The sequence below is a fragment of the Notamacropus eugenii genome, chromosome 1 (genome assembly GCF_028372415.1).
Source record: "Notamacropus eugenii isolate mMacEug1 chromosome 1, mMacEug1.pri_v2, whole genome shotgun sequence".
Taxonomy (NCBI): domain Eukaryota; kingdom Metazoa; phylum Chordata; class Mammalia; order Diprotodontia; family Macropodidae; genus Notamacropus; species Notamacropus eugenii.
Window position 1 is genome coordinate 407,106,785 of NC_092872.1, and position 144,179 is coordinate 407,250,963.

The window sequence follows — 144,179 nt, forward strand, 5'->3', positions numbered from 1 at the left end:
AGATTACAGAAACATATCAGAAGGATTATATACTAAAAATAAGTAGGATTTATTTCAGGAATGCATGGGTCAGCTTCAGGAAAACAATAAGCATAATTGTCTATATCAATAACAAAAACAACCAAAATATATGATTATATTAATAGATGCAGAAAAAAACTGACAAAATGTAACAGCCATTCCTATTAAAAATGCTAGAAAGAATAAGAATCAATGGAAACTTTCTTAAAATGATAAGTAGTTATTTTTAGTTTTCAACATTCTCTTCCACAAGATTGTAAGTTCCAAAATTTTTCCCCATCCCTCCCCTTCTGTGCCAATGTGACCCACACTGGACTGCACTCTGCTCCCAGCGTGGTGCGATAAACCTTCCCAGGAACCTTCCAGGCTAACTTGGGCTAGAGATTTTCTTCACTCCCTCATTCTGTGGGTTCTTCAGCTCCATAATTTGTTTATAGTCATTTTTTACAAGTATTTGACTGGGTTTGAGGGAAGAGCTCTAGCAAGTCCCTGCTTTTTGACTCCGCCCCCCCCCCCCCTCCCAAAGAGTATCTAACTAAGACCATCAGCAAGCACTATCTTTAAAGGGGATAAATTTGAAGTCTTTCCAATATGAACAGGAGTGAAACAATGGTGTCCATTATCACCACTATTCAATATTGTACTAAAAATGCTATATATAGGAATAAGGCCAAAAAGAAACTAAATAAATAAAAATAGACAACAAAGAATTAAAACTATGTCTGCGGATAATATGGTGGTATACTTAGAGCATCCTAGAGAATCAACTAAAAAACTAGTTGAAACAATTAACAATTTCAAGATATAAAAAAACCCACAGAAATCATAAACATTTCTATACACTACCAACAAAATCTGGCAGAAGAGATTTTTAAAAAGAGCGATTTCATTTAAAATAACAGCAGGTAATATAAAATATTTGGGAGTTTCTCTGCCAAGACAAAACCAGAGATTATATGAGCACAATTTCAAAACACATTTCACAGGAAAAAAAAGATAGACCTAAGCAATTGGAGATATATTAATTGCTTAAAAGTAGAGCCAGCCAATACAATAAAAATGACAATTTTACCTAAATTAATTTAACTCATTCAGTGGCATACCAATAAAACTACAAAAGAAGTATTTTATAAAGCCTGGAAAAAACAGTAAATAAAATTCATCTAGAAGAACAAAAGGTCAAGAATATCAATGGAATCAATAACACACATGCAAACACACACACACACACACACACACACACACACACACACACACACACAAAGTTATGGAAAGCAGTAGCAGTTCCAAATTTCAAACTATATATTACAAAGTAGGATCATCAAAACAATCTGGTACTGCCTAAAAACCAGAGTGATGGATCAATGGAATAGGTTGGGTACACAAAACATAGTAGCAAATCACCATAGTAATATAGTGTTTGATAAACCCAAAGATTCAAACTTTGAGGGTGAGAACTCAATATTTTATAAAAATTCCTGGGAAAACTGGAAAGCAGTGCGGCAGAAACTAGGCATAGACCAGTATCTCATATTGTATACCAAGATAAAATATAACTATTTTTTAACATAAATGATGATTTCTTTCATGTGAGACAATTTAGCCCATTCTACCTCTCCCTTCCCCTTTCTCTCAGTTTATCCCTCTTTCTCATCCTTTGATTTTATTTTTTTGAAATCATCCCATTATAGTGAATTCATACTTTTGCCCTCTGTCTATGTACACTCCTTCTAACTTGTCCTAATAATGATAAAGTTCTTAGGAGATAAGTATCACTTCATTTAGGAATGCAAAGAGTTTTGCCTTATTGAATTCCTTACAATTTCTCTTTTGTGTTTAAGTTTTTATGCTTCTCTTGGTTCTTGTATTTGAAATTGATAGTTTCTATTCAGTTCTGGTCTTTTCATTAGGAATACTTGAAAGTCCTTAATTTTACTAAATGCCCATTTTCTCCCCTGACAGATTATACTCACTTTTGTAAGGTAGGTGATTTTTGGTTGTAATCCTTACTCCTTTGCCTTCCAGAATATCCTATTCTAAGCCATCTTACCCTTTAATGTAGAAACTACTAAATCTTTTGTTATCCTGACTTGGCTCCATGATATTTGAATTATTTCTTTCTGGCTTCTTACAATATTTCCTCCTTGACCTGCAAGTTCTGGAGTTTGGTTATATTATCTCTGGGAGTTTTCATTATGGAATGTCTTTTGGGAGGTGATTAGTGGATTCTTTCAATTTTGACCTTACTGTCTGGTATAGAACACCTGGGCAGTTTTTCTTGATAATTTCTTGAAAGATAATATTGAGGTTCCCTTTTTTTTTATCATGACTTTCAAGTAATCCAATAATTTTAATATTACCTCTCCTCAATCTATTCTCCAATTTCTTTGGTTTTTCCAAAGAGATGTTTAACATTTATTCTATTTTTTTCATTCTTTTGGCTTTATTATGTTGTTTCTTAAGGTGTCATTAAGTTGTTAGCTTTCACTTGCCCATTTCTAATTTTTAAGGAACTATTTTCTTTAGTGAACTTTTGTGCTTTCTTTTCTATTTGCCTAGTTCTACCTTTTTAAAACACTCTTCTCTTCAGTGAACTTTTGTATATTTTTTTCTATTTGGACAATTTTGCTTTTTAAGGAGTTCTCTTCAATGGATTTTTTTGTGCTGTTTCTACCATTTAGACTATTCTGTTTTTTAAGGAATTGTTTTCTTCAGTATTTTTTGTGCTGTTGCCTCTCTTTTTGTAATTTTTTTTTGTATCACTCTTTTCCCACAGTTTTTCTTTTACCTCTCTTATTTTCTTTTAAAATATTTTTGAGCTCTCCCAGGAATTCTTTGGGTACTTTTGACCAACTCAATTTTCCTTTTTTTGAGGCTTTGGGTATAGCTGTTTTGACTTTGTCTTCTTCTGCATTTGTGTTTTGATTTTCCCTGTTGCCATAATAACTTTCAATGGTTATGTTCTTTTTGTTGTTGTTGTTGTTTGCTCATCTTTCCACCTTATTTCTTACAGCTTAATATTAAAGTTGGGTACCATCCCAAGCTTCACGTTTTTTGTGAAGGTGTTTTCATAGCTAGTTCTGGTGGTCTGTAAATTTTCAGTGTTTTTAAGGTGGTATCATTTAAGGAGAGGTGTGGTTACTGATTTCCTGGTCTGTATTTTTCTCTGTGAGTGACCATAAGCACACTTCTCTGCCCTAGAATTGGCACCCCGGAAGTCACAAGTGTTAAGGAACTAATGCTCCTCTTAGCTCTGGACACTGTGATGTGGAACTGTATATGGTGACTGAAGGAAGCTAGATGGTTAAATGAATGGAGCATTGGACCCTGAGACTCAACAAGATGAATTCAAATTCAGTCTCAGACACTGACTAGCTGTTTGACCCTGGACAAGTCACTTAACCCTGTTTGTCTCAGTTTCTTCATCTGCAAAATAAGTTCCACAAGAAAATGGTAAGCCATGACAGTATCTTTTCCAAGAAAACCCACAAAGAATCAGACATAAGTGAAATGACTGAATAATAGCTATGTGACAGATTTCTGTACCTAGAGCCAGCAGAGTCCTCTCTGCAAGCTCCTTTTGACTAATTATCTGGCCACCTTAACATTTGTGCATTGACAGCCACAGAAGTTGCTGTTGCTACTGCTGAACTGCCTCCAATGACTGCTACTGACACACCAACAAGGACTGTGCTGCATTATCTGAACTGAGCTCCCAGTCTGGCCACCACCCCTCTGAGCCACTTATTTCCTTCTAAACTCCAAATTTGTCCTGGTCTGGGAACTTATTTCACCCCAATTTTTTGTTCTCCCTGCTGCTCCAGAATTTGATTTTAGGCATAATTTTAAAGTTGTTTTGAGTAGAATTTAGGAGAGCTCAGTTGAATTCCTGCCTTTAATCTGCCTTCTTCTTGCCATTTCTTTTACAATTAAAAAAAATATACTATTATACTCATGAACAAAAATTGTTTCACCCATTTGAAAGACAATACATTTTTTCTAGTTCTTTGCTATAGCAAATTATTGCTATGAACTTTTCAGTGTATATGAAACCTTGTTTCTTTTTTCCTGACCTTGACCTACTTGAGAGGCACAGTATAGAGATCTGTGAGTCAAAGGGTATGGATGTTTCAGTCATTATTTTTAAAATAATTCCAGATAGCTTTTCAGAATAATTAGAAAATAATTAGAAAAATCACCAGCTCCAAAAATAGTATATTTGTGTGCCTGTTCTTCTTCAAATCCTCCATCAATGAATATTTCTTTTTGCCACTTGTATTAATTTCCCAAGTGTGAAGTGAAACTGTAGGATGTTTTTTCTTTTCTTTCTTTTTCATTTAAAAAATTTATGAATAAAACAAGCATTTCCACAACATAGTATAATATAAAAAGATGATTACACAGGAAATTGTAAATCTATTATATACAACTTGCAATTTCTTTTAAATATATGATTAAGTTATCATGTATATTTCTTTTTTCCTCCCCACCCCACACTAGAGATGGCTACATTAGACACAAATAGGTATATATATGTAAAATTATCACAAATTTATTTTATTATTAGTGATTGAGAGAAAATTTTATATGATGACATGCTTAATTGTTATCCTAGTATTGGTTGGTCCTTGCATGTCATTAAATCTGAATTTGCTATAGTGAATGTATTTAAAATATATTGCTGTAGTCTGCTTGTTAGGATTTTGCTTGATTTTTTTGAATCGATATTTATTAACTATATTAGCATATAATTCTCTTTTATTTTATATTTTCTTGTTTTTAGATACTAGGATATATTTACATCAATAAATAATTTAATGATGTTTTCTTGCTCTGTTTTAGAAAATAACTTTGCATTGTATTGTTAAGTATTTCACAATATCTGACTCTAAATTTATCCAGATAAGAGTTCTGCCTTCCCCTTTTATAATTATGTTCAATATTTTTTGTTTTTTTTTCTCAGATAGGATAGTTTAAGATATTTGTTTCATATTCAGGTATTTTTTCTTGCTGTTTATAATTAATTTCTTTATGTGTAAAATGAGAGATCTGAAATAGATTACTTAAGTCCCTTTCTGTTCTTGGGCTATAATCCAATATTTATTTTAAATTCTCAATTATATGTAGTATAAATGTTTATAGTAAGTCCTGATAATTCTTTAAAAAATTTCTTATCTATTTGTTGTTCATTTAATTCAGTTTTTATTTTGGTAATTTAATTTTCCTCCCTCATCAGTTTGATTAGATTAGCTAAAAGCTTATTGGTTTTGTTCTTCTTTTCAAAGAATTACTTTTCTGTTAACTAAATCTGTATTCTTTTTCGCTTTCTTTTTTTCCCTCTTTCTTCCCTAGTTTTCAAGATTTCCTTTCCTGTGCTCATTTTGATTTATTTGTTGGTTTTCTTAACTTATGTATTCAGTTCCTTTATCCTATTGTTTTCTATTTTTGATAATATGTTTTATGAAATATAATTTTTCTTTGGAAGGCTACTTTGAATATAGCACAGAAATGCTATATCATTTCAAAGTTACAAACTATTTTTCTATAATGCTATGAGTTATTTTTTCCTGAGATTTATTCTTTGACTCACTCATTCAAGATGACATCATTAAATCTCCATTCAGATCTACACCTTCTCTTGTGTTCCTTTCACTACTTACTATATTTTAAATATATTATAGTATCCAACAGATGGCTTATTATTGTTCCTTTTCTTCTATTTATATATTTCCCTTTGTCCTAGCACATGGTCTGTTTTTGTAATGGTTATCATGTGGTGCTAATAAACAAATATATTCTCTAATGTTTACATTAAGTATATACAAGTTTGTGCAGTTTTTCCCCCCTCCAACAGTTTGTTTAGTTTTATATTTTCCTTTTTGTTTCACTTTCTGGTCTGAGAGATTTGTCTGTTCCTGAGAGAGGAACAGTAAAGACTATATAATTATTGTGTTATCAATTTGCAACTTATTTAAACTTTCTTTTATGAATTTAGATAATATACCATTGGTACATATATGTATGTGCCTACAGATATTTATATATTTATATAATATTTATATTTAGTATATATACAGATTTGTATTTATTTCATATACACATGTATGTATGTATATATATATACATATATTTGTATTACACACACACATATATAATTTACTGGTTTGTTGCCTATGGTTACTTTAAGCATAACATAGTTAGCTCTTTCTATTTTCACAGAAAGATAATAATATTAAAATACTGAGATAAAAATACTAAACAGGACTTGAAAAACTAATCACCATCATGTATTGAAAAATTGCATTTTTCTATGAAGCAAAGATTCAGTTAATGAGATTATTTGAACCAAGTGCACAAACTTCCACTTTTTATGGCTCTGACTTTCTCAGTGAATCCCTATCCATGGTGACAATGAGAAAGGCTAAAATATACTGGAGGAAAGTTGGATAACAAACCCCCCAAATTTATTACAGGCATTGGTAACTCTTCTATATTGAAAGAGGCAGTCTTCAGAGTAAATCAGGATATCAACTTGTCAGATTCTGCAATGGTTGGACTAAATCTGGACTATTACGTTCAGCTCTTGGGACCACATTTTAGGAAGCATGTTGGCAACCTGGAGTGTGTCTAAAGAAGAGAGGTAATGAGTAGCCTAGATAATATATCAGGAAAGATTTTATCAAAGAGGCAGCATGTTGTAGTGGAAATAGTCCTGTACTTGGCATCTAGAGAGATCTAAATTCTAATCATGTCACTAAAACTTACAAACTGTGTGAATATGGTCAAGTCACGTGACCTCTCAAAACCTTAGTTTCCTTATCTGCCACAGGAAATTAATGGACACTAGGAGTACCTATCTCACATGATTTTTGTGTGAATTAACGGTGGTAGCATACGCAATTTTAAAAAAGCTGAAAGACTTAAGTAGATTTCCATCGTTGGCTTGTAATTTTCGTTGAAGTAACTGGAGATGTTTGAGAAAAGTGAAAAGTTGGGAGGGATGACATGAGCACTGTTTTTAACAACTTCAGAGCTAGCATATGAATAAGGAACTGGATTTTCCTGCTTTATCCATAGAAGACAAAGCTAGGAGTAATCAATGGAAGTTGTAATAGATTTCAGTTCTACATAAAGAAAATGTTACAGACACCCCAAAGTGGAATGGGTTTCATTATAATATCTTTGAAATGGCAATGACTTCCTACTTTCAGATGAACAAGAATCGCTTCTACAACTTGCCCAACAAGTGGTCACCCTACTTTTTCTTTAAGGTGAAGAAGTGGGTTTTCCCTTCATTAGATGAGAGATACATTAGGTGGTAATTGGACAACCACTTATCTGGTATATTTTAGAGGAGATTCCTGTTCAGTTTGTGGGTTGAATATGATGGCTTCTGAAGTCCTTTCCAACCTAGAAATTGGTGTTTCTTCTGTTCAGTTTTCCAGTCCTGGAGCTGACCAGACTTATAGATGGATTCACAAAAGACCTAACTCAGCAGAGAGAGTAATTCAAAATTCCTTGTTGGGAGCACAGGAGGGAAAGATCTAAGAAGAGAGCTACAAAGCATGTGGTCAAAGGTCACTTAAGTCCTGAGACCCAGCAATTTTCCCAAAGCTCCTTTTGTTCTGGTTTGTTCTTCGTGTGTAGGGGCACTTCTGTTGGAGGAAAAGCAGTTTGGTCTATAGAAAGGTCCCTAGAGCCTCTACCATGAGTGGATTGTAGAATGCAGGTGATGTCACAAGCAAGTGGTTGCTATGACAAGCAAATACAATCTGTGGAATCAATCACCAGGCAGCCCTGGCTGGGAACAAGGTTACGGGGAAGCAGCATTCTGGCCAGTCATATCAGTTTCAAGCCAACACTTTACAGACTTCATGTCTGGAGTTGATCTTTTCAATTCCATGAGCCTCCCTGCATCTTTAAAAAGTTATTGTGGAAAGTTGACCAAAAAGGAAAATGACACACATTGGAGGAGTTGTGAGAAAATAGGCACCTTAATGGGATTCTGGTGGAGCTGTGGATGGGTCAAGCCATTCTGGAAAGTGATTTAGAACTATGCCCCCAAAGATACTAAGCTCTGCATTTTGACTTAATGATTCTAGATCTAGACCTCAAGGAGATTAAAGAAAGAGGACCAGGTGTATATGAACAAAAATATTTATAGTAGGTCTTTTTTGTGGCAATAAAGAAATGAAAACTAAGGGAATACTCATGCACTGGGAATTGACTGAACAAAAATTATGTTATTTGAATGTAATGGGATACTATTGTTCCCTATGAAATGAAGAAAGAGACATTTTCAGAGAAATTTATGGACACTTTTATTAACTGATACAGAGTGGAAGAAATGGAATCAAGATAATAACTTATACTATAAAAAAAACCTGTAAAAACAAATAAAAAGCACACTCAAAATATTTAAGAACTGAGCTCAATAGAGTGATCAACCATGACTCCAAAAGATAGATGAGGAAGAATACAAGCCATCTCCTGACAGAGATGATGGACTAACTATGCAGAATGAAATATATGTACATATATATGTATCTATACATATACATGCATATGTGTGTGTATTTGATATGGTTAATCTAGGGATTTAGTTTGCTTGACTATGTATATTTATTACAAACCTCTTTGTTTTGTTTTCCTTAGGAGGGGTGATGGAGTGAGAAAGAGAAAAAATAAATACTTCTTAATTTTAAAAAGAGTATTTTTAACAAAAGTTATTATACAGCTCTGTATAGATAATAGAACAGTTAGGTGGTACAGTGGATAGAGTTCTGGGCCTGACATCAGGAAGTCTCATCTTCCTTGGTTCAAATCTGGCCTCAGACAGATTTGAGTGACCCTGGCCAAATCACTGAACCTTGTTTGCCTCAGTTTTCTCATCTGTAAAAGAAGCTGGAGAAGGAAATGGCAAAACACTCCAGTATCTTTGCCAAGAAAATCCCAAATGGGGTCACAAAGTGTTAGATACAACTGAAAAAATGATTGAACAATCACACAGATAATAGATTAATAGATTTAAAGCTGGACAGAGTTCAAGTCCAACTCCTTTATTTATATTTGAGGAAACTGAAGTGTAGAGAATTGAGTCGGCCCACATCACATAGCTAGTGAGGTGTAGAATTTATATCTGTCTTCTTGACTCCAAGTTCAGCATACTATTTGTTATGATAGATTTCACGTCCTTTGTCAGACTATGTTACTAATAAACTGTATAAACTTGAACAAGTCACTTCTTCCTTGGACTCATTTGCCCCATTTATAAAGTGCTGAGCTAGAATCAAAGTATTTACATCCTATAAGGGGCCATAGAGAGATCATCTAGTCTACTCTCACTTCATTTTGCGTGTGAGAAAACTGAGGCTTAGAGAGACTAAAAAGCATGCCCAAAGTATACAGCTTTATAACTAAGTAGGATAAGAACTTAGATCTTCTAATTCCCAGCACAGGGCTTTTCCCAAAGCAGTATGCTACTTGGCACAGAATGTTGGGGCTAGAATGGATCTTAAAATATAGAACATTGAGTATTAGAGGTAGAAAGTATCTTAGAACATAGAATGACAGAGCTAGAAGAAGACTTCAGGATCATGCCACAGGTGCTTTTCTGACCTGGTCCTGGGCAGGATGGCTCCCAAAAAGAAAGGTGGAGAGAATGGTGGTGGTGACCAGAGAGTATACCATCCACATTCACAAGAGGATTCATGGAGTAGTCTTCCAAAAGTGAACTCCTCAGGCTCTAATGGAAATCCACAAATTTTCCATGAAAGAAATGGGGACTCCAGATGTACATATTGACACCAGACTCAACAAAGCTGTTTGGTCCAAAGAAATAAAGGATGTCCCATACTGTATCTCAGTGTGTTTATCCAGGAAAGGCAACAAGGATGAAGATTCACCAAACAAGGAGTATGTATTGTTTATTGTGCCTATCACTACTTTCAAAAGCTTACAGACAGTCAATATGGATGAAAACTAAATTGAACTTTGTTCAAATAAAGTTATAAAACGTACAAAAATAAGATCATAGCACAGGTGAAAGAGTCCTAGATTCGGAGTCAGAAAACACGGGTTGAGATTCCACTTTAGATACTTACTTACTACGTGTGAGATCCTGAGCAAGTTCCTTTATTCTAAGAGATTCAGTGTCTTTTATCTTTAATATGAGAGTTATAAAACTTACATTACCAACTTCTCAGGTTTCCTAGCCTAATAGGACTTACCAGACCTTAAAGCACAATGAGGATGATAAGTATTCTTTAGATGATTCCCCTGATTTTGTAGATGAGGACATCTCAGTCCAAGGAGAGAAGATATGTCTAATCCATCTGGGAACAAGAGAATCCCTTGAGGCGAGAGATCCTAGTTTTAAAACTGGAAAGTACTTCAGAGACCATCTAGTTAAATGTTCTTATTTTACAGATAAGAAAACTCAGTCCTATGGATAGGGTGACTTGCCTGTCATCCTTTAAGGTAGTACATAAGCTATCAGGGGCATTGTTTGACCCAGGTCCCTAAACTCTTCCAACAGTATCCTTGGTTACACAGGACGTTACCTCCCAAAGAAAAGCAAATGTAAAACAGAAACTTCCTGAAATGGTTTCCCCTCTACATCAGCAGCCTTACCTACCTAAGGATGACTCTCCTATCCATAGCCCTCCCATCACATAGAGTTTTCCAGAGCTTAGCACAGTACCAGGTAGTAAGTCCCTAATAAATTAAAAAATAATATTTTTATCTTTCCATCTATCTGTCATCACTATTCACACTCTCAAGCATATGCTCAGCAGGATTTTATATAATGCTAGTATCTACACATCAAATATAGCATTGGGTAATTACTCATGCCATGGAACCTGGGATGTTATCTTTAAAGTCTATGAATGATGGGTAGCTAGATGGAGCAGTGGATAGAGTGCTGGACCTGGAGTCAGGAGGACCTCAGTTAAAAGTCAGCCTCGGACACTGACTAGCTGTGTGACCCTGGTCAAGTTACTTAACCCCCATTGCCTCCAAAACAAATAAACAAAAAAACCCCAATAAATTAAAACCTCTCAAGACCTGTAAAAAAAAAGTCTATGAATGGGCTTCCAGTTCAGTGCACGCACTGGTTTGCTTGTGTTCTCTTGGAACCGTAGTTTCAATCAGAGGATGATTACATAGTGCAAACTGAACTGGGGTTGGAGTGCAAACTGCTTCCCCACCCACCCACTCTCACCCCTTACTGATTCAATCCCACCCACTTTTCAGGCACATTCCCACTCCCTGACTCCAGAGGCCAGGCCTAAGATAAGGATGGCTACACTGGCTCCTCCTGCTCTCTCTCACTCCCTAACTGCTGTGGGAAAGCTGGCTTATAGTGTCCTGAATTTCTCTATTTACTGTGACTGGAGAAGGGAAAATAAGAGAGAGGGAGGGGCCGAAGGAGGGAGGACTGAGGGAGGGTCAAAGAGTGGGAGCATGAGCTTGGGGGGAGGGCTGGCCAGCCCGAGGCCCTTTCGTTGGTGCAAGCTTCAGCCATAGGGGGTATTTAACTCTCTGCCCTGCTTGCTGTAACTCTCTAGGCATTGGATGTGCAGTTCAGATCAGGTTGCTCTTGCTGTGATGACAGGCATTCAGCAGGCACTGTAATTTCAGACTTAAAACAGCTCATTTTCTTACTGGCAAGCTGTAGTTAGAGAGGTGCTAGGAGGCAGCCTGACTGTCTACAGAGAAACTGATCAAAGCCGAAAAAGGCATCTGGCTTGTCTCTGTTTTCTTTCACCACCCCCGGCCTCCCCCTCCCCCACTTGAAAAAAAATGGTTAAAAAGTAATTTATGAAAATGAATACCTGTCCCTCTCCTGAGGCTAAAAGGCGGCCACATATTAGAGATATTAAATGCAAGTCTTTTTTTTTTACACTTTAGATTTTTTTCTAATGAGAAAATTGGGGTGAGAGAATGTTCACTTGGATGTCCTTTTTGATTAGCTCTTTACAGCAGGATTTTCTGTAATATTGGGGAGGACTTTTCTTACTTGAAGGATTTCCTGAGATTAAACTCTCCCCAACTTCCACTCTCACTTAGCAGTGTGGCTAGATTTGCATTGCCCCACATGTTGTCTGCTCTCTTTTCCTTGAACCCAGGGCAGCAGAATAATGGAAGGATTTTGGCTGGGCATCTCCCCTTCAGCCTCATTGCGTGCTTCTGTCTCCTGGTGAATTTAAGGCTTTTTACATCTGAAGCATGATTGTTCGGTTGCAACCAAGTACATAAAAGGATCTTTTAAAATGAAAAAACTAGCAAGTTATTTTACTTTATAAAATGTTAACTAAATTTAATTTAAATAAATTGTTTCTATTATATTATTTATCATGTTATATTATTATGTCAAATAAATTTTAATTTTTTTAACATTAAAAAAGCATTGAATCTGGAGTCAAAGAGTCTGGATTCAAATTCCACCTCTGACCTCTTGTTATTACTTGTACTACCTTAAACCAGCCATCTAATCTTCCTAGGCCTCTGTTTATGAAGATAGGGGGTTGGATAAGAGTGTCTCCCAGCTCTCTCAAAGCAATTAGGTACTAGAGAGAAATATGTGATGCAGTGAATTTGGTGGGAGTTCTGTGAGAAAAGAAAAAAACTTAAAAGCAAACACAATTGTTGCTTGTTCAGAGAAAAAGCACAGAACAGAGAAAGGAAAAGAAAATGCCATTTCAAATGTCATTTTAAAAAATAAAATAACCTTGAGTATGTATGATATATATGGGGAGAAAGAAGTATTAATGATACACAAATAAGTCGCAGGGGACATTGCCAGTTTCCCCCATGGTTACTTGCCTTGGCTTTTGCTTTTTAGCTAGATCTGGGTTTTGGCTAGTCCACCTCTTAAAGAAAGGGACTGTGAAGGATTGTCTATGCTCTCATGTATTTCACACAGAATCTGGAACAGGGCAGGGCCACAGTAGGTACCCAATAAATACTCTTTGATTTTTCTGCGTTAACTTGTTTCAGAAACTCTGGAATCTTGTGAAGAACTTGAGGAGGAAACTGCAAGGAATTGCCTATGAAGAATGACTCAAGAAGCAGTAAGAAGAAGGATGTGATGAGTAAAGAAGGTGGGCCAGTCCAGAGGTGAAGGCAAAGGCTAAGTGAGGACAGTGAGGGGGCACCATTAGAATCTACTTTCTTTGAAGAGATCTAGAGGGAGGCCCCAGTATGTTGGATGGCTTTCCTATGGAGGATTAATGGAAAGACATGAAAAAGTCATACAGGATGAGAAAGTATGGAAGAGCTGGAAAAAGTACCTACCTTCAAGACATCAAAAATCCTTTGAAGGGAGGAGCTCTGACCTTATGGAAATGGTCTTCTGGGGAAGCATTTGGTATGAGCAGGATGTATCGATTACAATAAGAAGCCAGAGGAAGAGAAACCAGAAGGAAGCATGGAAGAGAAGAGAAGAGGGAGGAGGAAGGAAGAAGGAAAAGAAAGAGGAGTTCACATTTATATAGTACCTTCAGTTTCCCAGAGCACATTATACACATTATCTCATGTGGTTCTCTTATGGATGGAGAGACTGTAAAACAAACAAACAAACAAAACAAAACCAAAAACAAACAAACAAAAACTTTGCCTTTTTTTTCAATGCAGATTGGCATTTTTTTCTGCCACTTATAATTTTATAGAGTAGCCTAGAGCACTCATACGTTAAATGACTTACCCAGGGCCAGAGGACTTGTCAGGAAAGGAACTTAAATTCAGGTCTTCCAAGGTCCAAGATCAGCTCCCGAAGTCTAGCTCTCTTTACTTTGCTTTACATGGTTCCTCTCAAGGTAGGAAGGTGAAAGTGCAATTTATCCCCATGTTATGGATAGGGAAATTGAGGTGTTAAAAAATAAAATTACTTTCTAAATTCATACAGCTAGCAAAGTGGTGGAATCATGACTGAAATCCAGATTCTTTAACTTCACACCCAGTATTCTTACCAACACCTTATATTACCTGGCATCATGACCAGGAATCACATAGCTACCTGAGGGAGCTCCCAAGAAAAGGAATCTTCACTCACATATAAGTAAGGTGATATCTCTCATGGATGAGGGGACAAGTAAGTTGCATTACATCTTGACATTTCTAATTCTTTCTCAGAGCCCAGTTCCATCAGCTCCTTCAGATGGTTTAAGGAGACTTGTGTGGCAGCAGTGGAATTGATCTCAAGATCCAAGGAACATCATTCTCCTTTGTCTTTTGGAAGGAAATGATTAGATTAGCATTTCCCAAAGTGTGGAATCTGCTGCTTCACTCAATGTGAAAAAGGTTTCCAAGAGAGAATTTCCATGCCAGTGATATGTTCCTCTTTAAAAATATTGGTCGTGAAATTATGGGTTGAAAAACTTATTTTCTTAGCAATTTTTCAATAAACTCAATGTTATGGCATGGTTTTGTAGATTAAGAGTTGGTCAAGAAGACCTGAGTTCAAATTCTTCCTCTGATATTTACTGATGAAAGAGGTCACTTAATCTTTCAGTGCTCCATACAATTCTCTAAGACTCTAAGTTACAGAAGATATGCCAGCCTCCATAGGTAGGAGTTCCCAAAATCACTGAAATCGCAGGTCTGGATTTAGTAATAATAAAAACTCACATTTATATGGAACACTGAGGTTTTGCAATACACTTTCCTTATAACAACCCTCCTAAGTGTGTACTATAAATATCATTCCCATTTTACAAATGAAGCTCTGAGAAACTGTTTATGGTCATACAACTTTGTTGAATTGTCTGACATGAAATTTAAACTCAGATCTCTTGACTCAAAGGCCAGCACTTTACCCATTATTCTGTACTAGAAATGGTCATAATGTCATCTATTTTTCTTCAAAATTTCTTGGTTAATCCTCTATTACATGGCTATCCCATGCCTTTGGGTCCTCAGAGGTGTCACATCTGCAGCCCACAAGCTATAAAAATCTAGCTAACCTCCCTAGTGCCACCAGAACCAGATTATAATATAATTGGAAAATGTTTAAGAAAATGAATAAATATATAATGGAGATATTATTTTGTGATTTTCTAAGTTAATATGCAGCCTACAGGCATCCATTTCTCCTTGAGTTTTACACTACTGCTTAGAATAACATTCTGAGATTCTGTCAATATATTTCAAGCAAAAAATGGTAGGCCAGAATAACGTAAAGGGAACTAGTTCTTGTGTCAATAGGTCTGGGTTTAAACATACCTCATTCCCTTAGTAGCTTTGAACTCTGGGCTAGTCCTATCTCTTTTTTGCCCTCAGTGTTTTCATCTGTCAAGAAAGAAGGTTGGATTCACTAGATGATCTGTTTGGTTTCTTCTACCTTAAATACTATGATCTTAACTGTTTTCAGGCACAAAAGAGCTTCAGAAACCGTTTGTGAGGCTCCCCATAGAACATCAAAGAGTTCAGAAATTTAGGTTGCAGGATAATCTGCTAATTTCTAATAACAAAAAGCAATAAATGAAACATTCGTATATCAAGTAACTCTTAGATACACACACACACACACACACACACACACACATATACATTCATATCCTCTGTATGATTAAAGTAAATGTGAAAGGGAAATTCTAAAAAAGGAGAGTGGAGTGAAGAGAATGTTGGCTCTAGCATGAGTAGTCTGAGTTCAAGTTCTGACACTCTCTTCTCTGAGGTTCAGTTTCAATCTAAGTAAATGGGAGCAATAATACTTAGACATCATATCTTCTAAGGTGATTAAGGGGAAATCCCTTTGCAAATCTTGAAGTGGTATGTAAATATAGAAAATGATTGGCTTTTATATCACTTGTGAAGGATTTCAATAAGTAATCTTTTGCCTTGAGATCCATCTTTTCCCACTCATCTTTTGACATACTTCAAACAATTTGAGAGATCCATGATCTATCTCAGTGTCATCAGAGAAGATCATAAACCATCTACTCCTATTGAGATTCTTGTACATATTATTCTATAAATACTCTACAAAAGCTAAATGTTTTTCTTATGTGGTAGGCCAATAAACATTTATTATGTACCCTACTATGTGACAGGCAACGTGCTAAGCACTGGAACAACAAAAAGTTTCAAAAGATATTTCCTGCTGTCAAGGAGCTCATGATCTAACGGGTGAAAAAACAGACAAACAAAATGGTACAAGCAAGTTATACACAGGCTAAGTAGGAAATAGTTAACAGAGGGAAGTCATTAGAATTAAGAAGTCTAAGGTTTAGTATCCTGTAGAAGAAGAGATTTTAGTTGGGATTCAAAGGAAGTCAAGAAAGTCAGTAGGAAGAGATGATGAGGGAAAATATTCCAGATGTGGGAGACAACCAGAGCAAATGTCTGGAGTCAAGAAACAGCATGCCTTGTTCATGGAACATCCAGGAGGCCAGTGTCACAGAGTCAGAGTATATGGCAAGAAGTAGGGTGTAAGAAGACTGGAAAGGTAGCATGGGGATAGGTTAAGAAGGGTTTTGAAAACCAAACAAGATTTTGCATTTGATCCTGGAGGCAATAGGGAGCCACTAGAGGATATTGAGTGAAGGGTGACATAGTTAGACTGCACTTTGAAAAAACACTTTAATGATTGAATAGAGGATGAACTAGAGTGTGGAGAGACTTAAGGCAGATTCATCATCAGGCTATTGCAGTAATTGAGGCACAAGGTGATAAAGACCTGAGCTACAGTGTTGACAGTGTCAGAGGAGAGAAGGTGGGGGAGGGTATTCAAGAGATGTTACAAAGATGAAATCGACTGGCCTTGCCAACAGCTTGGATATGGAAGGTGAGAGATGGTCAGCAGTCCAGGATGATATTTAAGTTTCCAGGCTAAGAAACTGGGAGGATAGTGTTGCTGTTCACTGTAATTGGGAAGTGGGGAAGGATGTTGTAGGAGGAAAGATGATGAGCTCTGTTTTGGATATGTTGAGTTTAAAATGGTCCATTGGATATCCAGTTCAAGATGTCAGAAAGGCAATTAGAAATGTGAGACTGGAAGTCAGCAGGGAGATTAGGACAAGATAGGTAGATTTGAGAATCATCAGCATAAAGATGATAATTAAATCCAAAGGAGCTGATGAGATCATCAACAATGGAAAAAAAAACAAAACTGGGATACCTGTAGTTAGAGTGTGTAATCTGCATGAGGATCCAGCAAAAAATACTAAGGAGTGGTCAGATAGGTTGAAGGAGAACCAGTAGAGTGGTGTTTCAAAAAAAAGTAGAGATCCATCATGTTAAAAGCTTCAGAGGGGTCGAAGACAATGAGGATTGAGAAAAAACCATTAGACTTGGTTATTAAGAGATCCTTGGTAACTTTAGAGAGATCAGTTTTGGTTGAATGATGAGAGTAGAAGCCAGACTGTAAAGGATTAAGATGAGAGCAACAGAGAAAACAGAGCTAGCTCCATGGATGACCTTCTCAAGGAGACTGGATTAAGTGAAAGTATTTTAAAGATGAAGGAGACAGTTTAGGAAGGGATACAGTTGATAGGGAGAGATTAAAAATAAGTGATTATTGCTCATTCTTCATTCTTGAAGAGAACCCCAACCAATGACATCACGAGGGTGTTCATTTTCAAGTGAATTGGATTTAAGTGAGGCAGAGCTTTGAGTCATTAGTTTCGCTCTCTCCTCCAAAGTCATCAAAGTCTAATGGCAAGGCAAGACTCAAGATGACTGGCAATGGCCCAGGATGCAGTGGGTGACCTTGGTCTTTCTAAATTAAGATCTTTTCCAGGTCTCAGTTTGTCTAAGGCTAAGCTCATTGGATGACTAAGGGCTAGGTAAGAACTGAGACAATTTACCCTCACAAAGATATCCACCCTGGATGCGAGGATCCTCCCAGTTTTTGGAAAGAACAGAAAATACTGCTATTTACTGTCATTCTAAACCATCACAATCTAAACAATGAGCCACTGAGGTTTGCGCTGGGGGCTAATATTGACCATTCATAGAAAGCCAAAGTGATTTGTGTTTAAAGGGTAGACAAATAGCTCCATTTGAAACACAGTGGGTTTTTTAAAAAAACAAACAAAAAAACCCCCTGTTTTCCCAGAGTTATCTTTCAAGAAATCATAAGTAAAACTGCACAGAACAAAAAATAAGTTGTCCCAGCTTTTTGATAAATAAATAAATATAGAGTGGAGGTGAAAAAGGGGGACAATTTGTTAGAGGAGACATAGGAATGGGATAGCTTGTTCAGGTACAAGGGTTAGTAAGGAGTAAGGCCACTTCTTGTGAGATAGGGGTGAAGGAGGAGATAGTGGCAGAAAACATGAGTGATATGAGATGAAGAAAAGGAGCTCCTTGAATATTTCATAGGTACCTAAGTAGTATTTGGATTGTCCATCCTTCATTCTCATGATGTGAACGATCTGTTTCCTTTTCTGATCATATATTTTTTCTGTGTTGTTTTTCTATAGAAGGTAAATAAATCATCTTTAGAAATAGGCTACATCCTGCTTATAATTATCATGCATCTCCACGTTACCCTCTGGGTCATTTGCAGACAGGATCTAGATGGGGTCATGTTTTACTGTTATATAGTTATGTAAAAGTATATAAAGGTATAATATATAACATATCTACATATGCTATATATAACATATTAATTATGTAACTGACTTACAGTTATATACTGTCAATGAGAGAACTTCAGAACTTAAAAAAATGGACTTTGGTGGCAAGAAATAATTTGAGATCATTGAAAGTGCACAGCTTCCTGGGTGCAGCCTGGCTTACTGTCCATCTATTAAACTCTGCTGGGCCTGGTTCAATATTAGCTGCCAGTCTAATGCATACATACTGATGAAGTAACCTGATGGACCTACACAAGTATCTGTACACCAGAATCTTAGTAATGTGTGTTTCTATCCATAATGTTTGATAAATTGACAACTAACCCTTTGTTGGCTTCCCTTTCTGGCTCTTCCTTTGAAACCATATAATTTCCTCTTCTCTTCCTTATCAATTGCCATTTGATTCTAAACAAAGACACCACCATCATCATCTTTATCATCATCGTGATTATTTAACATGAGATAGCGTATACTTCAATGTGCTATATAAATGTTAGCTATTATTTAGTGCCTACTATTTAGTGCCTTCAGGTACTGTCTTAGGCATTGAAGATTCAAAGGCTAAAAGCAAACAGAAAATATACACAAAATAAATAATTTGACAGCTGGTATTTACAGAATTCTATAGGATTTTTCATGTATTTACATGTTATCTCATTTGATTCGCATGATTCCATGAGATAGTTTCTGTTATCATTCCCATCTTGTAGATGAGGAAATCAAAGCTGGAAGAGACTAAGTGACTTACCCAGGGTCATACAGTTAGTAAGTGGCTAAGGCTGCACTAATTGCAAGGTAATTAGCAGGGAGAGGCACTGGTGGCTGGGAGGATCAGAAAAGTGCTTTGCTCACAGAAAAGGGAACATGTCTTTGAAAAGTCAATCTGTCACCTAGCAGAAATAATGAGGGCTTGTGGACCTCAAAGAGATCTGGGTTTTAATTACCAATAGAATTTCATCTCTATTTATCCCTAACTCAGATTTCTAGTAACTTACATAACTTATTAATATCTTAAAACTGGGAATGTGAAGATCCTTGAGAAGATGTGAGAAACACTAAGGCAAAAAAAAAAAATGAAAACTCTCTTACTGTTTAATAATTTGTTATATAAGGAGGATCAATTTCTGATACCAATTAAGTTATGGTTTCCCTTTTTCCTTCTGAACAATTCTTTGAGCAGGGTTAATTTCCTTCAAAAATGAGATTCTTTACATGCTGGTTTTCCATTCATTAAATTGAGCTGTATTTAGGAATGGAAAATGGGACCCAGTTGAAAAAACTTTCTGGTCTCACACAGGACTGTCTCTGACAGGAGATGATTCAGCTGACTGGACCTGCCATCCATCTCCTCCTACAGGACCCAGCATAGTACCACACACACACACACACACACACACACACACACACACACACACACACACACACACACACACACACACAGACTGTCACAGTCACTCCTTGTTGACTGACTTACTAAAGGAACATAGACTCTTAGAACTCTTAATGTAAGAGCTCAAATGAACCATATGAATCAATTCTTTCATTTTACAGATTAGGACTCTGAGACTCAGAGGGAAAGTGACTTTCTCAAGGTCATATGTCAAGTTGGGGATAGATCAGGTAGTCTCTTGTTTTCTAATCTCACACATTTTTTCCTTTGCGCTATGCTTAGCAAGGCACTGCAGATTTACCGCATGCTGACAAAGTTTTCTTTTGTTACAGACCCACTCTTATACAAACACTAATACTCTAGATCTTGGTCCCCTTTAACCCTCTAGGTCATGGGTGGGGTTGAGGATCTAGAGGGGACTTTGAGGCCACAGATTCTCCACCCCTGCTCTAGGTACTATCTTTTACTGAGTGGAACCTGTTTGGAGGCTCAGAATATCATTCAGAAAGAACATCTGTCAGGGTCCTGTCATCATTTTCTCCAGCTTCTGGAATGTTCCATGGTGAGGACATTAGGACCTAGTATGACCTCAATCTTACTGGCTAACTGTATAGGCTTCAGGTAACTGCCTCCTTACTGTGCTCTAATTTTAACTCTCCCTGTTCCACTTACAAACTGCTTGATATACAAACCTAGACACACTTGAAACATACTCACTGACTCACACTTTCTCAACTTCCACACAGTCTTATTCCCTTCTTAACAACTCTCTCTGCATGACTCATACCACTCGCTGGTATGATACACTGACTCTAATTCCACATTTTATTCTCTTTTCTTGGTGCAGTGATCCCCCAAGCATCAGTAACCTCACCATGCCTCCTCCACTGATTACCAGTGTCAGAATATCTTTACTGATCCTTGATACTCTGGGGACTGATGAATTTATTTCAAATGACCACAAGCTACAAGTCCTCCTCACTTAACTTGAATAAAATACTCATACTCCTTTATAGGTTTTTATCTTTTTTTTTAGCCCTTTGCTGATAAACTAATAACATCCTCCCTCAGGTCCTGATTAAACAGGCACATGTTAAAGCAGAGAAAGAATTAGTCAGACCTCCCAAACCCTTTCCTACTTTGCATTCCATTCACCTTCCTTAGAACTTTGTATATCTTAGATATTCAGCAGGTTTATGTTGTCCTAAACTCTCCATTATAATACTAGGTGAGGACCAGAATGATTTAGCCTGTCCAAAACTAGGTCTAGATACACACTACTGGTTCCATATTGTAGGAAGAGCTGGGTGGTATAATACATAGAGTACTAGACCTGGAGTCAGGAAGACCTCAGGTCAAATTGAGTCTCCGACACTCACTAGCTGTGTGATCCTAGACAAGGTACTCAACTTCTGCTTGCTTTGATTTCCTCATCTGTAAAATGGGAATAATAATAACACTTGCTTCCCAGGGTTATTGTGAAGATCAAATGTAATAATGATTGTAAAGTGCCTGGCACAAGGTAGCCACTATGTAAATGTTTATTTTTATTACTGTTATTATTATACTAAAAGTAGCCTGTCTGAATGAACTTACTTTCCTTCAGTAATCTAGATGACCTTTTCTTTACTTTTACAGTCGAAGAAATAGAAGAAGTGGCTCAGGTTGAGTTGATACTACCAATAAAAGCAAAGTGTGTCAGTACTTCAAGGACCCATGATTTCAACAAGGTACTCCCAGGTTTACTTGGTTGGCAATATGGTGGGAAACGTTGTATTCTGTATAACTCACTTTTCCCATGTGCTCAAAACAATAAGTAATGCATCAAATACACAGTAAGTGAAAAGTGCAACAATTAAAGAAAATGATAACCTTCTGTATACAATGTTGAGTCTGCTGAAAAAGAAAGGAAAGAAAAGAAAAAGTCAAAACAACCTGACACTCCCATTCTAATGATCCCTTAGCTTGTCTATTTCCCACCTGTCCAAAGCAAACAAGCTAGCAGACTTTTGTTATGATGTCAGTTATGATGGTCTCTATCTGTCCCCTTATGAGAGTGATTTAGTCTAAGGTCTTAGACCCATTAACTGATGAAAAACAGCAAACTTGGACAATAACCTGGAGAGAAAGGGCACGCAACTATTTGGGGAGGGGAGGGAGGAAATGGGCATATATGCAGTGCCTACTATACTCCAGGCACTGTTATGAGCATTTTTGCTGATAAATAATTCTTTTCCTCGTTTGATCCTCACAACAACTCTGCAAGGTGGGTGTTATTATCATCTCCATTTTGCAGGTGAAAAAATTGAGGCAACCAGAGGCTAAGTGACTTTCCCAGGGTTACACAACTAGGAAGTGTCTGAATCTAGATTGGAACTCAGATTTTCCTGATTCCAGACTCAGAGGTCTATAAACTGCACCACTGGCCAATTTGTGATGTGTGTGTGTGTGTGTGTGTGTGTGTGTGTGTGTGTGTGTGTGGAGAAGAAGGAACTTCTGGGTCAAGTGTAGGTGGGATATAAGCTGGGCTTTGGTCTTCTTCCAGTGGAGTTTTCACATAGCAGTGACATAGCCAAACCTCCTTACACCTCAATGCAAGAAGCCTGAAGCCACCCCGCCTCAGGGATCTTGGTTCAGGAAAATACATGTCACAGTGGAAAAGGGGCAGGTCAAATATGGAGAAGATCTGATATAAGCTACTGCAATAGAAGAAAGAGAATCTGCCCAGTCCTAAAGCAGAAGCAGGTAAAACAAAACAAGGAAGGGGAAAAAATAAGCAAATAATCTAGAAAAGGCCATAAAAATAGTGGATATTATATTCAATGGAATGTAAAACAAAACCCAAGAGAAAGTGAAAGCAAGGCTATAAATTCTATAGAGAAACAAGATATAATGGAATAATATTTTAAAAATTTTGGAATGGTCCAAGATAGAAAAAAAAATGTTAAAAGAGGAAATTAAACCATCCAAGAAAAAAAATCTGTGAGGCAAACAACTTAGACTGTTTAGAACACAAGAAGAAAAAAAAATTGAGCAGAGGTTCTGAAAACGAGAGAATAGTAGACTTGAATCTCAAAAATATAGAAGAGCAAGAAAATGTATACTAATGCTATGAATGCAAAAACAATTGACTTTGAAGAACGGATTCACAAAGATGACAAAGATAATGAGTCTCCCTGAAAAACAAACAAACAAACAAGCACATGAAGAATTTAAAAGATTAAATGCCATACTGCAAAAAAATAATGTAAGAAAACTGTCCATAAGTATGGAAAACAGAGGGCAACATATTATCAACAGAATCTACAGATCTCTGACAGAAAACAACTTCAAGCTTACAATGGTTAAATTTCTGAGTTTCAGAGTGGGCACTTCCATTGATAGATGGGAACTGATGGACAATCTTCTGTTGCTCAGCCTCTCTCTATTTTGTATGGTCTTTGAATGATCCAGATTTCAGTACCATACCTATGCTTAAAAATCTAACTTGGTAACTTCCCAGAATCTCATAGCTGCAATATGACAAAACATCAAAATAGGACTTCAGAAAGTCTGCAAATAATTATAATTGTGACAGTGTAGACTTGGTTTGAACCTTAATAATCTATTTCCTTGACTATAAAATGGTGAAAAATTACAGTAACCTCTTAGCCTATGAAAAATCAAAGGAATAAGTGTGCAAATACCATAAACCATTTTAGAAGTAATTAGAATTAGCCCCAAAGGAATTTAAAATAATTTGACATTCTTATTCTATATCCTCTGGCTCATGTGAAGGCAGAATATGTTATTATTCATCCCCATGTCCATACACTGTCTTTGTCATGTCACTTATTTTTGTTAAATATAAGCTTCTTGAGGGCAAGTACTAATTTTGCCTTTCTTTGTATCCCTAGCCCCTTTGTATGGTGTTTGACACATCACAATCACTTAATAAATGCTTGCTGATTGACTGATATAAAGTATTCTTGAACTTCTGCCTAATGGTCAAACTGAAGTCAGTAAAGTTAATCTAACCATCTCCTAAAAGATCACTTGCATGACAGTCTCCTCATTGGTGGAGATTGATTATTCAATGTAGAGGAGCAGGAACCTTGGCCCTTTCCAGGAGTCTCTCTCACTTTAGGCACCTGAAAAGACTATGGTACTCTATACTTCTTTTTAGGAGCTAGAAATCAGAAGTTCAGGATCTCTCTTCTCTCCCAAGCTCTCACAACTCTGACCCTCATATAGTCTGAATAATCAATCTCCACCCATAAGAAGAGCTCCATGCAAATGAACTTTGAGGCATAGATTACATTTATAACAATAAAGGAAGTTAAATTACAAAAAAAAAATGATCTATAGAGGTAGGATGTTCAGCATCAATTTTGAGAAGGCTGCCATTTCCCTGCACACCTCTCCCCAAAGCAACCAGAAAGTTATATTCCCTTGAAACCCCTTGGTTCCTCAATTCCTTGGGAGAAGGACAAAATATATCCAGATAATGTTTATTTAAACTTAAGATTATATTTTAAGATAATAGAAGAAACGTCTTCAAACAATCTTTGTTTAACCATTTCTCTTTCAGTCTCAGACAAGCAAGAAGAACCTGACACCTTTCTGGGCACTACCTTTCCCAAACGCCAGACCAGGTCAGATCTAACTGTTCCAACTCTCTTTGTCTTCTGCTGTATCTCTGAATTACGACTCTCTTTCTCTGTCTTACACCCTCACACTTTCATTTTCCTGTTTAGTGCAGGATCTCTTACATCTTATTCTGGAAGCTTCTGAGCTTCTGTATAAGATTCTGAAGTATATATTTCTGAAATTAAGTGTGTCATCTATCCCCTGCACTCTTCTCTTTATACACCTAAAGCACCTTTCATACTTGAAACTTCTTTGAGTTATCTATAATCATATGAAAAAATGCTCTAAATTACTATTAATTAGAGAAATGCAAATTAAAACATTGCTGAGGTACCACCTCACATCTATCAGATTGGCCAGTATGACAGAAGAGAAAAATGACAAATGCTTTAGGGGATATCGAAAAATTGAAACACTAATGCATTACTGATAGAGTTATGAACTGATCCAACCATTATAGAGAACAATTCAGTGTCTGTATTACAAAGAGAACAAAGAAAAAAAAAGACACACAAAAATATTTATAGCAGCTTTTTTTTTTTTTGGTGATAAAGAATTAGAAATCAAGGATCTGCCCATCAATTGGGCAATGGCTGAACAAGTTGTGGTATATGACTGTAATGGAATACTGTTGTGTTATAAGAAATGATGAGCAGAGTGGTTTCAGAAAAACCTGGGAAGATTTCTATGAACTGATGCAAAGTAAAGTAATCAAAACCAGAAGAACACTGTACATAGTAACAATCATATTGTACAATGATCAACTGTGAATCACTTAGTTATTTTCATCAGTGCAATGATCCAAGACTATTACAATGAATTCATAAAGAAAATTGCTATCCATTTGCATAGAGAAAACTGATGGAATCTGAAAGCAGATTAAAGCATAATTTTTAAACTTTTTTTGTACTTGCCTTTTTAAAAAATATGACTAATATGGAAATATGTCTTGCATAATTATATATATATAAATGTAATTGATATCACATTTCTTACCTTCTCAATGGTTGGGGCAGGAATGTTTTAAAAAAGAATGCTAAAATTAAGTAAATAATACATTAAAAAGAAACTTTTTAAAACGTCAGTGTATCTCTCATCTGATGAATGTGGGTGTCATAGAGGATAGACTTGAGTTCACATTTAGCCTTAGACACTTACTAAGCCATGTGACATTGGACGAATCATTTAATCTCTACCTCAGTTTCCTTGTCTGTGAGTGTAATATTATCAGCTACTTCCCAGGGTGGTTGTGAGAAGAAAATGAGATAATATTTGTAAAGTGCTTTGTAAACCTTTAAGTGCTACATAAATGCTAGCTATCACCATCAACACTATTGTAAATATTGACTCACCTATACCTTTTCAACCTATGCAACTCTTGACCATGTCTTCATGTAAATCCAGCCTGAGGATTCCCCAGACATCCAGACATTGCATGGATATAAATGGTACATGTGGACTATTTATCCACTCTACTTCACCCTTCTTCACCATTAATCCGTAGACTTTTTTGGTCATACACTTTTTGATAGCATCTTTCATGCTATTTCTCCTGTATAATTCATCATAAAGATATATGTCAAAGTCTTTTCATACCCAACAAGCATCTCTCCATTACTCTTTGAGTGACCCTCAACTATAAAGTATTGTATAAAAGTTAATTACCATTATTACTTCTGTTCTTATTATTAATAAAATTGTAATATTTTAATCCCTGAACTTCCTTGTTGTCCTAGCATTGTAGAGTTTCAGCTGAATTTTCACAATTCCACACTAAAGCTGACTATTTAATTCCATACCCATCCATTTTCTTTGGAGGTGTACAGAGTGAAGCATTCCAGCAGATCTAAGTTATAATTCAAGTTTGCAAAACTGGACAGTTTGCATTTCACTACCCACCTGGATAGTTCAATCAGCAGATACCTGTCTAGTCCTGAATGTACATTTTTTTTTAAATTTTTCCCTCTTTGGTTTGTTTGTTTTAGTGTAAGACCATAGATAGGATCAGAAGATTTTATGATTTATGAGTTATTTTTAGAAATTAACCCCTATTAAAATGTAAGCTCCTTGAGGATAAGGATTGTTTGATTTTTGTCTTTGTGTCATCAGCACCTACCTCAGTACTTTGCATATGTTAACACTGTTTTTCCTGCCTAATCAAAGCATTTTCAAATTGAATAGGACTCTAAAGAGTGATGGATTCTTGCTAATTTTGATTTCATTTTCCTCCTTAATCCCCTGGGGAATTTTGTCTTTAGGATTGGTGTACTTGGTTGATCTGGCCGCCTAAACTAGCCCCTTTCATCCTAAGGAATTGTGGGAAGAATAACTGAGAAGCTGGGTAGGAGGAGGAGAGCTACAGAAAGCTACAGGGATGTTGCTACCTTGGTGGAGTACAGAAGAGATCTCTAGGCACATCAGGGCAGAGTTGTTATTGCTGAAACTCTCTGAGGTACAGATAAGGTCTAACGAATTCCTTTTTTAATTTCTTCTCTTTCCTTTCCCTTCCCTTCTCCCAAGAGAAGGCTTATGTTTGATGTCTTCTTGGTAGATGAGGACATTTTACCTCTGTTTCTTAAAAACTTTATTCATCTTTCTGTGTTTGAATCTTAAGTTTGTCTTTGAAGCTGGGAAATATGATAGAAAGTTGTTAACCTCTCACAATCCCAACTATTTGCATTACTGTTCTAATACAGTGTGTTGGGGGAGAAAGGGGGTATGGATAGGAGCAAGGAAGGTTATTGGAAGGTCTGGGAGAGGAGCGAGAGAGAGGGATTTAAATTTATTTTAGAAAAAAAAATTGTCAGAGAAAGATCCCTGCCTAGGGGATAGAGCTAGTAAAGAAAGTGGTTTCATTTTTATGATTGCCCAGGGCAGAGAGAAAACTTAAAAGAAAACAATAGAATCCCACTTGGCAAATAAGTAAGAAATAGCTGCAGTGGCTAACTAACCACATGGGCTGGCAATGACATGGGCATCTGCCATTTTCACTGCTCCCCTCCCCAGCTTTCACAGAAAACTGCTGAGAATAAATTATATCTCGAAAGGGGGGAACACTAGTCACCCAAAATAGGGGTGGGGTAGGGAAAGAAGATTTTAGTGGATATAGGACAATAGATTCTCCACCTTCATATTATACTGGAGATCTGAGAGCAAATTTCAAAGCGCAGAGTAGAGGAATGTTGAAGGTAGGTATAGTTGTATTGCAGAGAAGTCCCAGGATTGGCTACCACTTGGAGGGCAGGACAAGACTCATCTTCTGACACTGGTTCATCAACAACCCTTGGTGTAAGGGGCTCTATCTTCTACTTTTTGAGACCAGCGATGTAAAGAATAAACTCCTAACTCTGGTATTCCATAATACTAAGCTACTTTTCCTGTTTTGTTTTTATTTATTTTCTTATGCCATCTAAACTAAAATTCATCACATTCTGTCTTCTACTCTTAGTGCTTTAGCTCAAGTTATTTCTCACCCTACCCTACCCTACCCCCCTGCTTATGACACCCCCTTCTTGGTCCCTTTCCATCTGTTATAGTCTTGTCTTCCTTCACAGTAAGTCTCTCTGCACTCCTTGCCTCACCCATACTCCAAGGGAGGCCCTCTTTCCCTCCTCTAATTTTTTCCAGTACTTTGCCTAAACTGGTCCCGTCCCATTATCTCACTCATCTTCTATCATTAGTATTTGTGTGCTTGTACCCTCCCCTCCCCACATTAGGTTCTTTAGAAGCAAGGGTCACGCCATCTCCGCATCACCCAGCACCTGTCTGAAGTAAACACTTAATTCATGTGTCCCTCATTGAGATGAATTAAAGTGCTCTGGTGCTGATTTGGCTTGGTTTTCTGAGAGACATACCCTTGAAAATTTTGCTCTTGGAAGCTGGGGAGTAGACTTCAATTTCCTTGGAGAAAAGCTATGAGGAGGGAGAGAATACTCTCCCATCAAACTTTGGAAGGGGTTGTGCAGAGCTGAAAGGTGGAGAATCTGGCAGAATCTAGTCTAAAAGCCAAGAAAATATATGGAAAAATGAGCTGTGTTAGATACATAAACACATCTACAACTTAATTTCCTCACCTTCTAGCTGCCAGTAATCCAGTTGGCACCACCTGCTTAAATCATGTCTTACTTGTTAATATGCTGAATTTCTAAGGATATTAGAAATTATCTAAGGATATTAGCAAGTCTCCTCTTCTAATTACTGCTTTTCTTTCTTTTTCCTTCCTTCCTTCCTTCCTTCCTTCCTTCCTTCCTTCCTTCCTTCCTTCCTTCCTTCCTTCCTTCCTTCCTTCCTTCCTTCCTTCCTTCCTTTTCTTTCTATCTTTCCAGGGCCAGAAATCTAATCCAGGTCTCCTGACTTCAAATCCATTCTTCTTCCCATGATGCTTTACTGAAAGTTGATGTGGGTGCTTTGTGATTAAGTCCTTGAATTAGTGAAATTGTGGCCAACTTTAGAATCCACCTGGTGGGAGGTAGTTTGCATATTGATCTGATGTATTAATATGATGCACATGACAGTTTGATAGATAGGATTATATGATATCATCTTTCTTGATATATGTGTGGTATGTGTAGGAAAAAAATTGATCACCAGCAGATGTACCTTTCCCACCTGGGAATGTTTTTCTTGGATTCTAAACCAGCCCCTTAGGAATCCAAGTTCAGATTCCAAACTGAGATAGGAAGAACCCAGCATAACGTATACTTTGTTCTCATCAAACTGAATGCAACCAACTCTATGACAAAGAAAAAAGGGAATGTTTCCCTCTGTAAATTTCCCCCCAGGGATTAAACCATTATAGCCTTTCTTCCTATGGTAAACTACTATACCAGGTACTTAATAAAATATGGTTGAATTGAATTGAATTCTTGTAATCATAACTTTAGAGGCGGGATCTCTCAGATATATAGTTCAACTGAGATAAAGTGGATATGCAGAGAGGCTGAATCTTGATCAAAGTCACATTGTCATTGAGTAGCAGAGTCAGAATTTGAATCCAGATCTTCAGACATCATGTCCTTCCCACTATACCAACTCTTCCTAACAATTCAATTCAATCCCATTGGACTGAAGAGAATAGAATTCCATTAGATTAGTGAAAAAGGGAGTTGAAAGGAGGGAAAACCTTATAATGGGGATGGGGGAGAGGCAAAGGAATTGGTCCCATAATGTATTTCTTAGAAATAAGAAAAGCCTCATAAATGCTACTGAATTTGCTAAGAATACTACAGCTTGAGGCTTCCTACAAGACACAGATCAAGGTTCTTCCTTTACCCACTATAATATATTTATGGCTCTCTGTATTTAAAGGTGACTTGGTAGAATGGAGTGAGCACTAGGTTTGCATCAGGAGATTCAAGTTAAAGTCCTGAATCTGTCTCTCATTTGATGAGTGACTTCAGGTCCATATCTTCCTTTTCTGGGTCTCAGTTTTCACATGTGGTTGTTCAAAAAAAATGATGTGATATATTGGGTCTATCTAGCCTTTCTTGTGATGGGCTATTTCTGTTCTAGACATATTCATATCCATCTACCCTGCCCTGTCCACTTTCTAGAACTCATGTGAAATCTACCTGATTGAAATCTTCCAGCTTACTAGCTAATTACCATCTATCTGCCTGTGACATCAAAGATAGGAAACCATTAAGATGTACCTGTGTGAGATCTCAGTCCTTTTCCTTAAACACCTGGTACTCCTCCACATCTTTGAGTGAATGTATAATATGGGTAGGATACAGACATGATCACAGGGGATGCAGAGGAACAAAAAGAATATGGCTAACTGGGGTAACACTTTAGATTGGCTGCTTCTCCTTGGGTCATCAATCCTCCTGCCATGCCCTGGGCTGAAACTCATTTCAAACAGGCCCAGTACCCCCCTCTTACCCCCTGCCACCATCAACAGTCAACCTCTTTTCCCTGTTCCCTTGGTTGCAGATATTTCCATCTTCTCTGGGGATCCAGTTATTTCCTTGTCTCTCTGGTGACCTATTGACTCTGATGCCACTTTATCATTGTCCTCATTCTCATAGGCATGCCATGCAATCACCTTTCCTTCTATGAGTTAAAATATAACAAGTAAATGGTTATTGCTTTACTATCATTTGCTGATTTTATTATTGCATGAAAATTGACATATTCTGCAAAAGCAGATGCAACAGATTGTCATAAAGTGATGAGGATGAATTATAATTGACCTTAAGGTCCTTTCTTATTATTCTGTGATTCTATCCTGTAAAGTTCAAGAAAAGTTAATGCAATTCCGCAGTGGGAATTACCCTGAATGACCAAGAGGAAGTCACTTCCCCTTTTTGTGCCTTGGTATACCCATCTATAAAATGAAGAATTTTTAAAATTAGATGTACTGTAAGGTACCTGGAGGCTCTGAAACTTTGCTGCCATGTGATCAGGAATTCTTCATTCTTTCAAAGCATATTTTCAAATGTTGACATCATTTCCTTTACAAGATTAATTTTTCTCCTTTTTTTTTTTCAGGGACTCTCTGCCCTGGAAATAAATGATTATTTTGAAATGACATGAATGGAAACAATGGAAACAATCACACATGATTGCCTTTGAACTAAATTCAGGATAAGTCGCTCACTTTTTAATGAGAGTGAGCAAGAAGTTACTAAGAAATCATGTTCTTCACTTGAAATTGGAGAGATGCAGCTGGATTTAGGACCAGTGCTGAATAGAGCACATGACCTGAAGTCTGGAAAACTCCTCTTCCTGAGTTCAAATCTGGCCTTAGACACTTACTAGGTGTGTGATCCTGGGCAAGTCATTTAACTCTGCATCAGTTTTTTCATCAGTAAAATAAGCTGGAGAAGAAAATGGCAAACCATTCCAGTATCTTTGCCAAGAAAATCCCAAATGGGATCACAAAGAGTTGGATATGACTGAACAACAAACCTGGATTTTTAGCTTATCATGAAGCCCCACCTACTTTACATCCACATGGACACAGTAGTTCATGCACAGGAAGAAAGCTAATGCCATAGTGAAGATGAGACTTTCTAGACCTTGAGGTCTTCTTCTTTTCCTACTTCCCTTTCTTCCTCCTTACCTTACCCCCTCATTTTTCTCCTTTTCCTCTTCTTCCTTCCTTCTCTCTTTTCCTCTTTTCCATCCTCTTCTTCCTTCCTCTCCTCTTGCTCTTCTTTCTTTTCCTGTTTTTGTCCCTCTTCTTCTTCCCTTTCCTTCTATATTCACAAGTAAGACAATATTATGTGCAGAAATCTGACTGTGGTCTTTCTAATTACTATGCCAGATAGAAATTCCATAAACCTGTCATGGAAAAATGAGCCACAAATTTCCCAAGTTGGGAAATTTACTTTTTTCTTTTTGATTTTTTAACCGAGTCAAGACCTCCTAGGAACAATCCACTTTTGTGAATCTGCTGGTTCTCTGGTACCATGTTTCCTTGGCTAAGGAACTGTCACTTTTCCAGGAACCAGTTTGAAATTAAACATAACAAAGCTCCAATTTTGGGTCCAAACACTTATCTTTATGAAGAACTCATAATATTGCCCCCAAAATATCCCAAGTTTTCCAAAGTCCAGGTTTTTCCCTTCTCAGGTTGAGCTTATACTGGCAAGTGAAGAGGTGAGATAATGATGTGGAAAATAAAAAAAAGTATGTCCAAACCTTGGCACACATTTGGATTCCAGATTTCAAGGTAGGGAGGGAGGGGTAGAGGGGCACAATGAAAGAACATTAGATGTAGATTCAAGAAAGAAAACCATTCAAATTCTGCTTCTGAAACTTACAACCCTTGACTTACAAAATGAAAAATGGTATTTTGGAAAGAATTCTGGCTTTAAAGTTAGTTGTTTTTGATTCATATCCAAGCCCTGTCACTTAAAGTCTGTGTTGCCTTGGGCAAGTCATTCACCTTGTCCATGTCTCAGTTTACCCATCCATAAAAATGAAGAGATTGGCTTAAACTATCTCCAAGCTCTCTTCCAATTCTTTATGTGAAATCTTCTACTTTTTGTGACCCTGGGCAAGTCACTTATTCTCTTTGAACTTCATTTCCTTCTTTCTTATCCAAGAATAATGATACCTGTGATACTTACTTAACTAAAAGGATTGTTGTGAAAATTAAATAAGGTAAGGGGCTCAAAGTGCCTCACAGGCCAAGCCTACCCTATGCTCTAAATGCCCGTTACTTGTGCTTCAATCCATGATTTTATTCATGTGAGTTCAGCCTACACTGATGTAGATTGCAGGGCTTTCATTCCCTAGAAGACAATCTAAGACTTCTTTTGATTCAAAAAAAAAGTATATCACCTATTGGCCAACTAGTAGGGCCTTTCTGCATTTTGCTCACGTGGTGCCTGGATAAGACATACAGTTCATTACTGGGCCTCTCTGTCCTAGAAGGTATGGTACCAATGTGATATTCACAACACCTATGGTGGCCATGAATATGCCAGTGAAATTTTGAATCACTGAATACAACAGACTCTCCACATGGAAGACAGAACCAAACATTTATTCAGACACCAGAAAGCTAAATCCATCATGGTAACAAAGAAATCTATATACAATAACCATGTAGAGAACAACACCATCCCTAATCCCTCTCTCTGTTAGGCTTCCCACAAACCAATTCCCTTAAACAAAATCACAAACAAGCTCTCTCACTCATGCTAGTCAGCTGCCTGCTTTTCTCTCTCTCCCTCAGTTCTGACTTCTCTGACCAGATTTTCTCTTAGCTCTACTCTAGCTCTGCCTCTTTCCATTCTATGTGTTCCACCCCTTCCTGTTCCATGTGACTTAGACTCATGTGACTCAGGTTTCCATGTGACTTAAGCAGGTCACATGGGCCAATTAATGAATGGGAAAGATTTTCTCATTTAAATTACCATTACAGAAGGACTCATCTATTCTTCTATTTTTTTGCTCAGTCAGTAAATAAGTAATAAAATTTGTCTATCTGTGCTGTTCTTCATTTTTTAAGAAGACCATATAATAAAATAAGCATTCGTTAAGTACCTATTATGGGTCAGGTACTGGGCTAAGTGCTGAGAATACAAAGAATAATAAAAGACAGTTCCTATGCTCAAGTGCCTCACAGTCTAATAGGTTTTTCTGGCCTAACTTTTAACTTCATGTTCTAAGGAGGCATAAGAAAAAGAATCTGGTGGATGTCATGTTTTATAAATAGTGGAATCTTTGCTTTAAAGTGTCTAGAAATACCCTGAATAGACATCTTCCCAAGGCATACAGAGGTTCCTGGTCTGGTTTTAACCAGAAAAAGTTCAGAAGGAGTGAGTTAGAGGGAAGGTGAGAAAGAGAGGAAGGTTAGAGGAAAAAGATGGAAGATTAGCAGGGTGTTGTTAGGAAGGGGGATTTTATCATTCTCATTCATGGAAACCAGACCCTTATAACTGATGGTTAAGTCAAAAGTTGCCTATTTCTTCACTCTTCTGAGTTGGTTTTGGATGCCATAAAGAATAAGGAAAAGAGAAGTAACTTTGGAGTGAGAGATCTGAGCTAACATCCTACTTCTGCCACTTGTTATTACCTTGGGTGAATGAATTACTGAACCTTCCTCTGTCTCAGTTTCCTCATCTGTCAAACGAAGGCATTATTAGATTCAATGGCCTCTGAGGTCTCCTTCAGTTCTAGATCTGTGATCTTTGGAGAAGGTCCAGGTTATGGGGGGGTAATAGCTTCTTCATAACAAAGGTAAATGGTCAACAAAGCACATGTTTTTACACAAACTCTTGTTGCAGAGGTGATCTTAGGTTCTTGAAAACTCCTTAGAGAAAAATGACCTTAAGTCAAAAAGGCTTGGGTTTGAATCTTGTTTCAATTACTGTGAGCTTGCTTAAGTCAGTTACTCTCTCTGAGGCTCAAATTTTTATCTGTGAAACAGTAATGATCCTAATATTACTTAACCACAGGGGGTGGCTATAAGAAGCAGGAGAGATCAACCAATTCAACACATTTGTTAGGTGCTTCCCAGATGCCTACTTGGTGCTGGAGATAGAAATAAAAAAGTGAGACAGCCCCTGCTCTGAAGAATTCTACTAGGGGTGAGTGGGGAGGGGAGAACTACTACATGTTCACAGAGAAGTACAAGCTATATAAAATTAAATAAGCACTGATGGAGAGTGAGAAGGGAGAGTGGGGGTGGGGGAAGTACTTTATAAACTGAAAAGGGCTGCATAAATCTGAATTTTATTGTCATTATCATCATCATTACTATTTTCCTCCTTGGTTTGTTTATCTATAAAATGAGTAGGTGGGATATGATCTGTGAGATCTCTTTCTGACTCTAAATCTCATGATCCTACTATCTTACCACTGCTATTGAAAAAAAAAAAGTGACGGACTGAAAAACTGAATTGGCAATGAAAGTCTGGGGCAGCTAGGTGGTACAGTGGGTAGTGCACTGGGCTTGAAGTCAAGAATATCTGATGGGTTCACATCCGGCCTCAGACACTTCCCAGCTGTATGAACAGCAGTAAATCTTTTAATCTCTATCTGCCTCAGTTTCTTCCTCTGTAAGACTGTATAATAACAGCACCTATCTCCCAGGATTGTCATGAGTATAACATGAAGTAATATTTGTAAAGAGCTTTGCAACTTAAACTCTATAGCAATGCTAGCTATTATGTGTGTAATGTGTTATAGTCGATCTGCTTGCATTTTTTTGAGGTACCGTCATTTATAGGTTGGCAAATTCAGTGGTGCTTCCATCCCAGTAGAGTTATAGACTTGGATACAATTGTGATCGTTCAGTTTCCCCTGAACCAAGTTTACTCTACTTAATTGATTTTCCTGGGAGGTTTAGAAAACTGAAAGCAACTCTTGAGTAATTGAGAAACCAGTCTAATATAGGAAGAGATTTCCTCCAGGTTTCCTGAAAGAAGCAGTTTCACAAGGGGTCATAGTGTAAGGAGATTTTGTAAACAGATTAAGTATTGGGTAGAAAGGGGAAAAGAACCCAAAGTCTTTACATTCCCAAAGTGCTTTGTTAAACTAAAGCCTCAGGCAGCACTTACCCCTAAAGGTCAAGTGAGGCTGACTACAATCTGGTTCAGTATGTTACTGCTTTCATAAAGTAGTGAGAGACTGAGGCTTGCCTTCTCCTCCCCTCACCCTACAAGATTCCAACTCCTAACTACTTCTGGAATGAAACAGCCGAACGAATATCACAGATTTTGGGCTCACACCTAGGAGGCAGCACTGGATTTGAAATCTGGAGTCCTTGGTCTGAATCAGTTTCCAGCTGTTAAAAACTGTGTGATCTTGGACAAATCCACTCCCTTATCCTGGCCTCAGTTTCCTGCTTTCTAAAATGTGGGACTTTGACTAAATCAGAGTTCTCAAATATTTTGGTCTCAGAATTCTTTTTTACCAAAAAAAATATTATGGACTCCAAAGAATTATTGTTCATATAGGTTATATTGATCAGTATTTATCATATTAGAAATTTTAAAATGATGAATGTTAAAAGTCTTTATCAATTCATTTGGAAATAACAATAACAACCTCATATATATGAACATAAGTAGTTTCCAACACAATAAAAAAATTAGTGAGAAAAATGGCAGTTTTTTTTTTAAATCTCTTTAATGTCTGACTTAATAGAAGACAGCTGGATTCTCATATCTGCTTCTGTTTTCAATCTGTCGCATATGTTGTTTTAGTTAGAGAATATGAAGAAAATTTAGCCTCACACAGACATGTGGTTGGAAAAGAGAGAAATGTTTTAACAGGCAAATTATATCTTAGTATTGTTATGAAAATAGTTTTGACCTCAAGGACCCCTCAAAAGGGTCTCCAAGACACCTAGTTTCCTCAGATAATACTTAAGAGAACCATTGAGGGGTGGGGAATCTGTGGTCTCAAGGCCACATATGGCCTTCTAGGTCCTCAGGTATGTCCTGTGAAGTTTGAATTCAGTCAAAGGGATGCACTTGAGGATGTAGTAGTATATGTGGCCTTGAGGTTGCAGGTTCCCCATCCTTAGTCATTAGATTATCCCTAAAGTCTAGGTCTTTATCATACTACTTGTGTAACCTTTGACACATTATAGCTTCTTTGGTTCTTAGTTTCTTAATCTGTAAAATGAGATCTCCTCCAGCTTTAAAACTGTCATCTTATGACATCCAACCATAAATCATCATTCCAGTGTAACTAATAACCCTTTGAGCTGTTTTACTAAATAAAGGCTTGCCCAGTCAACCATCAACCCAATAAACCAACCCCCTACAGAAAACAATAGAATCCTCACCTCATGAAAATGAAAGTGCCAAGAGATCAATAACATTTTCCTTTCAGGGATCTCTTATTTCCTTCCAATTTTTTTTTTTTTTTGTTTTCCCAAAACAAAAGTTGCCATTTCTACTTGAAGTCAATATTGAGAGAGCTATTATGAGAGGCTGTTTGAATGAAGGTCTTTCAGATAAGTGCTCCAACTGCACTAGCCCAGAGGGCAATTCCACTTGACCACCTCTACTCCAAGCTACCTAAATTGAACTCCTGAGATAGTGGGATGGGTGGAATTGACAATCCTGAGTCTCTTGAAATTGTCCATAAGCCTTGTGAGCATGTATGAACCTCTTTTTATCTGCTTATTTGGTTTAAAGGTATCGAGATCTTATTAGGTCCAGGTTTTCTACATAAAACACAGAGGTTTAACTACTATAGACAAAACTGAGATCTATTCCAGGGAGTTAAATAGAGAAGGAGTGCTAGTAACATTTTTAGTACTTCAAGAGCATAGAAACACATGATCTTGGTATGTGGGTAGCACCCAGGTAGCCAGAAATGGTTTTATTGGACTAGATCTGTGATTTCATTTGTATAGGGGACTTCTAGTAATGAAATTCCTATTACCAGTGCAGATTGGCACCTGCTCTACAAAAGTCTTAAAAAGCTGTGTGATAAAGTTGTTGGTTGTTTGGTTCAGTCCTATACAATTATGTGACCTCATATGAGGTTTTCTTGGCAAAGAAACTGGAGTGGTTTGCCATTTTCTTCTCTAGTGAATTAGGCAGAAGTTAAGTGACTTGCTCAAGGTCATAGAGATAGTGAGTATCTGAGGCTGGATTTGAACTCAGGTTTTCCTGACTCTAGGCCTAATTCTCTGTCCTCTGAGCCATCTAACTGCTTCATAAAAGAGTTATCAAGAAATATTAGTTAAAATAGGAAGCTACCACAAGGTCACTGCTTCCCCTGATAGCTATACTTTCTATGAAACCTACATCCCTAGCCCAAGCTTTTTCCCTACTCCGACTGAGTCCTCCCCATCAGCAGCCTCATGGAGGTCTCTGCTCTACCCTCTCCTCATGCAACTGACTTGAGGTTGCATTTCATGTTGTTTGATTCAGGTGCAAAATGACTAGTTACAGCTTTAAGAAAACATGGGGGTCAGGGAGTCACTAGTGAACAAGTGATTTTCACTTCTCTAGTATTCTATTTCTTTCAGAGGATTGGGCTAGATGGACCTCTCAGATCTGTTTTAGCTCCAGGATTCTATATTTAAAGACCCTCTCAACTCTTCTGTGAATGTTCTAGGTGCCTTCCAATTCTGCAAAAGCCATTGCTTATTGTCTGGATTGCATTGTGGCCCTTTTGAGTATTATCTTTGAAGTGATATTCAATGAAAATATAGGACTATGGAGCCAGTTGGAATAGAATCCCATGGGGATTAAATCTGGGATGATTTTAATTTAACTTTCCATTAAATTCTCTCATCTATGGAAGAGGACACTGGTCATGGAAGTCTAAAGAGCTTTTCTAATTCATTAACTCAGTCCTTTATGCTGCCAATTTTAACTATCTGTCAAAAAAAAATTCCTTTGTAATTGGTAACCAGCCTGTCCATGCTTTTAAAATTTCCTTAAAGGAGTGATGCCAAATAATATGAAAACAGATCCTATGATCTTATGATCTCACATGTAAGTATTAGATTTGAAGATATACCACCTGACATATTGATTCACTGAGCCACTTTTCTTGAAATATCAAGATATCATTCTTGACATCTTTTTATATCCAGTGTCTCTAGCACTTCCTCCTTTGGGGTTTGTGTTTAGCAAGGATATTTCCTAGTACTTGTATAATTGAAGAGCACATTTTGGTGGACAAGAGAGTGGAGATGATCTGCTCTGCCAATTTGGACAAGTCAGGCATACTCTCTGGACCTCTGTATCTTCACCTAGAAGATGAAGATGAGGTGGTTAGAGATCATTTTGTGCTCAAAGTCTATAATATAATCAATTAATCAAGAAGTAATACTTATGCAACTTCTATGTGTCAAATACTGTGCCTGAGTGCTGGTCATACAAATACAATGAATGAAACAATCTCTCCTCTAAAATGAGCTTATAATCCAGAGGAGGCAACAACAAGGATGTATAATGATGATGAGGATAGTGATGAAAATCACAATCACAATAGCTTTCCCCCCGGCACTTTAAGGTTTATAAAGTGATTTACATATTCTATCTCATAATCTTCACAGCAATCTTATAAATTAGGTACTAATAGTATCCTAATTTTTCGGATGAAGAAACTTAAGCTAAGAAAGGTTGCAATTTGCCCAGGGTCACATAGCCAGTGATAGAGGCTGAATTTCAACTCAGATCTTTTTGAATCAAAGTTCCATACTCTATTGATCATGTCACTTACGTGCCTTTGTCACTCTCTCTCTGTGTACACACACACACACACACACACACACACACACACACATTTATGCATACATCCATATAAATATACAGATAAATATGGATGGATGGATATAAGTCAGGATTAAAGACAAGATAATTGAGTACAAAGTAGATTGAGAAAGAAGGTACCACCAGATGAGAGAATCATGTAGGTCTTCATTTAGAAGATGGATCTTGAGCAATATGTGAAAGAAGAGAGAAATTGAGAAGGAGGTGAGGAGAGAGAGTCAGTAATGGAGAACAATGATGAAGGCGATGGAGGACAGTCAATGCAAAACACCGAAATGGGAGATGGAGTATCCTGTGTGAGTAATATGCTCCATGATACTTTGATCTCATCCATAAGCACTGATGGTGAGGAGATAATATATGGCATGCTGATTCCCTCAGCTACTTTTCTTGAAAAGGTATCAAGATGTCATTCACTGGCATCTTCTTTACCTAGGTTTCCATATCCAATTGCCTCTGGAACGCCTTCCTTTGAGGCTGAGTTGATTAATGCTTTGTCACTCAACCAAGTTAACTGAATAATGTTGGAATACATAAAAGCATTTGCCAAGAACTAAGAACTGGAATCAGACTAGGGTTGGCTTTTGGAGGCCAGAGGCAGCTTTCCTATAATTAGAAGCAATTTACTAGAAAGTTTGCTGTGCTCTTCCAAAACACACATTGTTGCAAATGGCTAAATATTTCTTTTTTTCTTTTCTTTTCGGTGAAATGTGAAAGATTTGCGTCCAAGTAATGCTTCCCTGTTATTGGATGGGATGGTTATTTGAAGATCTCATCTCTGCTGCAGAGGTGAAATGGAAAGAGAGGAGCCAATTGAATGTATCATTTTGGGATGTCTGTAGGGAAAGAAATAACTGGAAAAAAATTAGGATCAAATTCTACATTTCTTGAATCATGACTGCTTTCCAAGTTTCAGTTTTTGGTAGATAATCCACAGCAGACCAAGCAAAATTGTGAGGATGAAATCTAAAGACCAAGCTCATTGAGTATACTGACATCTAGTTTATTGGTCTTATTCTGTTTAACATTTTTATCAGTGACAGGGCTGAAAGCATAGATGGTATTCTTATTAAATTGATAGATGACAAGAGATGAAAGGTTCATTTAACATAGTGTAAGAGGGAGTTTCCTCATTTGGGAATTCTGGATTAGCAATGAAATTCATAGGAATGAATAGGACCTAATGGTCCTTATCCCCTTGCCTTCAATAAAGTCATATAAATACACATAAATAAGAAGGACAGGGAAAGTCTGATGGGATGAATTTCAGTAGGGATGAATGTAAAATTCTACAGTTGAATGGTCTTTCTCTTTTTCATTTTTTCTTTCTTCCTTTCTCTTTCTTTTTTCCCTTCTTCCCTTCCTCTCGCTTTCTTTTCCCTCCCTCCCTCCCTTCCTTCCTTCCTTCCTTCCTTCCTTCCTTCCTTCCTTCCTTCCTTCCTTCCTTCCTTCTTTCTTTTCATTTTTGGTTCAAATATGTACTTTTAATAAACAGCAAGAAAGCATCCTCCAGTGAAGTGCTCAATTTATAGTACAAAAAAAAGCAGAAGTTGAGAGATTGTCCCATAATCCCACTGCCAGCATGTGTTCAAAGGCAAAAATCAAATGAAAAAAAATGGAACAGAAAAAAACATTTACTAAGCATTATTATATGCCAAGCACTCTGTTAAATTCTGTGAATACAAATCAAAAATTGAGACAGTCCCAGTGTTTAAGAACTCGCATTCTAATTGAGGGGTCAGTGTTTAAAACCAGATTACATGACTTCAAGGCCATCCCATTATGTAATATTGACTCTTTTTCAGTTCGGTGATTGGTGGTACACAGTTGTTCTTAGGGAGTGGGACACTTTGATAAACTCTGATAATGAATAAGACACTGGTATGCTAACTAGATAGTCAACTCCCGAGTGGTTGAAGTCTCAGCTGCTTAGAGCAAGGGGTTCTTAATTCTATGCATTATATTTTGTACATTTAAAAATTGTTTTGATGTAGAAATATTTCAGAAGACAAAGAATATAGGCTTATAATCAAAATAGTTTACCATTAAAATTGGATATAATCCTGAAAAAAATTATTTTGAGAAGTAACCCACAGACTGTCAGATGGATCCCTGCCTCACACATACACATACATGTTAAACTCCATCTGTAAAGCCATAGATTGTAAGCTACCTGAGATAAAATAGTAGGAGGTCTGTAATGTCCTTAGATGTTCAGACTGACACATTGCTATACCCACTGACTCAGAAGAGGTCTGCCCTGCACAAGAAGGGGGGGGTAACTCATTAAACCCTATTCATGATGGGGATTAAGGATGGAAATTATTCCCCATGAACAAGGAATTCTCATTAAATGTGAGTCATAATCTTAGGCTAATTAAGTCTCTGTCATTTTTACACTGGAGTTAAAGACAAACAAGCAAATTATTTTTTTTTAAAAAGCAAACAGGTAGGGTGAAAAATACCTAGGAATTTTAGTTGATTATGGGCCTAATGGAAGTCAAAAGTGTGATCTCATGACTGAAAGCCTAGCTCAGTCCTAAGAATGCATATTGTCCAGAATGAAAAAGGTGACAATCTTACTATTTTCACCCTGTTCTTTCTTGCTCAGATCAAGCTAGAATACTATATTCACTTCTATGTTCAATATTTTTGTGTAGCACATCCTCTAGAGTTATTTATTCAAAACCCAGAGTTCCCCAGAGAGCAGCTACTATGTCCACTGACATCTCTAAACCAAACCCTGAAAGAATGAGGGGTATTTTTCAGTTACATCTCACTAGTCTGATATCCTTCAGTGATTATCAATGAATATAAATTAGTCCAATGGACTTAATTAGCTTTTGAAAGATGTTTACTAACATAGAAGAGTATGAACACTTGATACAACACTTCCCTCCCACCTCAAATCTATCATACTCTCCCACAAAAATGATTTCAAGCTTAGAGTACAAATGTAGTAAAGGGATAACTCATAGCTCCAGTAGCTGGAAGCCCCTTTTTCCTCTGTATAGGGTGATGTTCCCTAGGCATAGTGTAGAGTTTTGCTAGGCTCTTTGTAGAGTCTTGAAATTACCTTTGCAAAATGGGTCTAGTTTGTCCTTATGCCTTGATCTGGACATTACCCATAGCAACTGCTACAATATTGGTGAAGCTTCTAGGACTTGAAGAGAAGTTAAAATTCTCCCAACCTTCCAAAGTTCATAAGATCATTTCCAATCTAAGAGTAATAGGGAAGAGACAGACTATTCTCTCCCTGCCCCAGCACCTCCACAAGTGGTTCCTTCTTTAGGTCTTGGCTTAATTATTTTCTTTAGCCTGAAAGACGCTGACATTTTAACTAGCTTGCTATTTTATAGAAGATGCATACAACTTACCCCATTTTTTAAAAAGTTAAATCCTATCTAACCCAGGTGAATTGTCTTTGATTGATGATTGATTTAATTGAGGTGGCTGGACCTAGTTTATATTGAAGATTTATTAATTCAATAGAGAAGTTAAAATTACATTCACCCTTATATCAGAAGGACATTAAGATACTGGATGTTGGAGGCGGGGTGGGGAGTCAAGATGCAGAGTCAACAGTTTTTGCCTACATTTCCCCCAACACTTCCTGATAACCTAGAAAATGTGCCACACTAAATTCTGATCATGAAAACCCAAAAAAGTCACAATGGGTCATTTTTCCAGCTAAGGGTTTCTTAGCAAGATAAATAGGTATTCAGACACTGGGGTGGGGCCTGGATTGGGGTGTAAAGCGCCAGAAATGGCTTTGGGAGCAGGAACAGGTGCCATCTAGTAACTCTCTCACATATTACTTAGTCCTGAGTCAGAGGATTGCTTATGAGTCAGTGCAGGGCCCTTGCTGAATATAAACAAATTCAAAAGACTGAAAACATAGAAGAAATTATGAAATATCTGACAATGAAAACAATTGACCTGAAAAACAAAAAAACAGAGAAGAGATAACTTAAGAAATATTGGTCTTCCTGAATTGGTCTCCCTCAAAAGAATGAACAAAAGTGTCTAGACACCATATTTCAAGAAAATATAGAAGAAAACTGCCTGAATGTTTTAGTAACAGAGGGCGAAGTAGAAATTAAAAGAATCCATTGGTCACTTCCTGAAAGAAACCTCAAAATGAAACCCCTAGTAACATTGTATCCAAAATCTAGAACTCTCAGTCAAGGAAAAAACACTGTAAGCATCCAAAAAAGAATGAATTCAAGTATCATGGAGTCACATTCAGGGTCACACAAGACTCAGTAGCCACAACTATTAAGGAATGAATGCCTTTAGAATATAATATTCTGGAAAGCAAAGGATCTAGGATTATAATGAAGAATAACCAACCCAGGAAAATTGTGTATAACTCTACAGGGGGAAATATGGATATTTCATAAAATAGAGAACTTCCAAGTATTCATAATGAGATGAACAGAGATGAATGGAAGGTTTGACACTTAAACATTAGACTTGAGAAGGTAAATGTGAGTGAGATATTATTATATGGGGAAATGGTGCATATAAGCTCTCAGTACTTTTTAATCACCAGGGGTCTTAAAGGGAATCTAATCAGATGGAGAGCCTGGGTATGATTCAGTTTGATTAAGCTGAAAAGAATAGAAGGGTGGGGAAGAGAAAAGCTATGGGAAAGCAGAGGAAGGAAAAGGAAGAATGGGGAAAATTAGTTCATATGACTGAAACAAGGAAAAAAGTGTCTATACAATGGAGGCAGCAGTATGTGTGTGTGTGTGTGTGTGTGTGTGTGTGTGTGTGTGTGTGTGTGTGTGTATGTGTGTGTGTGTATGTGTGTGTTGGGGGAAGCAGGCAACACTTGAAATTCTAATCCAAACTGATTCCAAAAAAAGAAGGCAGAAAGATGGAAAGCAATCTTTACAGCAAGTGTCTCTGATTATATATATATATATATGTATATATAATATATATATTATATATATATACATGTATGTATATATAAACCTGAGTCAATTTTTCAAGAATACAAGCTATTCTCCAATTGATAAATGGTCAAATAAAATGAACAGGTAGTTTTCAGATGAAGAAATTTAAAGCTATCTATAGGCTTTTGGAGAAGTACTCTAAATCACTTTTGATTAGAGAAATGCAAATTAAAACAACTCTGTGGTACCAATGCAATCTATTAAATTGATCAATGACAGAGAAGGAAAACGTTAAATGCTGGAGATGTGGGAAAATTGGGACACTAATGCACTGTTGGTGGAATTGGGAACTGATCCAACCATTCTTGAGAGCAATTTGGAACTATGACCAAAGGGCAATCCAATTATGCATACCCTTTGATCCATCAATACCATTACTAAGTTTGTATCCCAAAGAGATCATAAAAAAGGGAAAAGGACCTACATGTGCAAAAATATTTATAGCAGTCCTTTTTGTTGGGGCAAAGCATTGGAAATTGAAGGGATGCTCAACAATTGAGGAGTTGCTAAAAAGTTATGGTATATGAATGTTATGGAATACTATTGTGCTATAAGAAATGATGAGCAGACAGATTTCAGAAAAACCTGGAAAGACTTAACATGAATTGATGCTGAATGAAGTGAGGAGAACCAGAAGAACATTGGGCACAGTAACAGTAACACTGTGCAATGATCAACTGGGACCTATTTTTGGCCAATCAGTGAGAGCCTAAGTGATTTGGGTTTAAAGGCATAGTCAAGTAGCTCCATTTGAATCCCAATGGGCTTTATCAAAGCCTCATTTTCCATAGCTATATCTGAAAAAATCTTAAATGAAAACTACATGAGACAAAAGAGTTAATTTTCCCAGTTTAAAAAACAAAACAAAACGGTAATAGAAAAAATAAATAGGGAAGAAAAAAACTAGCCCCCTCAACCCTAAATGTTCCTTTGGACAGAGCACCCAATGTATGGATATGATTTCCCACTTGGAGAGATGGAGAAGGGGAGGAGGAGAATAAGGAAGATGAGGAGGAAGAGGTAATAGCAGCATTGCCCAACTGGAACTGTCCAGTTGGGTTCCCAGAGGGGCAACTCCCACTACTCATTCTTTGTTCTTGAAGAGGACCAATGACATCGGGAAGGTGATGTCTTAACTATAGGTGAGCCAAAGGTGAGAGCCGGGTGAAGGTACACACCAAAGGTGTGAATAGCCCTGAAAAAGAGTCAGCTAGCCCTCACAGAAGAGGTGCTAGTCCTCTCTGAGCACCCCTTAAGAAACCATATAGAGTTCTGTTGAAGTAAAAAGGGATATTTAACCTCAAGAAGAAAGGGTACAGGGGAATATGGTAATCATTTTCATGCGTTTAAACTTAAAGGGTTTTTATGAAAGAAGAAATAGACATTCTACTTAGCCCAGGGAACAGAACAAGGGCAATAGGAGGAAGGTAGGGAGATGAACACTTAAGGTAGATAAAAAGGAAACCTTTCTACAATCCCTATGTGGAATAAGCTGTTTTAGGAGGTAATGAGCTCCCCACTCTGAGAGGTTTTTGAGTGGAGGTTGTATGGCTACATTTCAGGGATGTTGTAAAGAGAATTTTTCCTCAGGTAAAAGGATTGGACTAGATTATCTCTGAAGTCTTTCACTTCTCTTAAGTTATGTATAAACATGAAATCCCAATCAACACTTCTGAATAAAAGATATTTCACTTTCCATACCCACAGGGGTAGTGTACACTGGTTGTTTCATCCTTTCTAACTTTGATTTTAGTTTGAAATGAGCCTAAAATGGACTCTTCTAGATGTCTCAGAATCTCCAGTTCAGGTCAAATGAAACTAGTGCAAACAATTCACAGATTTCTCCTCTATTTCATTGCCTGAGGTTAAACTGAAGTTACAGCTTTTGGCATGGACACTTGTTTGATATCAGCCCATGCCAATCCTAGGTGGCTTAATTTTGGAGAAGTAATGAATAAACAAGTTGAATAAACTGGCCTAGCAGCACACAATTCCTCCTCAGGAGATTGTTGTATTAGGTAATCTTTCCTAAGTAACTCATTGTTATAATTTGTGTGGTCACAAAATTATCATTCCAGTGTCACTATGCCCTCAGATTCTTTCCTCTCCTTTGCCAAAATCTAACTCATGAAAGTGGTGTTGAAGTTGAAAGGAGGAATATAGGGAAGTGTTCTGGTGCAATGGAAAGAGGTTGGAGTTGGAAGGTATGAGTTCAAATCATGGTTGTTTCTTCCTAGTTGTATGACCTTGAGGAAATTTTTATCCGGAAAAGGAGGGAATTCTACTGGATATAAAATAAAACTCTTTTCAGTTCTGAATAGTATAAAATTATAGATATATGGACATGATATTATGGTCCTATCTTTCGATTAAAAAAAAAACCACACACACGCAACACTAATATAATTAAGACAAGGCTAGTTCCCTGAATAAGGGAGACACTGATCTTTACTTTCAATATACTGGATATTGTCTTTAATTCTAGATGATATACTTAGAAAAGCCATTGATAGGTAAGAGTGTACCAAAAACCCATTCTCAGTGGTGAGAGGAATGAAATCATTCTAGAGAAGTACAAATTGAGGAATTAATTAAGAATATTTAGCTTGTAAAAGACAAGACTTGGTGTGTGTGTATGAGGAAGGGATATGGTATGAAGTTGTACAAGACAGTTACCTCTGAATATTTGAAAGACTTTTATGTGGAAGACAAATTAGACTTTTTCTTCACCTTAGAGGACAAAACTAGGAGCAATGGATAGAAGTTGCATTAAGATAAATTTATGCTTAAACTAAAACTTAGAGCAATTCAAAAGAGCTCTGGACTCTCTTTTGAGAGTGAGTAAAGAAAGCTTCTACTCAAGGGTATCTCTTATGAGTGCTAGAAAACTATGTGCCCAGTGAGACTACTTTCCTCAGTATTCTAAGGGTAAGCCTGAAAACGTGAACTTCCAGTACTTTGTTCAAGAGCCCCTACTGGTGTATTCCCCAGTGATTATCAGCCAGAGCTAAGTGGCTTTTAGAAAGGTTGTTTACTAAGCAGGTACAGCAAAAACATTTGTTATAAAAACATTCTTCCAAACTAGGGATTCACTCTTCCCTTTGTACACAACAAAGGTTCTTGAGGAGTACAGGCTCAGACTCTGGGAGTATAAATGTGACCAAGGGGCAAACTCACATGCACTGGTTTTATTAAAAGTTCTTCACTCCTTTCATGGAATTTTTATGAAGTTCTCCTTGGGTGTAGCTCTGTGCTAGAATTGAGGGTCATTGACTTTGTAGAATCCTAAAGCTATTTTTTCTTGATATGTCTAGTTTGTATGTTTCTCAGTTTCTAGTGAAGATTCTACCATCAGCCACTGCTGTTCCAGGAACATTTCCATAGACATTAAAGGAAATTTCAGATTTTTTAAGTTTCTAAGGTCATTACCTGGTCAATACAGGGAAAGGAGAGAGAGACTTGATCACTCTCTCTGCCTCAAGAATAAGTTTTTCATCACTGAATTTGACTACCTCTAGACTTTCTGTTGCTGGAATTTTAAATTGGCTTGTGATATTATATATAGATAGACCTACAGGTATGTCTGATCCTTTCAGCCAATTATATGTGTATTATATTATATGTGTGGCTTCATCTGTTTTCATCCAATGATCAAAGTATTCCACTCTCCACTAAGTTATTAGGACTTCCCCCCCCCCCCCCCCACCTAACAAGTTTGATCTATTTGTTGATTTGATCCAGCCAACAGAATTTTCTATTATTATGTTCATCGAGGTGGTCTCATCCCTCGCATAATAGTTTAAAAAAGAGGGATTAAAAAAGTATACTGAGGGAAAGAAGGAACTCAGAGAAGGGACAGGACTGTTTTTCTGGATATTTAGAATGGAGACGATGGATTCTTGAAAGAAGGTAGAATTATTCAACTCATTTTTCTTCTGCCAAGGAGAATGTCTTTGATCAGCAAAGGATGAATCAAAAATGGCTAATGGAGAATGAATACCAAAGACAAGTAAATGATGGGACACTATCTTTGTGTTTGCTGTTTGTGCATCCCCAGGCCCAAATGAATTACCTTCTTGGTTTCTGAAAGTGTTGATGGATGCAATTGCTGAACCATTGTTAATAATCTTTAAAACATTGTAGAGAAGAGAAATACCATGAGAATAAGAAAGGCAATATTTATCCTAATTTTCAGCAAAAGGAAGAATGTAACTCTTCCACAATTTTTTCATATGGAAGACAAATTGTTAGACTTGCTTTGTTTGGGCCCAGAGGCCAGAGCTAAGAGAAAAGGATGGAAGTTGTGAAAAAATCTATTAAAAAATAGAATGAGCTCCCTTGTGAGGCAGTGGGTTTGTCTTCTTTGGAGACCTTCAGACAGAAGCTAGATGAGTAGTTTAAGCAGATTCTTGTCTGAGTACCAATTGAACTTTGACTCATCTTCCAACCATGATATCTCAAAGTCTGTGATTTTGTGAATTTTGTCAGAAAGCTTTGTTTGACTTTGCTTCTGCCATTTAACTCCCTGTTGTTGTTGCTCATTTGTTAGTCATGTCCTATTCTTTGTGGCCCCATGGACCTTAGCATACCAGGCCCTTCTATCCTACACTGTCTGTTCAACTCATGTGCATTGCTTCCATGACACTTTCAACCCATCTCACCTTCTGCCATCCCTTTTTCCTTTTGCCTTCAATCTTTCTCAACATCATGGTCTTTTCCAATGAGTCATATCTCATTATGTATCCAAATTATTTGAGTTTCAGCTTCCATATTTGACCTTCTGGTGAATAGTCTGGATTAATTTCTTTAAGCATTGACTGATTTGATCTCTTTATTGTCCAAGGGGCTCTGAAAAAGTCTTCTCCAGCACCACAATCTGCAAGTGTCAGTTTTTCAATGACCAGCTTTCCTTATAGTTTAACTCTTGTAGTCATACAATACTACTGGAAAAAGCTATGGTCTTTCCATAGATTAAGCTATAGAGAACATCACCAGCATGTGATGTCTCTACTTTTTAGTATGCTGTCCAAATTTGCCATGGCTTTCCTTTCAGGTAGTAAGTGTCTTTTAATTTCATGATTGTATCTTTGAACCTAAGAATATAAAATCTGACACTGCTTCCATTTCTTCTTTCTCTATTTTCCAGGAAGTGAGGGGATCAGTTGCCAAGATCTTAGTTTTTTTTTATGTTAAACTTCAAACCAGCTTTTATACTCTCCTCTTTTCACCTTCATCAAAAGGCTTTTTAATTCTTCTTCACTTTCTGCCATCTGCATATGGCATTATCTGCATATCTGAGTTTTGTCAGTATTTTTCCCAGCAGCCTTAAAATTTCACCAAGTCATTAAGTTCCCTCTGGGCTGTAGTGGCCTCATTTGTAATAATACTTCCTATATATGATGAACTTTAATGTGTGCAAGGATCACTGAGATGTGTAATATGAAATATTATTTTTCTCATTTTACAGATAAGTAAACTGAGTCTCTCAGAGGCTAAGGCACTTGTCTGTAATTATACACAGTTAAATGTCTGACTAAGGGTTTTGAACCCTGGCCTGTTGACTTTAAATCTAATACTCTTTCCACTATTGTAGTCTCTTTCAGCTCTGAAATCCATATGTCTGAGTGTATTTAATCATTTTTTTAGCTTTTATTATAATCATATTGTGCATATCTCATCCTCTTTCCTATATCATCAGTCTCTTGAAGACAGAAGGCTTAATGGAATGAGAAGTACACAGAATCCAGAGTCAGAGAATCTGGGGTCAAATTTCAGCTTTGCTATTTGATCTTCTCCAGTGCCTCATTTTCCTCATTTCTAAAATGAATGAATTGAACTTGGTAATCTTTAGAGTCTTTTCCTGCTCTAAGTCCTATAGATACAATTTCTTGCTCATTTTTCCTTATTATAACTATAATGCCCAGCACAGTATCTTGTACAAAATAGATGATGAATCAATATTTGTTGAACTGAATTGAAAAGCCTGAAAACACAACTCTTCCCAGGTCTCTGCCCTGCTCAGGAAGCTCCCATGAATCTGCAGGGTCTTCTAAGATTAAATGCAAAGTCCTCTGATGTTTGAAATCCTCCACCCTCTGACTCCAACTTAACTTTCCAGGCTTATTGCATATTATGCCCTATCACAGTGAATCCAAGCTGCCCTTTCTGTTCCTCACACATCACTTTTCATTTTGCATTGGTCTTTCCCATTGCCTGGAATGCATTTCTTCCTCATCTGTTCCTTTCAGAATTCCTAGCTTTCTTCAAAGCTAAGTTGGAGCACCATCATGAGACTAGACCTCTCCCGCTGCCTGAATTCTCCAGCTTTTCAGCCTCCACCTACCCAACCCTAAGTTACTTCATATTTAATTTATGTATGTATTTAAATGTGTATATGAAAATGATAAAATGCTGGCTTCTCAGTCAAGAAGACTTGGGTTCAATTCTTCTTTTGATAGTGTGTGATGGTGTGTGACCTTGGGTAAGTCACTTAAACTCTCAGTAATTCACGCAAAGCTTTCAGAGTACGTTAGAGTATTAGTGTGGATCTTCATTGAAAGAGGAGGTTCCTGCATGGAGCTCTATAAATCGATTTAACTACATTTATCATCAAAATATGTGTCTATGTTGTTTCTTCCAAAAGAAAATAAGCTCCTTGAGGTAAGGATCTATTTTCTTTTTGTCTTTATATTTCTAAAATCTTAGATGGGCTATCTTGGTCATTTATGCACTAACTGGAAGCCCCAATTTCCCTTTCTGTATTCCTCCTCTGATTTGCAATAAACCAGAAGTGGATAGCAGAACATTTTGCTAGTATCTGCTGTACAAAATTCTGGGGTCAGGATTTGGCAGGTTTCCTTTGAACTGAATATCCAACTGGAGATCAGGACCTTACTCTCTACCATGACTCTATTGCTTATGACCTACCTCGGGCCTTAAGATATCTAGCATTCCATGATCCTACTGTCAAGCACATGCAATGTTTGTCCAATTCTTTCTCTTCTGGACCTTCAGTTCTGAATTTTGTATCCATCCCCCATGGAGCTCCAGGGGCGTACAGGAAGAGTGTGCAGGAGATATTCTCTCATTTTACTCCTCCGCAAAGTTTCTAGGTTTTGAATTCTTCCTACACACCATAAACCCTCTGAGGATCTCTCTCAGAAAGTTTATGGCAGCCTGTTCTCTGACCTGTGAACTAATGAGAATGAATAAGAAGTCCTGTGGTGTTCAGAACAATAATAACCCACCTTTTATAGCCCTTTAAGGTTTATATGCTTCCCTCACGATAACCTTGCAAAATAGGAAGTGTGAAGAGTTTTGTGCTCCCTTTAAAAATGAAAAAAAAAAAAGAAAAGAAAAGAAAAACTAAGCCTCAGAGAGAAGTTAGGTCACTTGCCCATGGTCAAACAGGGAGTAGGTGGTAGAGATGGTAATCAGTCTCATTTTCTTCTAAGTTCTATTTTTTTTCAGAACCATAAGATCAGGATTGACCTTAGACAGAACTGGCAAAGTTTGTATCCAAGACTTCTTTCCTTTCCTTTTTGATGCCTTTCTCTCCCCTTTGCAGATCCACATCCCCCACCAGGGAATCCAGTGTCTTAGTCCTTTCTCCATCATCCTGCCTAGAAAAACCTGTTTATTGCTAATTGTTAGTTGGAAAGTATCTGACAGTCAAATTCATATCATGATGAAAATCATTGATAGTAACAATTGCATTTTAATAGAAAATAAAGCCCTTTGCACAAAGGAATGAACCTTAGACTCCAGAGGGCAGTCCAGTAGGGTGAATGTTAGGTAGCAGATATTTTGAACCAGTCAGGGGAAAGCTGGGAAATGCTTAATAACTGACTCACTTAGTATATACTGAGCATACTTATAAGTTTAACCTTTATCATTAACAATTTCTTTATCTCTCTCTTAAGTCAATAAAACAATAAATTCAAGCCGTAAACTGTAGCATTTGCCAATTTTCAAGGTGAAAATGTTTTCACTGAAAATATACAGCTGCTAAGAGGTGGCTAATGAACTTCAAGCCACAGTCCATCAGGAAACCAGAACTCATGATAAGAGTTAGATATGACCAATGTTGTCGCCTCACCTGCATGACATTTTCAGATCTCGGTTCAAACTCACTGCTGTCATTTACTGCTAGCATGGCATTGGACAAATCATTTAACTATACTGTACCTCAGTTTCTTCATCTGTAAAATGAGAGTTGGAATAGTTGACTTCTAAGATCCTTTCCACCTTTAAATCTATGAGTCTATAGAACTAAGCAGGCACTGAGGGATGTGTTTAAACTGCTTATTTGATCTTATTCATCTAAAATTTTACTGTAGTTTTAAAGTATTTATAGTTTATACATGGGCTGGAGGCTGCACCCTGGGGGGAAAAATGAAAGCTATTCTGGATTCCCATGGACTGGGTTCAATCCAAGGACAATCTGAACGCTAAAAGAGGAGAGTTGGGCTTTTCTTGAACTCTGACTTGTTGCCTCCGATGTAGAATTTCAGGGAAAATCTCTTAAATTAGGCAAAATGTGTGGCGTCTCCCCAAAAATGGAATTAGTAGGAACATTTCTAAAAATATTAATCAATGTATAAAATAGATATCATTTATAGAATAACTAATTATTTTTTATACTTCTGCAAAAAACTCCTTACAATGTTATTCATAAGCAAACATAAGCACTTAAACATGAAACAATAACTCATCACCAGTTATATTCGCCTTTAAGGTAAAAGCAAGTTTGAAAGACTGATGAATAGAAATTTCATACATAGTTTAGTTCTATACTGCAAGGACAGCTCAATGTCCAAATCTTTTGACCATCGAGGAATGGCTTTTTAGTATTTTCATTAGCAGAATTCTTCTTCTCTGAGAAGCTATTGTGAAAATAACTTTCTGCTGAGAAATTGGTTTGGGAACTGAGAAATTTTGGATTAAATGACTTGCCCAGGGTCACAGAGCTAGTAAGGATCAGAGAGCAAAATTGAACTCAGGTCCTCCTGACTCCAGGGTGGTACACTATTCACCTGGCTGCCCAGGTGACTCAGAAACTCTCAAGTTCATGTAGTACCTTTCAAGGCTTACCATTTCTCTCAGGATTATTACTTAGTCACCTAGACTTAGGAAAAGAAACCAGGAAGCCAGGAAGACCTGAATTCAAATCCTACCTCTGACGTACCCTGATTATATGACCCTGGATAAGTCATTTAACTTCTTAGTGCTTTTAGCAATTCCTGAAGCATCTAAGTTGGAAAGAAGGTGCCAAACTGCCTTGATACAAGGAGTTTCCTTTCTTACAGAAGTGAAGAATGTGCCCAAGTGACAGGTGCAGATTCTATCCATATTCCTAGTAGGCTATTTCTTCACCAGAACTCTGCACTTACATAGATTGAGAAATGAAAAAAATGGGAAACCACATGCACACACACGCACACACGCGCGCGCACACACACAGACACACACACACACACACACACACACACACACACACACACACAAAACCAACCCAATAACAAAGAACTATACAGACCAGTCCTCTGACAACTGACATTGAAGGGCAACTCCTGAACTGAAGAGGGTGCCATTGAGGTTGCTTAGATTGTGAAGAGTAGGCACTTTGGGTTTTTAGAGACACCTCTCTGTTCTCTGAGAAGCCCTTTTTATCTCCAGCTGTCCCTTAAGAGATAGCAGTTTTCTAGAATCAGCAAGTCCTTTGACCTCATACTGACTAACAAAATGGCTCTACGTGTAGTGCATGGTTTGAGCTTCAAGTGGAGATTGCTTCTCTGAAGTTGTCACATCCCCTAGGGCTGTTTTTAGAAAGTGCTTGCAGATAAGTCCCTCAGCAGGTCAGCTCAACCTTGCACAACATGGAAAAGACAAATGGGGTGAGCAGGCAAACAGAGCTAGCTTTACTGCCTCAGAGTCATACTTTGTAATCAAAGAAAGAATTGGTTTTACAAAAATCAAAGGGAAGGAAAAAAACCTTTCCTATTATTTGATACTAGAAACATCTTTAGAAAGCTATAGTGAAAAAAGAAAAAACAGGTAGCATAGAAATATGACCTCGGTCAGATGGTTTAGAATCCAGGTTGAGTCCTTAATTTAGGCAAGTCATTATATATCTCTGGGTCTTAGGCTGCAAAAGCTTATTTATTATGAATGCTGAATCATAGTTCTCAGAGTTGGAAGGGACACCATAGGCCATCTAATTCTACCTCAAATAAAAAGATCCCCTATACAACAAATCATATTCTCTTCTCATTTTTCCCCATCAGGAATGCTTTTAATACCTGGTTAATACCTGTCTTTTTTTTTTAAAAAAAATTGGTTTTTATTGATAATTTCTGCTTCTTTTTTTTGAAGGGGGAGGAGAAGCAATTGGGGTTAAGTGACTTGCCTAAGGTTAGTAAGGGTCTGAGCTAGTAAGTGTCTGAGGTCAGATTCAGTCCTTCTGACTGGAGAGCTGGTATCTCTTCACTGCATCATCCAGCACAGTATTTTCTGCTTTTTATATCACCATAGTATCTCATGCATCCCTCTCCACCCACCCTCCCCCCACTCCCAGGAAAGGAAAGGAAACAAAGGTCAGCACTACATGCCCCTTTCCAAAAAGGAGTTCTCTCTCTTCATTAACTATTTTCTCTTTCCATTTATCTTAGACCCCTTTTTCTCTGATCTGAGACCCCTATAATTATCTGATCTCTCTCTTTTCTTTATATTCTTCATGCAATCAAAACTTTCAAGATATCTATTTTAGGATCTCTTCTCTAAATGTTTTCTGTCACAGCCTTGTAGGACTTACCTTTTTTCCATTGCGCCTTACTTCCAGAATAACACCAATTATTGCAGATGTCAGAGAGGACACTGCTCCATGGTGCATCCCTTCCCCTGGTACGTCCCTGTTTATGTAGCCTACCACCGATCTTGTTGACCTTTTAAGTCTACAGTTTCCTGGAAATCTCCCTGTGTCCATGCTCTTCCACTCCTCCAAATGCCTGTTGTTCTCAGAAGGTAGATTTTTCAAGCACCAAATTCTCTAGGTCTCATTCAGTGTAAAGTCCTCATCTTCCTCCATTGATCATCTCTCCACTTACAGAAGCATTCATCAATGGATCTCCCCCATCCTCTTCAGCCACTTCTCTATAGGCACTTCTCTTTCTCAGACTACAGAAGCTACTTTTTCCCTCATTGCTAGCCCTTTGGTAAGACCCCAGTGCATCACTCACTTCTCTCTATCCCTCTGCTCTCTTGCCACCTTGATGTACCCTCCCATGTTGTAATGTAGTCACACACACATACACACACATGTACACACCACACACACATACACAGTACACATATACACACACATACACACAAATATACATACACAGATACACACATACACTATAATACACACATATATACATGCACATGCACATACACACACACTCACAGACACACATATACATACACACATGCACACACATACACAGACACACAGACACACACACACACAGATCTATCTGTAAGCAGAGCCTTGCCAGTTTCTGTACATAACACCCCACATGCTTCTTCATTGTTGCCTTTACCAGATTTCCACCTGCACCCCTTTCTTATTGCACACATTTAGAAAGAAATTTCTCCCAGGTCTCTTTGTTGTCATTCTGTTGCTGTCACTGTCCTAGCTTGCTGCTTTTACTCACTCCTTCCACATTTTTGTTGTTCAGAGTGTTCAAAAGGTCTCTTCATTTATGACTTTCTTTATAAAAATGTTTCAAACTCTTATTAGTGGACTTCCATCTTTTGTCTTGTACAGCTAATCTCTGATGAACAGGAGAAGGACCTCTGTGCTGCATCCTGAGCGCCACTGCCCTTCAAAAAGCATTATTCCGTTCTCTCCTTTTTCTAGTGGGTGCAGAGTAGTCTTCCATTTGTTTGAATGCACCTTCCTTTGTATTTGAAAATCTTTCTTCTGATGGCTTGCAGAACTTGTTCCTAAATTAAATAGTTAAATTTGACCTCTAAGTGTTTTGAAGTTTGCAGCCTTGGATTTTTTCCCCCTAGAGTGGATCATGAAATTCTTTCCACTGGAATTTCATTTTTAGATTTAGAAGTTCTGGGCAGTCCTCTTCCATTTTCCCCCATTATGTTGTTAATGTGTTTTGTTCTATTGTATTCTGGAAGACTTAGAACCCTTAGGTTGTCATTGCTCAGCCTGTCTTCAATTTTAGTATGTTTTACTTACATAGTGATTTTTTCTTTTAGCATTATTGGGGTTTTTGCTTTGTTTCTCTTTTAGATCGTCCTTTACTTCTGTATATTTGCGTTCCCAACCTATTCTTTCTTCTGTTTCTTTGGGGAGATTGGTCATTGCAGATTCAAATTTTTCTATTCTGTTCATTATTTTTGTTGGGCAGGGCATAAATTCTCCTGTCATATTACTCATTTTTCTTTAAAACCACTCAGAAATGGAATGTTGTGTTTCCCTGTTCTATTCAAATTCCACAAGATCCCTTGTCTTATTTACTACTCATTTACCAGATCTGGATGCCATATTTCATTCTGTTGTTACTGTTTTTCCTGTTAATTTGTATATTTTTGTTCAAGGTCTTCGACTTTATTTCCTTCTTGGAATCTTTGCTACTTTCAATCTTCCAATGCCACGTTTTTCCTTATCACTTTCTGACTTCCTCCCTCTCCTGTGATTGTGAGTTCTTTAGGGTTTTGATGCCAAAGTGTCTCAGTCTCTTCCCACATGGAGCAACGTATATTTCACCAACCTAGGTGTCTGTACTGACTGACTTTTGGGTGGTCAGAGTTGACCCTAACTGGGTTCTTGTGCCGTTTCTCTCAGGTTGGGTTGAATGATGCACAGCCTTTCACATGCACAGGGTCTTATCCAGGTGACTTGTCCCACTTCCTCTGTTACTTATGGCCTGGCACCAGCAGTTCAGAGCCTGTTTTCCCTGACACTAGTAGTTCAGTTGTACTGTACTGTATTGATGCTGCTGTGTTGTAGGCTCTGCCAGGCTTTTGCTCCTGAAGGGCTCTAGTCAAGCTTCCTATCAAGACCTGCGCAAACTTCTGAAGTCTGGAGCCAGAGTCTCTATAACACTGAAAAGAGGGAAGGAGAACCAGCAAGTGGTGGGGTGAAGGATTGGTGTAAGTCTGTGTTGTGTCTTTGGGTCTGTTAATATAGTCTCTCTGTTAGTAGCATGGAAGGTAGAGGAGGGGTGTGGAGTAGTTCAGGGTGAATAAGCATCAGTTCCAAATCTGGTATATTTTAAACATTCTGTTGGACTCTGGGTGTCCTAGACTATGGAAAGAACCAAGATTACTTTATCTTTTGTTCATAATTTCTGTTCTGGAGAAGTCTGAAAGGTTGTGGGAATCTAAGAAAATATCTAGTCCACCATCTTATTTAGTACTGGGTCTTGAATGATGCTTTTGCCCTTTGTCATAAATATTTTACATGAAATGAGATGAGAAAGTCAACACCTGAGTTGGTAGGCATTAATGTCTTCTGAATAACCTCTTAGTTTTTAGTAATAATATAGCAGATGAATTTTTTATTCATTCAGAAATTTCCCTCTTTTATATATATGAAAAGTTTATCTTTCCAAGGTACAAAATTGCATCACTCCTAGCGCTGACTTCCTATTTGTGTTAATAATAAAGATGGCAATCATTATGGTTAGCATTTATATAGTGTTATTTCATTTATTTTTCACAATAACTCTGGAAGTAGGTTCTATTATAATCTCCCATTTTACAGATAAGGAAATAGACTAAAAAAGCTAAGTACCTAGTTCAAGGTCACATAGTATTATATATTTGCATCAAAACCTGTACTCTGGTCTTCCTGAGCCCACATCCAGAAGTTTAACAATCGTGCCACTTGGCTGCCATGTTCTTGGTCTACTTGAGCTGTTTTTCCCATTTTCACCTTTTGTGCTATTGCCATTTCTTCACTAAATACTAAAATTGCCAATGCTGAAAATATTGTGTGCTTACAAATTTATTTCTTTATTCGTGTTTGTTGACTTATTTCAAGAATTATCTATAAATGCTTTTGAAATGATCTGTCTTACCTGGGTTTCATCCATTTCTGTGTAATTACTTTTTCTTTCAATATTTCTTATTTTGTGAAGTAATACTGCTCATAATATTCCATTATTCTTATCTACATAACTTGTCAACTGAGTTTGTCTTTTGAAATGGTTTTCTGTGACTATTATACCTCTATATTTGGCAAGTAAATAAATCATTTACCAGGTGAAATGGTTCCTCTGTTCCTTTGGTCTTTTCCTTATGACAATTACTTTTTGCTAGTTAGGCTTTTATAGGCAATTATGACAGTCTGTTTTAGTCTTTGCCTTTATCTATTTCTCGTTTTATGATAGCTTATTCAAACAAGTCAAATTGGAGAAGTTATGATGGTGTACAGGGCTGTTTATCTTTACTTCTTGAAATTTTGTGTTAACTTTCTTTTTTTATTATTTCAATTGACTTTTTGCTTTTGATCTAATGAGTCTTCATGTACATAAACATCTAATTCAGAATAACTGATTCATCATTGCATATTAGATTATAACGAATTTCATTTTGCATAATATTTGGTGATGACCAGGTCCAACACTTGTTCATTTGTTGATTTACATAAGGCAATAGAGACAGAGAGTGACAGAGTTAAGCCTTGAGCCTCCACCTTGTGACATCAAGTCTAGTTCCCTAGTCTTCTATCCCTGCCTCTAGATTTACCCCTGACCTTGGGAGAATTGTAATCATCATTTATCTTCTGTGACCACCACTTTTCTCATCCGTAAAATGGGAGCTATATTATCTTCTCCTTGATACTTCGCAGGGTGGTATTTAGAATCAAATAAGATATGTGCAGACCATAAAGAGCTAAAAACAAAAGGAATTAATGAAAATATTATAAAGTTTTGAAGGGTTATGAACAAATGTGATTTTTACAAGATTCTCCCTTATTCCTGTGAGGAACATCAGACAGGAGTGTTGAAAGTTTCATTGACTCAGTTACCCATTGTTCCCAGTCCTGCTTTTCAATCAGTGTTGGGGGAGACTCCAGTAGGGAAGGTGGCATTAAGTCTGAAGTTTTTTGTCTCATTTCGGGGAAATGTATCTTTGCCTTGTACCCCTACCTGCAGATTATCATGTTCTTGCTAGCTTGGGGAGGAACTGAACTGCAAAAGACCCAACCTCGGAGGTGGACCTATCTTCACTGTCTTAAGATTACCTATAAAAGCTGTCTTCATCTCAACATTATTGCTGATTTTCAGTGATAGCCCAACAGTGTGTTGTTACCTCAATGAACTTATAATGAATTTTGCCTTATTAGTCAGGGTAAAAGCCCAAATGAAGAATTTTACTTTCATCAGTAGGGTATAGAGTCATAACTAGGTTAGAAATATCAGTGCTTTGTTCCAGGACATCAGAGTTTAGTAGATGTACAGTATGGAAGCCATTTTGACAATTAGTCTCCACTCCTACTGCACTCGATTTGTCTCAATTATTTCTTTTGATTTTAGAAAATTACTATGAATTTTATAATCAAAGAACATAAACATTTAAATGTACAAGTAAAATATATAATATAAACTATGACATACAGTGTATGTGCATGTATACGTATTTGTAAATGTATATACATATTATATATGCATATTATATATATTTATAGCCATCTCATCTTTTGCTGTCTCTTCTTCCTTTTGCCTTCAATCTTTCCCAGCATCAGGGTCTTTTCCAGTGAATCTTGTTTGCTCATTATGTAGCCAAAATATTGCAACTCCAGCTTCAGTATCTGATATTCTAACAAATAGTCTGAATTAATTTCTTTAAGTATTGACTGATTTGATCTCTTGATGCCCAAGGGACTCTCAAAAGTCTTCTCTAGTACCACAATTAGGAAGCATCTATTCTGTGGCATTCATTTTTCTTTATAGTCCAACTCTCACATCCACACATTTCTCTTAGAAAAAATATAATTTTGACTACGTGGAACTTTGTCAGCAGTATAATATATATTTGTATGTGTATGCATACACACATACAATTATGTGTATGTATACATATACGTGTGTACATATATACACACATACACATACATGCATATAAATATAGACACAATTTGACAAGGTAGTAACAAAATGTTTCCATTGCTGTTTTCTTCTCCATTACTTTTTGTTTTCTTCTGTTTTTAAAATGTTTTATTTACTCTGTTTTTTCAATATTTTTCACTTTATGAATTTCAAAGTGGTTTGAGTACAAGATTATTTTTTAAATGTATTGTTTTAGTTGTTTTATTGATGTCTTTTGTTTTTAACATTGCCTAGATTTCTCCCCCTCCTGAGGGCAGAATTCTTAATGTTTGTCCCAGAGACCTAAATTGCTAATTAATGCTCTGAAAGAACAGAAAGAAACCTGGCCTTGAAATCATAGGATATGCGTTTGAATCTTGACTCTTATATGAATGCATCTGGGCAAGTCCCTGGTATTCTCTGAGTGTGTTTCTTAATTATTAAAGTAAAGGGGTTTACCTAAAATTGAACGATAAGTAGAGAATTTAGTATGTGCCAGGAATTATGCTAAAGCAGAGTTCTAAATTCTATGTTCCTTTTAGGTAGTTTATTGTTTTTAATTGATGTTGTTTTCTCTAAATTCCTATTGCATTTTGCAAGGTCTAGGTTATAGCATCACGAAAATTTGAAAGAGCAAAATTGTGTTTGTCGCATCATTTTCTGCTTCCCATTTAACCAATTTTCTATTTGTATTTGTGATTAAGAAATAGCTGACATTTTCTGAATTCATTCCAAATAAAATCAATTGGATGCTGGACTAGGGGAACCTCACTAAATAAAACCAGCATGCCTGGTGTTTCTCCCTTGGTTGAGGATAACAAATTAAATTTGATTTCTCTTTTATTAGTCTGGAATGGTTCCTTTTAAGTAATTCTGGTCTGGGAGCATCTGCCTGTCCCATGTGCTGCCAGTTGGCATGGGGTGTCACATCCTAGAGTGGGCTGAAGAGTGCTTATTGGCTTGTTTTCTAAATATGAATTTTTCAAACCAAGTCTTATGATTTCCTGATTTAATTTTGCATTGTTGGATGGGGTTGTTTATTGCCATATGATTTTCAGCATAATGGTGTCAGCGACTCCTACAAACTAGTTTGGAAGTCAGGGTGAGGGTCACTGTTTTCAGCTCACTAACTTTAATTATGTTTTGAGAGCAAGTAATTAGAAGACATAAAGATACAAAAGAAATCCAGAGTCCATGTGAAAATTGTTAGAGTATGAGAACAATGGGTGGCAATGGAATTATGCTCCAGATCAAAATACCCTCTCTGATCTAATCACTTCTCACATGGCTACCAGCTTCCAAATGGGCTGGAAATAATTAGTGAGCAGGAACTGAGCACTCCAGGCCACGGCCAAGGGGGACCTCAAGACTGGGATGATTCCGTTACTGAATTTATTTGTTTTTCATTAGCATTTTATAGGTTGGGTGTATGTTTACAGAAGCCAGGGGAGGAAAAGACATCAGAGCAAAGAAAATTAATAACCATTGTGTGCTCTGTTTCTTACAAACAGATTCAAGTTTTCAAGCAAATATGACACTTTCTCACTCCACAAATGGGGCAGCCAAATGGAAAGAACAAATTATGAGAAGCTTTGAGGTGGTGGTAGTGTATATACACATGCACACACATATACATGTATGAAAGTATACATATGTGTATATATGTATATGTGTGTATATGTGTGTATGTGATATGCCTGTGTGTATGTATTTGTGTATATGTGAGTATGTGTATATATGTGTGTGTGTGTATGTATGTGTGTTTAGATGGGAGGTGAGTATACACAAAAGAACCCTGGACTGAAGTTAGGAGAGCTAGAATTAAGTTCTCTTACTGCTATTGCTAAGTTTTCAAATACGATATTGAATAATCCAAGAGAACATTATATATAGTAACAATCCCACCTTGTGGTTTGGTCACTAAATTTTTGTGTGACTTTGGGCAACTACTTTGCCCTCTCCTCACCTTAGTTTCCTCTTTTCTACAATGAGGGAAATGTACTAAATGATTACTCAGGGCTCTTCCACATCGAAATTTTTTGAAATTATTATGGGGATTACTCAAATTACTTGTATATGTTACCAATAAGGACACATGCACATACACACACACACACACACACACACACGATTCCTGTATCTAGATTATTACAAACAATATATTACAAATTGATGCAAATAAATGATTGAACACATTATTCTGTTTATACATATGAGAAGGGTTATAAATGGCATTCTTGTGGGGAGCTTGCCTTTAGGCCTGCCTTCTTGGGTCACAGAGTAGGTGTTCCGTAAAGCCAAAATTATTGAGCGTCTTGAAGGTCAAACTAAAAGATTGGACAAAAAAAAAAAAAGGTGATGGTGTGAGAAGGGAAGAGGTCAAAAGCTTTTGTAAAGAATAAATGAGATTCCATAGTTGATAAATGGTCAAAGGATATGAACAGGCAGTTTTCAGAGGAAGAAATTAAAGATATCTATAATGATATGAAAAAATGCTCTAGATCACTATTGATTAGAGAGATGCAAATGAAAACAACTCTGAGATACCACATCATGCCTATCAGATTGGCAAACATGACAGAATAGGAAGATGATAAATGTTGGAGAAGTTGTGGGAGAGTTGGAACACTAATTCATTGTTGGTGGAGCTGTGAGCTGATCCAACCATTCTGGAGAGCAATTTGGAACTATGCCCAAAAGGCTACAAAAATGTGCATACCCTTTGACCCAACAATACCTCTTCTAGGACTGTATCCCCAAGAGATCATAAAAATGGGAAAGGGTCCCACACGTACAAAAATATGTATAGCAGCACTCTTTGTGGTGGCCAAAAACTGGAAATCAAGGGGATGCCCATCAACTGGAGCATGACTGAACAAATTATGGTATATGAATGTAATGGAATACTATTGTGCTATAAGAAATGATGAACAGGTAGACTTCAGAAACACCTGGAAAAACTTACATGATCTAATGCTGAGTGAAAGCAGCAGAACCAGCAGAACTTTGTACACAGCAACAACCACAGTGTGCAAGGACTTTTTCTGGTAGACTTAGAACTACATGGCAATGCAAGGACTTTAAAAATTTCCAATGGTCTTTTAAGGCAAAATGCCTTCCACATCCAGAGAACTACAGAATTCAAATGCAGATTGTAGATCATTTTCTTTTGTATTATGTTTTGTTTTGTTATATGATTTGTCCCATTCATTTTAATTCTTCTATACAACATGACTATGGTGAAAATGTATTTAATAGGAAGGTATGTGTAGAACCTATATAAAATTTTATGCTTTCTCGGGGAGAGAGAGGAGGTGGGGGGAGGGAGGGAAAGAAAAAATCTAGGTTGTATGGTAGTGATTGCGGAACACTGAAAATAAATAAATTGTTTTAAAAAGTATGTAATAAATTCAACCTATAGCTTCTAAAGCTAAAAGAAAAATAATAAATGAGAGCAAGGAAAATGAATGCGCAATGTGACGAGAACAACATATTCTTTATATCATTAATAACTCATTTGTTGATGATGAGTTCTTCTCTCCTCCCTTCTCTTCTCTTTTTCAAGGAAGCAAAAAGCCAGAACAGTCTACAGAAGAAAGAGGAAATTGGGAGGGAGGAGGTGGAAAAAAAAGGAAAATATGAGAGAAAGAAAATGAATCAATGTATGAATGACTAAAATACATTTATTAAGAATGTAGAAGAGAAGAGTCATGAATGATTTAAAAAAAGGTGTGCTGGAGCCAGCTCAAACCTGCTCCCAAGTCAGCTGTTAAATTGTCAGTATGAGCATTTCCACCTGGAAAACGGCAAACACTGCAAAATGAAGCTTAACTTTGTTATTATCTAGACTTAAGAAAGAGATGGAGAAAATGCTAACAACATGGATTAAGCCTAAAAGTATGCCTTGTGCCTAAATTCCCCTCTTCTCAACTGATTGCTAAATATTTACGAGCATTCCTCTGAATAAAATGCATTCTTTTTCTAATCCAAGTTCATGGAATCCCCTGAAATCTGTCTATGGGCTCCAGGGGGAACTAGGAGAACCAGGTTAAGAACTCTTCATCTAGTTCAATTTACCTCATTTTTCATGTGAAGATATTAAAACTTGGAGAAGGCAAGTGATTTGCTCAAAGTCACATCACTAGTTCATGGCAAAATCTAACCTAGCTCCTAAAGTTTTCTGCTCCCAAATTCAGTATTGTCTCCTACATTAGAAGTCCTAAGAAACCAGTCTCATTTCTCTTTAATGTCATTGAATGTGTCCCCTAAAACAACTAAATTCTGACTCAACTCTCTTGTTAATCTCAAGGAAGTCCTTAAAAACACTTTCTCTGACCACTAGTATGATAGTAAATATTTAACAACCAGCTTGATGGGAATAGAGGCCAAAGAAAGGGAATTTCACAGAAAGCACTTTTAAGTTTAATCTGCGTTATTAACATTTTCTCCAACAGTTTCATAAATTTAGAAAAATCAACAAAACAAAACAGATTCCCCACCCTAGTGTAAATACTCATGTAGAAATTCAACAATCAGGAAAAGTTTTGAGCTGACTCCAGCAAGACCCTGTCACCCCTGCCAACACCTCATCTCTGCCCTCAGAATCAGAACTGATAGACATCGCACTCTAGGAATTTTCCCCAGGGACTATGCCAATGCTTTCCAGACACCTGTCTAATACCCCTCTAGGAACTCAAATCTATTAGACCTTTCCTAACTCTGATCTCTTGAGACTTCTCTGGCCTTCTTCAAGATTTAGCTCAAACCCCGCCTTCTGAAAGAGGCCTTTCCTCCCTTCTCCCCCCAATTCCTTATTTTCCATTTACACTGTATGCACATAGTTATTTACTTAGTTATAATTTCTCTTCCCTAGGAATGTGAATTTCTTGAAGATGGTGACTATGTTTTCCCCTTTCTTTGAATTCCTAGCTAAACACAAAACCTGATACATTAATAAATGATTATTGATGGATTACTTTAGAGGTCACCTCATCCAAACACCTCATTTTACAGATGAGGAAACAGATTAAAAGAATTCTTTTCAATAAACATTTATGAAGCACCCACTCTGTGCCAGGCCTAAGGTCACATAAATAACGAATAAATAACCGAGCTAGAACTGGAACAAACGTGGTAGAGTGGGAAAAAGGTCTTGATTGGAGTCAGATAACCTGAGTTCAAATTTTACTTGTTTTATTTAATACTGATCCTCTGCGGGTCAAATTAGATGGGCTTTATGACACATTCTAGCTTGGAATCTATGATGCTATGAACCCCCATTCTTTCAATCCAAATTCAGCACCATCTCTACTACTATGCCATGCTTGGATTTCTTTGGTCCTTTTTATAGTTCAAGTTCAAAGGTGCCTCAGAACTACAACAGCCATTATGCAATTATTTTCAGTAACTGAAAAACACAGAGGGTAAAGATCCCTTTCCTACCTCATCAAGAACTTGGTTTAAAGTTGTAAAAGATCTGTTCATGGAGGATGATCACAGGTTAAGGTGGGAGATATCTTCAACGACACAACAAAGGCCTCATCTTTTAACCTTCCGACTACACCAAGTGTAGACTTTTATTCTTTGAAAAACTTTGCAACTGCCTTATGTTCTCCCCTCCTCCTTCACTCAGAATCAGGACAGAGTTTCCTTGGCAACCAAATCCCTCATTTCTTCTTCTTAAATGCTCTGATTGATTCTTGTTCCTTTTTCCCTCAAAAATTGGTAGAGGGTTTGACCAGGAGAGCTTGTTTCATCTGAAAGGATAAAGACTTTGTTTGGGATTTTGACTATATTCCAGTGACATCATACGAGACACGATTGTCAGATCATTGATGGGGGGAGAGTATGATAGGGGAGGGGAGAAAAGAAACGAACCAGTAGCCAGGGTACCTAACTTATTCTTCCACAATATTTTGTACCTCGTCGTTGGAGAGATTCAGCTGGGTCAGGGCTGTTGTTGATTTATTCTACCCTAGGAGTCTGGACTATGAAAAGGATAGGACAAATCTGTCAGTGTGGCTATTCACAGTGAGAAAAACGCAGATGGAAATTAGAGAAAAACAGTCATTTTCTTTATTCTGTTCTCTCAAGGGTATTTCTGCCCCTCCAACAATGCCAGGCATAGCAGAATTAGATGCCATATTTCACTGCATAATCATCTCACACTGCTTCTACAGTTCAAAAAATGGGTTATAGCCTTTCATTGCATAATTGTCACATGATATAGTTCTGTTTATTATGCAGCTTAAAAGATAAGCAGAGAAGCAATGTATTCACCAGTGGCATATGCATGTGCATTTATCCCTTGCATATTGCAAGTCACGAGCCTAGAATTCTCAGAGCATGCGCATTGTCAATATGTTGCCAAAATCTGACTTACATGGTTTATTTAGAGTGCTTTGTATTGTCTCTCAACTCAGTGAAGGGCTGTAGGTACAAGGACAGCAGAGTAAGTCACGTAATATGGTAAGACTTCCATCTTTCCAATTTTAACATATATTCACAAGTATTCCATGCATCCTAATCTTGCACCAAAGACAGGCTAGTTATAAATGACATTTTTAAAGCTCCACATAATGATCACATCCCACTTTTTTGCAAAAATATTTAGCATAAAATATGCAATGATTATATGGGACGAAATGGTGGCAGAACTTCTTAGGATTTCTCAAAGGAGCTCCAGGAGAAAAGAGAACCTCATGGTTTACAATGTGACAGCAGCCTAAGGACAGAAGGTGGACATCTGAACCCTTAGAGACAGTAGAGTAGTGTGGATAATGCTGGATTTGGAGTCAAGCAGAATCAGGTTCAAATCTCATATACTTACTAGCTGTATGGTCTTGGGCTGCTCACTTAATCTCTATGTATCTCAGTTCTCTCATCTATAAAATGAGGAGATTATGTGATGAGATAATTTCCAGATTAAAAATCTGTTATCCAATGTTTCCCAGACTTCTGGAGGACTGGTGAAAGTTCTTGACCCAGTCAAATTCAGATGTTCTCAGGGATAGTCTTAGGTAGGAGCACCAGCTCAAGAGATAAATATGGTGAACCCCCATCTCCAACCCCACTGAACTTGGTTAAGCAAACCCAGAACTTGGAGTTCTGAGGAAAGGGCAAAACAAAAAGAAAAAACAAACAAAAAACATCAAACCATATAAAATAACTAAAGATTTACCTTTAACTAGCCAGTATCCCCCATATACTCTTGTTTTTCTGAAACATGTAGAAACATTTTTAATAAAGTCATATTTTCTTTTCTTCTTTTTAAATAAATACCTTTACTTTCCTCCCAATTACATATCAAGGAAAAGCTTTAATTTGCATTTTTATAAGATTTTGAGTGAAAAAATTTTCTCCCTTCTTCCCTCCCTTCTTCTGAAAGTGGTAACCAGTTTGATGTAGCTTACAAATGTGCTAACATGTAAAATGTATTTCCATATTTGTCACAGTTGTGGAAGAAGAAACAGATCAAAAGGAAAAAAAAAAAGGAAACCACGAGAATGAATAAAGTAAGTAAAAAAATATGCTTCAATCTGCATTCTGAGTCCATCAGTTCTTTGCTAAATATGAATAGCATTTTCATCCCTGAGTTTTTTGTGCTTATCTTGGATCATTGTGTAGCTAAGAAGAGCCAAGTCACTCATAGTTAACCATCACATGATTTTGCTGATGCTGTGTACAGTGTTTTCCCTGGTTCTGCTCATTTCATTTTGCATCAATTTGTGTAAGTCTTTCCAGGTTTCTCTGAAATCTGTCTGACCATCACTTCTTATTGCACAATAGTATTCCATTACATTCTTATTCTATAGCTTGTTCAGTCATTCCCCAATTGATAGGTATCCCCTCAGTTTCCAATATTTTACCATCATGGAAAGGATTGCTATAAATATTTTTGCACCTGTAGATGCTTTTCCCATTTTTATGATCTCTTTGGGATACAGACCTAGTAGTGATATTGTTGGATGAAAGGGTATTCAAGAGTTTGATTGCCTTTTGGTTATAGTTCCAAATTGTTCTCCAGAATTATTAAATCAGTTTACAATTCCACCAACAGTGTTTTAGTTTCCTAATTTTCCCACATCTTTTCCAATATTCATCATTCTCACTTATTTTAGTCCATCTGATTGGCATGAGGTGGTACTTCAGAGTTGTTTTAATTCTCATTTTAGCATCATATTTTATTGTCTTTCTTATCTATGGTTGGAAAAAAAAGTTCCTGGTCAAAAAAATGATAGAGAGGGTCATACAAGATAAAATATTGGTTACATAAAATTAAAGAAATTTTTTATGCTAACAAAACTAATGTAGTTAAAATTAGAAGGGAAAAAGCTAACTGGGGGAGAAATTTTGCATCAAATTTATTCGATGAAAGTCTCATATTCAAGATATATAAGGAACTGATTCAAATTTCAAAGAACAAGAGTTGTTATTCAATATATGTTGTCAATCCTATGGACAGTTGTCAAAGAAAATAATCCAATCTATCAAAAACCATATCAAAAAATGTTTTAAGTCACTAATAATTAGAGAAATGCAAATTAAAGCAATTATGAGGTTCCACCTCATACCCATCAGATTGGCAAAGATTAAAAAAAGAGGAAAACAGCAAATGTAAGAAGGGCTTCAAGAAAGTAAGCATATTGATGCATTATTGCTGAGCTATAAATTTTGGTCCAGCCATTCTGAAAATCAATTTGGATCTATGTTCCCAAGTTTACTAAACTGTACATAGCCTTTGACCTAGCAATACCATTATGAGGTATATTCTTACAAAGAGATCAAAAAAAGAGGAAAAGATCCTCTATGTACAAAAATATTTATAGTATTTCTTTAAAAAAGAGAAAAAATGGAAACTAGCATCATGCTCACCTATTGAGTAATGGCTAAGTAAATTATGTTTCATATAAAAATGATGAGTAGAAAATTTAGAGGAAGCAGGAAAAATTTGTAGGAAGTGATACAGAGCAAAGTGAGCAGAAGCATGAGAACAATTTGTAAAATGACAAGGAGGAGAAAAAGTCTCAGATATACTCATGGTCATGCTGGTCAGTCATAGACATCATGACATCAACTCAGTCTAAACTGATTTCAAATTAGCCTAGAACATCTGTCTTTCTGTCACCAAGTTTTGTCCTTTCTTTTATCAACCTTTTATTATTATCAAAGAAATAGAAAATGCGGACCACTAAAAAGTAATTAAGGATTCTTCTTCCTCACATTGACTTTTAGAAAACCAAACATTATTTATTTTTATTGCATTTTTATTTATTTTGTTAAATATTTCCAAATGACATTTTAATTCAGTTCCCAGTCCACTTAATAGCACTGTTGACTTTCAATGCAGCCTGTGGGCTCCATGTTTGACACTCTTACTTTACATACATACTCTTACTCTTACAGGCCTGACTCAAACAGTTTGATGGCTGAGGATCACTCATAGATCTTCATACATCACTCATAGATCATTCATAGAATCCTCAACAAAATTTAGCGTAGTAGCATGGGAAGAATATTTTTCAAAGAAAAGCATTGGCTCAGTTGAACTCAAATCTCTCTAGGTCCACATATACATATCTAGTCAGAGAGGTGTACTGACTTACAGCCAATGAGAAGTCCATCAAGATTCATGAGATCTGGCTACCATATGCATACATGTAGAAGATTGGAAAGTGTCTGCCACATCACCTAATTTTTCTCTTAAAAGACAATGAAATTATCTGTGATGTATGTTTAAGAGTCATAGAGTACCATACTCTGAAGAATTAAACTTGGGAGTCACCAAAAGTTTAGCAGAGAAGTACATGGTGAGAATGAATAGGTTGTGACAGATTACAGATAAGGAATTACAGAAGAAAAACAAAGATATTTTTACCTGTAAAAGAAGTAGAAAGAATTAAGAGTAACCAATAGAAAGCCTGAATATTAAAAAGGCATTCATGAAATGTCAAGAGATTTAGAGGGTGACCCCTAACATGAGAATGAGTCTCTTGTGGCAGATTGATGGAAAGATACATACAGTGGTCACCCAAGATGGGCAGGCATGGACAGGTTGTGATCTATACCATTGAAAAGCATTGAAACATCAAAGTGTCTTTTGTAGACATGACAAACCATGAATTTTTGTCCACAGACATATATTATTTTATAAATGGATGTAGGTCTGTTATAGTTGATAAAATTTACATTCATTTAGAAACATGACTGAGTTCATAACAGATTCTCTCCCCCCACCCCCAGCTCCCTGTGTAGTTTTTTTTAATCAATAGGTACTAATCGTACAACTACTACAGGTAGCTGAGAAAGGGTGCTTTTGTTTGGTTTTGTTTTGTAAAGGATTTCCTCACACTTTAACAAGTGGGGAACCAGTGCTTTGTAATAGATAACTCCCAGACCTGGTAATTAAAACCGTTAACAATCTAATGCCAAACTCTCCTTCTAGCCTTATTTTGTGTTGATCTACTTTATGTAATCTCTGTTCTAGCCATACTGGGTTGCTGTTACCTAATATTTTCCCATTCCCATCTTGCTCTGTGTGCTCATGAAATTAAAAAAAAAAAGTTCTTCTTTTAGAATGTTTTGTCTCCTTCTACCCACCAGCTCTAACTTTTCTCACTTCTCTTTCCAGCTGAGGTACTACCTCCTCCAAGAAGATTTCCTTATCCTTACACCTAGAAGTGATCCTTTGCAGTAATCTGATTTAATTCTGCCTCAATTTCCCTAATTATAAAAAAAAGGATTTTGAACTAGCTGACTTCTAAGGTTCCTTCTACCACTAGATTATAATTCTTTGATCCTACTCCTTCAGAGTACAAATGATTAATGTCCTAAAGTATCATTCATATATGAGAAACACAGTTATACTTGTGTTTGACAATTTTCATTATTGTGAATAAATTATCCTCAGGGACTCAGTAAGATGGAAGAATGGAGACATATATTCTGCCTGACTCTGAAAACTACATTCCTAAGCCCCAAGCTCAGCTGAATACCTTGGTGCTATAGAATGAAGTTTAATAGAGGAAATGAAAATTTTGTGATAAAAATCAGTGATGTAGAAAGATTCCCAAAATGACTCAAAATAAAGAATGATTTCAAATGTAACACCATCTATAGAGGTTCAGCATCAGACTAGCCATCTAGGCTCTATCTTGCCTTTGAGGCTGTAGGAGACAGAGAACATGAGTTAATTGCTTCTGAAAAGGTTATCACTGAATGATCCTGGCTTGAGCAATTCACAGGGCAGATTCCGAATCTCTTTTCATGATGAAGAGGTCACTAGAGCATGGAACAAGTAAGGAGGAGGGAAGAAAGGGGAGAACATGTTAACAATAAGTGAAATACAAATCAAAATAATTCTGAGGTTTTACCACAGGCAGAAAACTGGTACATATTACAAATATTACAAACATAAGAATAGTCAATTTGGAAGGGGGTGTGGAAAGACAAATACTCTACTACTGGTGGAATTTTGAATTGGTCTAACAGGGGTGAGGAACATGTGGCCTCGAAGTCTTTGGTTCCCCACCCTGGTCTAACCATTCTGGAAAGAAATTTGGAATTATGCTATGAAAAGTAACTAAAATGGTCATATTCTTTGACCTACAGATGCCAGTGCTAGGTGCATAACCAAAGGACAGCAAAGATAGAAAATTCTCACATTATATGTATATGTATGTGTATGTGTATGAGTATGTGTATGTGTATGTGTATGTGTACATGTATGTGTATGTGTATATGTATATGATGTATATATTTATGTATCTATCTATCTGTCTGTGTCTATCGATCTCTCTCTCTCTCTCTCTCTCTCTCTCTCTCTCTCTCTCTCTCTTTCTCTCTCTCTCTCTCTCTCTCTCTATTGGAATTATAGCAGCCACCTATTGGGGAATAGTTAAGCAAATTGTGGTACATGAATGGAATAGAATATTAATAAGTTGTAAGAAATTATGAACAAAAAATGCAGAGAAACAATGGAAATTTTATATGAAATAATACCTAGTGAAGTAAATAGACCAGGTAACATTGTATACAATGTAAATAAATGAAAAACAGTAACAAAATGAAAACTGAACACCAGAATCATAAAGAGTTAGCTTGGGCTTGAAGAAGAAATATGAGTAAGGACCTTCCTCCATTCTTTTAGAGGTATTGGCCTATGGGTGTGGAAAACTATATATACTGTTGGGTTTCGTGGATTTGTGGTTAGTTTTGTTGACTGTTTTTCCTCTTGGTTTGTATTCTTAGTTATAAGAGATGTGGTCTGGGTAGAGGGAGAGAGAATATATTGGCAGATGAAAGCAACATAAAAATTTCTTAAAATCATTTATTTATTAAAGAAGGTGGTGGATGAAGAAAAAAAATTACACAAATTCAGTGAAAATTTAAAATGTCTTTAAAATTTTGAAGAATACTGGATTTAGAAGCCCTACCATTTATTAGTATAAGTACCTATTTCAGCCTCAGTTTCCTGATCCGCAAGATAAAGATCATAATATCTTACAGAAATGTTGTAAGGCTCAAGAAAACTCATTGAAGGAAGGTATTTTATAAGCCTCAACTAGCTTCAGTCATTATTATTACCTACTCAGTCTCAAAATGCCAGTGGTGTAATAGAAAGATCACTGGATTTGACAACAGAGCTTCTGGGTTCAAATTCTGACTCTTTATTTGTAGCTGTGTGAGTCTGGAAAATTCACTTAAGTGCTCTGTTTTCTCATTTCCTCACTTGTAAACTGAAATGGTTAGACGATATAGTACATTTTATCAGAATAAGCACTGGCTCTACAGTCACAGGACACAGGTTCAAAGCTTGTCTTTGAAACAACTTTAACCCTTTCATCATTTTTCTCTCCCCTCCTCAACAGTCCCCACAATTATTCTGTGGAGCTTCAGAAGACTGAATAGGAGTGACATGGAGGATGACTTCAAAGTAAGGAAGAATTTGGAAGCTACCAGAGATATCTAATATCAGAGCTGTCCAATAATGGAAGAGTTTGCTTCATAAAGTATCCAGTTACCTTTCTTTTGGGCACGTTCTAGCACAGAACAAATAATCACTTGTTGGGCATATAGTAGAGGAGATTTCTAAATTAAATAAAGGGAGACTAGTTGACCTCTGCAATTCTTTCTCTGCAAGTCTATGACCCACCATTTTTTTTAAGTTGGAATGCTTCCTTTCTACATACCTCTTTCCTTCACTAAGGTCACTCCAGAGACATCACCATACATGGTTATTTCCTTTTTCTTTATGGGAAAAATGGAGGCCACTGATCGGATTAATGGTCCATGCTTGCTGACTCTGTTTTCTCTGGGAAGGCAGTGGAACATTTGCAAGAGAACCCTAAGCTTTTTTCAGAACCCCTTTCATCATTCCTAGTTCTGGACACCTGAAAACACCTGAAAGAAGGTGCTCTCACCAAGAATGCAGTTATCCTGACCACATTTAAATGGATAGTGAAAAGTGAGATAGCACAATAGAATGGAAAGACCACTGGATTTGGAGTGAGGGGGACTTTGGTTCAAAAACAAGCTCTACTATTTACCTAAGTGACCTTGGTCAGTTCACATTATCTCCCACTTTCCTGTATCATTCAATTCAATTCAATAAGTATTTACTTAGCATCATTTCTGGGTAAGTTACTATATTAGGGATATAATCATAATAAAAGTGTCGGGTCTCAAGGAATCTGCAATATCCATACAAGTAAATGAATACTTGAAAATGAAAAATGAAAATAAAAAATTAAGGTAATTTAAAGAGGGAGATTGTGCTTATATCAGCTGTCAGGGTGGCACAAAATTTCTATATGGGAGCTGGCACCTGAGTTGTGCTTAAAAGAGAATTAGAGATTTTATAAGGTGAAAGTGAAAGGGGACACAGTAGGGCATTTGTACAAAGGCAAGAAGGTGGGGGATGGATAATTGTGTATAGAATTGCGTAGATGATGTCTGAAGTCATGCTAGAACATTCTGGGAATGGGAGTAACAACATTGCCACTACAAGCCCTACGTTGAAAGATCAATGTGATCGATTTTTTAGAAAATTTTTCTTTTTTATTGTCTTCCCTCAAAATTCTGGCCCAACTCTATCCCTCACATAGAATACACAGTCATAGGCTCAGTGTTCTCTCCACCAATTAGGAGCTATTTCTCTTTTCAAATATGCAGCAACACACAAAACATCACAGGTTTGTTTGGAAGCCTAATTGTATTATGGTGGTCATCATGTACATGATTTTTTTGCCTGATTCTTGCTTTACTCTTCATCAGATCATATAAATCTTCTCAGTTTTCTCTGATTCCATCCTAGTCTTCATTTTTTTATGGCACAATATATTCCATTATATTCACATACCACAATACACCAGGTAATGAGAAGCCACTTTGATACAATTCCATTCTTTGACACAATAGAAATTACTGTTCTAAATGATTTTGTATGAATGGATCCTCCTTTCCCTCTGTCTTGAACCACTTTGGGAATATAGTTATTACTGGTTGAATGCAATTTTACTGCAAGATTATCACTCAATATTCAACGTTTAGAGTTCTCTCAATTCACAGATTCAAAAAAGTTTCAGGATATAAGGACATTAATGCTCCACCAACTCTGGGTTCTTGCTCCTAAGAAATACTTTGCTCTTATTCCTAGGAACTTCAAGAGGTTTATCAAATAAGGCTTTGGTAAGATGAAATGTTTCATGCAAAACAATATTTCATAATTTAATGGTAAATGAATCCACAGCACATGGACTAAATTTCTCCCATGTTACACATGACCAAAATTGAAGGGTTTGACAAAAAAAATAAGTCTGGGGTTTTCTCAAACCCCAAATGTTTGAGAAATAGCTAACAGCTTTAATGACCCCTAGTACAGTCTAGAATTTGGAAAAACTTTTGCGTGATTATGAATGGGATGTGGGCAGAAGATCTCAAGGACAAACGGAACCATATCTGATATGTATTGTCTGAGCAACAGAGTTGATGTGTTAGAGAGTGCTTATTGTTGAATTTGTGGTATGGGTAGATATGTATTGGTGGTAGTGGCAGTGCTGGTGGTGGTAGTGGTAAATGGATTCAAGAGAAGATGGAAAACTCAACTCCTCAAAGCACTCTGACCCAGACTAGACGAAGTCATTACCAAGAAGAATCTTGTCAGCTTTCCTACCAAGACCATCAATAACTGAAAACAGAATCTAGAAAGGGAGTCATTTAACCACAATGGCATTTCAATGTTAGCTTGTCCATGAAACCACAATTTTTAGGGAGAGAAAGCCTTTTTGCCAGTCCAAAATAACCTTATTTTTAACCAGGGTGGTTTTCAGGTTTTCATGTGCAGCAAGTGAATGCTTGCATTTTGGTTAAGTTCCATTAACAAAAAACCTGCCTCCAAGAAGACACATTGTTCCTGAGAGATGAGAAATTTAAAAATATTATAACATCCTCCTTTAGCATGTCCCGTTTCTCTGGATGCATAGTGTTGGGGATCTAGACAGAAAAATCAATGGAAACTCTATAGGTGCAGAATATTTTATTATACATCAAACAATCAAAATCCAAAATATTTTGCCCGTATAAATGACTTTTGAAATCTGCTGGCAAGCCTCTGTGGGCCAGTTCAGTATTTGTCACATGCTTCTGGCTCCTGACTCAGTGATTGGGGAACAGTCCTGAGGGATTCTACACCCCCACTCCCCCGCATCTAGCCTGGAAGCCTGTCTCAGTCTGGCTCCCACTACTTGCTCCCAGTGGCTGTTAACACAACCACAAATGGAAAAAAAAAGAAGGAAAAAAAGAAAAAAATGAGTAATTCGTTCAAGTCATGCACCAACTGGTGTCCTGCAGAGAGTTTGTCTACAGACACCTTTGTGAGTTGCCTCTTCTATTTCCTGAGCAAGAGGAGACCTCATTTCAGATTCCAAACTTTATTGCAATGCCTGGGTGACTGCCATGACCTCATTTATAACCTCACAGCCTTAGCTGTGATTCATCTCTTCAGGAAATCTAGTCTCCTTAGGTTTGTCCAAGGATATTCAAGCTGGAGTTTCTAATGGCAGTAACACTGACAGGGAGAGGAAGGGAAAGGAGCGGAGCCCTATGCTGGCTTTATCCTCTCACTAGCTATATAAAAATATTCTGTGTCTACTTCACTTCTCTGAGTCAATTTTTTCATCTATAAAATGAGGGTAAATCATATTTAATATCACCTGCCTCCCAGGGTTGCTGTAAGGAAAGCACTTTTAAAACCTCTATAGAAACGTTTTTCATCTTCTCTACAGAACTGTGTCTGAATTATCCTTAGATGTATTGAAATGGGTTTTTTTGGCTTACCCTCATACCTGTAAAGCAAAAGGACCTCAATTTTGAAGTGGTAGGATGTGTGTGGGGGGGGTGTTTTATCTCTAACTTTGTACATTCTGAAATCTTTCAGCTCCAATATTCTGTGTTCCATGTTCTAAAGTCCCTTCCAGATCTGCTATCTTTTGAATCTGTGGTAAGTCTGATCACTCAACTAAGCCTGTTAATCTTGTTAATTACAGGGTTATTCAAAAGATCTTGGAAAATTCGATGGACCATCTGAACTGACTGACTTAAGTCAATGTGACTTTAGTTCAGATATTTTTAAAGCTCTATTAGCTATTCCAATTGTGATGGATATTCCTCCCTGGAGCATTTAGACATGCTCATTTCTCACATTAGTCAAAAATCTTACAGTTCCTTTGAACCTCACCATGAGTCCCATCTCTCTCTTGAAGCTTCACTGGCTTCCTCTAGCTCACATTGATCTTTCCTTTCTATGAATCTCTCTTTTCTCTGTTCTTGACATCAACCAGTTTAGTTATACACTCTTGTTTTACTTTGTCATTGTTTAAATTTGTCTCTACAGCAAGATTCAAGCTTCTCAAGGATGCTGAGCTTACCCCTTTTACAGACCTTAGCAATAACACTTGTCTACCCTACTAAAATTTCATCATTCAGAAAATAGGCATTTTCATCCACTTGGGCTTTCCAGTGTGAGTGATTAGGCTGACCACTTTTTAAAAAGTTAATTAATATTTTACTTGTGAACTTAAGGATCATCAATCAATATAAGCATTTCAACAGACAAAGGACAGGAAAGTAGTTTGAATAAGAAACTGTGAACTATTTTTTTATTAGAGTTTTTGATTCAAGAAGTAGTTCTCTCCCCCACCCCAAACTGTGCCTGTTATTATCCTTACACTCCTTAAAGGTCCAGCACAAGTTCTATCCACCACATGGAGGAAAATCTTGAGCCTTCCAAATAGAAGTGATGCTTCCTTCTTCAAACTACTCAAGCCACTCTATTCTCTCTTCATTTAATGTTTAACCTGCCCCTTACTTCAGATTGGCTGTTTTGCTGAACCTTCTGAAATAAGCAATGCATATATCATTACCCTCATTTTACATGTGAGAAATGTCAGAAAGATTAACTAGCCCAGGGCCACATATTTAATCTTCTGACTCTGATTCCATTGTTTTATTTCATTTCTTCCTATAAACCAAGATGCCTCTCCCATGATAAATTCTTGTTGAGAGCTTAATAAATTCTTGTTGACTTGTCTTGATTTGACTTAAACACCAGGTTTCCAGGCAAGTTTGGGGGACATTTCCATCAGGAATATGTTTGAGTTTGGCTCTCATTTTCTTTAAGGCTGGAGAGCAAGATATAACACAAGTTTCATAAGAGGATGGTTAGGATCCACCTAGATCTTCTTTCTTCTGGCTTCACAAACTACTGTCCATGACCAGTTTTTGTAATAGTCATGGTAGCAATTGTTCCTGGGACACACAGGTCACAATTAGCAGAGAAGCAACAAAAACCAGCCTACAACCCCAATGCTTAAGAGGTGAATGGCAAAGCTGTTGCAACTTGACTCCACTGCTTAAAAATTTACAAGGTGCCATTTGCTTCATGTTGCCTGTTCTAACAAATCTTCACCTGCCCCTCTTCTCCCTTCCCTTTATCTCAAATACTTTTCCCTGGAGGGCTCCAAAAATAATATAGATTCAGAAAACCCCCATCAAGTTGAACTGATTATCAAGATTCAGATCTGAGCTGCAGTAGAACGTGCATTTTCTTTGAATTTCTTGGAAACAGCTGTAATGTGCTATTCTGGCCCTTATTCTTAGCAGTCAGGCACTCCACGGTAACATATAAGCCTCCCTATCCCCTCTCCAAACAAAACAAAAAGAAATAATCCAGTGGAAGCAGGGAATGTCAGAGCTTGAAGGGACCTTAGCAATGAGAAATGTGTTTTAATGCTAAAAAGGGACTTTAAAACACAGAATATAAAATCTTAGATCTAGAAGTTACTGTAGCTCATTCCTTTTTCTATATGAAGAAGCTGAGCTAATAAGCATTTGTTCAGTGGATGAACGAATGTGATGGCTAGGTAACAGTCTTAGAATAATAGAATATTAAAATTAGAAAAGGTCTTGGAGATCATCTTACCTAACTCCATTCTTTTACAGGAAGAAAATCTTAGACTCTAGTAAGTGACTTGACTAAGGTCACAGAGCTAGTCAATGGGAAACCAAGATTCTAATTCCATTCTCAAATTCAAATCCAGTACTCATTCCCCTATAATAACATAGCTGCTTCTTCAATGATTCGGTCTAAAATTTCATATAGTATTCATGCCAGGACTTTTGCTTTTCAGTGGTATTTGGGTGGAGGGGACACCTTGGCTTCCAAGGAACAGGTGCTCAGGCATAGATGTAGGGGTGGGTCAGGGTGGATCAAGCTATTGTATTTAATCCCCAAGGCGTCTATCTGGTTCTGCTTCTCTATTTCAAATCTAAACTCTTCCGTTAGTGACAACTTCATTTCCTCCCTTTGTGTCCTTCCTTCAGGGTTATGTCACCCAAAGGGAACAATAAACCTTTTCAAAGTCACTGGAAAAAAGTGGATTATTTTAGGAGCCTGGCAAATGGGGAGTCTGAACAGTGGCACTTTATTTGGAGATAATCACAGTTGATTCTCTGTTTTATGATTTAGCACAATTTAATTAGGGTTTTGCTTTCCATGCGTGAAACAAACATTTCCTTAACCTTTCCTACACAGACTTCAGAGATGATCCTTAGCATAGCCTTACTCTGGCAGTGTGTTCTGGGCAATGAGAGGGGAACAAGCAAACAATGTTCCCTTACCTAAGCTAATGTAACCAGGAAATGAGATTTTTGGAACTCTGATGCTATCAAAGTGCAAACCAAGGATCCCACCTATAATACATTAGTGCCTCTTAACTTATTATTACTCAAAGATTCTTAAATTATCAGGGCTTGGAACATAGACTACTAGTGATAGACTTTATAGATTATTTAATCCATCCACTTCCATTTTTTCAGATGAAGAAACTGACGCCTGGAGAAAAGAGTGGAATTTAATACAAGAAATAGCGTGTCAGAGATAGAAGATGACTGAGAACATGTAATCTATAATGTTAGAATGAGAAGAGACTTTGAAACATAAGTTACATGATGTCAGAGTTGGGAGGAATTTATGAATCATCTACAGGGTTGGGGAACCTGAAGCCTCCAGTTCACAGGTGGCCCTCTAGGTCCTCAAGAAAGAGCCACACTTAAGGATCTAGAGGACCATCTGTGGCCCTGAGGCCATAGGTTCCCCACCCCTGAATTGATACCCGTTTTACAGATGAAGAAACTAGGTGACATCATCATCATCATTGATCATACAGTTAGCAAACATTTCTTAAATACTTATTATATATCAGGCAGTATACTGAAATAAAAAGTTGCTGGAAATAAAAATAAAGGCAAAAGACGCTTCTCATTCTAGAAGAGCATCGCAGGAGACAATGTACAAATAACTATGCATAAGATAACTAAAGCAAGGACAAATTGGAGGTATTCAACAGAGGGTACTAAAGCACTAGCATTAAGGGTGATCAGAAAAGATTTTTGTAGAAAGTGGGATTTTAATTGGGACTTGAAGGAATCCAAGGAAACCAGGAGATAGAGAGGATGATGATCATGTATTTTTCAGGGAAAAAAAATAAAGTCCAAGAAGATTGTTTAAATTAATTTGTTGTGGTTTTTTTTTATATCAAAAGACATCAAAAGAAAGAAAAAACCTCTCCACACATTAGGGGTGGATAATCAGGTGAATGGCTGTGTGTGTGTGTGTGTGCGTGTGTGTGTGTGTGTGTGTGTGTGCGTGTGTGTGTGTGTGTGTGTGTGTGTGTGTGTGTGTGTGTTTAATCCAATCACTGGAAATCATTCATTGATGATTAGACTCTAAAGTAATTCAGGAGTGGGACAACAAAGAGGAATTGGCATTGAGACTTGATTCTAACATATTGTAATTTGGTGGGACCTATGACTGACTCCCTTCCAAAGCATAAATCAAGGTAACTAACTACAAATTAATGAAGCATCAACATAGTTCAGAAGAGATCAGAATCAATTCTTGTTTACTGGTTGTCCATTTGCAATTAGGTAAGATTTCAATTGATTTTGTTTTAGAAAAAAATAGATTTTGAAAGTTTCATACTGGGATTATGGGATTATGGGATTCATTGGACATCAATGACTTGTTTTGATGACTTGTTCATAATGGAATCTAAAACATTCAAATTAAATTTCCTCTAAAATGGACATCAACTTAAAAAAACTATAAGGGAAAAATGTATTGGCATGATGCGTTGAGGGATTTTGTGGCCTGAAAATATATGAAAACATTTTTAAAGAGACGTATAGCAAATGCAAAACACTGTAAGTTCACCTATCTTTCATCAAAATGCCAAGAAACTGTACTCCACAAAAACACCTCCTGCTCTTTTATTTCAACATCTCATGAGTCTCAAAGTTGGGTCCAAAAGATCTCAACATGTTAGTATACGAGCATTGACTCCCATTCTACTTTCACAGTCATTATGTCTTTGATATTCATGCATCAGCAGACTAGAAAATATAGCCTGTTCTGTATTTTCTGTTATTACTAAAGTTCTTGGGGGTTTTTGTTTTTGTTTGTTTGGGAGGGGATGGAACAGAAGAGGCAGAAGGGTCTGATTTCTTTTAGATCTTTTTTTTTGTTTCTTTTATGCTAAACCATCTTCTTCTCTTGTCCTGGACAATACTCTCTAATATTCAGAATGCTAACCTTAAGATTAGCAAAGTGGTCAGTCATCACAAAAAGATTCCATCATAGACAGTAAAATGCATTTTATAAAGCAGAAAAGGGAATTAGAACACTTTAAAAGACTAGCATTAAAGGTCTAGACCAAAAAAATTTTTTTCCCATAAAATCAGAAAATTCTCTCAATTAAAACATCCCCATCTCCATTCTATTTCATCTGTTCAAGCAGTCTAATACAGGCAAATTCAATACATCCAATATTCATTAATATTAAGCACTAATGTGCTTATAAAATATTGAGCAAGGCATTTAAGGGTAAAAAAAATATGAATCTATGCAAAGAGGTTACACACTAGTAAAAGTTTATTTTTAATTTATCTAAGTTTTGTTAGGATTGATGATTGCATCCCCTGGTGCAGACTTCAGTCAGCCTGATATTAATAGAAAGAGCACTGAATCTTGAGTCAGAGGACCTGGGTTCAAATCTTACCTCTAAGACTTACTGCTGATATGACTTTAGACAAGTTACTGAATCTCTTGGGTTTTGGTTTTCTTCATAATGAAGGAAATAAGGTGATTGGATCAGAAGGCTTCTAGAGCTCACAAAGTTCTGACTCTTCAGACAGGTCACTCAACTTCCCTTTGGTTCTGATTTCCTTAAATAACAATAACATTAATATCATGAAAATGAATAATTTTGAGGACTTTTACAAACTGATGAAGAATGAAATTAGCAGAATCAGGATGATAATTTATATGACAACAATGCTATTAAAACAAAGAATTTAAAGAGCTCTAAGAGCTAGGATCAACAACCATTTGTGACTCTAGAGGAATAGTGATGAAACATACATATTACAGAAAGGTCATGGATTCCTAGTGCAGAGTGAGATGTATTTTTGAACAGCAATTGAGAGAATTCATTTTGCTTTACTATAATAATAATAACTAACATTTATATAGGGCTAACTATGTGTGAGGCATTGTGCCAAGCACTTTATAATTATTATCTCATCTGACCCTTACAACTACCCAGGGAGGTATGTACTATCACTTTTTTGCAGATGAGGACACTGAGACAAATGGAGGTTAACTGACTTGCCCAAAGTCACACAGCTGCTAAGTATCTGGGTCAGATTTAAACTAGGTCTTCCTGACTCCACATCTTATGCTCTATTTACTAAACCACCTAAACACCTCATATTTGTCACAAGAAATTTCTTTTCTTTTCTTTTTCTTTAGCACAGTGTGAGCGGAAGGAAAAGAATATGAATATAGTTCTCTTAATTAAAAGACACAGAGATGAGAGGATAATAATGCCATGAAAAATGCCATGAGGTCACAATATGATTAATTTTACTTAAGTGTTTTATTTTGTTACAAGAACTTGCTAAAGAAATGGGAGAAATTTGCAAATATTTGCACTGTAAAAGCAAAATACAGCACCTTCCCTATATATATGTATATAATATGAAAAATAAAAAAATTAGAAAATCCAAAATTATGAAATATAAATAAATTTTAAAAAATAAAAAATCCCAAAGCATTAGACTGAGATTGAACTGAACTGTCTCTGGGATCCCTTTATATGTAAATTTATAACTTGATTTCAAGCCCTGGCTCTTCCACTTACCACCTCTATGACCTTGGGCAAGTCCTTTAACCTCTCTGGGCTTCAAATTTCCTCAGTAGTAGAATGAGTGGATTGAACAACATGATCTCAAGCTTCTCTTTCCCCTGTGGATCTATGATCCTGTGCTCTTGTGATTGTTTGGCAGTTTTTCAGAGATAATGTTGCTCAAAATTTCACCATACTATGGAGAAGCTTGGCTGTTACATGGCACAGTGCATAGAGTGCCAGGCCTGGAGTCAAAAAGACCTGTGTTCAAATGTGGCCTCAGATGCCTGTCTGTGTGACCTTGGACAAGTCACTTAACCCTGTTTGCCCAGTTCTTAATCTGTAAAAATGAACTGGAGAGGGAAATGAGAAACTGCCCCAGTATCTTTGCCAACAAAGCATCAATGGTGTCACAAAGAGTTAGATATAACTAAAAAAAAAATAGCCAACCTCTGAACTTCTGATGGAGAAGCTGATAAGAAGTTCCCTGCACTTAACTAGGATGGTTTTTTGATAATATACATAGACTGACAACTAGGACCTAGCTAAAAGTCTCTCCAGCTTAATAGAATATGCCAGCTTGTTGGTCAGGGAGTTAATAAATAGTTATCAAGCTTATTACTATGTGCTGAAAGACAAAAGTTGGCTTCCTGCTCTCACGGAGTTTATGGTCTCATGAAGGAAACAACATGCAAACAACTATGTACAAAGATGATAGAGACAGGATAAATGTCCAGAGTTAAAGCAGAACCTTCAAGAAGCCAGAGTAACCCTCATTCCATAATAAAGGCTCAGGGGAAGCAGAATTATGGAGATTTGGGTCACCAACCCCAGTCAGCATGTTCCTTATGGGATGCCAAGCAACTAGATCAACATTTTAATTTTAATTGAGCAATGTTTTAACTCACTCAGTTGTCCAGGTTGTATTGAGTCGTATAGTTGTCAAAAGAAGGATGGCAATTTTATTTACCCAAATACATCATTTGTCTTGATCGCCTGGATGAAACATTTTATTTTATTTTGTTTTTGGCTTGCCTTTTTCTCCACATCCTTGTTCTCTTCATTATTTTTCAACAGACATTTCTGTGCTTAGATAAAAATACTCTTATGTCTATGTGAAATCCACATAGAAAAAATAGGATTGGGGAATTATCTGAAAAATTGAGGTAACATACGCTAAACAAGCAAGCAAACAAACAAAAATGCTCAGATTGTTCAAGTAGACAATTGGGTTATTTGGGGCTTAAACTGACCCTCTTGTGGCTTCAGTTCTGAGTTCCTCTTGGTTTCTGTAGACAAGAGTCTTGATAACAAACATACCTTTTCCTCAAGGAGCACAATCATTTTTCAGTGTCTGTTTTTGACAAAGGCATGGGACCAACACATGATCCTTTATCCAGAGGCCTCATGATAGCAAAATCTGAAACATGCCAAATCCGTTCTGATTCTCGGGACTAACATGCATCTGGAGGGGTGCTTTCAATGACAATGCCATGCAAAGGGCCTGCAGATTTCCCTATCATTCATTACATTAGGCCACAAAGGAATCTGGAGCTTGAGAACACAGCAGCAGAAGCAGTAGCAGAGAAAGGGGAGAATTCAGATAAAGCCTTCTTCCCAAACTCCACTGATCAGGCTGAGGTATTTCACTCCTTCTCCAAAAGGTCCAGTGTTTGTTATTGTTGGACAGATGCTCAATGGGAGTGATAGTTAAAAAAATATAGGTTTAGTCTTTCTAAGGGAGGGTATTTCACAGTCTTCTAGATTAGTTCAAATCATCAAGTTCTGAAAGTCATCCTAGTCAAATTCTCTTTATTTTCCAATTTCCCAATTTCTGGGCCAAGAATCCTGGAAATCTAGTACTATAAATACTTTTTTAAAATAAGAAACATCCACAGTATCATTTGAATGCTTGAGCTCATCAGAATGATATACCATAAACAAAATCTCCTCTATGTGTTGGTCAAGTCAACAATGACTTGAAAGCACCTAGGTCCCTAAAACAACAGGGGAAGAACAGTCTGTTGGAGAAAGAAGCTACCTCTGGTCCATTTCTACCTAAAGTAACTGTTTATGAGTGTCCTAGCTCAGGGCATCTTATCTCCTGTCTGGGTTGTCTTTAAAATACAATGAACTCAGTGTCTAACGTTATGCTCTACCCTTTATTGAGACTAAATACCAGCTTGGCTCAGTAGGAAGCACACTGGTCTTAGTGTCAGGGATATGATACAAAAAAAATAGCATATTCAAATGTATGAATGACAGTTGTTACTATTATATAACACCAGAACTTATCAATAGATTGGCTTTTTTAATGCATTGGGATGTTAGAACACTTGAGGGTTTGGTAGTATTTTTTTTTTTGTTTTTTTTTTGTTTTTTATTAATTAATTTATTTAACTTTTAACATTCATTTTAACAAAATTTTTGGTTTCCAAATTTTTTCCCCTTTTTCCCCTCCTCCCCCAAACACCAAGCATTCTAATTGCCCCTATGACCAATCTGCTCTCTCTTCTATCATCCCTCTCTGCCCTTGTCTCCATCTTCTCTTTTGTCCTGTAGGGCCAGATAACTTTCTATACCCCTTTACCTGTATTTTTTATTTCCTAGTGGCAAGAACATTACTCGACAGTTGATCCTAACACTTTGAGTTCCAACTTCTTTACCTCCCTCCCTCCCCACCCCTTCCCTTTGGAGGGCAAGCAAATTCAATATAGGCCAAATCTGTAGTTTTGCAAATGATTTCCATAATAGTTGTGTTGTATAAGACTAACTATATTTCCCTCCATCCTATCCTGTTCCCCATTACTTCTATTCTCTTTTGATCCTGTCCCTCCCCATGAGGGTCAACCTCAAATTGCTCCCTCCTCCCCATGTCCTCCCTTCCATCATCCCCCCCACCCTGCTTATCCCCTTATCCCCCACTTTCCTGTATTGTAAGATAGGTTTTCATACCAAAATGAGTGTGTATTTTATTCCTTCCTTTAGTGGAATGTGATGAGAGTAAGCTTCATGTTTTTCTCTCACCTCCTCTCTTTATCCCTCCACTAATAAGTCTTTTGCTTGCCTCTTTTATGAGAGATAATTTGCCCCATTCAATTCTCCCTTTCTCCTCCCAATATCTTTCTCTCTCACTGCTTGATTTCATTTTTTTTTTAAGATATGATCCCATCCTCTTCAATTCACTCTGTGCACTCTGTCTCTATGTATGTGTGCATGTGTGCATGTGTGTGTGTGTAATCCCTCCCAGTACCCAGATATTGAAAAGTTTCAAGAGTTACAAATATTGTCTTTCCATGTAGGAATGTAAACAGTTCAATTTTAGTAAGTCCCTTATAACTTCTCTTTGCTGTTCACCTTTTCATGCTTCTCTTCATTCTTGTGTTTGAAAGTCAAGTTTTCTTTTCAGCTCTGGTCTTTTCATCAAGAATGCTTGAAAGTCCTCTATTTCATTGAAAGACCAATTTTTCCCCTGAAGTATTATACTCAGTTTTGCTGGGTAGGTGATTCTTGGTTTTAGTCCTAGTTCCTTTGACTTCTGGAATATCCTGTTCCATGCCCTTTGATCCCTTAATGTAGAAGCTGCTAGATCTTATGTTATCCTGATTGTATTTCCACAACCCTTGAATTGTTTCTTTCTAGCTGCTTGCAATATTTTCTCCTTGACCTGGGAACTCTGGAATTTGGCCACAATGTTCCTAGGAGTTTCTCTTTTTGGATCTCTTTCAGGCGGTGTTCTGTGGATTCCTTGAATATTTATTTTGCCCTCTGGTTCTAGAATCTCAGGGCAGTTTTTCATTATAATTTCATGAAAGATGATGTCTAGGCTCTTTTTTTGATCCTGGCTTTCAGGTAGGCCCATAATTTTTAAATTGTCTCTCCTGGATGTATTTTCCAGGTCAGTTGTTTTTCCAATGAGATATTTCACACTATCTTCCATTTTTTCATTCTTTTGGTTTTGTTTTGTGATTTCTTGGTTTCTCATAAAGTCATTAGCCTCCATCGGTTCTATTCTAATTTTGAAAGAACTATTTTCTTCAGTGAGCTTTTGAATCTCCTTTTCCATTTGGCTAATTCTGCTTTTGAAAGCATTCTTCTCATTGGCTTTTTGAACCTCTTTTGCCAGTTGAGTTAGCCTATTTTTCAAGGTGTTATTTTCTTCAGCATTTTTTGGGGTCTCCTTTAGCAGGGTGCTGACCTGCTGTTCATGCTTTGACTGCATGTCTCTCATTTATCTTCCCAGCTTTTCCTCCACCTCTCTAACTTGATTTTCAAAATCCTTTTTGAGCTCTTCCATGGCCTAAGCCCATTGAATGGGCTGGGATATAGAAGCCTTGACTTCTGTGTCTTTGCCTGATGGTAAGCATTGTTCTTCCTCATCAGAAAGGAAGGGAGGAGATATCTGTTCACCAAGAAAGTAACCTTCTATAGTCTTATTTCTTTTCCCTTTTCTGGGCATTTTCCCAGCCAGTGACTTGACTTCTGAATATTCTCTTCACACCCACTTCGCCTCCTGATCCTCCCAGCCAGTGCTTGGGGTCTGAGATTCAAATGCTGCTTTCCAGCCTCAGGGCTTTTGGCAGGGGCAGGGCTGCTATTCAGTGTGAGATTAAGTTTAGGTGCTCAGGTGGGGGCAGGGACGCCTCTTGGGCTCAGTTCCCTCAGGGGGTTTATGCAGAGACCTTCAACAATGGATCCAGGCTCCTGCCTGCTTGGGGAGCCCTGGTCTGCTCCCACCTCTGCTTCTGCCTCCTGAGGGGGCCTGAGTTATGGGGGCACCCCACTCCCCTCTCGACCCACCAAAGAGACCCTCTCACTGACCCCCGTCACCTGTGGGTGGAGGGACCCGCGCGGCCGCTGGAGATCCCGTCCCTGAAGCCCTCTCGGATCTGCTCATCTCGGTGCCGCGGCCGCAGCAGAGCTGTACTTGGCTCCCAGTCTGCGGCGGTGCAAAGGACCTTTTGAGATAGGTTTGCAGGTCCCTCTGTAACAGAAATCTCCTTTGCTCCAATGTTCCGTGACTTCTGGTCCTGCAGAATTCGCAGTGAGTTGCTATTTACAGATGTTCTATGGGTTGTGGGTTCGGAGCTATGTGTATGTGCGTCTTTCTACTCCGCCATCTTGGCTCCACCCCCGGTTTAGTAGTATCTTTCTCAACACGTAGGATGAGACCTTGAAGACAATAATCATACAACAAAACTTTGTTTGCTTTGCCAGTGTTAGGGAAACAACCTGATTGTCTGACTTTCTCACCAAATTTCTCGGAGGCTTATGTCACATGTACATAAAGTGCAGGACAAAGGTAGATTTGGAAATGCCCTCTGTATAACCCACCTTCTGCTGAGCCTGGAGTGGTTTTCAGAAGAATAGACTTGGGAAGCTGCTTTCTATGTATGTGGATAGAAATGACTTCTGATTGACTGAGAGCATGTAGGGTCATAGCTCTTGTATCTGTGTGAGAGAGAAGGGGCTTTCTTGAGATGGCTGATGGATAGATTTTCAAAAGAAAGGTGGTTGTGAGAGGCAAACATGAATTTCTGACTGGTTACTGGGAACCCTTGGAGTTTTATGTAGGGGAAATCAGACCCTAATGTATCCCTTGACTTTTAGCACATCTAATTCAAGACTGCCCCTCAGTTAGATCATTCTTCTTGATTGAGCTGAAATCTCATCACAACCCTACTTGAAGATCACTTTTACTCTTGTATTTTCTTTGATCTTATTTGTATAATTTCCATTAATGGATAGCTTGGATAAATGTATTTATTCACTATTTACTATTTGTGTGACAAGAGTTTGGTGGGAAACTAGGAGCAAAGAAGGAAAGTGAAATTGATTTTATTTATCCCTCAAGCCCTCAAATGATCAGTATTTGAGATGTGGAGGATAGATGTAATATTAGCAGAATGCCCCTCTTGGAAAGAGGCAAAGGAAGGAACAAATAAATTGCAATTTCTCTTGGAATAATGATGGGCCAGATTCTAGACCATATTTATCTATGTCTTTATTTTTCTATCTAGATATAAATGGTATTGTTCAATTGTTTTCAGTTGTGCCCAACTCTTTCCTCATTTGGAATTTTCTTGGCAAAGATACTGTGGTGGTTTGCCATTTTCTTCTCCAGCTTATTTTACTGATGAAGAGCTGAGGGAAACAGGATTAAGTGACTTTCCCAGGGTCACGCAGACAGTAAGTGTCTGAGGTCAGATTTGATCACAGAAAAATGAATCTTCCAAACTGCAGGCCCAGCACTCTGTGCACTGTGATGCTACCTAGCTGACCTACTGCTATATTACCTAACAATATAGCATCTGGAGCAGAAAAGGACCTTGGTGTCTATCTAGTTTAAACTCTCCCTGAACAGGAATACACTCTACATCTTTTCTGAGAAGTGGATGTAGATTCTCCTTGAAAGATTCCAACGAAAGATAATTCTCTATCTTCTGAAGCATATATTTTCCCCTTATGTCCATCTAAAATTGTCCTCTCTGAAACTTCTGCTCTTTGATCTTAGTTAGGTCCTCTGGAGTCAAACTGAACACATCTAATCCCCTGCTTCTGCAGTTCAGCGTAGAGACGAGGTAACTGGATTTAGAGTCAGAACGTCTGTATTGAAATTCCAGTTCTTCTACTTACTAGCTGTTACCTTGAGCAAATCACTTTGCCTCTCTTTGTCTCAGTTTCTTCATCTGTAAAATGAAAGTGGTGGACTGAATTACTTTTTCTCTTTTCTTTTCCTTCCTGTCCTCTCCCCTCCCATTCTTTTGCCTCCTTTTCTCCTCTCCCCTCCTTTTCCTTCCTATCCATTCCTCTTCTCTCCTCTGTTCTCCTCCTCTTCTCTCACCACTCTTCTCTCCCTTCCTTCCTTCCTTCCTTCCTTCCTTCCTTCCTTCCTTCCTTCCTTCCTTCCTTCCTTCCTTCCTTCCTTCCTTTTAACTTCCTCTCTCTGTTTCTTTCTTTACTTTCTTTCTTTCTTTCTTTCTTTCTTTCTTTCTTTCTTTCTTTCTTTCTTTCTTTCTTTCTCTCTCTCTCTTTCTTTCTTTCTTTCTTTCTTTTCTTTCTTTCTTCTTTTTTTGAGAAAGGGCCTCCCTATCTCATCCAGGCTAGAAGTTCAGTGGTTACTTATTGGTCCAATCTCAATATTGGTCAGCATGGAAACTTACACTGCTCCATCTTTCCAACCTACTTTATGTCACCCCTCCTTACATAGCCCTCCACTCCCGAAAACTCCCTACATTGGTTCTGAAGTTAATATGGACAGCCTATTGGCTTCAGCCCTTCTGTAGTTCAACATTTATGAAGATGAAGGATAAACCAGCCTCAGTCTCCCCCAGAAGCAGAGATTACTGGTATGATGTTTCATCATAACTGGCTGGCCAGATTATTTCTAAGGGCCATTACAGCTTTCAATTCTATGATTCTAGATAGTTGAAAACAGCAATCATGTCTCTGTTAAGTTTAAGTATACTAAGTAAACTTAGTTGTTTCGATTGTCTTAGCTGTTTCAACTGATCCTCCTACAACTAATCCTATGGTGTCATTTGAGTTCAGTCCCATCAAGATTACTATCTGATGGATGCTTTAATTGGTATAATTTATTGTGATTTATTAAGTTATTCCCAAGAATGGAAGAATAGTCCTTTAATTTATGTCACTTGCTCATGGTTCCATATAGACAGGGTGTCTCAAATCAAAATGACCATACATTTTCTGTGCAGGTAATGTTAAAGAAGCACCCATTGTCCCCTTGTCAGAATGTCCTTGAAACATCTGGCAAGTAGCTTTGGAATAGAAGTCAAGACTTTTCCAAAGCCAGCAGGGGCTTGATAGTAGGACACAAGGAGGACATAAATATAGGCAGCTCCTAGTTCCTAATCAGGATTCAACCCATCCCTTTCCTTCCCCCATCCTCAATAAAAAGCTAAAGAAGTCAAATCAAGCTTGTTCCACATCTTTTGATTCATTTGTCAGTGTTTTCACTCATTCCTTCATTCACCCATTTCAATCATGAGTGCTCATTCATTTAACATAGCATTTATTGGACTCCTATTGTATGCTTTGCTCTGTTTTTAGCCTAAGGAGGGTACAGAGTTTAGAAAGAAATGGTTTCTGCCTCATGCAGGCTAATAGGGAAATTAGGTAAACATTCAGAAAACCATCATATACAGAATTTTCTGATAGGTACCTTAGAGAAGTAAAACAAAGAACCAAAATGCTGTATGGGTTTTTCTCCCTTGTTAGTGCTATCAAGATTTGAGCTCTTTAGTCCAAACTTTTCATTCTGCCATTCATCTCTTCTCCTCCTCACCCTTCTGCAGATTTCCTCCTCAGGTATCATATGCCTTAGACAAACTACTCTTGAATATTATTCCTAATGTCTGCTACTATTCCTCGGTTCATATACTGCTTCCATCCCTTTGAATGCCTCTCCCTGTCTATTAAAACCCTAACCATCCTTTAAAAGCCAGGTCAGATATCATCTCCTCCATGATCATCCCAATGGAGTGACCCATTGCTTCCTTTTCTGAACTCCTAATAGGCATTTGTTTATACTTCTTATAGGACACTTATTTGGTACACAACCGTTATTTGTGTATTAGTTCAACTAAACTATAAACTATGAGGAAATGTTCTGTGTTCCTAATTATTTTATCTCCCATAGGACTTACCACATAGTAGGTGTTAATACATGTTTATAGAAAAGAAGTTTGCATTAAGTAATAGAAATATGTAGTGTCTTGTTTTCCTCTTTACTTCCCATCTTCCTAAAAAGTACCTGCATATAGAAAAGGACTAATAAATACTTGATCATTGATTACTACTTCTGGAGTACTGGCCCTAGAGAAAGAAGTAGCTAAAGACCACAGGTTGGGATTGTGTACTTCTAATCTTTGAGTCTCGATACTACCAACAGAGAATTGAAGCCACTGAATTTTACTCAGTTTAATTCAATTCATTGAACATTTATTAATAACTATGTACAAGGCACTATACTTGGTATTAAAGGTGCCAGAATAAGGAAATAAAAAACTCAAAGCAACACAGTTCCTACCCTAAAAAATCTCAGAGTCTATTGGAGGAAAGTATGACATAAACGCAAAGGTAAATATAAGTATAATAATACAGATTCAGTATGAAAGGGGCAGAGGAGAGAGATCTACACAAAGAGTTTTAGGAAAATTTGAGGAGATGGAACACACTTTAGTCTGAGATAACAGGGAAGGCTCCACAGAGGAGGTGCCCTTGGCTCTGAGTACAATACATCAGACAAGGAAGAGATTGGAGGTAAAGGATACAATGAGAAGGCTATTGCAGTAGTCCAGGGGAGAGGTGATGAGGGCTTAAATGTTTTTATTATTTTTTTTTAAAATAACATGATAATTGAGACCAGAGCAGGATCTGGATCTAAGTTCTCCCGCTGGCCACCAAGTTCCCACTTGGCTTTGTCATGCATATATGGGACATGTGGGCCCCAAAACAAAAATCCATTTGCAGGTAAAGAGCTCAGACCTTTAGGGGAATAAGTTTGCTTTTAGATGTTCTCCAAGAGAGTGCACATCTTGGACATATTAAAAAAAGGAGCACGGAAACAAATGACACCTTGACATGACCATCTTTTCAGAAAGAAAAAAAATGTGCCAGGGGACAACCTTCCCCATTAAATGAAAAGAAAAGGGGACCAAATGAATATCGGTGGTCAGGCCTGAATCAACCCACCTTCAAAGTGGCCTGAGTACATTTTTCACTGAAATATTTGACAGATAGCTGAAGCCCTAATGTTTTTCCCTGTTAATAAGCCCGATATGAAACAGAACTCCTTTAGAATATGTACGGTAAAGTGGAAATGCGTGCTTTGGTGACTGTTATAAAGCAGGCCAAAGAGATGTCAAGTCCAATTAGTGTCAATGAAGAACATCTGTATTTGGGTACCCAAGTTACTTAATGCAAACATTTCATAATTATATACTCTAGCACACACGGCGCATTATGAGATGTGGTGTCCCAGTGTGAATTGTATTCACATTTTTCAGATCAGTCAGCAGACTTGGTCTGGCTTTGGCTCAGCTTGCTGCCTCCCTATAAGAGCATTTCTTTATAATATTGAATTAAGCACAATCCAGATTTTTTTTTCTTATCTGTAAATCTTGTGGTTGGGGCTTGACTGTTTTTATAAAATGAAAGATATAAAATATATAAAATGCACATAAAGCTGAGGTTTGGGAAGGGGAGGGAGGTGTTTGGAAGGAGAAAGATGCTTGTCTTATTCTTCTTGTTTCTTGCTTTAAGCTGAGAAGGAAAGTTTCCCGAAGAAGAACCTATCTCTAGGATTTTATTTCTGACTCAGTCTTCACCAAGTTAAAAGACCCAGGAATAAAGAAACTATAGCTATTTTGCCATACAAAGTCCTTTCTAGACATGTCTTCCAAACGGGCTGTAGAACTAGGAGGGAATTTGAGTAAAATTTGGCCTGAGGCTGAAGAGATTTGGAAGCTCTTCTGATGTGTTGGCTATGGCTAATTCAACTGAGTTCAATTAATATGTATTAAATGCCTACTATGTGCAAGGGACTGCATAAGGTTCTGGGAACACAAATGTACAAAAGGTACAAGAGGACTGTCTCTGCCCTCAAAAAACTTGTGCCCTACTAAAGGGCAGATGGTGTGGAGATAAGAAAGCATAATACAAGGTAGAATGGGGCAGAGATGTAGCAAAAAAGAGACCTACACAAAGTGCGCCAAGAAAATTCGTGAGGATGGGGGCCACTTTCAGGAATTCGAGTGTCAGAAGAAGATTTCACTGAAGAAATGGCATGAGAGTTGGTTTTGAGAACAGAGAATTTCATAAGATCATAGATTGAGAGCTGGAAGGATCCTTAGAGGTCATCGAGTTCAAATCCCTTGTTTTACAGATGAAGAAAGAGATCTGAAGAATTTAAGTGACTTACTCAAGGTCACATGCCTGAGGTAAGGTTCAAAGTCAGGTCTTTCTGATTCCATGTCCAATACCTTCCAGTACACCCATCTACCTCTCACTAGGCAGCAATAGAGTGAGAGTCTATTTTAGCTTTGCAGCCTGTACTGCATGAAGATGGTACAAGGGGGAAGGACAGAAAAAGAACAGGGAACAGCTAGCAGTGTACTCTAGCTGTACATGATGAGGGACAGGGTGAAAAATAAATAAAAGATACAATACTGGAATCAAAGAATTTAGAGTTGAATATAGATTTAGATTTAAATCTTAGAAATTTGGCTTAACGCGTTCACTTTACAGGTGAGGAAGATGAGTCCCATGGAGAGGAAGTGACTAGCCACAAGTCACACAGGGAATAAATAGGAGATCTAGAATCCAAAACCAGCTCCTCTTATCCTCAAAACCAGTGCTCTTCCCATCATAACAGGGGGTCTTTCAGCTTGGAATCAGATTGTAGAAGATCAGGAGAAGGAGCTTGTATTTTATCTTATCTGTAATAGTGAGCAGGAGAGTGACTTGATCAGACACGTGAGTTAAGATTATTTTGGCAGATGCATGAAGGATATCATGGAGAGGGGAAAGGTAGGAAGCAGGAAGCCCAGTTAGAAAGTAGAGAGAAAAGAATTCATTAAAAACACAGGTAATTACTGTACAGTCTTACGAATCCATCATAAGCTACCTTAAGTAGCTAGAGAATATTAGTGATGCTACATGAGCTATTTAGCATAGTACAGTGCAATAGATAAAGCTAAATTTCAAAGCAGAGGACCTACATTCAAACCCTGCTGTTGCTCCTTAATAGCTGTGAGACCTTTATCGGGTTGATTAACTTTTCTACATTTCAGTTTCTTCCTTGGCAAAACGAGGGGACTATATTAGATTGTCACCAAGGTGTCTTCTAGCTTCAAATCATGTGACAGGAGACTTAACTTGAAACATTTTATTCAGAAAATAAGACAGTATCCAAAGTCAAGAGATTTTAACAGCTAGGTGATGCAGTGGATAGAGCATCTGACTTTGAGTCAGAAAGATTCTTCTTCCTGAGTTCAAATCTGGTCTCAGACACTTACTAGCTGTATGACCCTGGGCAAGTCACTAATCTCAGTCTTGCCTCAATTTCCTTGTCTATAAAATGAGCTGAAGAAGGAAATGGCAAAACACTACAGAATCTTTATCAAGAAAACCCCAAATGGTGTCACAAAGAGCTGAACGCAACGGAACAGCAACAAGAGGTTGTCTGGTTACAACTTACACATCAACAACCATCCCCAGCAAGTTATCAAGCCTTTGCTTGAAAACAATGTGGGGAAACTTACTGCCTCTCAAGGCAGTCCATTCCACTTCTTTATACCTCAGGAAGGATGCTTTGGTCATGTTTGTTTTCTCCACGTCAAGCTAAAATCTGCCTTTCTGCACCTTCTACTCATTCCTTCTATCTCTTCCCTCTGGGGCCAAGCAAAGCAAATCTAATCTTTCTTCCATATTTCAAGTAATTGAAGACAGTGATCATGCTCCTTTTACATTTTCTCTCCTCAAAGCTAAACACCCTTCATTCCTTCAACAAATCCTCATGTCTTTAGTCAAACACCTTAAAAGTCCTTGGCTGCTTTATTCTCAAAACCTTCCAGCTAGGCAATGGTTTCCCTTAAGCATAGCACCCCAAACTGAGCACAGTAGTGCACCTGAGATCTGACCTGAGCAAAGAATGGTGGAATTGGAGAGATGATCTCCCTAATCTTAAATACCATGCTTCTCTTAAGGGGGTAAGGGAATAATTATTATATAGTACCTACTATGTGCCAGCAACTGTACTAAGCGCTTCCTCAAAAAGATTCTCATTTGAGACCCAGAATAGGCCTGAGAAATAGGTGCAGTTATTATCCTCAGTCTACAGATGAGGAAAAAATGTTACGCAGTTACACAGTAGGTGACACAGTTAGGGTCTGAGGTTGGATTAGAATTCAGGTCTTGATTTTAGACTCAGCACTCTATTTGCTGCACCACCTAGCTACCTCTGCCTCTGCTCTTATTGCATCCTAATATCAATTTGACTTTGTGTGATGCCACATCACACCGCCAATACTGAGCTTTCAATTCACTCAGACCACAGGATCTTTTTCAGTAAAACTTCAATCTAACCTTGACTCATTCATCTTAGATGTGCAAAATTGATTTTATGAGCCAGCTTATAAGGTTTAAAAAATATCTCTGCTAAATTTCATGTCATTAGATACACCATGCTACAGATGGCAAGGGCTGTGGAAACCTAATTAGTAAAATAGTCTTTTTCTCTTTAACAGTTAGGTTTGAACTTGATAATTGTAGACTCTTAGTTTGAGCCTGTAAAAAAAAACAAAACAGAAAGCATCTGGCAGTCTTGATAATGCCATAAAACTTATTTCCTATCCCTTCTAACTTTTGGTAGCCTGAAAATTTGTTAAATATGTTCTTTGTGTTATCAAACACCTGACAAAGGTATAAGGGAACCGAAAGATCATTTGGCCTAAACAAAACTGTAATCTGTCTAGCCTAAGCCACTTAACCAAGTACAGAAAGATAGTAACTGACAAAAGTCAAAATCCAAGCCTAAATCCCTTGATGTCCATTCTGGGTGTCTTTTAACTGCCTTGCAATTGGCCACCAGAAACCTCTTTCTAGATTCACCCTTTGGGACTTACTTTACCCACCTGTATCCAGCCAGTCCACATCTCTCTTTCTTGTCTTCAAGGATCTCCTGGGGGTTTCAGACACTGCAGAATTCTTGAGGAATGAAGGATTCTAGTAATAACCTCAAATAGGACAGCGTATTCTTGGTTAAATAAACAAATATTTGGTTAAGAACAAAAGACTTAATAGAGGCATAACAATTTAGCCAAGGAGATACAGCTGACATCAGCTACTTTGGACGTTTTTATTTTTTAAATAATGCTGGTAACAGGTTTGGAGAGAAAGATTGCTGAAATTTGGCTTTTAGAGGATAGTTTGTGAATTTAAATTGATGAGGAATACTTTGATTTTCATTACCAAAAGAGTTGTGTGTTCGTCCTTCATTGCCAAAGACCATGCCATCAGAGAACTAATGACATGACTTGCACTTGACTTTGTTTTGAGTGAGGGAGGGCCGTGCAGGTCACCAGCCTCACTTCTCCTCCAGAGCCATCTGAATCCAGTGACCAGATATTCATCAGGATGACTGGAGATGACCCAGGATGAGGCAATTGGGGTTAAGTGACTTGCCCAAGGTCACACAGCTAGCGAGTGTCAAGCGAAAAGAGTTAGAGGTGAACGAAAAGAGGAGGAACAGGAAAGAATGATGGATTACGGCAAAGGAAGGGTCAGTTTTGTGTCTTAGAGCTACTTGAGAAATGTATCTTACTTCACAAGGTTTCAGAAAGACCTTTCCCATGTCCAGGGAATGGGGAGGGAATATGACAGGAAACATAGTATAATGCAAAAGGATTCTAGAATAAAAATAAAAAACTTAGAAGACTGAGACTCACATAATTAGACTGTCATAGCTGTAAAGGCTATGTAAAGGCCACATGTGGCTTTCTAGGTCCTCAGGTGTGGCCCTTTGACTGAATCCAAACTTTTGGATTTTTGAATTCAGTCAAGGTAGCCTTGAGGCCTCAGATTCTCCATCCTGTCCTTAAATGAATAAAACCCTCCCCTTCAAGTTACAGACATGGTCTTGCAGCTTTGCCTCAAAGAAGTCTCTGGCCAGTATGAACTTTCACTTCAGGGAAAGTTCAATTGTTAGAAAGTCTTTCCTTAACTCAAACCTAAACTACCTCTATACAACTTTTCATTACCCTTAGTCCTATCCAAATAGAGCAAGATGAGGCTATTTTTCAAGTGATAGCCCTTCAGATACTTGAATGTAGTTACCCTGTCACCTATAAGTATTCTCTCCTAAATACTGAACATTCCCAGTTCCTTTATCAGCTATTTCCAATACCATTTATGTCTTTTTCTGATTACGACCGCTTGGGTTACCATTTGTCTTTTCTAGGATTAAATTTCCTGCTCTGTAAAATGAAAAAATAAGTGTGTGGGACTAAATAATCTCCATAATCCATTTTAGGGCTTGTCATTTGTCCCATCAATGTGATCTCTGAAATTTCAGGCTTTGCTCCTTGCTCTGATACATTGCTTTGCGTATCATAAGCCCTGATTTCAGTTCTGGTGCTGTACTATGCAGAATGTCTCACCACCCCCTTCCTCCCTCATCCATCTTGGAGCTATACTCTTCTATATACGTTATCTCTCCCTCCTATATTTTAAAATTTGATAGGTCAGGGACTGTTTCACTTTTGTATTTTTATCCCCAGAACAATGCCTGACACATAGGAAATGATTAATAATTTTGTTTTTATTCCAACTCTGACATTCTGTGATCCTGTGAACCACCCCAAGGAGTGAATTATCTTGTGAATCAGTTTTACAAGTACAAGATGGGAGAAATATGACAAGATAGCATTTTGAGGGGAGTTTAAAGTTTGATGATATGGCGGTCAAGCAAGCTGAGATGAACATGGATTGCATTTGCATATGTACATGTATATATGTGAATATATTTTCTTATGGCTGTTCAGTTGTTTTTCAGTCATATCTGACTCTTCATGACCCTGTTTTGGAGCAGAGATAATGGAGTGGTTCACCATTTTATTTTCAGCTTATTTTACAGATATGGAAACTGAGGCAAACAAGATTAAGTGACTTGCCCAGGGTCACATAGCTAGTAAGTGTCTGAGGCCAGATTTGAATTCAAGAAGATGAGTTTTCCTGACTTCAGATCCACCACTCTATCTACTGCACCACCTAACTGCTGATATGTGTATATATAGATACATTCATATATGCATATACATAAACATACATATACGTATACATGTACACACATATATCCACATACGCACATGCATATATATGCATGCATGTATATATATCTATGTGTGTGTATATGTGCGTATATATATATATATATATGTATATATATTCCAAGATTAGGTAACAGACAGTCTCATTGCACCCTTGTCAAGATCACATCTGGTAGTCTGATTACAATACAATATTGTACATCTTGCATATTGTGTTCAGTTGTGGAAGCAATAATTTAGGAAAGGCATTTGTGAGATATTGAGTTTCCAGAGGAGGGCAACCAGGAAGCTGAAGGACCTTAGGTTCATGACATATGATAATTTGTTGAGGTAACTAGAAATATTTAGCCTGAGGAAGAGAAGGCTTGGGGGCAGAGAGGGGAAGCATAATTGCCTCCAAGTTTTTTAGGAAATTATGCAGAGGAATTATTTATTGTTCAGACTCTTATTCAGGGATGAGTTGCACTGGATGGTCTCTTAAGTCTTTTCTTACTCCAATTTGAGAACCTGCAGGTCTGTGATCAGTGGTGGTGCCAAGTGAGTGTGCGTGGGTGTCACGCTCTGAAAGTTTGGAAAGAACTTCTGATTACATTTGCAACTCATCTCCTTCAGAGATGTCTACCAAATGATAGGGAAGCAGAAGTGATCTGATTTCAGGAAGGTGAAAGAAACAGAAAGACAGATATGGAAAGGGGTGACAGAGAAAGGGGTCCCTGAGGAGGCTGCAGGAGAAAGAAGACATGGAAAACAATCGTAATTTTGACATATTCTGACTTCAAATCTGTTTTCAAGTGAGGCTTAAGGAGGTCATTGATCTATTTAACAAATATTTGTTAAATGCCTACTTGCTATAATGCATATAATGTAAGAAGTTTTTCTGAACTGTCCTCTGAGTATTGTTTTGGGTGAGGGATTTTTGTGTGTGTACGCGTGTGTGAGATTGAAGAGGTGAAGGAGTACTTAAAGCAAAGAGAAAAGAGAAGTAAAAAAGATTAGAAAGAGCAAGAAAGAAATAAGAGAAATGAGAAGGAAGAGGAAGAAAAAAGATAAGGACAAGGAGTAGAAGGGGAAAAGGTGAAGAAGGGGGAAGGAGAGGGAAAGGAGAAAGAGGAGAAAGAAAAAGAAAAAGGAAGAAAAAGTTAATGGGGACAAAAAGTGGGGAGGAGGAGAAGGAAAAAGATGAGGGCTTTTAAGAACATGACAAGGAATCTTTTCAACTCATCCATCTTCATTCCTTGACATTTACACAATATGTTACATTTTTCTCATCTGATCTTCCAGGTAGCCTGTCTAGGTCAGGTATAATCCCCATATTGCACACAAGGAAACTGATGTTCCAAGAGGTGGTGTTCAAGATCACAAACTGATAGGAAAGATAGGATTATAGCTAGATATCCTAATGCCCAAGCCAGTGCCTTTATGCCCCAATTAGCATAACCCATATATAATTTTAAGCATCTGACCACTCTGATAGGACAAAATCTGACTTTTGAAAAACATTTGATTTACAAACCAACACGCCCACTTCAATGGATATGATTTCCTTTAAGGTTTTGTCTTTAAAGGTGGAGCTGCCATTCCAGCATTAGACCCCACCTTCAAAACCAACATGATGAAACAGAGAAGTCAAGGAAGTAAGAACCAAGGGTTTCTGACTCTCTCTTTTTTTATATTGCATGGGAAATTCTCAGCTGCTAGCTCAGCATATAGATAGTATCTGGTAGCCCATTTTTCTCAGGTAATAGCATCACCTCATGCTGTTTAGAGATGAGACTTAGTAAAATACGTTCAGGTTGTTATACTTCTATCTCATCAGAGAAACACAAGATCTTAGAGCTAGAAAAGACATTATATCCAGTCTAACATCTTTTTACAGAAAAGGATACTGATTTCTAAAGTGGGAGCTCTATGGCAAATAGAAAATTAGTTGCAGAACCAGGCCTGGAACCCAATCCTCTACTTTCCCAGATGCTTTTCTAGGCTACCAGCTGTCTGACTCCTCACTGACTTAAAGTTAAAAGAACATTAGAGATTGTTCAACCTCTCCCTCTTTCTCTCTCACTATAGAAAGAGGAAAACAGCCCCATATTGCTAGAGTTATTTAAGAAGCTAATGAACAGCAGAGCCAGTAATTGAGCAGCAAGTCCTCCATTCCAAATCTTTCTACTAATTACACTACCTCCAAGTAAATTCAAACCCAAAGTTCACTTCCAGGACTGGCCTAATGAAATCATTACTTTCCTGACATTATTTAAAAAGATACATCTAAACTATCATCAAATATTCCTTTGACTTAGAGACTGGGAAACTGCTACTAAGTGCAGATGCTCATTTTTGTACTTCTGAGAACTAGGAATGGGTTTTATAGTTTTAAAATAAAGTAGTGAATTGGATTCGGCCACTGGATCATAGTTTGTCTGACCCCTGCACTTATCTATCCCTTAGCTCACTGTTGATGCCTAAAATTCCAACATTAAGCTTTATGCCTTCAGGGAGACATTTCTAATTCTTAAAGTACATGTGTATGTCTCACTGTGAACAAGCTGAGCAGGCTTCTTATGGTTGAGACTGTCAGTTAGGGTTGGGGTACCCCCTATCCACACATTCTTTATAAGGTGGTATGGAGTTAGCTTTATGACCTCCATGTCAGAGAACTGGAAAATTCTCAGTAAAGTTCACCCTCTCAAGAATCACCTAAAGCTCTCCAAGTCATCTACCCTGGTTTCCTGAAACTACCTGCCAAATTATGACCTGATATCATTAGATAACCTTGCTCGACTGTCACTCCCCAGGCTAAGTTTTAAACCTTTTCTACTCTGCCCTCTCTGCTCTCAAATCCCTTGCCCTCTTATCCTGTCACCACTGATCTGTTGTCAAACCTTAGCCCTATATTACTCCTGCTGATCACTGCCACCAACTCAGTCTGCTGAATGTAACTGGAGGAAGTCACACAACTGTAGTGACTGAGTCTGTTATAAATTCATCTTAACCAACTCCAAATGAGCCGCCACTTTAGCAAGATAGTCCTTGTTATTCCCTATCTTTTCCCACAGGAACTATTCCAAATTTTCTTTTCCATCCTTGTGTCTCTATACCTTCCTTTTTCCCTCTTTTGACCTCATCTCTTTCTGAAAAAACTGAGGGCATATCAATGAGCTCTTTTCCTTTTCATCTCAAAATCCCTTGAGATCATTTCCCAGTCCATCATCTTTTTCCTGAGTCTTTGACAATGAGACCAACTCCTTTACCTGTGTACTTAATCCCAATCTCTCCCCTCTTCTCCAGCACACTGCAACCTCAATCATCTCCTTTCTCTCTAATCTTCAGCCTCTACCTCTCTACCTCATAGTTCCTTCACTATGGCCTGCAAACATGCCCATTTTTAAGGATGTCCCAAATCCTACATTGTTCCCTCAAGTTCTTATCCTATATCTCTTTTTCCTTTCTCATCCAACCACCCTAGAAAAGCCTGCTTAGTTTCTTTCACTTCCTCTGTTCTCATTCTTCCATCATTTGCACCACTCAACTAAAAGTGCTCACTGAAATTATTGATGATTTCTTAATTGCTAAACGTTATGGTCTTTCTTGATTTTCATCTTTATTGACTTGTTGATTTAATTGGCTCATCTTTGTATGACTACCTTTTTCTCTCAGATAATATCTCTTCTCAATATTTTCATGACCTTACTCTCTCTTCTTACCTGTCTGACCACTAATTTTTTGCCTTTTCCTTCTAAAGTCTCTCTTCTCTTCACACTTTACACTCTCTTGGTATCATCACTAGTTTCATAATTTTAATTATGATCTATGCAAATGATTTCTAGATCTATATAGCAAGTCTATCTCTCTTCCCTGAGTTTTAGTCCCATATCATGGATTTCTTATTGGACATTTCAAACTGAACATCCCAAAGACAACTCAACTTCAATATATTTAAAATCAAACTCATTATCTTCCCTGCTAAAGCATCCCTTCTTCTAAACTTCCCTATTTCTATCAAAGGCATCACCATCCTTCCTGTCTCCCCTATTTATAATCTTGATGTTATCTGCAATTCCTTATATTCTCTCCTTCAACATCCTGTCAGTCACAAAATCTTGCTATTTCTACCCACAAGAGCATCTCTCACATCTAACATATTTTCTCTGCTCACAGATTCCTCCTTAGTTCAGTTCCTTTTCAACTCTCACCTAGATTAATGCAATAGCCTGGTGTCCCTACCTCAAGTCTCTCACTGCTCTTGTTCAGTTTTCCTTATATTCAGATATAGCCATGTGACTCCCCTACTTAATATTAGTGGTGTCCCATTGCCTTCCCTCTCCCCCTTCCCCATAATAAACTTCTGATTGGCTTTTCAAAATTTCAAATCTTGGCAAATTTTGTTTTAACCTAGCTGATAAACATAAATATTAATGCAAACCACAGAGTATACTTCTTTTTTAAATTAAATTAAATTTTTTTTATTTTTAATGTTCTATAATCATTATCATAAAACTTAGAATTTTTTCCCCCTACCTGCTCCCCACCACCTCCTTCCTTCCCCAAGATGGCATACAATTCTACATAGGATCTACACATACATTCCTATTGAATACATTTTCACTATAGTCATGCTGTGTAGAAGAACTAAAATAAATGGGAAAAATCATAGAACAAACCAAAACATAATACACACACACACACACACACACACACACACATGCACAAATGATCTGCTACATTCTGCAATTGAATTCCATAGTTCTTTCCACAGAGTATACCTCATAAAAGATGTTTATGATCAATAGTATACTCCACTGTATGCTTTTGAAATCTATCATTTGTTTAAAAAAAAGAAGATCTTATGATTTAACTTATGCAAGATTAAATAGGCAATCAGTTTTACCAATTGAATTTTCTCTGCGTTTTATTGTGGAATAATGTTTTTATTTGCATAGTTGAACTCTATGTTTATTGTTCTTTTAGATCTGCCTTCACACTCTAGTGTTAAGATTTTTTTTCTTCAAACATATATTTTTTTCTTAATTCCACTTTCCCCCATGCACTGAAAAGAAAGGGAAAAAAAAATATGGAAACCCAGTATAATGTAAGCACAGTCAAGAAAAACAAATTCCCATGTTGGAGATCCCATGTCTAAAAATGTGTTCCTTATTCTCTGTCAAGAAGTGGGAAACATTCTGCTTTATTAGTCTTTTGGAACAAGATTTGATCATTTAAAAATCCTTCACGGCCTGAGCCCAATGTATATTTTCAGCCTCTCTAACTTCCAGATGCAGTCAAACTGTCTTTCTTTTTATTCCTTACACATAATACTTTAGTTTACATAATTCATCTCACTGAATTGACTATTCTCATTTCTTGGAATGCACTCCTTTGTCCCCTCCTCCCTTGTTTTCTTTCAAGACAAAGCTAAAGCACTGCCTTGCACAAACAAGAAGCCTTTCCTGACCCTCCCAATTGCTGGTGACCTATCTCCCAAATTTCCTTATATTTAACTACGTTGTATATAATTGTACTTAAAAATATTCTGCATATTCCTATATATGTATATGCTGCTTCCTCCATTAGAAAGTAATGTCATTTCAGGTAAGGATTTTTTCATCCTTTGTATTTTCTCTGGCTTCTAGTACCAGTATATAGGTGCTTAGTGTTGCTGTTCAGCTCCTGAGATGCTTGATAAATGGTTATTGATTGATCCTCAGTAGACATGGTGTGTGGGATAGCATGACCCCCTCCCCCCCCCCCCAACTCAAATTGACTGCTCAGAGGCGTCTCAAAGTAAAAACAGAAAATCTCCTTTATTCGGTTCTCGGGAGAAGCAGGCAGTCCTTTCACCAGTAAAGCAGGAGTCGGGAGGTGCCTTACAGAAGCAGAATGGCAATTTATATAGACCCTGACGTGGACATCCGCCTCCTACCACTGACCATTATTCTCATTGGCTGAGAAGCACGGTATTACATTCTAGGTGTGAAATCTAACCAATCCCTTTTGAAACCATGTTCAAATTTCCCACTCTCCGACCTTTACAAAGCCTGTGAAAATACGTCATCATATGCAAATTATGCATTGAAAACATATGCAAATAAAGCATTGACAACTCATGCAAATTGGGCACTGAGAACTTATGCAAATCAGGTGGACCAGAGTGAGGGCTGCAGACTGCTGCGCATATGCAAATTAGGTATTGAGGAGTTAGTGAACAATAGCTAATCATTGATCCTAATGTATTATATGGAAATCACTGTATTATATGGACTGTATTATATGGAAATCACCTGACTTTGGAGGAATCGAAATCTGGGCCTAAAGTCTCTTCTGCTCTAGGGAGGAGTCTCATACTCCTGAGAAGTCTTTGTTAAATCTATTCCCATTCAATGGTATCAGGATAGCTTTCACAGTTCCAGGAATATTTACATTTTTAGTTGTAAATTTTTATTTTATTTTATTTTAATTCAATTTAAAAAATTTTTATTTAAAGTTTTGAGTTCCAAATTCTATCTGTCCTTACCTCTCCTTCTCCTCTGGGATAGTAAGCAATCGGTCTTAAGCAAAAAAAGAAAAAGTAAGCAAACCAGATATAGGTTATAAATGTGCAATAACGTAAAACATTTCTATATTAGTCATTTTGTACAAGAAGACTCAAATAAAAGAAAAAAAGGAAAGAAAAAAGTGAAAAACAGCATGCTTTGGTCTATATTCAATAAATATCACTTTTTTCTCTGGAGGTAGGTATTAAACTTCATCATTAGTCCTTTGGGGTTGTCTTGGATCATTGCATTGTTGAGAACAGCTAAGTCATTGACAGTTCTTCATCAAACAACATTACTCTGTACAATGTTCTTCTGGTTCTATTCACTTCACTATGCATCAGTTAATGTGAGTCTTTCCAGGTTTTCCTGAAATCATTCTGCTTGTCATTAGCTCCAATAACATTAAGGCAAATAAGAATAATATCTCACCTTAAACACTTCAAGGTTTGTAATAATAACAGATGTTTTATATGTTTTTTAAATGTTAAATTTTAAATGCAAAGCATTTCTAATATATAGATGGGTGGATATGTGGACAAATGGATGAATAGATAGATAAATATATAGAGAAAGCATTTATTAAATATTTTTTATGTTCTGGCAATGTGCTAAACATAGCTAGTGAATACTAAGGTCAGGATCTGAACCAAATTGCTTACAAAATCCAGCCCTCTTTCCACTAAAGAGCAATGTTCTCTAGTTGGACCATAAAATCCAGGTCAGATGAAATTATTAAGCACTTAATGTATATACAACATTGTGATAGGTATGGACATGATAAAAAAATAGATAAGATATAATCCCTGCCCTCATGCAGTTCACATACAGAAATAGTTAAGGTACCATACATCAGCAACTGTTAGAGGCAGGAGAAAAGTCAGGCAAAAGACTTTCTGTAGGATAAGGCATTTGAGTTGGACTTTAAAGTATAGGAAGAATTTTATCAAGTGAAAAAAGGAAAGGAAGGATATTTTAAGGTCAGAGAAAAGTGTAAGCAAAGCCACAGAGAAGGCAGGGTGTACTGAGAAGGAAGTATGTAGTCCAGTTTGGCTAGCTCATAAAATGAATGAATGAAGGGGTGTAATACATGATGAGGCCAGAAAGGTTGGCTGGGTAGATTGCAGAAGGGTCATGAATGCCAGGCAAAGGAACCAGAACTCTCTGGATATGAGAGGTAAAGGAGAAGAAAGAGTCAAGGATAAAACCAAGGTTTCAAAGTGGGTAGAAAGAAGGACTAGGTTGAGTTAAAATCAAATCACCTTTTCCCATGATCCTTTGCCTAGAGACCCTAAAATCCAAAGCCCAGTATGGATTCCTAACAGAAGTCTCAATCTAGGTAAACTCCCAGCATATTATGTCCCTAAAGACTGAAGAATTACTGGAGTTAACAAACTATACAAAGTAGCTATGACTCCTTAGGGTCATCTGGAGACTGCTAATTTCCCATTTTCTTGATATAACTTTCAATAAAACCTATGCAAAACAACCAACCATGAGTATGTTATTTGTTGGTTTGTTGTTGTCCTTCATCTTCAAAGAAGACCAAAATGATGCCACCATTGTAAAGTGAAATTTCAGTGTGTCTCACTGTGGCTGATCAGATCAATACGAGCTTGGAATGCTCTACTACAGGTTGGGCACAGAGAGTCTGTGTGAATATTTGGGGTGGATATCCCAAATATCCTACTTTTCCTTTGTGCTATCTTAATTCTGCTTTGCTCAAAGAGCACAGCACCTTTTCTTATGTGGTCATCCCATGCTGAGCAGTCCTGCGCCAGGGTGTCCCATATTGCACAGTCAAATCCAAAGTACTTGAGAGAGACCTTCAGAGTTTCCTTGTATTGCTTCTTCTGGCCACCATGTGATCGGCTGCCCAATGCAAGTTCTCCATAAAATTGTCTTTTTGGCAAGAGTACATTTTGCATTTGAACAATGTAGCCAGCCCATCGGAGTTGCGTTCTCTGAAGCATAGTTTGAGTGCTTGACAGTTCAGCTCGAGCAAGGACTTCAGTATCTGGTACCTTATCCAGGTATTATTATCCTTATCCTGATATTATTTGTATTATATTATCCTTATCCAGATACTATTTGCATTATATTATCCTTATCCAGACCATTGGAACACTTGCTTTCATGAATAATACAATGAAATGGTTTCTCAGACCACTATTAGGTTTTAAGTTCTATTATGCTGTGATCTTGTAACTGTAAAATGTTATTAACAATAATTCCTGGAGAAATCTTGAAGATTAGTAAAGAGATAACCTAGTAAGATACGAGTTCAAGCCCCACCTCTGGTGCATGTTGACTGTGTGACCCAGAGTAATGACCTAATCGCTGGAAGGCAACCTTCTTAATCTCTTTTTTTGTGTGTGTGATGGACACCTTTGACAATCTGATGAAGTCTGTGGGCCCCTTCTCAGAATAATGTTTGTAAATGCATAAAATAATTTGTGAGAAATGCTAAATTTCAATGAGAACTTAGTGAAAATCAAAATGAGAATTTTTCCTCCATCCAAATTCACAGACCTCTCCCTCACTACAGAGTCCAAGTTAAGAAGTCCTATTCTAACCCTGAGAAGTTACAGATAAGATGCTTGTCTGCCTTGGTTGAGGAAGCTTCTCACTGAAGTTCCCCACACCAATGAAATCACAGGACTGGTTAAAAGAAAAAAAAAATACAGGAGATACTGATCAATCAGGAAAGATTTTTTTTTTTTATTTCAAGTGCTTGCTATATGCCTGGCATTCTACAAGATAATAGAGATACAATTACAAAGTATGAAACAATCTTTATGGGCAAGGAATTCTATGGTGGGAGTGATATATAAACGTATACAGCATCAGTGTAAAGTGAATACATACAGATGCAAAGTAGTTAAATACGTAAGACTGGGAAAAGTCTAGGATCAGTTCACATTGAACTCACTTCATTCCTTAATATTTGTATAGTGCTGAACAATGAGAATTTTTCAGAATAATTCCACACCACACCACCTCCCCTTCCCTCCACATATATCAAGCAAACTGTCAAAGACAGAGTTACTTGCCAAGGTCAAAGAATGGATATGAACCTTTTTGGAAAAGCTCAACAACTGGGGTTTGAAAATCAAAAGGAATTTACAGTCAGCCAGAGAACATTTATTAAACACCCACTATGTTCCAGGTTAAGTGCTGGAGTTACCAAGAAAAGCAAAAGACAACCACTGCCCTCAAGGAGCTCATAGTCTAATGGGGGGACAACACATGAAAAAGAAGCTGAAAAGTGAGGATGGGTATGAGTGGAGGAGGTACCCGCCATGATGAAGTACAGAGTAATACAGTCATATGGGAAATAGATGGCTGGTCTGGGCATACTACTTAAATGGAGGCTCTTGGAAGGGTTCTCTTCACCTAATCTCCTCTCCAGTCAGGGGGAAAGAGGAGCCCCAGGGGCAGAGGGTACTGAGATGGTGTGAGTTCTACTGCTGATGTGATCTTGCAGGATGATGAGGTTTGTGGCACGTTCAAGTGTAGCCAGTGCAGAGCAGCCATTGGGACATGAATATCTCATTCCCCAAGAGTTTTTCCCACATCATCTACTTTTTGCTATAACATGAAACAGTAGTCTAAAATATGGAAACAGTGTCAGATTTTTTCCTTGCCATCATTACCTATGCCTGTGATTCAAAGGTACAATTAAGAATATCACAGGGAAGTTTGTCTATTTTTTTCCTTATCAGGATACCCACAGAACTTCAGATAAAAGCAAAAAAGTTTAGAGCTAGAAGGGGATGTAGAGGTCATTTAGCCCAATACTTTCATTTTAACAGAAGAGGAAAGTGAAACCCAGAGTGAAGACGTTACTTGTCCAAAGTCACACTAGCAATGAGAAGCAGAGGCAGGAGGTTTTCTGCCTCCAATTCTAGGTCTCTCTCTGCCATAAAGCACCCTGCCTCCAGCCTTTCTTGGATCTCCTTGATTTGGTCTAAAAAAGGGGCTTGGCTTCCTTCATTGACACCTTCCCCTGCATTTTGGAACCTCACTAGCTCATCACAGAAAGTTTAGAAATAGTTTAATGACACCTCTCAGGGTAGAGGTCTGACTAATTTTACCACATTTGATGATAATTATCACCTAGTATAGGTAATGTACTGTATTTCTGACTTCAGGGAATTACATGCCTCTTGGTATCATAGGATTTAGATGTGGAAGGAACCAAAAAGCATCTAGACCAACCCCTTCATTGAACTTAATTGAGGTCTAGAGAGCCCGAGTTACTTGTTCAGGGTCACAAAGGTAGGGTATCAGAGTTAGCATTCGAACCCAGATCTGACTCTAAAAGCACTGCCCTTTTCACTACACCTCACTGATGTAGATGACATTAATGACATAGTTAGATGGAACACTGGATGATTTTAATCAATCAATTAACATTTATTCAGTTCCTACTATATGCTAGGCACTGTCCTAGGAAAGCAACCTTAGCAATCATGTAGTCTAACTGCCTCATTATACAGATGAGGCTCCTGAGGTATAAAGAAGTGATGGGACTTACCCTGGGTCAGATAGATAGTAAGTGGCAAAGTTGCACCCAGGTCCTCTTACTCCAACCCTGTCACACCTTCCATTGTACCACAGGCTTTTCATTCCTATTTTGTGTGTGTGTATACATTATTTAAAGAAAAAACAAACTTTAAAGATAGATTTTAAAGAAAATGAATCTCTTTCATCTAAGCCTCAAGCATAACCTACAATAGAGAGAGTCAGGATTCACTGGATGCAAGGGTCTGAAGACAGGAGCTTACTGCTCATGCCATGCAGGAGACATAGACAAGCTCATTTTGGACATTGCCTTGGGCTTCCAACATTAGGAGTAATTAGTTCTAGAAGGAAAAATGACTTGGAGACATTCCTATTCATGAAATCAACATGGGAAATAGCTCAAAAAACCCAAATCTACCACAACTGCCACCAGGCTGTTTGGCATCACCATATCTGTGGTTTATCAATAAAGCCAGACTCCATGATAAAGCACTAAGTCTTTCCTGGCAAAGCCATCTTCCATGGCTGTCACTCACACTACTCCAGTGAAAGTTACCTTAAAATGAGTCTTGTTCTAAATTTCTCATCAGCCCAATTTTTAAAAACAAGCTAAAAAAAACCTGAGCATTTTCAAGCAGAAACAAAATGGAAACTTTTTTTTGAAACATTTGAAAAATAGGCAAATGATCCTAAATTTATGGGTTCTTCCTCTCAAGATTTACCCCACTCTTTACCTGTAGTGGGGGGCATTGCTCAACTTAGCCATTGATTAATCCTCTGCTGAGTCAGTTGATCCCCACTGGATAAAAACAAATAGACTTTCTTCAACAAAAACATAAGGGGGAGGTAGAGATTTTTTAATAAGGTTGATAAGAAGTTCAACTAAAAAGGAATATGTTGTATTACAAATTTCCTAGGGATAGAGAATACGGTGATCCCATGAATATGGTGATATTGAGTTGTGATGTCAAACTCACATAGAAATGAAGGCACTAAAGCATACATAAGGATCCCTGTGGACTACACATTAACTTAATTTTAAAATGTACTATTACATATGATTTATTACATATATTTTATTTCATTAAATATTTCCCAATTACATTTTAAATTTGATTTGGGCTACACTCAAGAGTATTGTGGGTAGGCTGTCTGTTTGATACCTTTAGCATAGAGAGCTCCCTGGTAAGAAAACTTCCTCTATCAAACAACTCTATCTTTTCTGTATCTTTCAGTTTAAGAAAGTTGCCTAGAGAATTGAAAAGTGAAAGGACTTACCCAGGGTTAAACAGCTACTATGTGGCCAAGGGAGGATTTGAACCCAGAGCCTACTAACTTGAAAGCCAGCTTCCTAACAATTAGGACAAGGTACCTCCCAACTACATAATGCTGAGGAAAAATAGCTGATGATTTACAAAGCTGATACACCAAGACCAGGGCTTGAGGAGATTTTTCCATTCCTAAGTCACATCTTCTAATAACAAGTAGGATAGAATTTCAAAAGACCCTGGTCTTCTGACTCATAGTTTTTTACACCATACAAATGTAATGTTCGATATGGCAGAAGGAATTGTATGGGATATTATTTTATTCCCTGCTCCACATTTCTGATAATGGCTACTATACTTAGGCAAAAATGAATGCTGGTAATAATCGCACTAGCATCTGACACCTCTGACTTGAATTTGTACCTCTCAATTACTGTTAACACCTCAGATGCTAATATGACATTAGTTCACAGTTCTCATTTTTTTTAATGGGTTATTGGGTTATTTAGGTTCCTAAGTTTAGTTGAGGTGTACAACAGGAACCACCCCCTCCCCAAGGGATATAATGACCCAAAGACATTTTCTGGACAGACCTTGGCCTATCTTTATGATCCTTTAAGAGCTCAACCACCTAGCAAATATTGGAATGATAAAGAACAGGAACGAGGAGGAGCTCAGTCACCATTGTTTGAGGATATGGAATCATTTTCAAGCAGAAAAAAAGTGGAGACATTTTTTAAGAAAATTAAAAAATGGGCAAATGAGTTTACATTTCTGGATCCTTCCTCTGAAGATTCATCCTACTTTAAATGAATCTTCACCTGTAGACAGGGGTGTTGCTTAACTTAGCCATTGATTGACTAGGTAAAGAACTCTATCGTTTGTACCACTTGGTATCTGTCTTGATGTAGCGATGTAGTAGGGAAAAATTCCGTAGTTGGAGCAAGAAACCTCTGTTCAAATTCTGCTTCCAACATTCCTAGTTGTTTGTCTACTGGCAAGTCACAAATCTCTCTATCCCTCTCCTCTGTCCCTTCATCTGTAAAATGGATCAATAATTCTCTTTAACTACCACACAGGACTGAGAGTCAGCATGGCTCAATGGCAAGAAAATGGATTTGAAGTCAGAGAATGTGGGTTGCTCCCCACATTGCCAGTTACTACCTGAGTGACCTTAGGCAAACTATTTGACTATTTTAGAAAAAAATGAGGGGCTTGAACTAGATGATTTCCAATGTTCCTTGCTGCTCTAAATCCTATAATTGTGAAGAAAGCACTTTGTAAATCTTAAATTTCAGGGGAAAATAAGTTGTTATTATTACTAATACTTTTTGTTGTTATGAAGGAAGAAGATAGAGTTGCTATATTTATAGAGGTTACAGATGCTAATCCAGAACACAGGATGAGACGGGATAAGATACAACAGAACCATAGAGAGGGATCTCAATATACATAATACATACATCTAAATCCTAAACTGTGTACTTAATGAATACCCTGAAGTGGTCACATGACTTTGAATTCCCATTATTTAATGTTATAATTATGTGAAATACAGTCATTGGTTCCAGCCCAATGGAAATAGACTTCGTCAATTCAACATTGTAGACCATTTCAAAGGATTCGTTACTTACGCTAATTGAGACCCAGATATAAATAGAGAGTAAAACCACTTATTAACAGTAATAATAAGAATAATGCCTAGACATTTACCCAAGGCACTCTCATTGGTGGTTTCTCTACATGTCACCTTCTTCCCAGAGTGTTTTCTTTCCTTCCAGGGGTCTTTCTTTGAAGAGAGGCTGAAGCAATGAATATCTTTTTCCCAAAGTCAGAAACCAGAAAAAGTCTCCTCTTTTAAATTCTCAACAGCCTCGCCCACTAAGAAGGTTAATTATTCTCTCCATCAATAAGGAGAGCCTTATATAAATGCCTTGCGTTGAGTCCCAGGTTAAAATACCACCTGTGTAGCACTTAAAGATTTTTAAGTAACTTTCCACACTTTTTCACATTTGAACCTTACAACAACCCTGTTAGAGTTTTCTTCCAGTTCTATCATTGTATACTCTGTGTACTAAGATCTTTTCAGCGGTAACATTCCACAACTTGGTGATTTCTTAGGGATTTGGGAGTGAAGGAATCTGGGAACTTTAAACAGTGGTTAACATTGATTTCTTTATTTGCAAAGGGGCCCTTAGGCTAAACTAGATAGTAATTTAATCATTATTATCTCATTTTTAAGATGGGGAAACTGAGTCTTGGAGTGGTTATGTGACTTGCCTAGGTCACACAAGTAGGAAATGCTAAGCTCAGGATTCAACTTCAGATCATGTTGACTTCAAATTCACCACCCTACCTAATGGAAGGTATTAGTTAAAATATAAGTTGGGGAAAATTATTAGACTTGAAGGCAAGGAACACAGGAACACATAATTTAACTTATAAGACCATAGTATTATTGAATATTAGATGAAACATTAAAGATCCTTTAGTCCAAATAGGGACCAGGGTTGAGAGATTTGTTTAAGATCAAACAGAAGGGAAAAAAAGGGTTCAAATTCAGATTCTTTGCTTTTGGATCTGGTACCCATCTCACTATACAACACCTCTAAGCAGAGAGCTTGAGCTAACATGGAGTCAGTGAACAGGATGGTTAGATAGGATTAAAACCCATGATCAGAGCTATAATAAGGAATTCTGGCATAGAGGGAAAATCCAATTTTGGGGAAGGAACCAAAGAGTATAGATTGTCTCAGGCCAGTATAGTTGTACTCCTGGAGGGAGTTGGTCTATATCTCAGACTCTAGTCCTCCAACACTAGATGCGGGAGGGAAGCACAACAGCAGGTAGAAGGGAGAAAGTGGGGTGATTGGACATAGGAGAGATAGGACCTTTTGTGTTGGTTCTATGGAGCACAAAGAGAGTGGAATATATGAGCTCCCTCTCTGAAAAAATCCCAGTCCCTTAAGAAAATGTCATGATTTCCCTCCCCTAGTTATAGTACTGCTCATTTCATCTGAGAGGCAACTAAGAACTGCCCAAAAGGGGGATAATGTGATCAGAATGATGCCTAAGGAACCCCTCAGGAATTTCATAGAGAGCAGTATAATGGATGCCAAATCCACATTGTATTATGTCTGCACAGTAGTATCCCTGGTTTCAAAGGATCAGTTCAGCTTTTTTAGTGCCAACAGTTTCTCTCCCATAACCCCAAAGGCATAGAAGTTAAGGAAGGCAGCTTGGTTTAAGGGGTGAGAGTTAGGAAAATCTGACATCTAATTATGACTCTGTCGCTGACTAGCTCTGTGGCCTTGGACAAACCTCATTGGGCGTCAGTTTCCTTACCTGTAAAACTGGTGGTTGGACTAGATAATTGCAAAGTTTTCTTTCAGTTCTATCTCTGTATACTCTGTGTACTAAGATCTTTTCAGCTCTAACATTCCACAATTTGGTGATATCTTAGGGATTTGGGAGTGGAGGAATCTGGGAAATTTAAACAGCAGTTGACATCGATTTCTTTATTTGCAAAGGGGCCATTAGGCTAAACTATCCAGACATGGGGTTTATTCCAGGCCCAGCCTCCTAAAAGGCAAGTTGTCCTACTGCCAAGTCTCTGAAGCCATCAGCTGGCTGTGCTGTTGGCCCCAAAGCCTGAGCCTGGGACTCCCCTTGGGCCAACCAGGAAGTAGGCTGTGACTCACTCAGCTGCCATCCTGGCTCCCTGGGTTCTGACTCAGCGATATCTTGCAGAAGCCCCACAGGGCTGGAGGGGAAGTGGTCCATTTCCCATGCACCAGAATGAATTGCACAAAGGGTAGGGGGAGGCAGGAGTCAGAGTGAGAGAGAAAAGGAAATTGAATGTTTGAGCTGGAGGCAAACAGAGAGCTGTTGAATGTCAAAAGCAGGCAGGCCTTGCTTCCAGAGCAGGCTAACCGCAAAAGAAAATTGGCATGAAGGCAGTAATCTATTACTTCTGGTATTTACCCATCCCTATCTGATTTAATTTAATGAGATACCTAATTAAAAGACAGTCTCAACCTGCTAATTTCCTTCTCCCTTTGGAACACAAGCCTGTGCCCCACATTTGTTTTATGTCCCTGCTGATTCAGCAAGGCCAGCATTTAGGGGAACAGCCTCAACTTTTGGGGGTCTACATGAGTTTATTTTTTTAGCTCAGCTTTTATTTTTCATGACATATTTTGTCTTTATATCACTTATATAAATTTCTCAGTAGAGTCCTCCCAGTGAACTATTCTTTATCCTGAAAAATAAGTGAATAGATAAATAAATTCATAATCAAATAAGTTTTCCTACTTTTATTCTTACATCCAAAGAAAGTAGGAACACAGACTCTCATCATTTTTGGGGGGCTGAACTTGGTCACTATAAATACATAATATTCGGTTTAGACTGATTTGTTGTTGTCCTTTACACTGGCATTGTTTTATAATTATGTATATCATTCTCTGGGTTATTTTTATTTTACCTTGCATCAATCCGTAGGCTTTCCATGCTTCCATTCATTAGATACATCATTTTTTTTTATTGAAGATAAATGTTTCATTACTTTCATTTACCCAATTTGTTTAGCTATTAATAGCCAATTAGCAGCTACTTTGTTTCTTTTTCTTTACTACTACAAAAAGTGCTGCTACATAGATTGTGGTACATATGGGACCTTTATTTTTGTCACTTACCTCTTTTAGGTTATATTCCAATAGTGAAAGCTATAATCCCTCCCCAGGCCTCAGAACCTAAGGATGTGACTAAGTCAAATAGTGCGGTAAGAAATTCAAGACTGGTGAACAGCCCCTAGTTATGGTTACACAAAACAGAGACACAAGGATATAGGTAGCCCATAATATGGCATTGTATGTTAGAGATACAAAACCTGTTCAAGTTCCAAATTAGTCAACTGAACCATACCTTTATCCCTGATTGGCTAAATAAAAAAGAACTGCCTCTGGTGACAAGAAAAATCCCATAAGCTAATCCTGTAAAAGGATATAGCTCACTTTGTGGACTTCTGCTGCTTCTGAATTGGGTGCATCTCAGGGAACCCGTGTTATCTAGCAAAGGACAGTTTTTTCATCTCTCTTTTATTTTTGGTCATCTACCCTACTGTCTTAATCTCACTTCCCACTTGGGTCAAGTGTACAATTAACTAAGTTGCTTGGGAACAAAGCTCCCAGGAGTTTGGTGGAAATCTGGATCAAAATGTATGGATATTTTAATCACTTTCTTAGCATTATCTCAGATTGCTTTCCAGATTGTTTGGACCTGTTCATAACCCTACTACTCTGTCAATCAACAAATGTTATTATACCCTTGCTACATGTCAGGTAATGTGTTAAGTGCTAGGGAGACAAATTAAGAGGGAAAGTAATCACTGCCTTCAAGCAGCCCACGTTCTGATGGAGAAGAAAAAAATGTTTAAATCAGAACATATAGGTAAATACAGAATAGATGGAAGATAATGTTAGAAGGGATGATAGTAGCATTGGAAGGACAAAGTAAGGCTATACTTGCAGGAGGTGATACTTGAGTACTAAAGGAAGACAGATTCTAAGGGTTTTAAGGTCTTGTAATGTATATATATGTGTGTGTGTGTATGTATATACATGTATATACATATACATATCCACAATGACATGTTAAAATAATTTTAAACATTTTTTTAAGGTTTTGAGTTCTAAGATCTGTCCCTGCCTCCTTTCCCTCCCTCCTCCATGAGATAGCAAGCAATTAGATATGTTGTATATATGCAATCATCTATAACATTTCCATATGTATTGTTAATGTATTTTTGCTTAATTTGAAGATCTTTCCCACCTATTAATAGGCCCATATGACATGTATAAATCACATGGAAGCCTAAGTCACATGTGTTGGGATGAGTTTGCTGAATGGGTGAAACAGGAAGGACAGGATGGAGTAGAACTGGGAGGAAGTTGGTGAGATCAGTTAGGACAGAGAAGAGAGAGGACACAGGCAGGCATAGCTAATGTTGTGCATGATTCCCTTTGGGAAGGCCCCTGGCAGGGGCTTGGCGGTGGGGGAGAAGGATGTTGTCCCCTGTAGTGCTAATGTTCATTGACTTTTTTGGTTACTATGATGGCTTCAGCTTTTTGGTGTTGGGATTTGGCTTTCTGGTGTCTTAGTAAATGTTTTTCTTCTGTCTTCTATGTGGAGAGTCTGTTTTACTTTGCAATTCAGAACTATGCCAGCACATTCATAGTTGCTCTCCATGTTCTGAATATTGCCTTGGTGATATACTGTATTAGTAATTTTGTACAATGAGATTCAAATGTAAGAAAAAGAACGAAAGAAAACAAAAAAATAACATACTTAAGTCTGTATTCAATCAATACCATTTCTTTCTCTAGAGGCAAGTAACATGTTTCATCATTAGTCCTTTAGGATTATCTTGGATCATTGTAGCTAAGTCATTCATAGTTCATTACACAATATTATTGTTACTGTGCACAACATTCTTCTCATTCTGTTCACATTACCTTGAATCTGTCCATGTAAGTCTTTCTGGATTTTTTTCTGAAATCATCCTGCTTGTCATTTCTCATAGTGCAATAATGTTCCATCACAGACATATATCACAACTTATTGAGTCATTCCCTAGTTGGTGGACATCCCTTCAATTTTCAATTCTTAGCATATTATCTTCTTTTAAAAATTTATTTATATTTCATTTTTTCCAATTACACATAAAAATAATTTTAACATTTGTTTGTAAAAATTAAGTTCCAAATTCTCTCCTCAGTCTCTCTCTTCCTCCCTCATTGAAAAGTCAAGCAATTCAATATAGGTTGCATATGTAATCATATAAAACATATTTCCATATTAATCATGTTGTAAAAGAAAATAAACCAAAAGAAAAAAAGAAAGAAAAATAAAGTTTAAAAATATGTGTTTCAATCTGTAATCATTCTCCATCATCTCTATCTTTAGAGTATTTTTCATCATAAGGCCTTCAGAAATTGTCTTGATCATTGTATTGTTGAGAACAATTAAGTAATTAGTAGCTCATCACTATATAATATTGCCTTTATTATGTATGTTTTCTCTTGAATTTGCTCATTTCACTTTACATTGATTCATGTAAGTTTTTCCAGGTTTTCTATAAGTGTTCTACCTGCCATTTCTTATAATAGAATAATATTCCATCAAAATCATACATTATAACCTGTTCAGCCATTTCCCAATTGATGGACATCCTTTCAATTTCCATTTTTTTTTTTTTGCAACCACAAAAAGAGCTGCTATAGCTCCTTTACCTTTTTTAAAAATCTTTTTGGTATGCAGACCTAGTAGTGGTTTTAAAAGCATTTGGGCATAGTGCCAAATTACTTTCTAGAATGGTGGAATCAATTTACAACTCCACCAACAGTGCATTAGTGTCTCAATGTTCCTACATCCTCTTCAACAGTAGGCACTTTCTATCAGTTGCTCATGGGTAGACCAACCTAATATAATCAAAATGACAGTTGTACCTAAATTAATTTACTTATTCCATGCCATACCAATCAAACTACCAAAAATTATTTAATGGAGCTAAAAAAAAAAATAACAAAATTTTTCTGGAAGAACAGAAGGTCAAGAATTTCAAGGGAATTAATGAAAAGAAATGCAAAGAGGGTGGCCTAGCCATATCAGATCTAATACAGTATTATAAAGCAGAAATCATCAAAGCTACTTGATACTGGCTAAGAAATAGAGTATGAATCAATGTAATAGGTTAGGTACATAAGACATAGTAGTTAATAAGTATAGCAACCTACTGTTTGATAAACCCAAAGGCTCTAGCTTCTAGGATAAGTACTCACTATTTGACACTATTTGACAAAAACTACGAGGAATATGGAAAACAGTATGGCAGAAACTAGACAGAAACCAGTATGTTATACCATATACCAATATAAGGTCAAAATAAGTACAAGATTTAGACATAAAGGGTGATACCATAAGCAAATTAGGAGAGCATGGAATGGTTTACCTATCAGATTCTATGGAGAAAAGAAGAATGTGTGATCTGACAAGAGATAGAGAACACTATGAAATGCAAAATGGATAATTTTGATTGCATTAAATTAATTTTTTTTTTGCACAAAGTCAATGTAACCAAGATTATGAGGGAAACAGAAAGCTGGGAAACAATTTTTACAGTGTCTCTGATAAAGGCTTCATTTCTAAAACCTATAGAAAACTGAGTCAAATTTATAAGAAACTAAGTCATTTACCAATTGATAGATGGTCAAAGGATATGAACAGGCAGTTCTCAGATGAAATTAAAGCTGTCTAGTCATATGAAAAAATATTTGAAATCACTATTAATTAAAGAAATGCAAATTAAAATAACTCTGAGGTGCTACATCTGTAAAGGCAAGCAAAGTGGAATCTTTTGCTGTTGTTGTTTTAGTATAATCAAATGCCTCTGAATGAATCTTGCCTTTTTCAACCAAGAGTCTTTACTAAGAGTAAAGTACAGAAAAAAGTGTTTCTTTAACTAAAAACAAAATATGTATTTGTATTGTTAATGTGATTAAAGATCTTCCCCACCCATTAATTGGCCTGCCCATTAAGGGGAGTTTGATTAGGGAGGATTTGTAAGAAGGCCCACATCTTTTGTTAATGAGGCACTTCTCAAGGGTTGGGATACCCTTTGACTCTCAAAGAATGTTGGGATTGGAAGTTCAAATCCGTGTGGACGGTCTCGGGCGGGTAAAAGTGGGACTTCTAAATCTTAGAGTCTTACGAGGCCCTCCATGAACAGCGGGGATTCGAGAAGGTCAGACTGAGCTAGCTCAGCTAGCTCGGGTATTTCCGCCTCTCCCCGGGAGATACGTGATGGGTGGAGTCTCCCTGCCCTCGAGGTCGTCCCGGATCTGGGCACACTATTGTTATCTAACAGCACGGTATTCAGATGCAAACTGTGTGGCTGAAGGTTAAGTAGGATTGAGGAAGCCTGAAAGCTCTCTTAGCACGTGAGGAGCCAAGAGGACAGTAGGCTCCGCTTCTCTTCTTTCCTCTCTCCCCTCCCCCTCTCTCCCCGCTTGTACTTCTACTTCCAATCCCTTAAGATCCTAGCCTCCTTAGGAAATCTCCCCCTCTTCCTCCTAAGGAAGACTCCCCTGCACTTGTAACTAGACCCTGAAATAAAGCTCAACCCTTGTTCGACTCTGGAACGTCCTTTCTCTCATATGAGCATCCGGTTTTGGCCAACCGAAGACCTCGGAGGTGAGGTAAGAAGACTTGGGTAGCCCACACAGGCCTCTAGGCCTGGCAAAAGAAGGTATGAATTCTCTGAGGGTGAGGTTTCACTTTGGAGCCTGGTTTTTAGAAGAAGGTTTGTGCTCCAGATGAGACTCTGGGAAACTGCTAAGCAGCCCCCTTAGCTTTGAAAACTCAGATGTTGGGGCTTCCCTCTCTGGTAACTATGGTCAGACAGTGGAACCCGTCTGTTGACTTATGATATATGTATTGCTTATGTCAGACAGTTTGGAAGTGTAGTCTGTTGATTTTTTTATTTCTCTGTATTCTCTGAAGTTCAGGGTACTAACTTTTTCCCCCTGAACTGAGTGAATGATTATGTGCTTGATTAAAGTGATTGCAAACCCCTCAAAAGTTGCCTTTCCTTTTAGAAAAACAGATAAAAGAACCTATGATAGCAGCTGCTCCTGTGTATGTCAGGGTGCTTACTGATATAGCATTACACCTATCAGTTTGGCTAACATGACAAAGCAGCAAAGTGATATATAATGGAGAAGATGTGATTGGAGCACTAATGTATTGTTGGTGGAGTTGTGAACTGATCCAACCATTCTAGAGAGCAATTTGGAACTATGCCCTATAAGGTTATAGAACTGTGCATATCCTTTTATCCAGATACCACATCTATCTCCATATGCCAAAGAGATAATAAAAGAGGGAAAAGGACCCACAAGTTGATAGGTTGTTGTCCTTTGTTCTTGAAGAGGACCAAAATGACAACACCATGATAAAGTCAAGTTTCCATGTGTCCAACTGTGACTGATCAGATTAATATGAGCTCAGAATGCTCTACCACAGATTGGACACAGATAGTCCATATGAGTATTTGGGGCGGATACTCCAAATTTCCTTTGTGCTGTTTCAATTCTGTTTTGGTCATAGAGCACAGCACCCTTTTTGATGTGGGTATGCCATGCTGAACGGTCCTGTGCCAGTGTCTCCCATGTCACACAATCAAAAAGAAAAGGACCCTCATGTAGAAAATAGCAGCATTCCATCAATTGGGGGATAGCTGAACAAGTTATGGCATTTTAATACAATGGAATACTGTTCTTCTGTAAGAAATGGTGAGAAGGCAGATTTCAGAAAAACCTGGAAAGATTTACATGAACAGATGTTGAGTGAAATGATTAGAACTAAGAGAACATTGTACACAGTGGTGACAATATTTTACAACGACCAGCTTTGATAGACTTAGCTGATCTCAGCAACACAGTGATCTAAGACAATTCCAAAAGACTCATGATGGAAAATACTATCCACATCCAAAGAAATAACTATGGAGGCTGAACACAAATACAGACATGCTATTTTCTCTCTTTTTTTTTCCTTTCTTGTGGTTTTTCCCTTTTGTTCTGATTTTTCTTTCACAACATGACTAATGTGGAAATATGTTAAATGTAATTGTACATGTATAGCCTATATCAGACTGCATGCCATCTTGAAGAGGGAGAAGGAAAGGGAGGGAGGAATAAATTTGGAACTTAAAATCTTATAAAAGTGAATGTTGAAACTATCTTTACATGTAATTGGAAGATATAAAATACTATTGAGTGGGAAAAATTAGTCATTTTCCTTTTCTGTCACATTAGTCAATCTGATAGATGTGGGATGGTAGCTCAGAATTGTTTTAATTTAATTCTCCAATATTTGGTGATTAAGGGCATTTTTAAAAATATGACTAGAGATAGCTTTGATTGCTTTTCCTGAAAACTGCCTGTTTCTTATTTTTTGACCATTTATCAATACTTGTATTATTATATATTTGACTTAATTCTCCACGTATTTAGGAAATGAGGCCTATATCAAAGAAATATGTTATAATTTTTTTTCATAGTTCAGATTACTTTGTATTTCCTTCTGTCCTATTTCCCTGTTTATTCTAGTCCCTCTCCCCTTTTACCCTGTCCATCTACACAAGTGTTTTGCTTCTGACTAATGCATTCCCCAAACTACCCTCCCTTCTATCAGTGTTCCTCCCCTTAGCTTATCTTCTCATCCTCCTAATGTCCTGTAGGATAAGATAGATTTTTTATAACTAACCATCTATTTATGTTAATCTCTCTTTGAGCCAGTTCTGATGAGGGTGAGGCTCAAGTGCTTCCCCACTCCCCCATTTCCCCATCCACTGTAAAAGCTCTTTCATACCTCTTATATATGAGATAATTTACCCTAATCTACCTCTCTCTTTTCCCTTCTCCCAGTACATTTCTCTTTCTCACCTCTTAAGTTAATTTTTTTGAATATTGTTCCATCATATTCAACTTATACCCATATCCTCTGTCTATGTATATTCCTTCTAACTGACATAAAAATGATAAAGATCTTAAGAATTACAAAAAACATCTTCTCATGTAAGAATATAAAGAGTTCAACCCTATTGAATCCCACGTGATTTCTCTTTCCTGTTTACCTTATGATGACTCTCCTGAGTCTTGTATTTGAAAGTCAGATTTTCTATTTAGCTCTGTTCTTTTCATCAGGAATGCTTAAAAATTTTTTATTTCATTGAATGTTCTTTTCCCCTTCCCCAACCCCCAAAGAATTATATTCAGTTTTGCTGAGTAGATGATTCTTGGTTATAATCCTGACTCCTTTACCCTCTGGAATATCATGTTCCAAGTCTTCAGATCCTTTAATGTTGAAGCTGCTAAAACTTGTGTTATCCTGAATTGACTCCATATTATTTGCATTGTTTCTTTCTAGTCACTTGCAATGTTTTCTTTTTGATCTGGGAACTCTGGAATTTAGCTATAATATTCCTGGGAGTTTTAATCTTTCAGAAAATGATCAGTGATCAGTGGATTCTTTCTATTCTTATTTTAACCTCTGATTCTAGAATATCAGGACAGTTTTCCTTGACAATTTCTTGAAAATAATGTCTTGGTCCTTTTTTGATTATGAATTTAAGGTAGTCCAATAATTTTCAATCTATTTTCCAGGTCAATTGTTTTTCAAATGAGGAATTTCACCTTTTCTTCTATTTTTTCATTCTTTTGATTTTCTTTTATCTTTTCTTGTTGTCTTAGTCATTAACTTTTACTTGCCCTATTCTAATTTTTAAAAAATTATTTTCTTCAATTATCTTTTGGTACCCTATCCCCTCTCCCCAAATTTGGTCAATTCTAATTTTTAAAGAATTCTTTTCTTCAGTGAATTTTTTGTATTATCTAAAGAAATGTGTGTTTACTATTCTTCTGATCTGTACTCTGGTCTGTGAACAACCACAAGAATCTTTTCCACCCTGGAACTGTGACTAGGGTCCCTTCTCCCCTATGGTCATAAACTCTACTGTGCTAATACTCCTTCTTGCCCTGGGACTGTGATGTAGGACTGCAACCTGAATCCCAATATGGACAATGCAGCACAGTCCTACACAAAATTCCACCAAAGGGACTTCTTTAATCTCCTGACTAATTGTTCAGCTTTCTTACCATCTGTGGGCTGAGCTCCAGAAACCACTACTATTTCCAATTACCCCCAAGATCAGTACTACCTGTGTTGCTCTGTGTTCCCTTCTCAACTTGGCATTACAGACTTTTCCTGTTGACCTTCTAAGTTGTTTTGGTCTAGAAAATTGTTTCACTTCATTCTTTTGTGGTTTCTGCCACTCCAGAGTTAATTTTGAGGCATTATTTAAAGCTGTTTGGAGGGGAATTTGGGAGAGCTCAGGTGAAGATTGTCAACTGAGTAGGAGATTGGAGTGGGGAGAGGCTTGAAGGCTGTTGCAATAACCAGGGAAGAAGTGTTAAGGGCATGAACTAAGGTGGTGGCTGTGAGTGGAGAGAAGGGGACATATGCAAGACACATAGAGAAAGAATTGACAAGATGTAGCAACTGATTGGATATGTGGAAATCAAATGAGATAATAGTTTGGAAATACTCTGAAAATCTTAAAGGTTTTGACTGATGATTAACTGATGATTAATGATTAATGAAAGGAGAGAGTTTTTCCTTCTCCATTCATTGGCAAAAGAATTCTCCTCCAAGGCTCTATATTGTATGGTATTTTATTATACTTTCCTTATAAGTCTTTACCTCCCCTCTCTTCTCAATAAACTCCAGTGGTTGTCTATTACATCTTGGATAAAATACAAAGTCCTTTAGCTTGGCATTTAAAGCTCTTCACAGCCCACCTCATCCCATTTTGTTCATTGTTGTCTTGGAATGATCTCCTAGGTAAGTGAAGAATGTCACCCAGAACAGGGTAAGCCTGGAGATAGACTTACCCAGAATTTTTCTTTCCTTTCCTTTCCTTTCCTTTCCTTTCCTTTCCTTTCCTTTCCTTTCCTTTCCTTTCCTTTCCTTTCCTTTCCTTTCCTTTCCTTTCCTTTCCTTTCCTTTCCTTTCCTTTCCTTTCCTTTCCTCTTTCTGTTTCTTTTCCTTTCCTTCCTCCCCTCCCCTCCCCTTCCTTCCCCTCCCCTCCCCTCCTCTCTCCTTTCTTCTCCTCTCCTCTCCTTTCCTTTCCTCCCTTCCCTTCCCTTCCCTTCCCTTCCCTTCCCTTTCTTTCTCATCTCTTCTCTTCTCCTCCTCCTCTTCCTTCTCTTCCTCCTCCTTCTTCTTCCCCAGAATGGGAAATTTAGACTGGATTTCAGAAATATAGGCTTCTTCTGCCACCCCCAGCAGCCTATCCAGGATCCAGTCACAGAACTTGTTATCAAGTATCCCTCCTTTGGGTTGGAGTGAAGAGAAACAACTTCATACCAATCCCAGAGGCAGCTAGAGGTTTTATCCTCACCTTCCCCTAGTCTGACAAATGTTATTTCTGGTCTTTGCAACATCACAACTCATGACCAACCATTATCAATGCCAATGAATCCCATGAATGTCACATGATCAACATGCATTTTAATACTTCACCTTTCAAAGATCTCTGATTTCATCAAAGAAAATCAATATTCCTTTATCAATGTAATTCACAACCCTTCCATGACTTAGAGAAGACAGTCCTGTGAAGTTGCTATAAATAAAAGAAAATCGATCACCCTACAGCTAATCTACACTGCTATCCCTCCAAAAATTATCTTCTATTTTACATATAGACATATATGATGTATATGTATATACCATATTATAAATATCATATATGTATATGTCTATATGTGTAACACACTATATGCTATGTGTGCATGTATATATGTAATATATTACATACTTTGTATGTATACATGCCTATATATAGGCCTATATATATAATATATATATAATAGTACTGCAGTGTTTAACACATTTTTATCTATTCATCTGTCTATTCATAGACTGACAAATTGGGTTTCTAAAGGTTGCCTGCTATTTCTGTCCTGAGGGATTAGTTGTATACTTCCTCCATTGATTAAATGTAAATACTAACTAGTAACTGCTTCTCTTTTACCCAGTAACCCTGAGGGTCTTCTCCTCCCAGTTTGATTTTTTAAAAAATTTTTTGAAAGGGGCCATCCCTTGAATAACTACTTAAAGTGGCCTATTCATTGAATGAGTATATCTCACTCAAAGTGAGAATGTGATAAGACCTTAGCCTAAAATGGTGAAGATGTCATATTGCATCCTGGGCCATTGTCAATCATCCTGATGAATATCAGGCCACTGGACTCAGATGACTCTGGAGGAGAAAGTGACGCTGGTGACCTTGCACAGCCCTCCCTCACTCAAATCAAAGTAAGCTGCAAGTCATGTTAACATCTTGAAGTCATGGTCCTCTTTGAGAACGAAGAACAAACAACAATCTGTCTATATCAATTAGTCAACTAGATTTAATTATGGAAAGGTGTATTTATCAAGTAAGAACAATTGGTATCTCTCCAAAAGACCTGTGACATACTTTTCCATTAATACATATATAATCCAGTAAGTAAGCTCAAGCTTAGAGAGAATTGTGGCAAAAATATAACTCACAGCTCTAGGTTGCTTTCATTGAGGAACTCATGGAGGCTCTCTTGGGGTATCTTGTTAGTTATTTCAAAGGGGTGGGAATCCATGATTGATTGATTCAACCCTTATGCTTTCATATATATATGTATACACACATATTATGTGGATATACACACATGAATATGTATACATATGTGCGCATATATATACACACATAATACATAAATATGCATACATATATCTACATCCATCTATCTATCTGGTCACAGTATCCTCTGATAGAATGTAAGCTCCTTAGTGTGGAGACTATTTCCAATAAACATTTATTAAGTGCCTAGGAAAAGCCAAGCAATGTATTAAGCATTAATAAAAAGAAAGGCAATATTTCTTTTTTTGGCTTTGTAACACTAATGCCTAGCACAGTGCCAGGTATGGAGTAAATCCTTAATAAATGTGTGTAGATTGACTGATTAACATGCTTATGAATTTTTCTGAATTTAGTGAGGTATTTCCTCAGATAATAGACACACAGTTGGTCACTGGATCCAAACTCCAAGTTTTGGCAGCTTGAAAGGACTTGCCAGGGCTTGCACCCCAGCGGCATAACCTTTGAGAACCCAAAGTCACCTCCAAGGCATCATGAGGCATCAAAGAGGGATGTTAGAGGAGTAATGAATATACAAAGAATGGAGCAATGAATTAACAAATGAAATGAAATAAGGAAAAAGCATTTCTCAAGTGTGTATGATGTGCCAAATATGGCAATAAGTGCTGAGGATACAATCCAAAAGTAAGACAACCCCTTTCCTTAAGAAGCTTACATTCCAATAGGGAAAGACTGAACACAGGGGAGTGGTAGTCAGACAGAGTAGACTTTACTATAACTCTTTCCAAAACAATGAAAGAGAAGATTTGATCATGGTTCTAGAATCACAAGGACAGTGAAAGTAGGTATGTCTACAATGCCACCAAATTCTCCTGACAGTGTCAACTCCTTCTAGCAATACTTACTGCATACTCCTTACAAGGGCCACCACCCAGCAGACAGTCTGGTCAATGATATACCATTCCATTCCTTTGACCTATCTTATGTGCCCTGCAGTACCTTAGCTGGTTATAAGACCTAGTAAAAGTTCTGATACAATCATGCTCTTGGTTAGTCCAGCTGTTGTCTGAATCCTTTGCACTGTGAAAGTCCCCTAAAGGATTTCTTTCATGCTTTGCTTGGTTACACCAAGATACCCAATATTGCTCTATTTTCTCAGCTCCTTAGAGCAACCAGCTAAAACCAGTTTTGTGCAGAGCAATAATACTAAAAAGATAAGTAAGTCTACTTAAGGTTACTGTGACTGAAATGAAATGCAGAATTTAAACTATTTAACACTCCATCTTCCATCAGATTACTTAAATTTCACTCAATCTGGAGCAGAGATTATATTAATCATTTTGGTTTTCTTTCCCCAAATAAGTCTGCTCTTTGTTTTTTCATGAACAGACAGGGTTATGTTAGTTGGATTATTATTATTTTTTAAGGATCATAGAATTTAGAGACAAAGGGACCTTTGAGATCATCCAGTCAAACCTCTTAATTTTACAGAACAGAAAACTAAGGTCCAGGGAAGTTGTAACTTGCCCAGTGGTACAGAGGTGGTAAGTGTTAAAGATGAATAGAAAACAAGTCCTCTGACTTCAAATCCAGGATTCTTGCCAAAGAAGTAAAGTGATTTTCTCAAGGTCACACAGGTGGTCATTAGTAGAGTTTAAAGACAAGCCTTGGCCATGGAGGCAAGTTCTTGTAACAGCCCCAGGTATCTTCTGCCTGATTTCTGTTCTTAGAGCATGCACAGCAATTTTCTGCCTGCTTCCAATCCAAACACAGGTGGAGGCTTGGTGAGCTACTTCCTCCCATGAAGTGACTAAGAAGTCAATGCTGGGTAGTGATGGAAATTCTAGTTGGTTGAGGAGCAGCAAGGAATGATGACTCATGCTTTGCTGAAGCAGAATTATGCATGTAAATAAGAGCAGTGATGGACTTCTTTTGCTCTTTTTCTTATTGGTGAGAAGACCAAACTGTGGTAGGCTGCTGAGAGGGGATGCAGTACCTGGCCCTCATGTGTCCATGAGCACATGGTGCCTTTGCTTCATTTGTGTTTGTTTTTCCTTGTCTTAGGTGAATGAGTATTCAGAGAGGGGAGTACTCTGCATCAGGGGCGCTATTGGAGACAGCAGATGTGCCTCTGGAAAACAGAATGGATAGCTGAGGTCACTGGAGCAGCAGATAATGGCAAAGAGCCTGAAGAGAGAGGCAGAAGAAATGGCAAGTTAGTCACCAGAGCAGAGGTAGAAAAGGGTCAAACATTCCTCTTGTATACATGTTTAGTTTTGGCTCAGCAGCTTGGGTCATCCATCCTTCTGCTTCCTCAGCCAACCAAAAGAAGATTTTTTTCATCACTAAATAGCACCAGGCAAGCCTTGGTCACTCATGGTCAAAAATAGGTTCATCAAGCCTCTGCATGTAGTTGTATTGGAAGCAAGAGGAGAATATCTGTACATATTCTAAGGACTGACACCAGCCAAGGAAAATCTGCTTCAAGAACTGGTATCCCTTGGCCAGTCAGTTAGAAATTACTTTGAAGATTAAATATCATTTACCCTAACTCCCTACAAGTTACCCTTTATATTCACATATAAATTTGACGTGAATACTTCTATTTATATTGTGTTCTTTAGTCCTTACTGTACCACCTAGATGGCTACTTGTTGAGAATGTTATAGTAGATATTCTGGGGGCCATCTCCAATTGCCCAGTCTTGCCACGAGACCCAGATGGCTCTGGAGGAGGAAGTGAGCTGGTGATTTTGTACAGCCTTCCCTCACTTAAATTCAATTCACATGCAAGTTATGATGTCACCTTCCTGACATCATGGTCCTCTTCAAGAATGAAGGAAAAACAGTGATAGGTATTCCTGAACAGCTATAGGTTGGACCAGATGGCCTTAATACTCTGAAATGGCCTTCAGACTCTGAGAATGTGTGATTCTGTGACTGATGGAACATAGTGAAGTAATATAGAGGAAGGAATCAAAGATGAGATGATGATTTTGAGCCTGGATGACTGGGAGAATAGTAAGAAAGAAACTAATGGCTTCTTATTACCCCCAAGATTAAACATAAACTCTCTCTGGAATTTGTAGTTCTTCACAACCTAGCCCTGCTGATGTTTCTAGCCTTGCACATTAAACGCTTCCATAATTCTGATAGATGTGCATTGGTGGGCTGGTTGTGCTGGCTCACTCTGGGGGCCCATTCCCATTGGTTATTCATCTTCCCTCACATATAAAGATCTGTCTCCCTTTGTGCCTTTGGAATGGCTGTCCTGCATGTCTAGAATGATCTTACTTCCTCAACTCTACCTCCTGGACTCTCTAATTTTCCTCAAGAATCAACCAAACTGCCAGGTATCTTGTATGCACGCACACACACACACACACACACACATTTATTAAGTATTTATTAAAAGCCTACATTGTATGTTAGACACTGTGTTAGATGCTGGTGAAACAAAGACAAAAGTAAAACATCTCCTACCTTTTAGGAGTTTACAATTTAGTGAGGGGAGACCGCATATATACATATATATGCCCACACACATGCTTATGTATGCACTATAGATGTATATATGTTATCTCTCTACATTTGAATGTAAGCTCTGCAAGGAAAAGGTCTATTTTACTTTTATTTTCCAGAATTTAGTACAGAGACTGACACATAACAGGATCTTAACAGGGAAAGTTAGGTAGTATAATAGATAGATTATCTATTACCAGGCCTAGATTTGGAATCAGGAAGACCTGAGTGCAAATCCAGTCTCAGACACTTACTAGCTATGTGACCCTGACCTATGTGACCTATGTGACTTTACTTCTGTTTGCCTCAATTCCCTCATCTGTAAAACGATAGCACCTATCTCCCATGCTTTGTTGTGAGGATCAAATGAGATAATAATTGTCAAGTGTTTAACACAATGCCTGATGTATAGTAAGTACTATTAAGTATTTAAAAACAAATAAATTAAAAATAATAATCATAACTCTTGTTGATTGAGTGAAGTGAGAAAAAATAAGCAGTTTTCAACAAAGGACTATGAATTCAGCTTTCAACATACTGAATTTGATATAAAGAGAAAATTTCCTAACGAGTTAAGTTGTCCAGTATGGGATCCTTTGGGAGGTGGAGGGTGCCTTTTCACCTGAGGTGTTCAAGTCAAGGATAGATTACAGTTTGGTATGTATGTTGCAGAGGTGATCTTTACCCTACTCTCGGTTGTACTGGATGACTTCTCAACTCAGTCGACATGCATTTATTAAGAGCCTAGCACTGTAATAGATGTTAGTAATATCAAAACAAAGTGACACAGCTCCTACCCTGGAGGAGCTTACAATCTAGTGAGGGGAGACAAGATATGCTTACCTTGATCTATGGAAAATAGATACCATTTTTTTTTGTGAGGAGAAGGCACTAGTAGCTACAGGGATCAGAAATAGCTCCTTAAAAGATGGTGCTTGACGCTATATTTTGTTTATTTTGATTTTGCTGTATTAAAATTACTCAGCTGTTAAAAAAAGGTGACAAACTAGACATTTAGGGGACAAAAGACATTTTACATTTGTACCTATTGTGTTGATCATTTGGCTTGACTAAACCTACTTGTTAAAAAGCAAAATTTCTATTTGGGGGTGAAGAAGTTGGTAGATAGTGACAGAGATGGGAAAAACAAAAAAAAAAGACAAGAAAGAAAAGAATGTTAATGAAACATCTAAAAATACAGAGAAGAGAATAGAAGGAAGCTCAGAGGGGAACGTGAAAGTAAGGCAATTTTGTTACAAAGAGTTGGACATGACTGAATAACAACAGTAATAGCTTGGGCCTTGGAGAAACCTTCATCTACAGGTAAGAAAAAGGAAGAGCTAGAAAAGGAAATCAAGGAAGACTATTCAGAGAAGAGGAATGAGAATGTGTGCTGTGTCCCAGGAGCCAGGGAAATACTTAGGATCCAAAAGGTAGAAATAGTTAACTGACTGATGCAACAGTCAGGATGAGGATGACGAGGACTGATAAATGCCATTAGATCAGGCAATTAATTTATTATTAAAAACCTTTTCAGCAACACTTTCATAAAAGGATAGGGAGTGCAGGCAGATTTCAAGTTAAATGTGGAGCTGGTGACAAGGAAGACCACAAGCCTTCTTAAGGCTTTTTAGAAATTGAAGTAATAAACATGAAAAATATAGTATAGTAACTTGATGGGAAAATAGTTACAGAAAAATATTACCTCTTCTCCCATCTCCTCAGTTATAGAATAGATTAAATCATGCTTAAGGGCAGAAATAAAGGAGGTAGTGGAATGGAAAAGATTAAATATGCATAAGAGAGAGGGAAGGATTAGTAAAGAAAGTTCCCAGAGGAGTATGGACATCATGGGGCAGTGGAAAAAGTGCTGGATTTTGAATCAGCAGACATGAGTTCGAATCTCAGTGCTCCTATTTACCATCCATGTGACCTGGGGTAAGTCACTCCACACTCTGGCTTCAGTTTCCTCAGCTATAAAAGGAAGAGAGCAGACTGGGTGATCTCTTTAGATCCCTTTCAGTGATAAATCTCTTTAATTTGATGGGAGAGAGAGAGAAAAGATCAAGGTGAGAGTTTATGAGGTTAGTCTTAGAAAGGAAGAAGGATATCCTGCTGAAACAGAAGGGAAGACAAGAAGAAATGATAGGTAAAACTACAGGAAAGTAGTACAAGGGAACCCCCTTTGCACGACTTTGATGTTTTCAGTGGCCTAGGAAACAGGCTTATTTTATGAGAAGGATGAACTTTGAGATTGGGGGTTTGAGGAAAGTGGTGAAACTCTGAAATGGTTCCAAGGCATAATACAATAGGAAGTTGATAAAATATGAGTAAAAGGACTGGTAAAGAGTAGTGAGGACCAAATCATTGATAAACACAGAAAATCAACTTTGTTTCTCATCTTTTATCAGCTTTGCTTGGCAGGCCAGGAAGAGGAAGGGAAAGAGCTGTGGAGGAAAATGTTATCAAAGAAGGAAGAGCAGAGAGTCAGGATGATGAAAGACCGCAGAGTGTTGGCAAGCATGGGACAGAGGTGGCATACTAGATAGATTAATAGACTTGGAATCAGGAAGATATGAGCTTGAAACTTACCTCAGACCTTTACTGGTTGAGTAATTCTGAGCAGAGCATTTAGCTTGTGTAGGATGGCTTTCATGGTCCCTACGGTATTTTCCACATCTAAATTGATGATCATGTGACCTATGAACTGATAATGGGTTGTAGTTAGAAAAAGATACCAATATTGGCGTGATGATCCTCATTTCAGTGGTTCAAGTATCCATGACTTGCTTCATCCCTGTGAATTCTTCCATCTTCTAGCTTTAGTAGACAGCCAATAAGCATTTATCAAAAGCCTGCTACATGCCAAACAGTGTGCTAAGCACTGGGGATACATAAAAAAAGGCTAGAATGGTCCCTGACTTCAAGAAACTCATAGTCCAACATGGGAGACAACATGTAAATGATTGGATATTTACAACGTGTGTGTGGAGTAAAGGGAAGGTAGTATCAGAGGACTGGCATCTTGGAGGCTAAAGAAGGCTTCTTGTAGCATTTGCATTTAGTCTTTAGGGAAGTCAGGGAAACTAAAAAGGAGAAGTGAGTAGGGAAGATATTACAGGCCTGGAAGCCTTCTGGTTTAAAAACACTGAAATAGGAGATGGAGTAAAATGTGTAAGAAAGAGCACACAGGCTTGTGTATCAAGATCCCAGAGCGCTTGGAGAGGTGTAAAGTATAAGCAAGTTGGAAAGGTGGAAAGGTATCAGGTTTTGAAGAGTTATAAAATCTTTATTAATTGATGAGATTATGTTCATATGTATATACATTTACACATATGTATACATTTGTGCAGTGCTCATATGGACATGTATCTCTATGTATATGTGTACATATATGCAATAAGCACACACACACACATATATATACTTACATACACATATATATACATATATATGTACATGAAAGAGGGGAGGATTAATAAAGTACATTCACACACATACACACACACACTCACTTCTTAGAATCATCAGGGTTCACTAAATAACTGACTACTGCTGCTTAGATCCATCTCTAGAATAATAATTAATAAATGTGTGTGTGTTTGTGAGAGAGAGAGGGAGAGACAGAGACAGAGAGGGAGAGACAGAGAGAGAGAGAGGGAGAGAAGTGGGGGGAGGAGGGAGGAAAATGTCTTGGGGACATGCTACTTGGCATTTTTAGAAACTGGTTCTAATCTCCCCTGAAGTCATTGTGTTAAATCCATAAATTAGCTGAAATATTTAATTGAGATGAGAGAGCATTCTTAAAACATTGTAGCTGCTTCCAAAAAGTGAAGAAAAATCTCTTAGAGATTAAGTGAACAGTAATGACTAAAACCTGGAAGAGTTAGAGACAATTAGCAGTAGGTTCCCTCCAATTCCCCTTTCCCTCCTTCCAACACTGAGCTCATCCCAGGTTGCCTGACTCTACTTTGTCCTTTCAATGTTTCCCTATTTCCTGCTGTTTCATTTGTGTACAGTTTAAGAGGTAAGCTTTTTAGAGCAGGGCCTTTTGTATTCTGTATCTAAACAGTCATGTTTCCTTATAATACTTTAGAAACAAGAATAGAGAAAGTTGACAGAGTTGGCTTTTTTTTCGCTTTTCTTCTTAGGGGGTTTAGTACATGTGACAGGCATCAGGAGAACAGAAATTTCCCCCGGGACTGGGGGAAGGGGTTATTGAGAGCACCAGCCTAGGGCTGCAGTGATCATTACATGATTATAAAGCTGCGCCCTATCTAATGTATCCAAAACCTTTGGAGAGAAGTCCTGCAAATTTTTCTCAGACCAGTTTCACTAGGTACCTAGATTTCTCATTATGAAAACTTGGAGTACTAAAAACCTAGGTGACATAGGGGTTTGGATTAGACTTAGATTCTGAAGACTGGAGTTCAAATGCCGACTCAGATGCCTATTAACTATCTGCCCCAGGGCAAGTCACTTAACCTTTGCCTCAGTTTCCTCATCTGTAAAATGAGGGCAGTTATAACAGCACATACTTCTTAAGGTTATTATGAGAATAAAATCAGATAGCATATGTAAAGTTCTTTGCAAATTGTAGAAGTCCTATGTAAATTTAGCTCTTAAGGTACAAATCTCAGTGCATTTGAACACTATAAGGCTCTGACGGTCTGCCACTAACTAGATATAGAACCTTGGGTAAGTCTTTTCCTCTCTCTTGGTCTCAGTTTTCTCATCTGTGAGAGGAAGCCTCTTGGAAAAAAGCAGAACTGAATTCTATATTCTAATGAACAAGTCTGACTCCTAGGAGAATGATTCTCCTTTTTAGTAGAGGTGAGGGACTACGGCTGTTAGATATTACATAGACTGTCAGGTGTGATTAATTTGTAGGTTGATTATACTGCATTGTTTTTTTCTTTCTATTTTTTTAAATTCTTTGCTACCAGGGACATATTTGGAAATGAAGGTAAGTTAAAAGCAAAAGATATCAGTAAAAATGAGATCTTTTAAAAGGAAGGAAGAAAGTGAATTACCTGGATGCTTTTGAGATCCTATTCTACTGAAATACTATGTGAATCTAAAGGTAATCTGAAACATCAGCTGATAGCTGGAAGAGGTGGTGGTTGGAGAGGGGCTGAAAGTGGCCTATTTTGGTATTTGAGGGCTTCTGAATTCATGCTATAAAGGTAGGACATGTTTTGCTTAGATGACTATCCCTGGTTCACTGTAAACCAGTAGCAGAAGGCTAATCATAAGACCACAGAACATAGAATTTTAGAGCTAGAAGGTACCTTAGAATTCTTCATCTTTTACAGATGAGGGAATTGAGACCCAGAGAAGTTCCTCACATTCTAAATCCAGTCGTCTTTTTGCTAAACCATAATGAATTTCTTAGAACCCTCTAATTAATTCCAAGGTATCTTTGACACAATGAAAAGCATCATGGGATTTCAAATCAATCCACCTTGATTCAAAACCTAGATCAACTAGATGCCTTGCTTCTCTGGACCTCCATTTCCTCTTCTGTAAAAGGGAGAGAACAGCACCTATGTGATGACTGCTTGCTTTGTGGGGCCAGTATGACATTTGAACAAGATGGTAGATGTCAAACACTTTGTAAACCCCAAAGTCAAGCATACATGTGAGCAATGGATACGAAGATGCTGCCAAAATTCTGTTAACTATCTACCTTAGCCGAAGTCACTTCATCTCTGAATAACTGGGGTGTGGGTGTGATTCTAGACAGTCATTGAATGTGTCCTGTCCTTGCCAGACTAACTGGCTGACATTTTCCTCATCAGGTCAGTTCCTTAGACAATGAATAGGAGGACAAAAACATTCTAGAGAAAAAATCCTCTAGCAAACACAACTAACCAACCATCTATTGTCTCTCTCTCCTTATTAAAGGTCAAATAGGATTATTGCAACTACAGGTGCCATGACTTTGGCAAGAAGTATTGTTATCATAACAGAATCAGGCCTGGTTACTGACTTTGTAAGAAGCAGCCTGATACAAGGATTGACTCACCTCGGAATTTAAAAATTTCTTTTTACATGATTAAGCTCAGGAATTAAAATTTATCAAATTAGACCAATCAAGCAATCCTGATCAGAAATAGAAACTCTCTTTTATCAAGTTCTTTCCCTTTCCCTCTCAATGCAGCATGCATATTTCATGTAAGTACATTCCAACTATATATACTATGAGGAGTATACACAGATACACAGATACATATAACATAGTTTGATCATTTAATGAGGTAATTATACATGTTAACTGGTTTCCTCGAGAAATCAGAGATATAAAGTTTCCCACCATTCTTTCCCCCTTACAGCTCCATATTTTATAAAGCTCTTATTAATTTGCAAACCAGTTAATTACGATTCCCCCAGACTAAATAACTGTACAGTTGGAGAAGTACTAGATGAGTGGTTATGGCAGGGGAAAGCATTTTTTTTCTTTGCCTATTACACATATTGTTTTAGGTAATTAACATCCACTTTGTAGTGGCAACCCCGACGCCTCGCTGTCTGAACAGTGCCTTGGCTTGAGGCCCCTAAAGCAGCCCTGGTGCACTTCTGGCAAAATCATGTGATATTGTTATATAATTCCAGGGGATGAAAGCCATTGTGTAGCTTCAGGTTGATTAAAAGGGGATTTAAATACAGATCTTTGTAGACGTACATAGCTCTACACACAGACACACACACACACACACACACACACACACACACATGCACATACACACACACACACACATATGGCTCTTCCCAGGTTCAATCTGACATGTTTTCAGAAAAATGTAAAAACAAGGCAGCAGATAAATCCTTGCAGTCTTTTCCCAGAGGGCAAAAATTGAAGCAATGGTGTGGGAGTTGCCAAGAGGACGATTTTGGCTCTGTATAAAGGAAAACTTCCTAATAGACATTGCTGCACCAAAGTAGAAGGAACTAACTCAAGAGACAGTGGGTACTCCTCATTGTGGTTTCCAATGGCTACTTGTCAATGAAGATATCATTGAAGGGGTCTCTTCTAATCCTGAGATTCTATGATTCCGAGTTGACTCTTCTTATCCTTGTCATGTGAGGGTTTCAGTTTTTTTTTTGGGGGGGGGGGGTGGAATCTAGATCAAAAGAAGAGGCGATGAACATGAATAGTTGATGTTAAATAAAGTAAATTCTTCTCTCTGTCCTGTCCTATTCTCTCCTCAAATTCACCTACCTCTATGGAGAGGCTGGAGGATGATTTCTCAGTCAATCATCCTTTCCTTCTCATTCTAGGGCCTGTGTCATAGCCCTTTTCTGAACCAAGAGGAGATTGAGCATTGTCACAGTTCAGTTGAAACCATTCCCAAAATATCTGGCAATTCTTAGCTTTCAGAGTAAATTCCTTAGCCTTAGAAGACATGGTTATGGAGCATTTAAAATCATTTGACCCATGTAACTCAAATTGCTCCCATTAATAAAAAGTTATGTATGACATTGTGCAATCTAAAGTAGTATTTTTCCACAATCTTTTGCATTCCTGTCTTCTTAAAGACTTTAATAGTTTATAATCCAGAATGCTTTATTGTGTCAAAATGGAAAACTCTGTAATTGGAAAATATAAAGTTAGAACTGGAATGTAGATTATTAGAATGAGATAGGGCTTTAAAAAGTACACAACTTGGAGTGTCGGATTTGGATGGCACCTTTAAATATAGAGCGCAGAATGTCAGAACTGAAGGGACCTTAGAATACAGATAGCAGAATGTTAAAACTGGGAAGAGACTTAGAACATAAAACTCATTAGAAAGGGCTTTAGAACACAGAAAGTCGGAATTGAAAAGGAATTTAAAGATTACCTAGTCCATCCTTCACTTTATACAGATGAAGGAATATATTGAGGCTTAGAGAAGGAAAAGTAATTTGTTTAAAGATAATACAGCTGATTTAATGACAGAACAAGAGCTAGCACCCAGGTGACCTGAACCCCTGCCCAGAATTCTTTTCAGTATGCAGTATTTCCTCTCATTCCTCCTTCCATTTCCTCACCACAGGAAGAGGACTTATGTTGTTACATTTAGATCCTTTATAGAGTAAGATTTTTCCAAATTAGATATACCCCCTTCTTCACACAAGTCCTTGTAGATGAGATAGTGAAATGGGACACTTACTATGGAGTCAGAGGACCTTGGTTAAAACCCTGCCTCAGACATTACCTGTGTAACTCCAAGCAAGTCATGTATGATATCTGAGACTCAGTTTCCTCATCTGTAAAATGAGGGAATTGAACTAGATGGCCCCTAAGGTCTCTTCTAGCTCTGTATCTAATGATTCTTTGTTACCTTCCCTCCAAGGCCCTCCCCTCCCTTTCCCTTCCCTTCCCTTCCACAATCTTCATGCACATAGTTTACTTAGGGAAAGGATGGCTACCATTAGCATCATCAGAGGGAGAACCCATTTCAAAAAACTTGTGGGACCTTGAAGTGCCCAAGTTAGATTTGTCCAGTAATGTCATTCATTGCTTCTAATGCTCCCTGAGCCATCATTAGATCTTGGAGGATTTCACTAACACTTTGCTAGCTGGAAGACTGAATAATAGTTGCAGCTTTTCAAAACTGAAGGAAGCCTCCTCACTTTCAAGCACTTAGTACACCATGCTAATCTCAATCCATTATCTGAAAGATGCAACTGATAAGGTGTCTTCTAGAACTAGTAACTGGGACAGTAAATCAGTCCCATAAATTAAGCCAGCACATAAGTCACAGCACAGCTATGCAAACAAGAGGGAAACTGAGAGAAGGAAGAACATAGATCATATATTGAAACAGGGAAAGGCCACACCCCAAAGAAAAATGGCTTTGTATTTGTTGGAATAATTTATTATTTACCTTTTTGGCTGGTTCACAGTTGCCAGTATAAAATACACTTTAATGATCATACCATCCAATGTTTTCCCAGTGAGGGTTATGCCAAGCAAGCAAAGGAGTCTATGAACAGGCTGAACAGGGATGATGAACCCATACGCAGGCCTGTGGTGAGAAAGCCTTTGGTGAATTCTGGGTGTCTGATGATACTCTCATATTCCCACAATCACCTTGTTGATGGTCATCTAGTCCCATCTCCCCCTTCTTATAGATTAAGTAACTGAGACTGAGACTGAGTTATGGCAGTTACTTATCCAACGTCAGGCTGTTAATACGTAGTGATTAAATTCAAATTCAATCTAGCAAAAATGTATTAGTCCTTATATGCAGTCACTACTCTCAGCACTGGGCATGTAAACAGTAGCTTTTAGTAAGTGCCTGCTATGTGCTATGAGATATTCTAGGAGGACTCGCACCACTGGTGCGAGGGCTTGCCAGGGTGCCTAGCAGTCACCCAATTCCCATCTCTGGCTTTGAGAAGCTACAACGTGCACAGAGATCACATCCTGATAAGCTATGTCTGCAGACAGGCTAAACTAGGTTGAGGGTAACCAACAGGCCTCAAAACCATAGGTGAGTAGGGGGATGTCTGTCTCAAGCATGTGAAGAAATCCCCCAGAGGAATGAATGGATGGGAACAATTTGTTCCAGTGGTCATGCAAATGGCTGAAGCAGACGTGGTAGAGTGCTTAGAGCTTGGGCAGACGGCAAAGATGCCAAGGCCACCCGCTGCATCTTGGGCCTTCACCAGTACCCTTGACTTTTGTCCTGCCACTGGACTTTGATGATTCTGAAAGAAAGAGTGAAGCTGACAAATTTGTACAGTTCTGCCTCGCTTAAATGCAGTTCACATAGGAGTCAAGACATCGCTCTAAGATGTCCCTGGTTCTCTTTAAAAATGAAGGACAAAGAATGGCAATAGCTATGTGCATCTACTTTGCTAAGCACTTGAGATATAGAGACCAAAACAAGACAGTCCCTGCCACTGAGAAGCAATGGGATATAACATACATAAAAATTATTATTATCATTATTGGTGGTGGTATTATTATAAAAAATACAAAATATAAACCAAATAATGTTAAAGTCAGTGAGGGTGTTAGTCACTGGTGTGGGCGAAGGGTCCATGTTGGGCCTCTTATAAGAAGCTCCATTTGAGTTTAGTTCTGAAGTAAGAAGACAATGTGTTTGGGGCCGGGGAAGTAGCCTACCCAAAGTGGAGAGAAAGACAAGCTCCCTCCTTACTACCCCCGAACAGTCCCTACCTTCTACTGGGAAAGACAAAGTGTGCACAGATGAAGAAATATGAGGTAATTTGAGGAGAGACAAAGAGCTAGACTGGAGGGATTAAGAAAGGTTGCTGTGGGAGAAGGCACCTGGATTAAGTCCTGAGGCAAGAGGTAGGGATGGGAGGAAATGTAGCCCAGGTCAAGGAGAAAGCCTTTTCTAGGACTGGAGATGAGAGAAGGAGAGTCATGTTTGTCAGCTGGGCTGAAACAGAGTTCATAAAGGGGAGTGATATGGAATAAGTCCAGAAAGAAAGTTTGGGATCAAGCCATGAGGGTCTTAAATACTTGGGTAAGATGTTTGTATTTTATCCTCAAGGTAACAGGAAGCGACCTGTGGGAGGAGAGTAACATAATGCTTATGCATTAGGAAAATTTTATTTTATTTTATTTTGCAGTTAAATGGAGATAAATTAGACATTGGACAAAATGTAAACAGAGAGGTTTAGGAAACTATTACAGTATTCCAGGATGAACAGCAAAGCTGAGATTAGAACATAGGCCTGGAAAGGCTATGGAAGAAATCTCGTAATTCATCTAGTTCAAAAGATTCCCTTTTATAGTGAAAGTGTTCTGAGCACATGGTAGGTTCAATGATGATTTATTGCCCTTGAAAGTGAATACCATAAAAAAGTTTCTTCTAAGTAAAAATCTAGTCTACTTCTCCCTGTTGGGTTCATGGAGGTATCTTTTAATGCCCTGAGAGAAAACTGGAGCCAACTCTCCTCCATCATTCTAGAAACATATCTGACTAGCACAAATAAAATAATTAGGGGAAAAAAGCATCAGAAAACAAGAGAAAAGACAGAAAATGTTGAAGATCAAGGATTGGCTCTACTGTTTGAACAATTATAATTTGAGTCTTATTCCCACTAAGAAGACAGAACAGAGAGGTAAACAAGCATAATAGCAGATAATATTATGGAATAGTAGCTAACATTATTATTACTACTAATAATAACTGGCATTAATATAATACTTTAGAGTTTGCAGCGTTCTTTATATACATTTTCTCTACTGATCCTCAAAACAACCCTGTGAAGTGAGCATATATGGGTTATTAATCCCCATTTTACAGATGAGAAAACTGAGACTACAAGCTGTGAGTGCTAAGGGTCAAATAGCTACTAAGAAGGACAGTTAAAATTTGAGCCCAGGTCTTCCTCACACCCTTATTCTAGCCGCCATGCCAGACTGCCTCTAAATCCTCCAGCCTAGTGTTAAAAAGTTATACTATTGATGCCCCTAATGTCCTAGGACTATACTTCAAACAAAAGAGTGAAGGACTGGTTGGAGATGTCAGAGAGATGTCTCTGAGCATCTCCTTGAAATAAGTGTCTTCCACAGACAACATTACCTCTCAGAATAATGTAAAAGCACCAAAAAAATAAAAGTAGCCCTTTCACAAGGGGATGGGGTAGTTTTAAAGATAGATTTCTTCCCAATTTTTTTCTTACTTTCTTTTGTTTATTCTGTTAGACTTTTTCTCCCTACTTCCCTGGAAAATGAGAATTCCCTAAGTAGGGGAAGGAGAATACAGACACATGTCTTTCCCTCCCACATTCTTTCTGGGAGTAAGGCTCTTGCATTGGAAAAACTGATTTTCCGTAAGTCTGGAAGCTAAACTATGCTGAGTCTGAGCCTGGCTGGGACCTCTTGGAGACCAGCTCATGAGCGCTGGACAAGGCTTATCATAGGGATTGCTTTGCCATCAGTCTACCACAATCCTATTTATCATGTGCTTGTAGCTCAAGGGCAAATTTACATTGCTGCATTTCACTGGCACGTAACTCTGGATCTTCCACTAGCCATGTGACCTTGAGGCAAGGATATTCTGGTAAATGTTTTAACAACCAGCTCTCCAGACAAAAAATGTACCTGTGACACATTTTAAAGTTTAATCAACATTATTAATACTTTCTCTACACTTTCACGAGGGTAGACAATCAACAAAACAAGCCCTGATTTGTAAGACTAAATTTAATAATCAGCTCTAGCTGGTCAGTACAAGCCTGATCCAGCGCACCTCTACCTTGAGAAAATAGGCTGTGCTAGATTTAGAATAAGAGGACCCAGATTCAAGTTCTGATCCTGCTACTTATTACCAGTGTGACTTTGTTTAAGCCACTTTATCTCTCATGGCCTCAGTTTCCTGTACTGTAAAATGAGGGCTTTAGATGAGATGATCCCTGAAGGTTCTTAAGAGTTCTAAATCTATGATCCCCTCTGAACCTTTTAGCTAGAAAATGAGGAGAGATTAGCCTGCATAATAATGTAAATGTTGTATATTTTGTATGGTTCATGCACATATACACAAATATATGAGAGGCAGCAAGAAGCATGGGGTAAACAGCTGGACTCGGAGTCAGGAGGAGCTGTATTCAAATCTTACCCCTTCCACATATTGGCTGTGTGATACTAGGTGAATAGCTTAATATCTCAGCGCCCCAGGCAAATCTCAAAGACAAAAATAAGTTGTAGAGAAGTTGCTTATTCTCATGGGTAGAAATACATATAGACATAAATGCATGTATATACATATGCATATGTACATGTGTGTATGTGTATGTATATACACACACACAGGTGGTATAGTGGATAGAGCTCTGGATCCAGAATCAGGAATACTTGTCTTCCTGAGTTCAAATCTGGCCTCAGACATATAATAGTCGTATGACCCTAAGCAAATTACTTAACCCCATTTGCCTCAGTTTCCTTGTCTATAAAATGAGCTGAAAAGGAAAAAGCAAACCATTCCAGTATCTTTGGTAAGAGATGGGGTCATGAAAAGTTGGACATAACTGAGACAACTGAACAGCAATAAAAACAGCAATATACATGTGTATCTGTGCATATGTGTGTGTGTGTGTGTGTGTGTGTGTGTGTGTGTGTAACTTTTGGGACTAGATATGTGATTTCATTGGTATAAAGAGATCCCAGTGAAGAACTTTTACCCATGAAGATAAACAACTACAGATAGATAGATAGATAGATAGATAGATAGACAGACACAAACATATATGGTGTAAAGTGTGTATGTGCATGTATATACACTTTCCTCTCATCAATCCTAAAAGGTAGGCTATATTCTGTCCCCATTTTACAGATGTGGAAACTGAATCTTAGATAGTTGAAATGAGTTTCCCTGGGTTACGCAGATAGTAAGAGGCAGATCTAGGATCTTGACTCAGATGTCTTAATAATAGATCAGTATTTTTAACATGATACTATGCTTAGAGAACTCTAAAGCTACTTCTGCTCTAAAAGCCGATGATTCAACTACAAGATAATTTCTTTTTATTTTCTAATCTCCACGATAGCAGAGCATAACCCTTCTTTCCTGCTTTCTCCAAAAGCCCAGCATGGGCACATGACAGAGCACAATTGGACACCAGGGGGTGCTGTGCTACAACCAGATTGCCCTAGGGGGGTCTTTTCCAGAAAGTGGAAATCTCTGCTGACTATAAAACCAGGTCATACTGAGGAATAAAACAGACAAATTTTCTTTTAACTACTGATACCACTGATCCCAATATATAAGTACTGTTTCTGCTACCTTCCAGAAAATGGCAAATTTTACAAAACAAACAAAAAACATTGCTGGATCATCTAAAACATCTACTGCTAGTCATTCACTTTTCCAGGTTTCCATTAAGAGTTGACAATCAAGAATGCGGCTATTAGGTGTTTAATAAATATCTGTTGACCTGATAAAATTTGTTATCATACAGTCTGTCAGGGAAAGAGTGGCATGTTCTAGGAGAAAGATTTCTGGATTTGTGGGCAAGAGGACTGGGTCTGAATCCTAGGTCACTGTGTGACATTGAGCAAACCACCTGCCCTCTTCTGTTTGGTTTCCTTCATCTGTAAAATGAAGGGGTTAGGTTAAATTACTTTTG